Source organism: Syzygium oleosum, unplaced genomic scaffold (assembly GCF_021117445.2).
Source record: "Syzygium oleosum isolate NSW1041296 unplaced genomic scaffold, Sole_v2.1 Sole_v2.01, whole genome shotgun sequence".
Lineage (NCBI taxonomy): Eukaryota > Viridiplantae > Streptophyta > Magnoliopsida > Myrtales > Myrtaceae > Syzygium > Syzygium oleosum.
Genome location: NW_026607485.1, coordinates 33905976 through 34046938, shown reverse-complemented (window position 1 = coordinate 34046938; position 140963 = coordinate 33905976). Strand labels below are relative to the sequence as shown.

Here is a 140963-nt window from a genome sequence, read left to right as displayed (position 1 = left end):
CCCGATTATCTCGCTGGTGCAATCACATCCATATCCTATCTTGCACGTGCGAAGAGATTAGTTACCTACGACAGAGCGTTCTGAGTCATGTATGCTATAACTAAAGGATCGATTTACACGCAAGAGGGAGTATCAAGCCGATATGCTATTAATATATTGTTGACACATTTCTTAGCATTTATTTTAATATAATCAAGGAAGGAAGTTGATTCCTACATAAGAAAGAGATCTCCCTAAATTGGATTCCAAATGCTTAGCCAAAAAGCCTCGAGTAGGAATTGCTTAGAGTAGGGCCCCGCATGCACAATTCATTCATGCATAATTACATCTCCAAATGGCAAAAAGAAAAGGAGTTTTTAGTCGTGGAGAAGTTGGACAATCGTCAAGGCAATATAAAGAAAATGGTGGGGGATCTACTTTGAATTCGTGGAGGACTCTTTTGACGTGTTGAATATCAACTTTCTGATGTTGGATTGCCTCCCTTTGTGCTTGCACGTGACCTGCTCGATTAACTCCAATTTTGTGCACATGGTCCACCATTGACATGGTATTTAATAAAAAGCGCGAACCATTATGAAAAGTTATCATTTAACAGCTCGACTCTTTTTCGTAAAATTTGAGAATTAAAATCTGGAATATATCGAGCTGACATGGGGGACCGCACTCTTAGGATTGCCAGGAGTGGGGGACCGATTGAAATGCGCAGAAGCTAGCTCGAAAGCTAATAAACTCGCTACACAAGAAAAAAAGGAACAATTGTTCACTGAGAGAAAAGAAATAGAAGGTGCGTCACCTTATTTTGCATAAGCCATAAATTCGAGTCATGTCGTGAGTAAAGCTATTACAAGCAATCAATGACTTAGAAAATCAGTGGTGATCTCCGTCTCCCTAGAGAAAAAAAAAGAATTCCTTAAATTTATATATGATATATTAATGAAAACCTTATGTTCCACTCTTAGGATTGAGTTTTAGGATTAACCGCCATGGGCTTGCTTATCACAGTCTTCCATGAAGTCACGAGAAATGAAAAGGAAACAATCGAGGAGTTTAATTTAAGCGAATTCCTTCATTATGATAACTCCTTTTTTTTGTTGTAATTATGATAACTTTATTCATACAAAATAAAAAGTTATTTTTTCCGATGTTTTTGCTTCTTATCTTTTTTCATTTTTGTAAGCAATACTAATGATCGTTTTTAGGAAAATATTTCCGAATCATTCATTTTCCAAAAAACAAATGGACTAAATAAGATAATCAGAGAAGATGGGAATATTTTTATGTCGCGACCGACCTCCCGCCTTTTTATAACGACATGTGCAAAAAAGGGGGTTTCGCTTGGTACGGGCTAAGTCTAGGTTCGGGACTTAACTCGGGCTCTCCCAAGCCCATACCATATCGCGACTTAGGGTTTAAGTTTTTAACATGCAAGTGATTTATATTGAGGAGTCGCCACTAAGCAATTTGGGGTGGGTCGATTAGAAACCCAAATAAGATCATGGGAGAATCACTCTATTCCTAAGGACCAGAGATTAACTGAGTTCGGGGACTTGGTTACACTAGTTGGATAACTAATGCCCTTTCGGTACCTTTTTACCTTGTTCATTTTTTAAAACATTTGTCAGGCAATTTGGATTGATTTTAGGACTTTTCTCCTAACATATGAGGTGATCAAGCGAGTGCATAATCATAAATAATTAGCAATCAAAATAGATATGCAGCCTAAGGTTCTAGCCCTGACTAAGTCAGATGACATTCAAAACACAACAACTCATGCAATTGTATTTTAATTAAAAACATGCATAATAATAATAAGACGGTAATAAAAATAACATGCAGAATACTATCGCGTAACCCTATAGGCTTATCTAATTTAAACATGGCAATTTATGCAATTATAACAACATGCATAATAATACAACAATAAATTAAAACATTTAGATATACCACATAATTTAGAAAAAGAAAAAAAAGTTTTTTTTAAAAAGAATAAATAATAAATAAATACAGAAAGAAAAAAAATTAAATTTTTTTAAATATTTAATTTTTAATTTTTTTTTAAAAATATAATAATATAATATTAAAACCGGGTCAGGTCGGCGGATCCGGGTCGGTCATAATCGACCCGGGTCAATAGACCCCACCCATTGCGTTGACCGGGTCGGATTTCCGGATCCGACCCGGGTCAAAGGGTTGACCCGGGTCATTGACTCGGGTCTGGACCGGATCGGGCCCGGTTGGGTCCCAATCCGGTGGAAAAAGATGAAATAAGGCCGGTTCAATCGGGTCAAACCGGCCCTATTTGTTTGCAGACCGGTTGGACCAGTCTGCAGGCTGGTCCGGGGACGGCTCCCGCGTGTTTAGGCACGCGGGAGCTTCGCCGGCGAAATCCAGCGATTTCGCCGGACGACCCAGGCCACCCATGGCCTGGGTTTTCACCCCACAAGCCCCACTTACCTTTTCCGACGACTGGGCTTGCTATCCGACTGCTGGATCGTCGGCCGGCGGCCAAAAACAAACCTGGCTCTTGGAAGCATTTCATCGAGCACTTGGTGTGCACGATGAAAATCAGAGGATTTTGACCTCCTCCGGCGACCTAGTCGGCTCCGACGGCTATGGTTCGCTTCCGACGGTGAGCAGGGGCCTGGACCGACGACGGTATGGGCCGGGATTCGTGCGAAACGGCCGGCGCGAGTCCCGGCCAAACTGAGCAAAAAAACAGGGGAAAACAGGGGGGTCTCGACTGTGAAGGCTCACCGGTTGGCGACGCTTCAGGGGGGCTTCCGGCTGGTTTGGGGACGTCGACGACCGCTGCTGGTTCTGCTTTAGCTCCGGCGAGACCTCGGTATGCACACTCTCTCTCTCTTTTCTCTCTGTTCTTTCTCCTCTGTTTTTTCTCTCTCCGGCCGACCGGGGCTCTTTCTCTCTCTCCGATTTTTATAGTCGGCGACGACGCGTCTTCTCTGCCCCATACGCTTGCATGACGATGGCCTGCACCGGCCTACTCTGGCCCGCGACTTTCGCGGCTGTTTGTTTAGGCCGGGTGCGGAGAGAAGGCGGTTGCGTGAGGAAACGAGGGAGGAAGAAGGGAAGAAGGAGGCGGGTTTCGGGGAGGACCCGGGATCGGCCATTAATGCCGGTCCCGTTGGCGTGCTTCCCTGGCCCTCCTCTGGCCTGATGGAGATGGTGCGGAGCTGCTCCACCGCTCGTCGTTCTGCGTCAGCTGCAGGGGTGAACAGGGGAAGAGAAAGGGACGGTCGGCGAGGGGGAAGAAGGAAGGAAGGGAGCTGGGCCGGGCCCAGCTCGCACGAGGGGAAAGAAAGAAAAAGGAAGGCGGGCTGGGCCCGGGCAGGGGAAAAAGAAAGGAAGGAAGGAAAAAAAAAGAAAAGGGCATGGGCCCGTGTGGGGGGAAAAAGGAAAAAGAAAAGGACCGGGTCGGTCTGGCCCCGACCCGGCCCAACTCGGAATTTTTTTTTATAAATAAAACACTCTAATAGACTCTATTAATACAAATGTGCCTAATTTCTATATGCAATGCATTTAAATAGAAATATTTTTTGTTTTAAGAATTAAAGAAAATTAACTCCTAAATTTTGTGCAATTAATTTTGGGCAAATTAAAAATAGGTGTCAACAGCTGCCCCTCTTTGAAGGTAAGCTCGCAGAGGTTGAGTTCGCAGAGGTTGCATTCAAAGATAAAATGACACCTAAATTTGGCCCAGCCTGCTCAATGAATGTTATTTTTGGCGAGACCGTGAGTCCCATTTTTATGATGTGATAAGATGATGCATGCTAAAGCAAATAAAAATACACCTGGGGCTACTTACCTTGCCGAAGGGTAGAGTAATTCCAAATAGTTGATATTGTGTGTCAAGGACTCGAACCTGTCTTCGGTCGCCTTGATGGGGGGAAATGGTTTGTCTAGGACCCGAACCTATCTTCGGTCGCCTTGACGGAGATTGCTTTTGTCTAGGACCCGAACCTTTCTTCGATTGCCTTGACTGGGGAAATCGCTTGCCTAGGACCCGAACCTATCTTCGATCGCCTTGACTGGATTTCGTTTGTCTAGGACCCGAACCTTTCTTCAGTCGCCTTGACAGGGGCGCCTAACGGCTTTGGTGAACAGAGGATCGGTCCAATGTTCAAGGGGTACCTGGGGGTCCTCGCCCGAGGATTTAATGGTTTGCTTGGTGGGTCCTCGCCAGCAGGTCTTGGAAAGACTTAAACGATAAGCACCTGAGGGTCCTCGCCCGAGGATTTGATGGTTTGCCTGGTGGGTCCTCGCCAGCAGATCTTGAAAAGACTCAAACGATGAGCACCTGGGGGTCCTCGCCCGAGGATTTGATGGTTTGCCTAGTGGGTCCTCGTTAGCAGGTCTTGAAAAGACTCAAACGATGAGCACCTGGAGGTCATCGCTCGAGGATTTGATGGTTTGCTTGGTGGGTCCTCGCTAGCAGGTCTTGGAAAGACTCAAACGATGAGCACCTGGGGGTCCTCGCCCGAGGATTTGATGGTTTGCCTGGTGGGTCCTCGCCAGCAGGTCTTGGAAAGACTCAAACGATGAGCACCTGGGGGTCCTCGCCCGAGGATTTGATGGTTTTCCTGGTGGGTCCTCGTCAGCAGGTCTTGGAAAGACTCAAACAATGAGCACCTGGAGGTCCTCGCCCGAGGATTTGTTGGTTTGCCTGGTGGGTCCTCGCCAGTAGGTCTTGAAAATACTCAAACAATGAGCACCTGGGGGTCCTCGCCCGAGGATTTGATGGGAACAGAGGGAGTCATTCCCATGCTCAGGAGGGGTACCATAACAATCGTAGATATATGGATTTTTGGAACTGGGCATAGGTAAAAAATACTTACCTGGGTACGTTCCTACTTCTTAAGGGCATGTCTCCTGTCAGACAAGTTTTTTTGTGCAATGACATACGCATTCATCGGAGAAATAGACAACTAAGGCTATTCTAGAATATCGTATGAAATATCTTGACCAGCAAGTCAAGATACTTTTCTTTTTCAAAGGAACACCCTGTTTACCTTCTGGGTAGTTTGAAAAGAATTCTGATGAAATACCTGGGATTTCTTACCCGGAGGTTTGATGCATCATCTGCTGAATACCCGACCTTTTTCGGGACATCTCTCTTGGGATGATAATGACGGCTTCTCCAGCGCCCGAATTTTTGTGTCCTATCACTGGGGATTAAAACTCTGAGCTGTCAAAGATGATTAGCGCAAACATGCATGCATTCATCAAAGATAGACAAGCTAGGCTACTCCAGAATGTGTATTTGAAAGTTCATGCATGATGATTTTGCCATGTTTGTATCACCAAACATCCACCGAGGGTCAATCAAGACAATTTTTGCTCGTAAGGTGGACTTCTCGAAATGCTGAACGAGGGATCTTCAGTCAGAAAGGACTTTCCACTCACTCTCATTGAAAAGGGTTATTTGTCCCGTCCATTAAGGCGAGAACATCGAAAACACTCAATCTGACCGCTATCACATTAACAAGGGTCTGAGTTTTCTCGCAAGCGGTACGACACTACCAATCTGAGAGGTCTTCTTCAGGGTCGTAATGTAGGCTTGGTCAATGGCTTAACAAAGGAGACTGTCCGAGTCAAGGCCATGAAAGAAAATATTCTGCAATCATCTCCAGGTTTACAAGTCAAGAACCCTGCAAAACTAGATAGAAATAGTCTTGCTCGCACTTCCTCGAGCGTTGTTTATAAACATTTGAAATCCCACGTTAATTCAAGTGCTCTAGTCAGAAGAGACTTCATGAGGGATGTAACATAGGCTTGGTTTACAGGTTGAGGAACGAAATGATCGTTGGGCTAAAAAATGTGTGTAAGGGTGAGAATTGGCGATCATCTTGGCATTGTCACCAGTCTTCTTCTCCACCATCAGGATCCTTTTGGAAAACTCCCTGGGTAATCCCATGCTTTGACTTCTTGGACAGCTTTTTCTTGAAGAGCTTCTGCGTCAAACATCTTCCTGGATACCATTCGATCTCTGTCCCAATTGCTTTCTCCAGAATAGGTTCGTCTTCATCCATCATGTGACAGATCTTTGTCAAGACAGAGTTCTTAAAGTAGGGATTTGTATCGAAGAAGAACTCAAGTTTAAACCCTTTGGGGTCGTCTATTCTACACCACTTAATATCTTTGAGGTATTTGAGAGCGCGTTTATCACGCTCAGAGATCTCTTCAGCTAAAACCTCATTGTTTTTCAAAGCAGTTACCTAGAAATTAGGGACTCCTTTCTCTTCATCTTTTTCATCGTTTTTCTTATGCTCTTTCATGGGCATCGGCCTTGCTTTTACCAGGCACACTGCTTTTTTATGCCCCTAGTTTTTTTTAGCATTTTTTGCTGTTCTTTTGGTGTTGTCAGGACTAGCCTAAACAAGTTTGAATAGAACAATGTTATTAGGCTCTTGGAGTCTTCATCTTGATTCGGTACTTTGGACCATGATGCTCAAACTGTGGTGACTTTTGCCTTGCCCCGGCGTGGGGGATGATCACCAACTGGATTCGTACGAAATGAAATTGCCAGCTCAATTGGGCTAGCAAGGGATATAAGTGTATGAGATAGAAGAAGAATTGCTCTTCGTCATCCTAGGGCACTTAAATTATCGTGAGAGTTCATCTGCAATAATAACACTCAAAGATTAATGCAAGCGAGAGCAAGAAAATTTCTATTCATCTTTTCACCTTGTGCGAGCTGTTGTGGCCGATGATCATAGAAAATTTTAGATATTACAAACTCCTCATCCTTCTTGTCTTGCTCAGTTCCTAGGTGAAAACATCACTGTTATCAATGACATGTTGGCATTTTGGACAGGCTTTAGTTTGCTGCTCCTCTCTTGACAAAGCTCTCTTAGCCTCGACCATCCGGCCGTTGATGGTGTGCTTGTCTAGGAGGACCCTGTCGAGGACCGCCGGATCCGTGAAGACAACGAGACCGAAGCCGCGGGGGCGGTGACCGAAAGGGAGGGACGCTCTTTTTGCTTCCTCTGAATTTGAATTCTCTCGGTAATGCCGATTTACCTCAAGCTGCCCCAATGTGAGGTGGTTCTTGACAGGGGTGATTTAAAAGGAACCTCCAAGTGTATGGGCTCAAATGGTCAAGCAAAGGATAAACGGTAGTGTATGGGGTAGAGAAATGAACTGCCTCTCGTCATTTTGGCTACCGTACCTTATGCGAGAAATCCCTTTACCTTGTAGAAATGAAACCTTTTCGCTCATCTTGCAAGGGTTTGGTACGTGAGAATGTGTATAGACTAAGGATTGCCTCTCATCATCCTGACACACCTCGTTTAATACATCGGAGCAGTTCAACACCATTCGTTGAATTGTCAAAATTTTCACAGGGGATTGGTGAATTAAACAGGTAAAATTACCATGCAAAATTCCTTTCCAAAAGACATGCGATGCACTTGGGGGAGGTTAAGCATTCATTTGCTTTAACATGTTTCCTCTTTCTTTGTCTCTTTCTACTCTTATGAGAAGAATTTTTAGGGAAAGAGATACTTACCTATGCTACAATAGTAAGACAAACCTGCAAGGTAATAAGGAAGACCGTGTTAATGAACGGTACTTTGAGGGACAAGAATTGGGAACAATACAATATTACCCTTCGTGACTCCCTTCATTTGAGATTAGATTGACAGCTTCTTAAGTTTTCTCGGATGTCGATAATCCCATTCTGACAAAAACAGGAGCTTATGTTAGAAATGAGAGGATTGAAGGTAAATTGAGAACGATACAAATTACCCTTCTTCCATTTTGCCTTCAAAGCTAGCAGAGTCTTTTCTCCTCTTTACTTTGTTCAGCCTTCTCTGTCTCAGTCTGCTCCTTCATACTTTTGGTTTCGAAGCTCGAATGAAATCCTCTATGATTAGGGTCGCTTCCAATTAGAAAGTCCTATTCTTGACACATGTTATGTCAATACGACTCCGGTATGTCGGGGGATTTCTCGGGAATCATATGATTCCTGACATGCACAGGGCATGTGCAATTGCTTGCATGGGGATCTTCGAAGCAAAACTAATTTCTGCTTTAAAGGTCTTTGACAGATATGGGCGTGACTACGATCGAGACTTCCGTGGTTGTCAAGATCGGCTTCGACGCCATTTTGTCATATGCAAAGTCCTTTCTAGTTAGACTTGTTACCATGAGTGTTGTTTACTCAATTTTATCCTATGTAAAAGGAAAATATATGTCATTTCTATGCTAAAGTGGATGAACTTTACGAACGAAATACACCATTTTTGATGGACTGGGAGATCGCATGCCCCTAGTCTACTCTTCCAATTAAGCACTTCTTCGTCATGTTTCATTCGAGAGGTCCCAACATTGGTGCTCTATCCGGCTCGCTAGCACGTTAGAGTCTAGCATGTTCTCCAGTTCATTATCTGCAAAAGAAAAGGGATGGAATGTCATTTCCAAATTTTGTTAAGGAATAAGACATACCTTTTTCTTTCAAAAGGGATAATCTTTTCTTGATCTGTCCCCGACTTTTGTACGAAATGATGTTTCGCTCATCATGGAGTCGAGGAATGCTCAGCATTCTCTTTGACTCTCTGGGGCTGATATCACCCACCGGTAGTAATGAGATTTGCCCCATGTTTCATTTGAAGATTAGATGATCTTCGCTCGGACTGCCCCTATCAGATGAGTTGGTCCGCTATCATCACCAGGGTCTGATGTGCTCTTTAGTTTGTGTCATTTCCAAATGTCCCCTTCGTAATAATAAATCAAAAGGGAGTATGCTCTGAGACACGAAGTGAGCGAGTTAGAAAGACAAACAGGGCTATGAGCATGCATGTTTTTTTACCACCATTCTTTTTTTTTTCGGTCCTTTTGAAAAATGACAAAATGTTTGTTCTATTTTCAAAAGCTTAGAGACAAGGAAGCATGAGGAAGCCTGGGCCTCAGAACACTTTCCTTTACATGGCTGGATATCATCAACGGGCCGGTTTGGGATACTTCTTCAGGCCCTCAAAACAAAACATTTGTAATTCTTTTGAATAATTCAGGCGAATTACATTTGTTGGAATGGAAATTGCAATACTAAAATTCCAAGCATAATTAAAAAATTCAGAAAACTGGGAATCTTAGAAAACAGCTGAGACTTTAGAAAGCAAGAAAAGCTCTCACATAGGAGGATTCAAACTATTAAATATGCCTCTATTCTAAAGGAGGAAAATTGAGTCTTCAGTTTACTCAATGACGACATCTGCGTCTCCTACTTGATTGGGTGGTGCGTTGCGAAATGAAAACATCTTTGCATCCAATAATTTCTGGACCTTATTTTTCAAGACAACATAGTCATTGGCGAAATGTTCCATTTCACCCAAATGATAGTCACACGCCTTGGAGGGATCGTAGTTGGGGAAACGCTCAGGATTTTCATGCTTTGGCTCTTTAGCAAGCAACCTCTTTTCCAGGAGAATAGGCAGGATCTTAGACATAGGCCAAAGGAGTGGCGTCAACTGCTTTTTGTTATTTCGCCTTTGGGGTGGAGGGATACCGGGTTTGTATTGTTCACGTTGCATGAACTTTGGGCATAGGGTGCTCAATTCCTTAGGATCAGGGGACTTGTGGACATTATTAGCTATGACATCTTTATCCTTTTGGTTGACACTGGAGGGCTCCATTTGAATCATCACCCCTGGTCTTGGATAGCGAAGCGGAGTCATGGTGAGTTGGTCTAAGCGGACTGACAGATGTTTCACTTGTTTTGAGAGTTGTTGAAGAAAGGCGAAGACTTGCTCCATTTCGGTCTCCATGTCCGCCACACGAGTTGTCATATCTTTTTCAGCCATTTTTACTTGACGGGTTAGTATAATTCGTAATTATCTGTGAAAAAAAAAATGGCAACGAATGAGTATAAAATCTCATAAATGATCAGTCCATGACTTAATCTAGTATTGGATCTGTCTATCACGTATTTTCTTTATTTGCAAAAAATAAGGGAAGCAAAAAAAGATTTTTATTTATATATTAACATTATAGGCGGCGTCCCCGGGGTTCGAACCCCGGTCGCCTCGGACCGTTTCGCTCATCCCGGATACCACTGGGCCGTATGCTACGGTGGTGTCATTAAAGCGCAAAACAAATAATTATAACAAATTTTCTCCCTTTTGAAAATGACAAGAAAACGTATGGGAGAACAGTAATTTGTAATGTACTTATAAAAATAAGGGCATGGGTTGGAAGTAAATACTTTGAAAAAGTTTTAGTAACTATTTCTTCCAAAACGACCACGATATTAAATCCACAACTAACCTAGACTATCATGGACTGACCGGGGCATACAAAGATAAATAAATTGCAAAGTGTATGAATAGAAAACTTACTTTACCAGGAACCATGGCAATTACAGAGACATGCACATGAAAAGTGAGGCTCGATTTCTATCTAGACTGGTTCAGCAAAGTGAAGCTAAAAGGGTGCCTGACCGTCGTAGTCTCGCGTTGGTGTCAAGTCCTTTTAACCTCGGCCAAATCGAAAGGAATATCTTATAGTCACGGGAATAGCGGCTAAAGATATTTCTTTACGATTTTTTAGAAATAAATTTTGGGGAAAAGAAAGGCAACCTCTACATCGCGGGCTCGCGTTCGAGGTCGTATCTTTTTTAACACCATCCTAAAATGCCCTATTGCGGCCCAAGTCCGGCAGCGTGGTTGTGTGTGCAATAGTGTAGTGCTAAATCATTAGAGCATGCACAATAATTTATAAACAATCAATTCGAACCTGCAAGAACAAATAACACCTTAATGTCAGGATCATACCTGGAGTCCTTGCTGCCAAACAAAAATTATTTTGAACAGGATAAAAATTTTTTGGCTTAAGTCCACTTTAAAAAATGCAAGTCCCTAGCGGAGTCGCCAATTTGTCGCGACCGACCTCCCGCCTTTTTATAACGACATGTGCAAAAAAGGGGGTTTCGCCTGGTAAGTGCTAAGTCTAGGTTCGAGACTTAACTCGGGCTCTCCCAAGCCCATACCATATCGCGACTTAGGGTTTAAGTTTTTAACATGCAAATGGTTTATATTGAGGAGTCGCCACTAATCGATTTGGGGTGAGTCGATTAGAAACCCAAATAAGGTGATGGGAGAATCACCCTATTCCTACGGACTAAAGATTAACTGAGTTCGGGGACTTGGTTACACTAGTTGGATAACTAATGCTCTTTCGGTACCTTTTTACCCTGTTCATTTTTGAAAACATTTGTCAGGCAATTTGGATTGATTTTAGGACTTTTCTCCTAACATATGAGGTGATCAAGCGAGTGCATAATCATAAATAATCAGCAATCAAAATAGATATGCAGCATAAGGTTCTAGCCCTGACTAAGTCAGATGACATTCAAAACACAACAACTCATGCAATTGTATTTTAATTAAAAACATGCATAATAATAACAAGACGGTAATAAAAATAACATGCAGAATACTACCGCGTGTAATTTAAACATGGCAATTTATGCAATTATAACAACATGCATAATAATACAACAATAAATTAAAATATTTAGATATACCACATAATTTAGAAAAAGAAAAAAAAATTTAAAAAAAGAATAAATAAGAAATAAATACGGAAAGAAAAAAATTAATTTTTTTTTAAATATTTAATTTTTAAATTTTTTTTTTAAAAAATATAATAATATAATATTAAAACCGGGTCGGGTCGGCGGATCCGGGTCGGTCAGAACCGACCCGGGTCAACAGACCCGACCCATTGCGTTGACCGGGTCGGATTTCCGGATCCGACCCGGGTCTGGACCGGATCAGGCCCGGTTGGGTCCCGGTCCGGTGGAAAAAGACGAAATAGGGCCGGTTCGACCCGGTCGAACCGGCCCTATTTGTTTGCAGACCGGTCGGACAGGTCTACAGGCCGGTCCGGGGACGGCTCCCGCGTGTTCAAGCATGCGGGAGCTTCGCCGGCGAAATCCGGCAATTTCGCCGGACGACCCAGGCCACCCATGGCCTGGGTCTTCACCCCACAAGCCCCACTTACCTTTTCCAACGACTGGGCTTGCCGTCCGACTGCTGGATCGTCGGCCGGCGGCAAAAAACAAACCCGGCTCTTGGAAGCATTTCATCGAGCACTTGGTGTGCACGATGAAAATCAGAGGATTTTGACCTCCTTCGGCGACCTGGTCGGCTCCGACGGTTATGGTTCGCTTTCGACGGTGAGTAGGGGCCGGGACCGACGACGGTATGGGTCGGGATTCGTGCGAAACGGCCGGCGCGAGTCCCGGCCAAACTGAGCCAAAAAACAGGGGAAAACAGGGGGGGTCTCGGCCGTGAAGGCTCACCGGTTGGCGACGCTTCAGGGGGGCTTCCGGCTGGTCTGGGGACGTCGACGACCGCTGCTGGTTCTGCTTTAGCTCTGGCGAGACCTCGATATGCACTCTCTCTCTCTCTCTCTGTTCTCTCTCTTCTCTGTCTGTTCTTTCTCCTCTGTTTTTTCTCTCTCCGGCCGACCGAGGCTCTTTCTCTCTCTCCGATTTTTATAGTCGGCGACGACGCGTCTTCTCTGCCCCATACGCTTGCATGACGACGGCCTGCACCGGCCTACTCTGGCCCATGACTTTCACAGCCGTTTAGGCTGGTGCAGAGGGGGGGCCGGTTCTGTGAGGAAGCAGAGGAAGAAGGGGGAGAGGAGGCTGGGTTTTTGGGGAGGACGGGACTGGCCATTAATGCCAGTCCCGTTGGCGTGCTTCCCTGGCCCTCCTCTGGCCTGATGGAGACGGCGCGGAGCTGCTCCGCCGCTCGTCGTTCTGCGTCAGCTGCAGGGGTGAACAGGGGAAGAGAAAGGGACGATGGGCGAGGGGGAAGAAGGAAGGAAGGGAGCTAGGCTAGGCCGGGCCGGGCCCAGCTCGCACGGGGGGAAAGAAAGAAAAAGGAAGGCGGGCTGGGCCCGCGCGGGGGAAAAAGAAAGGAAGGAAGGAAAAAAAAAGAAAAGGGCCTGGGCCCATGTGGGGGGAAAAACGAAAAAGAAAAGGGCCGGGTTGGCCCGGCCCCGACCCGGCCCAACTCGGAATTTTTTTTAAAAATAAAGCACTATAATAGACTCTATTAATATAAATGTGCCTAATTTCTATATGCAATGCATTTAAATAGAAATATTTTTTATTTTAGGAATTAAAGAAAATTAACTTTTAAATTTTGTGCAATTAATTTTGGGCAAATTAAAAATAGATGTCAATATTTTAGATATAAACTTTTGTCGATAATGAAAATATTCTTTTCTTGACTAATTATTTATTTAAGCGACATGAGCGATCAGTTTTAGAAAAACGTTTTTAAAATCATTCATTTTTCGCGAAATGAATAGAATCTCGGAAAGAGCTAACGCCGAAGTTTCGAAGTATATGCATCTACCAAAAAAAAAACAGAAAAAGGAAACCCGTCTTATTCCGGGTCGGGCTCGGCCCGCACCGGGGAGTTGACGACCCGCGGAAGACCAGCAAAAGCGACGACAAAAGCTGTGAAACTGCAAACAGCATCTTTGCTTCCGTACTTCATCGTGGCCATGGCCGTGGCGGAGGCGGCGGTCGTCGGCATCGGCAACCTCGGACTCGGAATTCCGTCGTCCGAATCGGAAACAAGAACGTCGGACCGAGGAGGTTCGAACGCCATGGATCACCCAAAGGAGGTGGTGGAGATGGACGGCTTGCCCGAGGGGTGCGTCGCCCACATCATCTCCCTCACCACTCCTCGCGACGCCGCCCGCTGCTCCGCCGTCTCGCGCGCCTTCCACTCCGCCTCCGACTCCGACGCCGTCTGGCGCAAGTTCCTGCCTCCCGATCTCGACCTCATCGTCTCGACTTCGCCGCCGCCGTCGCCGCCGCCGCCTCTTGGGCCCCCGCTGACCAGGAAGAAGGACGTCTTCCTCCGTCTCTGCGGCCCCCCTCTCCTCATCGACTCCGGTCGCAAGGTGACTTTGATTTTTGTCGAGCGCATTCTGGGTTTTTGTGCCGGCCGCGAGGTGAAATGATTGTCGGGTTTTTGTGGGCCCGGAGTTTGATTTTGTTGGATCTTGGAGTGAAAGGTGACGGTCTTTGAGATCGGCTTGCGGGTCGAATGGTTCTGAACTTACTTCTGCACAGAACTCCGGTTTTGGGTGATCCGCATCTGGAAGACCATGGCCGATCTTACGCGTTAAAGACAAAAGTTGAGCCATTTTCCGATGGTTCCAGGCTTTCAGAATAATTAGCGTAATCGGCTGCAATCTCCCAATTATCTGCGTGTTATTAGAACAGATGGTTCGATGTTGAGTGCCTAACACCGTTAGTCTCAAAGGCATGAAGCATAAACCGTGTCAACTCTAACTTTATGGTTTTGCCGATATTGGCTCAGCACTCGGGTTCAATTTTGTTCTGTCTTGCTTTTTTAAAACTTGGGTTGGCTGGTTGGTCGGTTTTGGCTTCACTGCTTGTGCTGGGCAGTCTGAAGAAACTGATGATACTCACTAGGATGAATTTAAAGTTAAACTTGTAGGTGAGAAAGGGCATCATTTCCGATAGGCCGTTGTGCTCCGAATTTGTGCACCGCCTGCAGTAGCTGAATACCAGAGTTAGGGAAATGGCTGTTGCGGTGTAACTGGCTTTAGTCAAAGTTGGGGATAGAATTGGAACATTGTTTGTTCCATAGAGAAGCCTGCTGTGGAGGTGAAATTGTCCCGTTGGTGCAATCTCTGCTTGCACGTACGTGATGACATAATTGTGAATGCAGGGCGAATTGTCTCCATGCGTGTGCTAAAACGTGATGTTCTTGTCTGAATCGAGGGTGGACTAGTTGAAAGCAGAGAATGACTTTGGCGGGTGTTGCTCCTAGAATTGGTTGGGCTGGATATAGAGATGGACCATCTATGCTAAGCATTTGGTTAATGTTGGACGGTTGACTTATCAAATAGTGAAGTGCATTCAATTGAAAAGTTCATAGGTGATAGTTCTTCTATGTTTTTTGCTATTCTATTACTGGGAGAAGTTCACGGAACACGACCTTGTTGCAATAGTCTCTTTGAAGCAATGGCAGAAGAAGTTACTCTTGTTTGTTTTTTCGTTTTTGTTAAAGTAGAGATGATTGAAATCCTAAGTACTTAATTTATGTACAACAATCTTATTTTAATTGTTTTGGGAATCATGTCTCGAAGAGTATCATACATGTCCAATACGCTGTTTGTTCAGCATATCAAATGACCGAATGATATATTTACCTACTTGTAATCTGCTCCCCACGATTATCCTTCATTATTATCATGTTCTTCTGGAGAGACGGCGTCATCTTAATTTTCGAAATATTTCACATAGAATGATCTTTCCATGTCTTGCGCAGAGTTTTGCACTTGAAAAATGGAGTGGGAAGAAGTGTTATATGATTGGCTCCAGAGATCTGTCTATAGTATGGGGTGACACTCCTCGCTTCTGGAGATGGAGTTCGCTCCACGTCTCAAGGTCCATCCAATCTCCAGACTGCTGTTACATTTTCCATTTTATCTGTGGATACTGTCATCTGTCTTCTTATGTTTGGCATCTATCGTGTGGTTACTGAAATCTGTTCTTCTATCTGAAAGATTCCCAGAGGTGGCAGAGCTACTTAGAGTATGCTGGCTCGAGGTTCACTGGAGACGCGACTTCTGTCTGCTGACACATATTGTGCAGCTTACTTTATCTTCAAGTTTGTGCATGAGAACTATGGCTTTGAGAATCAAGCAGTGGAAGTGTCCATCTTTTCTGGTTCCGCGGGTGAGCGAGGCACTATTTATTTGGATCCTGACGGGAGGTTGAGACAGCAATATCAAACCTGGCGGTAGAGATTACCTCATATTGCCAGTGATGCATTCGCGGCAAGAGTCGTTGAGGATAGTGAGAAACAAATTCCTCAGGACAGAGGAGATGGGTGGAAGGAGGTCAATCTGGGCGAGTTTTTCGTGAGCGACCCTCCAACTGGGGAGGTTCAAATAAACTTGATGGAGGTGAAAAGTGGTAACTGGAAATCCGGGCTAGTCATCCAGGGTTCGTCCTACACAGATGACTCCCCAAGAAAGCAGTCGTCAGCGCATTGGTCGACGGAGATGAGGTGAATGGGGATACTGTAAATGTCACGGATGATTTATACTTCACGTAAGATGTTATAGAACAAATACTTACAAGGGAGTGTTAATTAAAAGGGAGGACCTACCTCCATCTTCTCGAACAATTAGCAACATTTGTAATGCCGCGGGATACCCCTAAGCTCCTGTATTTCATTCGCTCTATAATACTGACATTTTACACACAAAAAAAGAAAAAAAAAGGTGGGGCCATTATGAAAAGTTATCATTGATCGGTTCAACCCTTTTTCGGAACATTTTAGGAGTAAAATCTGGAATGTATTAGGCCGACGTGGGGGAGTGCACTCTTAAGATCGGTTAAAGAGGTGGACCAATTGAAATGCGCGAAAGCTAGCCCGAAAACTACCAAATTCTCTACCAAAAACAGAAAAGAAGAAGCGATCTTTCATTGAGAGAGAACAAACAAAAGATGCAGTCATTAACGTTTTTGTCATGCTATTTTGCATGAGAACATAAATTCGAGTCATGTCACGAGCAAAACTGTTACAAATACTTAGGCTGCGTTTGGTCATTTAGATTTCTAGGCAGGATAGGATTAAATAAGATAGAATATGAAATCCAAGGGATTTACTATATCCTATCTACTGTTTGGCGAATCGCAGTAATAAAACCGGATATTTTCACATATTACTATGTCCATTATTTGCTATGAACGTCATATCAATATAAATGAACCTGAAAATTGCACAAACGAAGATGATAAAAATTTCTCACGACACTCTTACGTACTTCAATTTTATTTTCTTATTATTTTTCCCTCTCTTGTTTAATTATTTTCTTTTTTATTTCTTTTTCCCCTTCCATCATTCTCTAATAAAATTTTATTAAATAGTAACCTATACAAATATACCTAAAATATGCAATAAAGTATTTGTATTTATACATACATATATATATATATATATATATATGAAATTTATATCATAAGATAGAAAGAAAAATGAATATATAATAAAAATAAGAATAAATAAAAACAAATTTATAGTTATTTTTTGTTATTTTGAATTTTTTATATTAAAATTCAAATATTATTTATATTTTATTAATTTAACAAGTTTGTTATTCGAGAAAATTAACTTTTATATTATGGATATTAAAAATCCTATCTACCTTTATCCCACCTCCCTCATGAGATAATTTTATCCGGCTATATCCCTCTTCTATCCGATTTTATTCTGTCTTGGGGCAGGCACTAAATATGGGATATGATAAAATCTATCCTATCTCGAATTTTATCCCGACTACCCAATGTGGCCTTATTGACTTAGAGAAATGGTGGTGATATAGGGGTGGATTTGGTATTTGGCCACTACCTCTCTCAATGATCTAGTCAATTATGAATGATTGACTATGAGATAATGGAAATGTATATTATCCCTAAATAATGTAGAGATAACAAAATAACTCAGTCATTTTTTAATTAAATATTTATATAGTAAGAGTTAAGTTAGGTTGATCGATCGAAAATTCCATTTTTCTTAGAGTCGTGCAAAAGGAAGCTTGATCGCAAGATCCACTCGTCGAGCAGAGATGAAAGTAAGCTTTAGTGATCCGATGGTGTCACCGTCTCCCCATATCAAAAAATCCCTTAAATTTATATATGATATATTAATGAAAAATTTATTTCTCGCCCTTAGTACTGAGTTCTAAGATTAACCACCATCGACTAGCTTGACACAATTAGGGGTAATTGGCTTCAGGGTGAGTCGGTTCCCACCCTTAAATTGGGAACCAGACCAAAAGAGTTGGTTTCCAATTTGTGGAATCGGGTGGGTCTAGGAACCGATCGTGACGTTATGGAATCCTTTCCTGGCCGGTTCTCACATTTTTGGTCAATTAAGGTAAACATCAACTGAAAAGGGAGATCAACATTTGTAATAGACTAGAAAACGTGCCAAAATCTTCCGTCAAATAATGAAGCATTTCTCGCTAAAGGAGAACAAGATTAATTTCCGACATTTCTTTTCGCAGATTAGTTCAAGTCGATTTTCCGATTTCCCCATATATTCTTCTGGGGCAAATGCAAATAAGGAGTTTTCACTCGAGGAAACTATCAAAATTTTGTTTTAGCAGATTAGTTCAAATGTATGCTCCAACTCTCCTCCTATATACTTATGCAAGATGCAAATATATAGAAGTTCATAAGAGAATGAAGAACGAACCTCTGCTACTGTAAATGTTATGAACATAACTGTAGGAGGCAAATCAAACTTACTGCACAGTGTTTGATGTCCCTCTTATCATGATTTGATTCAAAAAATCTCAAAAGAGTCGACAGAGACTAGGAGGGTTAAAATGTTTTTTCCAAGACCCAAAAGAAAATGGGCTAATTATGACAGGAAGAGAGGTTTCTTACATAAAGGTGGCAATACACAACCTTCAGAATCCCAACACGAGAAAATCATTTCTGATATATGAAACAAATAAAAGAAGGAATCATTCTAACTCATCTGGTAATGAGCAAACACTTGCTGGTGCCAAATTTCAAGCAGATTTAAGAAAGTGTATCCCCCCCCCCCCACACACACACACACACACACACACACACATATATATATATATATATATAGTTTGGTCTAGGGTTCCGGTGTAATCAGGAACCGGACTGATATTCTCCGGTTCCGATTTTTAGGAATCGAGAACCGCCCGAAATCTACCTGTTCGGTCTGGTTCCAAGTTCTTTTGCTCATCTCTGAGCATAGTCTTCCATAAGGGCACAAGAAATGAAAAAGAATCACTTGAGGAGTTTAACTTAAGTGGATATAGATTAGATATTATATATAATATACTTTTGTCTACTCTAAACCTAGTGCCCCCTCCTCTCACCTCTTCTTTTGTATACAATTTACTTTGCTGTGTAAATTAGAAAGTGGAAAGAAAATCAGTCCTAATTCGACCATAAAAAATAAAAAATAGAAACCCTCTTTACTCTGTTTGCTCGCCCACCTCGGCCTCTCGCCAGGCTCGTCTCGCTCACCGCTTGCTTGGCTTGCCTCTATTCGCTCGCCTTGCCGCTCGCCTCTCTTTGCTTGCCTCGTTCGCCTTGCAGCTCACCCTTGTTCACTCACCTCACCACTCGCCTTTGTTCACTCACCTTACCGCTCACCTCATGAGCGCAGCTTAGTTGGACGAACATACTTTTGTTAAGTATTAATTGCGTGTTGTTTGTTTTGTTTTCGTGTGTTCGGAAGTTGAAGCAATCATTTAAGAATGAATAATATACGAAGTTGTATAATTCATGATTTATATTACGTATTTTGAACTTCTTATGGTTTAAATGTATTTCGAATGTTTGCTTTGTGAAATTTATGGTGTTACCTTATCTTATATTTATGTTTGATACGTACTGGTGTTAATAGTTTGGTTGCTCAATGTCGTATTGTTGATATATATAAAATTTGAAATAGTATGTTTATCCTTTTAAAGTATACAAAAAACGAAACAAAAAAAATAATCGGCTGGTCCCGAATTGACTTTGAAATTGAATTGGACCCGTAGGGTCGACTTAGGTCAACAAGGTCGGTGCTCGGTTCCAAAGTTTTGAATCTACATAAGCACATGATTGTCAGCTGGTTGTTCGGATGATCTCGGAAGTTGTAACTTCTTATGGATCTCTGGAAGTGCTTATGAATAACTGTAAATAACGTTAGGAAGTTATTAGCAGATACAAAATTACTGACTGTTTGTAAGTAACGGCCGTTAGTGGGATATAGTCATGGCCACGGTTCGGAACCGACCGGTTCCGGTTCGTGGCCAAGTATGAACCGGAACCGGACGGTTCCGGGCTGGTTCCGGTTCCGGGCCGGTTCATAATTTTTGTTTTCTGTTTTTTTTCTTTTTCTTTTTTTTTCTTTTCTTCCTCCGCCGGCCATAGCTGGGGCCGGCGGAGGTCGCCGGCGTCGGGCGAGGGCTCGACCTCGCCGGCAACTGGCGAGGTCGGCCTCCCCGAGGCCGGCGAGGTCGAACCCCGCTGACGCCGGCGAGGCTCGACTCGCTCGCAACCGGGCGAGGCCGGCCGCTGACGCCGGCGAGGCTCGACCTCGCCTGCAACTGGCGAGGCCGGCCTCGCCCGACGCCGGCGAGGTCGAACCCTCGCCAGATCTGCAGCTTCTTCTTTTTTTTTTTTTTTGAACCGGGCCCGGAACCGGCGGTTCCGGGCCGGTTCCAAACCGCGGGCCCAGTCAACGGGCCGGGCCCGGATTTGACCGGGCCGGTTCCGGTCCGGTTCCGGGCCGAAACCGGCCCGTGACCATGACTAGTGGGATATAAACATCCACGTTGTAACTTCTCTGTACACACAATTAATATCAGAAATCAAGTTCTTCTGCACCTTCAATTATTTCTTTCAATTCGTACAAATTGACTCTTCCATCACCATTAAATTTCTGCCATTCTTATCTTCCCGTACTCTTTAAATTTCCAGTACTAGCACTTTAAATTCCTTTATCATGACCCAGACAATTCTCAACATATATTATAATATAATATGAGCCCCTTTTTGCTTTTGGACCAAAACTTCTTTCTCCTTTTGTTTCATGTGCGACTAAAACAAGAAGTCTCTCAAGACCTGTTAAGGCCGATGATCCTGAGTTTTGTTCATGAGTTAATTAATCAGGCGCAAAACACCTTTTTAGGGGTGGTGTGGTGTTGCAGCAGAAATTCTAGCTATGCCCCTTTAAGTCCACATCAGAGGAACGATACCGTGGTCTGGATTCCCAATACAATAATTTGAAGGGAAAGCCTGCTCACAACGCTAACCCGTGAAACCAGCGTATGAGAAGTGTGAATGGAATCTCTTCTTCTGCAATTGCTGTTTACGTGCTGAACCGGCTCGATCTAGACCATGCTTATCCCTGGTTTTGAAGGATATCCGTATCCATCTTAAAAATTTAAAAAAAAACCGTCCGGGTCGGGCTCGGGGCGCACCGGGTAGTTGGCGGCCCGAGCCAGGGACCCAGAGGAAGACCAGCAAAAGCGACGACAAAAGCTGTGAAACTGTAAACAGCATCTTTACTTCCGTGCTTCATCGTGGCCATGGCTGGGGCGGAGGCGGCGGTGATGAGCATCGGCAACCTCGGACTCGGAATTCCGTCGTCCGAATCGGAAACAAGAACGTCGGACCGAGGAGGTTCGAACGCCATGGATCACCCAAAGGAGGTGGTGGAGATGGACGGCTTGCCCGAGGGGTGCGTCGCCCACATCATCTCCCTCACCACCCCTCGCGACGCCGCCCGCTGCTCCGCCGTCTCCCGCGCCTTCCACTCCGCCTCCGACTCCGACGCCGTCTGGCGCAAGTTCCTGCCCCCTGATCTCGACCTCATCGTCTCGACTTCGCCGCTGCCGCCGCCTCCGCCTCTTGGGCCCCCGCTGACCAGGAAGAAGGACGTCTTCCTCCGTCTCTGCGGCCCCCCTCTCCTCATCGACTCCGGTCGCAAGGTGACTTTGATTTTTGTCGAGCGCATTCTGGGTTTTTGTGCCGGCCGCGAGGTGAAATGATTGTCGGGTTTTTGTGGGCCCGGAGTTTGATTTTGTTGGATCTTGGAGTGAAAGGTGACGGTCTTTGAGATCGGCTTGCGGGTCGAATGGTTCTGAACTTACTTCTGCACAGAACTCCGGTTTTGGGTGATCCGCATCTGGAAGACCATGGCCGATCTTACGCGTTAAAGACAAAAGTTGAGCCATTTTCCGATGGTTCCAGGCTTTCAGAATAATTAGCGTAATCGGCTGCAATCTCCCAATTATCTGCGTGTTATTAGAACAGATGGTTCGATGTTGAGTGCCTAACACCGTTAGTCTCAAAGGCATGAAGCATAAACCGTGTCAACTCTAACTTTATGATTTTGCCGATATTGGCTCAGCACTTGGGTTCAATTTTGTTCTGTCTTGCTTTTTTAAAACTTGGGTTGGTCGGTTGGTCGGTTTTGGCTTCACTGCTTGTGCTGGGCAGTATGAAGAAACTGATGATACTCACTAGGATGAATTTAAAGTTAAACTTGTAGGTGAGAAAGGGCATCATTTCCGATAGGCTGTTGTGCTCCGAATTTGTGCACCGCCTGTAGTAGCTGAATACCAGAGTTAGGGAAATGGCTGTTGCAGTGTAACTGGCTTTAGTCAAAGTTGGGGATAGAATTGGAACATTGTTGCGGTCTAACGCAAACCCTCTCATTCTCTAATACACCATCAGGTGCTTGTAATCGCTGTCGAATTGACGTCAAACCACCGTGGATTTCCAACGAACGTAAAGTTGAACAATGGCTGGAGTCAATTTATTTTCGATCATGTTTTCCGCATTTGATTCTAATTGTGCTTGAATTTTGTTCTTTAATACATGATTAGAATCATTCAGTTTTATTCTAACATTTGGTATCAGAGCATGTTTAGTGCCTCTGCCTTGTTTTTGTCGAATTTTGGGTGCATTTTTCGGGGCTTTTGTGATGAACATTAATTCGGGCATTTTGGGGCTAAGAGGGAAATCGCCGATTCCGGCCAAAATTCCAGCGACCCACCGCTTGATTCGGACCGGCACGGTCGTACCGCCATGGAGAAGAATAGCCCTCAGTTAATTTGGCATATCGGTGATCGCCGGAGGCTAATTGCGCGGCGGAAGTTGCGTGTTGGGGTTTGTGCATTTTGACGGAATTTTGCTTGATTCGGGCATATTCTTGGCCGTTTTCGCCGATTTTTGGGTTCATGTGGTCGCACCGGTGTGTTCTCGGAAACCCACTAATTATTTTGGTCTGAGTTGGGCTGCTGCAGGAGACCCATTTGGTCGAAGGCGCGGCGGAACGGCGAAGAACGTCGAAAAAAAAAAATTGGATTTGCTCGTGCGGAGGAAGAAGGGGTGTGGCCCCACGCGTGTGAACTGCTGGCGCGTAGGTTCCACGCGCGCGCAACTGCCAGGCGCGTGCGCGGCCACGTGCGCGGTAGTTACCAAGCGCGTGCTCGGCACGTGCCCGAGCGGTGAGGCACGCGCCCTTGGGAACCGGCGGACCCATTCATTTTCACGTTTCTGCCCCCTTATGGTTATTTACTGTTTTGCCCCTTTGGCCGAATTAATTTACAGTTTTGCCATTGGCTGAAGTATTGACATTTTTGCCCTTGGTGGCATTAAATTACTGTTTTGCCCTTCATGCATTATTTGTGAATATTTTATGCATGAAATTAAATGTCGAGTGATCCATATATTTTAATTAATTAGAGAGTAGCCACATCATCTTTAATTAATTAAATTATATATTAAGAGACTCCGGATCACATTTGGAAATGGACATTGATTGTAATTAATCTTATTAATATGATGAATTTTATCCCACATGAATTTTTATTATATTAATTTGATTAATTAGGTTGAAATAACATATTATTTTTCTTAATTTACCCACAGGGATTAAGGAAAGGAATATAATATGATAGTTTCTTCATGAAATATTTATGAATCTATTTAAATTAAAAACTTAGCCCACAGGCAGTTTTTATGTTATGTGATTCATATTTTGTGACATGCTTTACATTGGTAAAACATGATTTATGTATATTTTACCTCAAATTTTGTGACATAAGCATGATTGTTTAATATGCAGTTTTGCAACTTGTGAATTTCTCTGAATTTAAGAGATGTTCTCATATTGAATGGTGAAAACTATAAAGTTTGGAAGGAGTTAATTCTTCTTCAATTAGGGTGCATGGATATTGACTATGCTATAAGGAAAGACGAACCACCTGCTCCTACTGACACGAGCACTGCAATTGAGATAGCCCTTTATGAACAGTGGGAGCGGTCTAACCGCCTTAGTATGATCATAAGGACTAAAATATCTCCAAGTATCCGTGGTTCGGTCGCTCAGCATAGCTATGCTAAGGCTTTATTGGAGGCCATTGATGCGCAGTTTGAGACTTCTGAAAAGGCACATGCCATGACCCTGATAATGAAGTTTTCATCTATAAAGCTCATAAGTGTTAAATGTGTGTGTGAGCACATCATGAAAATGAGGGACATTGCAGCTCAGCTGAAAAACCTTGAGGTTGAGATATCTGAATCATTTCTTGTATACTATATTCTGAACACTCTCCCATAACAGTATGCACCTTTCAAGATCTCCTACAACACATAAAAATAAATGGTCAATTAATGAACTCATGACCATGTGTGGTCAAGAGGAAGAGAGGCTGATTATGGAATTGGGAGAAAGTGCTCATTTGGCAACACAAGGAAAGAATAAGGGTCACGGCAAGCAGAAAGGGAAAGGTAAAATACCTCCCCAAGCTGACATTAAGAAGGAATCCAAATGTTTCTTCGGTAAAAAGAATGGGCATATAAAGAAGGATTGCGTCAGATTTAAGGCCTGGCTCGAGAAGAAAGGTAATCCAACCTCTTGTGTTTGTTATGAATCTAATATGGCTGATGTGAGTCACAACGCTTGGTGGATTGATTCTGGTTCTACAATCCATATTTCGAATTCCTTGCAGGGTTTTCAAAACCACAGGAAGCCAGTGGGAAGTGAACAAAGCATCTATTTGGGAAACAAGATGCGTTCGCATGTGAAAGCTATTGGGACATGTAGATTAGTTCTCAATAGTGGCTTTGTTTTGAATTTGAAAAGGACCTTTTATGTTCCAAGTTTCTCTAGAAACTTAATTTCAGTTTCAAGACTTGTACCTTTGGGTTACTCTTTTAACTTTTCAGATGCAAACTTCAGTTTATTGTTTAAATCTGAAATTGTTGGAAACGGTACTTTGTCTGATGACCTTTTTCGAATTAATTTACAGGACAATGCCTATTATAATGCGATGCATGTTCATGATAATGCTGGTGTAAAACGATGTGTTGTGAATGAAGATTCCTCTATGTTGCGGCACCGGAGATTGGGACATATCTCCATAGATAGAATTAAGCGATTAGTAAATGATGGAGTACTCGCTACTTTGGATTTTACTGATTATGATACTTGCGTGGATTGCATAAAGGGAAAGCAAACCAACAAGACAAAGAAAGGTGCCAAGAGGAGTACAGACATATTATAAATCATACATACAGACATTTGTAGTCCTGATATGGACTCATATGATCAGAAATACTTCATCTCTTTCATTGATGATTACTCACGTTACATGTATCTCTACTTGCTTCATCATAAGCATGAAACGTTGGATGCCTTTAAGTTTTTTAAGGCGGAAGTAGAGAATCAATGCGGTAAGCAAATTAAAATCGTGAGATCAGATAGAGGTGGAGAATTTTATGGTAGATACATTGAAGATGGACAAACACCTGGTCCGTTTGCAAAGTTTCTTCAAGAGAATGGAATAGTTGCCTAATACACTATGCCTGGTTCTCCAGACCAAAATGGCGTAGCAGAAAGAAGAAACCGAACTTTATTGGACATGGTGCGGAGTATGCTTAGTAGCTCCAAACTTCCTAAGTCCTTGTGGACTGAAGCTCTTAGGATGGCAGTGTACATACTAAACCGAGTTCCAACCAAGGCTGTCCCAAAGACGCCTTTTGAGTTATTCAAAGGTTAGAAACCAAGTTTGCGTCATGTACGCATTTGGGGATGCCTGTCTGAAGTAAAAGTCTATAATCCACAGGAAAAGAAGTTGGATCCAAGGACTGTAAGTGGGTATTTCATTGGATATACCGAAAAATCCAAGGGATACAGGTTTTATTGTCCATCTCATACTACTAGGATTGTGGAATCAAGAAATGCTAAGTTTCTTGAAAGTGACTTGATTAGTAGGAGTGATCGATTGAAGGACATTGTTCCTGAGAAAGATCATTCAGATACTCAACCTTTCACTTCAAGTATTAGGTTGGTTGTTGTTCATAATGCCCCTTCAGTTCAGTCGGCTATTGAACAACCAACTATTGAAGTTCCACAACCTGCTGATATTCATCCGGTAGATCCAGTTGTTCAGCAATTACCAGAAACTGTTGAACAACCAGTTGAACAACAAGCTCCTCAGGAGAATGTTGATACAACATTAAAAAGATCTACTAGAATGAGGAAATCAGCAATTCCTGGTGATTATATTGTGTATCTACAAGAGTCTGACTACAATATTGGAGCTGAGAATGATCCTGAAACGTTTTCACAAGCCATGAGTAGTGATGAATCCAATTTGTGGTACAATACCATGAAGGATGAGATGAGTTCTATGGCATCCAACGAAGTCTGGGATTTAGTTAAGTTGCCAAATGGTGCGAAGGCCATTGGTTGTAAATGGGTCTTCAAAACTAAGAAGGATTCATTAGGCAACATTGAGAGATATAAAGCTAGACTTGTTGTCAAAGGATTCACTCAAAAAGAATGAATCGATTACACGGAGACATTTTCTCCTGTATCTAAGAAAGATTCTTTTCGTATTATTTTGGCATTGGTTGCCCATTTTGATATGGATTTACATCAAATGGATGTGAAAACGGCGTTCCTCAATGGGGAACTAGAGGAGGAGGTTTACATGAAACAACCTGAAGGATTCTCCTCTAGTAAAGGTGAGCATTTGGTGTGCAAGCTTAAGAAATCTATATATGACTTGAAACAAGCATCCCGCCAATGGTACTTAAGGTTCCATGATGTCATCTCTTCATTCGGCTTTGTAGAGAATATCATGGATCAATGCATATACCAGAAGGTCAGTGGGAGCAAAATTTGTTTTCTTGTGCTATATGTGGATGATATTCTACTTGCAACCAATGATAAGGGGTTGTTGCATAAGGTGAAACAATTCCTCTCTAAGAGTTTTGACATGAAGGATATGGGTGAGACATCTTATGTCATTGGCATTAAGATCCATAGAGATAGAACTCGAGATGTTTTAGGGCTATCTCAAGAAACCTATATCAATAAGGTCTTGGAGAGATTTCGAATGAAAGATTGTTCACCAAGTATAGCACCCATTGTGAAGGGTGACGGGTTCAATTTGAACTAGTGCCGAAGAACGATCTAGGAAGGGAACAAGTGAAGAACATCCCATATGCTTCTGCTGTCGGAAGCTTGATGTATGCTCAGGTTTGCACTCGACCTGATATCGCTTTTGTTGTGGGAATGTTGGGAAAATAGCAGAGTAATCCAGGGATGGACCACTGAAAAGCTGCAAAAAAAGTGATGAGATACCTTCAAGGTACTAAAGGCTACATGCTTATTTATAGACGGACTGACAACTTGGAAGTAGTTGGTTATTCAGATGCGTATTACGCTGGTTGCGTTGATTCTCGAAAATCAACATAAGGATACATTTTTATGTTAGCTAGCGGAGCCGTGTCATGGAGGAGTGTGAAACAGACTTTGACTGCTACTTCCACTATGGAGGCCGAGTTCGTTTCTTGTTTTGAGGCTACCTCGCATGGTGTATGGTTGAAGAGTTTCATTTCAGGGCTTAGAATTGTTGTTTCTATTTCTAGGTCATTAAAAATATATTATGACAATTCAGCTGCGGTTTTTACGGCTAAAAATGCCAGAAGTGGCAGTCGAAGTAAGCACATCGACATTAAGTATTTAGCCATAAGAGAACGTGTTAAGGAGAAAAAAGTGGTTATTGAACACGTTCGCACTGAATTGATGATAGCTAATCCTTTAACTAAAGGCATGCCACCAATGAAGTATAAAGATCATGTGGCTAGTATGGGAATAGTTCCCATAATGTGATTTATCGTCGTATGGACAACTTTTGTTGTTTGAAATTCTTATTCAGTTGTAATGTTATTCTCAATTTCTGGTGTACACATTCTGTTGTTTATGAGAATAACAATTATCCTTGGTTCTGGAATAAACATAGGGTTTATTCATTAAGATGTGTTGTCACGTATGGGTTAACATTAAAAGAATAAGATGCATTGTGATACATGGAAGATATTACTCGCTCTTAGAGGACATGTCGCCATGATTCATGTGTCTTGTTTCTTTTCTTAAGCATAAGGTTTTCGTGGATTTGGTTGGGTAATCCGTATGATGAAAATGTTGGGATCAAGTGGGAGAATGTTATATTTATAATGTGATCCCACATTTAAGGATATAATTTTTGAAATAAAACTTATCCATTGGGTTATGATCCACGTTTTTTCTTTTAAGTGACGGTTATCTATATACGGTTTTTTCCACGCTTCGTACCCGTTCGGTGACAACCGCCCTTTTCGATAACTGCCTTGATGGGAAGCAGTTTATAAAGACGAACGTTCATTTCGTAAGGGTTGACACAAGGTCTAACGCAAACCCTTTCATTCGGTAATACATCATCAGTACGAGAGGGGATTGGGTTAGTAGAGTGCGCCCGTAATCGCTGTCGAATTGATGTCGAACTACTGTGGATTTCCAACAAACGTAAAGTTGAACAATGGCTGGAGGTCATTTTATTTTCAATCCTGTTTTCCGCATTTGATTCTAATTGTGCTTGAATTTTATTCTTCAATACATGATTAGAATCCTTCAGTTTTATTCTAACAGCATAAACCGTGTCAACTCAAACTTTATGATTTTGCCGAAATTGGCTCAGCACTCGGGTTCAATTTTGTTTTGTCTTGCCTTTTTAAACTTGGGTTGGCTGGTTGGTTGGTTTTGGCTTCACCGCTTGTGCCGGGCAGTCTGAAGAAACTGATGATACTCACTAGGATGAATTTAAAGTTAAACTTGTAGGTGAGAAAGGGCATCATTTCCGATAGGCTGTTGTGCTCCGAATTTGTGCACCGCCTGCAGTAGCTGAATACCAGAGTTAGGGAAACGACTGTTACAGTGTAACTGGCTTTAGTCAAAGTTGGGGATAGAATTGGAACATTGTTTGTTCCATAGAGAAGCCTGCTGTGGAGGTGAAATTGTCCCGTTGGTGCAGTCTCTGCTCTCACGTACGTGATGGCATAATTGTGAATGCAGGGAAAATTTTTGTCTCCATGCGTGCTAAAACGTGATGTTCTTGTCTGAATCGAGGGTGGACTAGTTGAAAGCAGAGAATGACTTTAGACGGTGTTGCTCCTAGAATTGTTTGGGCTGGATATAGAGATGGGCCATCTATGCTAACCATTTGGTTAATGTTGGACGGTTGACAAATCAAAGAGTGAAATGCATTCAATTGAAAAGTTCATAGCGTGATAGTTCGTCTATGTTTTGTGCTATTCTATTACTGGGAGAAGTTCACGGAACACAACCTGGTTGCGATGGTCTCTTTGAAGCAATGGCAGAAGAAGTTGCTCTAGTCTGTTTTTTCGTTTTCGTTAAAGTGGAGATGATTGAAATCCTAAGTACTTAATTTAAGTACAACAATCTTAGTTTAATCGTTTTGGGAATCGTGTCTCGAGGAGTATCATACATGTCCGATTGGCTGTTTGTTCAGCATATCAAATGACCGAATGATATAATTTGCTCCCCATGATTATCCTTCATTATTATCATGTTCTTACGGAGAGACGGCGTCATCTTAATTTTCGAAATATTTCACATAGAATGATCTTTCCATGTCTTGCGCAGAGTTTTGCACTTGAAAAATGGAGCGGGAAGAAGTGTTATATGATTGGCACCAGAGATCTGGGTATAATATGGCATTGGGATACTCGCTACTGGAGATGGAGTTCACTCCACGTCTCAAGGTCCATCCAATCTCCAAACTGCCGTTACATTTTCCAATTTTGCTGTGGATACTGTCATCTGTCTTCTTATGTTTGGCATCCATTGTGTGGTTACTGAAATCTGTTCTTCTATTTGAAAGATTCCCAGAGGTGTCAGAGCTCCTTAAAGTATGCTGGCTTGAGGTTTTCCTTCATATGGAGATGCGACTTCTGTCTGCTAACACATATTATGCAGCTTACTTTATCTTCAAGTTTGTGCATGGGAACTATGGCTTTGAGAATCAAGAAGTGGAAGTGTCCATCTCTTCTGGTTACGCTGTTGAACGGTGCATTATTTTTTTGGATCCTGATGGGAGGTTGAGACAGCAATATCAAACCACGCAAGAGAGACCCGCGGCAACAGAAGTTCAGGCTAGGGAGAAACAGATTCCTCGGGACAGAGGAGATGGGTGGAAGGAAGTCGATCTGGGCGAGTTTTTCGTGAGCGACCCTCCAGCTGGGGACATCCGAATAAGCTTGAGGGAGGTGAAAACTAATAAGTGGAAATCCGGGCTAGTCATCGAGGGTATCGAGCTTCGTCCTCTACATAGATGACTTCTCGAGAAAGCAATCGCGTCAGGGCGTAGGTCGACGGAGATGAGGTGAATGGGGGATATTTGTGAACATTACAGATGATTATACTTTGCATAAGATGTTACAGAATAAATTTTTACTTGGGGGTGTTAATGGACCCTGGTCAAAGCTGTGCGAATATGTATATCTATCTAAGAGGCATTCTATTTATGGTATTACTTTTCTGTCGGTGGTACTAAATGCCTTCTCTTTTCATGGTGAATTGGACCATTTCATGCACGAAGCAGGGCCATTTGGTTTTCTGACTAGACATGATCAGATGACCAGAAATCTTTTGTTCCCGTCTCGACCATTCTTGCATAAGTTCTCTCGGTTCGAACTCATTTTTCGGTTTCGGCAGTAAGAGAACCAGAATAGGCATAATCAAATTTTGTATGTGGGTATGGTAGAACATCAGAACTAACCACGAGTAGGTACAAAATTCTTTTCCGTCACTGGTTTTTGGGAGCCCGGTGCTTGAGTTAATTTGCGTTTCCTCGACCGATTGAGTTGATTACGGTGGTGATCTCACCTCATATATGAAATGACTCTTTAATTCACTCGAGCGTGACCGACACGTTTCATCAATGAACGCGCGGAATTACATCAATCGCCTTTCTTTTTTGTCGGCCGCATGCAATGACGTATTTATGCGTATTTCTGTGGCGACTATCGGCTGTTACTCTCATCATTTTCCCTTGCTTGCGTCCGTAGGAACCGCTGAAGATGCGCCGGAGAGTTCGCAAGAGATGGTGCCGTCCAGCGGCAACGACCGTGCGGTCCCCAGTCGGCTCAGTTCTGCCCTTTATGGCCTTCATTGGCGTCTCCATTCTCACAATTAGAGAAGTCAAGCCGCCCAACACCCCACCCTCCCCCCCCCCCCCCAACCACCGGTGATATCGTCGGCGTGCGGTATGAAGGCGGCTCTGGCTGCACCGAGAAGTGGGGCCCCAAGGAAAACCAGAAAATAGAAAAAAAAAACTAGTGGTGAATACCACCAAAAACTCCAAACTAGTATATTTATATTTTTTGATCACCCAAAACTCCAAACTGGTATATCCGTGATAAATTTACCTTATGTTAATTTCCATTAAACTTTATCATCAAATTACTGAGTTTGATAATACGTGAGGATGTATCAGTATAGGATTTTACCTTCCGTTTGTCACAGATGTACCGATTTGTGATTTTTCGCGGTATTAATCTAATTCAATGGAAACTAACGGTGGGTCAATTTGTCACAAATGTACCGTTTTGAGATTTCTGGTGGTCAAAAAATTAATTTGGGGTAAATTTGTTACAATTATATTAGTATTTGGCTAAATTTGTTATAATGTAACAGTTGGGGTTTTTTTTTTGTGGAATTAAAAAAAAAAAAAAAAGGAAACTGGATGCATTATCTGCTTCGTGCCTGTGGACCTGTGGTGGTCAGCAGTAAGCAGCAACCTCGGACGCAGAATTCCTCGTCCCGAGTCGGAAACAAGAACATCGGACCGAGGTTCGAACGCCATCGATCCCCCCCAAAAGAAGATGGTGGAGATGGACGCGTTGCCCGAGAAGTGCATCGCCCACATCATCTCCCTCACCACCCCTCGCGACGCCGCCCGCTCCTCCGCCGTCTCCCGCGCCTTCCGCTCCGCCTCCGACTCCGACGCCGCCTGGCACAAGTTCCTGCCCCCCGATCTCGACCTCATCGTCTCCACTTCCTCTTCCTCCTCGCCGCCGCCGCCGCCGCCGCCGCCGCCGCCGCCGCCGCCGCCGCCGCCGCCGCCGCCGCCGTTTGGACCCTCGGTGACTAGGAAGAAGGACGTCTTCCTCCGCCTCTGCCGCGACCCTCTTCTCATCGACTCCGGTCGCAAGGTACTTTGATTTTTGTCTAGCAAATTCTGAGTTTTTGTGCCGGCCTCGAGGTGAAATGATTGTCGGGTTTGTGGGCCTGGAAGCTGATCTAGTTGAATCTTGGAGCGAAAGGTGAAGGTCTTTGAGATCGGCTTGAGGGTTTTGAACTTCTTTCTGCACAGAACTCTGTTCCTGTGTAATCCGCTCCTCCAAGACCATGGCCGATCGTACGCGTTAGTGACAAAAGTTGAGCCATTTTCCAATAGTTGCAGGCTTTCAGAATAATTAGTGTAATCAGCTGCAATCTCTCCATTATCTGCGTGTTATTAGAACAAATGGGTTTGATATTAAGTGCCTGACAACGTTAGTGCTGGGGTTCCCTCATTCCATCTGCCTGCACCTGCAGGGTAGTCTCGTAGGTATGAAGCATGAACCGTGGGCCCGTTTGGTTCGGCTTTGGGGGAATGCATTCGGGAGAATGCAAATACCTTTGGGCTAAAGGGGTTTTCCGAAATGCAAGTAGCGTTTGGTAAGTGTTTTGTAAAATCAACTTGGGCTAAATGACTTTTGCTATTTTTTTTAAAAAAAAAAAAAAGCTCCGGTGGAGCTACACCGCCGGCCATCGCCTCCGGCCAGATCTGGTCGCCGGCCAACCGCCGACGGCCAGATCTGGTCGCCGGCGACCACCGCCCTGGGTCGCGCGACCCGGCGACCGCCGCCTGGGGTCGCGCGACCCGGCGACCGCCGCCTGGGGTCGCCGTACCTCGGGCGGTCACACTGGGTTGCGCGACCCAGGCGAAGCGTTGCCCGGGTCGCGAGACCCAGGCGACGCCGAGGTCCGGCGACCCCAGGCGGCGTCGCCGGGGTCGCGCGACTCTCGCGACCACCGCCCGGGGGTCGCGCACCCGGCGACCGCCCCGGGTCGCGGGGCCTCGGCGTCGCCCGGGTCTCGCGACCCAGGCGAAGCGTTGCCCGGGTCGCGAGACCCGCGACGCCCGAGGTCCGGCGACCCCAGGCGGCGGTCGCCGGGTCGCGCGACTCTCGGGCGACCACCGCACAGGGGTCGCGCGACCCCCAGCGGTGGTCGCCTGAGGGTCGCGCGACCCCTGGGCGGTGGTCGCCGGAGTCGGGCTAGCCCTCAGGGGGCGGCCGCCGGCCACCGGACGTCAGTTTAGGGAAGATGAACAGTATCAATGAATAGTGCAAGTTGCATTCCGAAAATGCAACTTCCCAAAGCACCTTCAGAGGTGCATTGGCCAAAGGTCCCTTGGCCAGCATTCCGAATGCAATTGCATTTTCCCAAAGTGAGTAAAAAAAATTGCCAAACGCTATTTGCATTTGGCCAAGGGACTTTAGAGGCCAAATGAGCATTTGGAATGCTGAACCAAACAGGGCCCGTGTCAACTCAAACTTTAAGCTTTTGCCGAAATTGGCACAGCACTCAGGTTAAATTATGTTTTGTTTTGCTTTTTCAAACTTGGGTTGGCTGGTTGGTTGGTTTTGGCTTCACTGCTTGTGCTGGGCAGTCTGAAGAAACTGACGATACTCACTAGAATGAATTTAAAGTTAAAATTGTAGGTGAGAAAGGGCATCAGTTCCGATGGGCAGTTGTGCTCCGAATTTGTGCACCGCCTGCAGGAGCTGAATACCAGAGTTAGGGATGGTTTTGAACGCTATGCTTTGGAATGGCTGTTGCGGTGTAACGGGTTTTGAGTTAATGTTGGGGATAGAATTGGAACACTGTTTGTTCCATAGAGAAGTCTGCTGTGGAGGTGAAATTGTCTCGTTGGTGCGGTCTCTTCTCACACGTATGTGATGACATAATTGTGGATGCAGGGCAAATTGTCTCCATGCGTGCTAAAATGTGATGTTCTTGTCTGAATCGAGGGTGGACTAGTTGAAAGCAGAGAATGACTCTAGAAGGTGTTGCTCCTAGAATTGTTTGGGCTGGATATAGAAATGGACCATCTATGCTAACCATTTGGTTAATGTTGGACGGTTGACTTATCAAAGAGTGAAGTGCATTCGATTGAAAAGTTCATAGCGTGATAGTTCTTCTATGTTTTGTGCTATTCTATTACTGGGAGAAGTTCACGGAACACAACCTGGTTGCAATGGTCTCTTTGAAGCAATGGCAGAAGAAGTTACTCTAGTTTGTTTTTTCGTTTTTGTTAAGGTGGAGATGATTGACATCCTAAGTACTTAATTTAAGTACAACAATCTTAGTTTAATCGTTTTGGGAATCTTGTCTCGAGGAGTATCATACATGTCCGATACGCTGTTTGTTCAGAATATCAAATGACCGAATGATATAATTTGCTCCCCATGATTATCCTTCATTATTATCATGTTCTTATGGAGAGATGGCGTCATCTTAATTTTCGAAATATTTCACATAGAATGATCTTTCCATGTCTTGCGCAGAGTTTTGCACTTGAAAAATGGAGCGGGAAGAAGTGTTATATGATTGGCGCCAGAGATCTGTCTATAGTATGGGGTGACACTCCTCGCTCCTGGAGATGGAGTTCACTCCACGTCTCTAGGTCCATCCAATCTCCAAACTGCTGTTACATTTTCCTTTTTTGTTGTGGATACTGTCATCTGTCTTCTTATGTTTGGCATCTGTTGTGTGGTTACTGAAATATGTTCTTCTATTTGAAAGATTCCCAGAGGTGGCAGAGCTCCTTAGAGTATGCTGGCTCGAGGTTCACGCCAAGATGGAGATGCGACTTCTGTCTGCTGATACATATTATGCAGCTTACTTTATCTTCAAGTTTGTGCATGAGAACTATGGCTTTGAGAATCGACCAGTGGAAGTGTCCATCTTTCCTGGTTCCGCGGGTGAGCGATGCACTATTTATTTGGATCCTGACAGGAGGTTGAGACAGCAATATGAAACCTGGCGAGAGAGATATCCGCATATTGCCCGTGATGCATCCGCGGCAAGAGTCATTCAGGATAATGAGAAACAAATTCCTCGGGACAGAGGAGATGGGTGGAAGGAGGTCGATCTGGGCAAGTTTTTCGTGAGCGACCCTTCGACTGGGGAGGTTCAAATAAACTTGATGGAGGTGAAAAGTGGTAACTGGAAATCCGGTCTAGTCATCCAGGGGATTGAGCTTCGTCCTACACAGATGACTTCCCGAGAAAGCAGTCGTTAGCGCATCGGTCGATGGAGATGAGGTGAATGGGGATACTGTATATGTTACAGATGATTTATACTTCACGTAAGATGTTACAGAACAAATATTTACTAGGGGGTGTTAATAAAAAGGGAGGACCATTATGAAAAGTTATCATTGATCGGTTCAACCCTTCTTTGGAACATTTCAGGAGTAAAATCTGGATTGTATTAGGCCGACGTGGGGGTGTGCACTCTTAAGATCGTTTAAGAGGTGGACCAATTGAAATGCGCAAAAGCTGGCCCGAAAACTACCAAATTCTCTACCCAAAAAAAGAAAAGAAGAAGTAGTAATCTTTCATTGAGAGAGAAGAAACAAAAGATGCAGAAAAGATTAACGTTTTTGTCATGCTATTTTGCTTAAGAACATAAATTTGAGTCATGTCATGAGCAAAACTGGTACAAACACTTACTGACTTAGAGAAACGGTGGTGATATAGGGGCGGATTTGGTATTTGGATACTACTTCTATCAATGGTCTACTCAATTATGAATGATTAACTATGAGGTCATGGAAATGTAAATTATCCCTAAATAATGTAGAGATAACAAAAATAACTCAGTCATTTTTTAATGAAATATTTATGAAGTAAGAGTTTAGTTAGGGTTGATCGACCTAGTATTCCATTTTTCTTAGAGTCCTGCAGAATGAAGCTTGACCGCAAGATCCACCGGTCGAGCAGAGACGAAAGTCGGCCTTAGTGATCCGACGGTGTCCTCGTCTCCCCAGATCAAAAAATCCCTCAAATTTATATATGATATATTAATGGAAAATTTCTTTCTCGCCCTTAGTATCGAGTTCTAAGATTAATCGCCATCGACTAGCTTGGCACAATTAGAGGTGATCGGTTTCAGGGTAGGTCGGTTCCCACCCTTAAACTGGGAATCGGATCAGAAGAGTCGGTTTCCAATTTGTGAAATCGGGTGGGTCTAGGGACCAACCATGACGTTATGGAATCCTTTCTTGGCCAGTTCTCACATTTTGGGCCAATTAAGGTAAACATCAACTGAAAAGGGAGATCAACAACTGTAATTGACTAGAAAACATGCCAAAATCATCCGTCAAATAACAAAGCATTTTTCGTTAAAAGAGAACATAATTAATTTCTGACATTTCTTTTCGCATATTAGTTCAAGTAGATGTTCCAATTTTCCCATATATTCTTCTGGGGCAAATGCAAATAAGCAATTTTCACTAAAGGAAACAATTAAAATTTGTTTTAGCAGATTAGTTCAAATGTGTGTTCCAACTCTCCTCCTATATACTTCTGCAAGATGCAAATGTTAAAAGTTCGTAAGAGAATGAAGAATGAACCTCTGCTACTGTAAATGTTGTGAACATAACTGAAGGAGGCAAATTTAACCTACTGCACAATGTTTGATGTCCCTCTTATCATGATTTGATTCAAAAAATCTCAAAAGAGTCAACAGTGACAAGGAGGGTTAAAATGTTCCTTCCAAGACCCAAAAGAAAATGGGCTAATTATGACAGGAAGAGGTTTCTTACGTAAAGGTGGCAATAGACAACCTTCAAAATCCCTACACAAGAAAATCATTTCTGATATATGAAACAAATGAAAGAAGGAATCATACTTACTCATCTAGTAATGAGCAAACGCTTGCTAGTGCCAAATTTCCGGCAGATTTAAGAAAGTGTGCCTATGATATATATATATATATATATATATATATATATATATATATATATATATCATATATCTCGATCTAGTTTGGTCCAGTTAGTTCGGATGGGTGGGTCTAGGGGTGAGCAATTCTAGGTTCCGCGGTTCTAGGTTTTAGGTTCTTTATAGGTTCCATGTGGAACCTGGAACCTATCCTCGGGTACATGTTTCCCATTTTTTAGAACTTAGAACCTATCCGTCGGAACCTGAAACTTAGAACCTACCCTATCATAGGTTCCAGGGTAGGTTATAGGGTCTAATAGGTTCTTTTTTTTATTGCATTTTTAATTAAGCAAAACAAAAATGAACGCAATAATACTGAACAAGCTTGTCATTCATCAAAGAGAATACAAAAGATTAGTTTTCCTGGCATTACGGTTCAAATAAATATAACTAAAATGAGAAGTTATCGCGTGAATTAATACTAGAAGTGAGCAGTTTTATGTTCCGTATAGGTTCCATCCACGATAATAGGTTCCTTATTTTTTGAAACTTGGAACCTACCCTATCACAGGTTCGAGAGTCGGTTATAGAATCTACTCAGGTTCCATCTGTATTATTAATTGAACAATTGCAGTGAGTCATCACCTTTAATAACCACCACTTACTGCTATGATCCACTAACCACAATTTATATTTAGATACATGAAGAATATGAAACATTAACAAGTCATATAATGAAAGTTTAGATTAGTGGTTCTAAATTATACATTTATCATCTAATGCCATGAAACACCGCAGGATCACAAGAAAATAGGTTCAAGTTCCAAGTTCCACCTACCTAGAACCTAGAATCTACCCATCGAAACAGGTTCCCCAATTTTTAGAACTTAGAACCTACCCTGTATATCTTGGAACCTGGAACCTACAGGTTCCCATTGGTCAGTTCTCACGTTCTAGGGTACTAGAACCATACTCACCCCTAGGTGGGTCCATACCTGTAACCAGGAATCGGACTGATATTCGCCGGTTCCGATTTTTAGGAATCAGGAATCGCCCGAAATCGGCCGGTTCCGGGTGGTTTTCGATTTGATATGGTTCTTTTGCTCACCCTTAAGCATAGTCTTCCATTAGGGCACAAGAAATGAAAAAGAATTGCTTGAGGAGTTTAACTTAAGTGAATCCCTTTATTATGATAACTCTATTTGACCGAAGAAGTTATATTTTCTAGTTTTTTTTCATCTTCTTTATTTTATCCCATTTAGGGAAAGAGTGACCCCTTAATTAGCGGTGATCGGTTCCCGATTCGGTTGATCCTAGAACCGGGGACCGGACCGGTACAGTGGAACCAGTTACTTTTTTTTTTCACTACTTGATGCCATCTCTTTGTGTTTCTCACTACTTTTTTAGAAAAAAAGATCCGAGTAAAAGGACCCTAACTATATGCTGATATATCTTTTACGATAAACAACAATTAAAAAGCAAATTTATAAATTGCATATCGAAAACAACAAAATAAACCCATAATTATCGAGAGATAATGATTATTTAGCAACCGCGAATGATCAAATAGTATTAATGATCCTCAAATTGAAAAGACAAACCGAAAAACATCCTAAGTTCAGTCCACATTTTACTAATTTTTTTCGAAGAAATAAAAAACAAAAAAAGCACATGTAGTCGGTTCCAAAAGGAACCGGACCGCTCGGACACCGGTTACACTTTTAGGAACTGAGAACCGGATCAATACTCCAGGGAACCAGATCAAACCGGCCAATCCAGTCCGGTCCGAGCAATTCTCAGTTTGAGCGGTCCGTTTTGCATATCTCTACCCTTAATTGACGTTTCGAAGGATATCTATATACATCTCAAAACAATGAAAAACCGTTTTATTCCGGGTCGGGCTCGGGGCGCGCAAAAACCAGCAAAATCAACAAAAAGAAGCTGGAAACTGTAAGCACTAATCAGCATCTGCTTCCGTGCTTCGTGCCTGTGCACATGGGGTAGCCAGCAGCAGTCAGCAGCAACCTCGGACGCAGAATCCCGTCGTCCGAATCGAAAACAAAGAACGTCGGACGGAGGTTCGAACGCCATCGATCCCCCCCCCCCCCCAAAGAAGATGGTGGAGCTGGACGCCTTGCCGGAGGAGTGCATCGCCCACATCATCTCCCTCACCACCCCTCGCGACGCCGCCCGCTTCTCCGCCGTCTCCCGCGCCTTCCGCTCCGCCTCCGACTCCGACGCCGCCTGGCTCAACTTCCTCCCCCCCCCGATGTCGACCTCATCGTCTCCACTTCCTCTTCCTCGCCGCCGCCGCCGCCGCCGCAGCCGCCTCTTGGACCCTCGCTGACTAGGAAGAAGGACGTCTTCCTCCGTCTCTGCAGCGCCCCTCTTCTCATCTACTCCGGTCGCAAGGTGCTTTGATTTTTCTCGACCGAATTCTGGGTTTTTACGCCGGCCGCCAGGTGAAATGATTGTCGGGTCTTGTGGGCCTGGAGTTTGATTTTGTCGAATGTTGGAGTGAAAGGTGACGGTCTTTGAGATCGGCTTGAGGGTTTTGAACTTCTTTCTGCACAGAACTCCGGTTCTGTGTAATCCGCTTCTCGAAGACCATGGCCGATCATACGCGTTAGAGACAAAAGTTGAGCCATTTTCCAATAGTTGCAGGCTTTCAGAATAATTAGCGTAATCAGCTGCAATCTCTCCATTATCTGCGTGTTATTAGAACAAATGGGTTTGATATTAAGTGCCTGACAACGTTAGTGCTGGGGTTCCCTCATTCCATCTGCCTGCACCTGAAGGGTAGTCTCACAGGTATGAAGCATGAACCGTGTGAACTAAACTTTTAGCTTTTGCGGAAATTGGCTCAGCACTCGGGTTCGATTTTGTTTTGTTTTGCTTTTTTAAACTTGGGTTGGCTGGTTGGTTGGTTTTGGCTTCACTGCTTGTGCTGGGCAGTCTTGAAGAAACTGGCGATACTCACTAGAATGAATCTAAAGTTAAAATGGTAGGTGAGAAAGGCATCATTTCAAATGGGCGGTTGTGCTCCGAATTTGTGCCCTGCCTGCAGGAGCTGAATACCAGAGTTAGGGATGGTTTTGAACGCTATGCTTTGGAATGGCTGTTGCGGTGTAGCGGGATTTGAGTTAAAGTTGGGGATAGAATTGGAGCATTGTTTGTTCCATAGAGAAGCCTGCTGTGGAAGTCAAATTATCCCGTTGGTGCAGTCTCTGCTCGCACGTACGTGATGATATAATTGTGAATGCAGGGCGAATTGTCTCCATGCATGCTAAAACGTGATGTTCTTGTCTGAATCGAGGGTGGACTTGTTGAAAGCAGAGAATGGCTTTGGAAGGTGTTAATCCTAGAGTAACCATTACTGGGAGAAGTTCAAAGAACACAACCTGGTTGCAATTGTCTTTTTGAAGCAATGGCCAAAGAAGTTACTCTAGTTTGTTTTTTCGTTTTTGTTAAAGTGGAGATCATCGACATCCCATATACTTAATTTAAGTACAACAATCTTATTATAATCGTTTTGGGAATCATGTCTCGAGGAATATCATTTCTGTCCGATACATTGTTTGTTCAGCATATAAATGACTGAAAGATATATACCTACTTGTAATTCGCTCCCCATAATTATCCTTCACTGTTATCATGTTCCTTATGGAGAGACGGTGTCATCTTGGTTTTCCAAATATATCGCATAGAATGATCTTTCCATGTCATGTGCAGAGTTTTGCACTTGAAAAATGGAGCGGGAAGAAGTGTTATATGCTTGGCACCTGAGATCTGTCTATAGTATGGGGTGACACTCCTTGCTACTGGAGATGGACTTCACTCCACGTCTCAAGGTCCATCCGATCTCCAAACTGCTGTTACATTTTCCATTTTTTCTGTGGAGACTGTCCTCTGTCTTCTTATGTTTGGCATCTATTGTGAGGTTACTGAAATCTGTTCTTTTATCTGAAAGATTCCCAGAGGTGGCAGAGCTCCTTAGAGTATGCTGGCTTGAGGTTCACGCCAAGATGGAGATGCGACTTCTGTCTGCTGACACATATTATGCAGCTTACTTTATCTTCAAGTTTGTGCATGGGAACTATGGCTTTGAGAATCAAGCAGTGGAAGTGTCCATCTTTTCTGGTTCCGCGGGTGAGCGAGGCAATGTTTATTTGGATCCTGACGGGAGGTTTAGGCAGCAGTATGAAACCTGGCAAGAGAGATATCTGCGTATTTCCCTTGGTGCATCCGCGGTGAGAGTTGTTCAGGCTAGGGACAAACAAATTCCTCGGGACAGAGCAGATGGGTGGAAGGAGGTCGATTTGGGTGAGTTTTTCGTGAGCAACCCTCCAACTGGGGAGGTTCAAATAAACTTGATGGAGGTGAAAAGTGGTAACTGGAAATCCGGGCTAGTCATCCAGCGGATTGAGCTTCGTCCTACACAGATGACTCCCCGAGAAAGCAGTCGTCAGCGCATAGGTCGACAGAGATGAGGTGAATGGGGATATTGTGAATATTACAGATGATTAATTCACATAATATGTCACAGAATAAATTTTTACAAGGGGGTGTTAACTGGACCCTGTTCAAAGCTGTGTTAGGGCCCGTTTGGTTCAGCATTTCCAATGTTCATTTGGAGAATGCAAATACAAATGGCGTTTGGTAAAAAATCATTTGAAAGCCATTTGAGAAAATGTAATTGTGTTTGGTTATTTTTTTACAAATGAGCTTTTTATCTATCTAAGATGCATTCTATGTATGGCATTTCTGTTCTGTTGTGGTTCTAAATGTGTTCTCTTTTCATGGTTAATTGAACCATTTCATGCCCGACGCAGGGCCATTTGGTTTTCTGACTAGACATGATCAAATGACCGGAATTCTTTAGTTCCATCTTGACCATTCTTCTATAATTTCTCTCGGTTCGAACTCATTTATCGCTTTCGGCAGTAAGAGAACCAGAATAGGCACAATCAAATTTTGCACACTTTAAGCATAAGATAGATGGCATTAACGTGGTTCACCGGAATAACAATAAAAAAGGAACACGTCATTGCTACAATGAAAACAGGGAAAGCCTTCTTGTTTTTGGCCAGTATTAAAGCATTTACATGGAGAATGATTAGGTACAAGCAAGGCAGGCTCTGTAAGGCAAATGCTACCTTCTTTGTGGCTGACCAAATGATTCATCTTCACGAGATATACATAGGAAGGCGGACATATGAGGAGCTGAATTATGATTATATGTTTGGCTGAAAAAACATTAGGGCAATATGAATCAATCCACTGTCCATCTTTATATTTGGAAGGGCATTTAAATCTGATCTTCTTTGTTAAATTTTCTGCATTTACCAATTATAAAACAGCTGGCATAAACATGAACCAAACCCAATTATGGTCCTCTCTTTGTAACTGACTTACCATGGAGGAACTTAACAAAAATCCCACATTTTCCTCTTCTGTTATGCCAAATTCACTTTACAGATAAGAGAAAATTTTCAGATGTTCTTCCCAAAGAAAAAGACCGCAAAATGGCTCGTTCTTCTGGCGATTGTTCTTCATCCTGTTGACTCCAACATCAATTGTCTGAGGGGTCCTTCAAATTGTTGCGAGTGTAACAAAATTTGAAGGACCCTTGGCCTTTCACATTCCTTACTGGCCTCCATGAACCAGACCCAACTATGGTCCTCTCCTCGTAACTGACTTACCATGGAGGAACTTACCAAAAATCCCACATTTTCCTCTTCTGTTATGCCAAATTCACCTTATAGATCGGAGAAAATTTTCGGATCTTCTTCCCAAAAAAGAAGACCACAAAATGGCTCTTTCATCTGGTGATTGTTCTTCATCCTGTTGATTCCAACATCAATTGTCTGAGGGGTCCTTCAAACTGTTGTGAGTGTTCCAAAATTTGAAGGACCCTTGGCCTTCCACATTCCTTGCTGGCCTCCTTCAGAGGGCTGCTTTCATGGTATTTCTTTTCACAGGATTCTTAATGTGAAAGAAGACAGTTTCTTGATCTGTGTCCAGGCATGAGTTGCTTCCCCTGTTTCTCATCACACGTTAAACAGATTAAGAGGGAGCACCTGACTCCAATCGAAGGCCACAACGCATCACACGCACCCGGTAAGACTGCATATGTTGCTTGTTTTCCTTAATTCTTTTGAATTACATCATATGCAAATTCTAGATGATTCAAGTTCATCCACCATGTTCATATTGCCCCCTAAAACACCACCATATCTACATTTAAGTTTCATTTCTCCATCCGCCATCTTTTAGTATTTTCAAGGTTTGACCTAAAGGAGCCAGAAAATTTGGGCCGCAGTGGATCATAATGCATTGTTGTTTCTAATAAGCGGAGATTTAGAATGGAAAAGGTTGAGACTTCTATGGCATTACCGCAGATCCAAATATGGTTTGATTTTACTCATGCACTTTCTTCTAGCTTATGTAACACAAAGAGCATTGGGTAGTAGAATAGCCAAATAAAAAGGTACAATGTATTGGAGACTCGCCTTGAAATGTGGAAGATGAGTTGGGGTTACAGATTGATTTGCTCTGCTGATCTTCAAACAAAAAGTTCATACCTGTGGAGAGAACCTTTTTGTGGGCATTTTAAATTTGCCTTCGGCTATGCACTATCTAATTATTCCACATATCAAATTCACAGCATGTGCCACTTTTGACCTTCATGCTAGTGTTGTCGTTAAGGTGAATTAATGTTCAAGAAAGTGCGCTGGTGTAAATTTTCCGTCTTTTAATGCTGCAGGGGCTGAGAAGCAGAAACTAGTTGGTGAAACCCAAAACAAGCCAAACAAGGTGGACCGTGAAAAAATCAAAGTGCAACATTTCACTTTTCGTGAGCTCGCATCTGCTACAAAGAATTTCCGACCGGAGTATCTGTTGGGAGAAGGCGGATTCAGTAGGGTATACAAGGGCACTCTTCAAGGTAGTGGTCAGGTAATAAAAGTGCCGTTCTACGCTCTTTTTCTTTTTCTTTTTCCTTTTTTCCAGGCAATTAAGCTCTTTGATTCACTACTCAGGATTGTCCACTGGTGGTGGCTGTAAAGCAACTTGACAGAAATGGATTACATGAAAACCAGGAGTTTCTTGATGAAGTTATGACATTGAGTCTAGTATGCCATGACAATCTGGTCAACCTCCTTGGTTATTGCGCCGATGGGGATCAGAGGCTTCTGGTATACGAATACTTGCCTGGGGGGACACTGGAAGATCATCTGCTTGGTACCAAAAGCTTTCCACCAAACCCAAAAGCAAACAAAAAAGGTACCTCTTTGTGGAAGTTTTAGAAGTTCAAATGGCAACATGATGCTTTAGGAAAGAAGAAGGAAAAACTGCTTGAGTTTGCATGCAAAGTACTGGTGTATACTTCTTTTGTTGCTAACAGAGCAGCTTTCAAACTCTAATGAAGTATAATGTGTTTCACAAGATGAACCATACATATTTCCACCTCTTGTTCTGGAGAAAAATTTCTTTGTCTAATTAATGGCTGGATTTTATGCCAAAACTTAAATGCAGATGTTGCGCCAAATGAGGAACCTTTGGACTGGTTTGTCAGGATGAAGATCGTGTATGGTGCAGCAAAAGGCCTCGAATATTTGCATGGTAGCTGCAATCCCCCTATTATACACGGTTATCTAAAGTCCACAAACATCTTGTTGGACGAAGAGTTTAAGCCAAAGCTGTCTGATTTTGGACTGGCGAAGCTTGGATCTGCTGGTAATAAAATGCATGTGTCGTCCAGGGTGATGAGGACTTATGGCTATTGTGCTCCAGAATACACAACAACAGGACAGTTAACACCAAAATCTGACGTTTACAGTTTTGGAGTAATTTTACTGGAACTCATCACTGGACAGAGAGTAATTGACACCACAAAACCCAGCGAGGAGCAGAATCTAGTTGCTTGGGTAATATGCATTTTTCATATTTGCATTTTTCTCATCAAACGTTTTGGACTGCTTTAAGTATTGATCGTAATTGTGGGACTCATACACCAAAATCAATCAAAATATTTGACTAATTATGGAGTGATTGGATAATATGCAGGCATATCCGAAATTCCGAGATCCTAAACTATTCCCACAAATGGCAGATCCGCTACTCCAGGGGAAATTTCCCGAGAAAGACTTAAATCAAGCCGTTGCTATTGCTGCGATGTGTCTTCAAGAGAAAGCATCTGTGAGACCACTGATGAGTGATGTCGTGACTGCTCTCAGTTTTCTTTCAGGGGCATCAGATGAGAGACCATGTTCATCTCTTGCGGATCCTGAGCTTCATTCCCCCAAGGAAAATGATGGAGAAACAGAACATGATGACGACAGTGACAGCAGACAAGATTACTGCAGAGAACATTCTGATGTGGTGGACATAGATGAGAAAATTTTGTCGTTTGGAGATCAGTTTTCATGGCGAGAAAAGGGAATATTCTGATCATGAGGACAAAATGGGTGAGAATGATTACCAGCAAATCGTTTTGGAAGCCAAATAAAGTCTCATTCGAGTTACCACAACAGCATGTCATTGGACGAAGAAGCCTTCTTTGAGAAAATGAAAGAAGCAGGACGCAGATGAAACAGAAGTGTCTCTTAAGTGACAGAATCATGTGTCAATCTCATGATGGAAATATTTTTAAATCGTGAAACCAGCATGAGATTGAATGGGAGCAGCTTATGGATCCTGCTAAAGTTGCTAGGTAGATGTAATGAAGGTCCTAACCTGACTATCATACGAAGGTGAGATCACAGCGGGGGAAGTGTTCCTTTAGGTGACAAAGGCAAGCGAGATTAATGGAAATATTAGTGTCTTCTGGGACATAGAGCAGCTGGGACGAGAGATGACATCGGCTTTGTTTTTCTGTTTTCACCACTATAGATTACAATTGTGTGATTAAGCCAAAATAGCATCTGGGACTTGTTTGAGTCGAGCGCATCTAATTGCTTCCAGATGAAAGTGTTTAATCATGGATTACCATTGGTTTCATTAGATTTAGCATGTATTTATATTTGATGCTTCTTTGTGGGAATGCTTTACGCTTTGATCTGTAGTCCTTTTGCAATTAAGTAATTTTATATCTCAGCAAAAAAATTTCTGATTTGCTGTATCTGGGGTTTACAGTCACTCTTGAGACCCAGACTTTAGCTGATTCTAAGCTTGGCAACACTTTTGGAAAATTTTCGAAAAAAAACGGAAGCCTCTTAGATCTAATAATGTAGAACATCCATTAGTTGAAAAAAAACGGTGCTTATGAGTAATATTTTTCCGCCAAATGCTCCGGAACTAGGGTTAGCCTGTTGACGGTCTATCTATATCAGGATGTCATCCTTACCTAACATTAGGAAAACATCTCAAAATAATCATATTGATGGGAACAAGGTCTACTCTGGACAAGCCCATTACCAAAATTCCTGCCTACATGCCTTTTATATTGTCGATCTTGTTCGTGTCTTCCTGTTAGGCACAGAAAATTAATCCAAGGACATCCTCATGCTCTATGACCCAACCAACTCAATAGCTGTGTTCTTTATGCAAAATGACCTAGCTCTCCTTATTTTGTACTTAACAGAAATAATGTCCGAACACGGGATCTTTCGGGTTATAAAAGGGTAAAGGGGCAATGAAAACAACGATTCTTTTACCCGCCCCCTCCCCCCCCCCTTTTCACTTTGCAAGCTTGTTTCAGCAACGATTTGCATCATCAGACTATAATAAAAACCTGATGTTTACATTTTGCTGTATCTCTTAACTTTAATCTCAAATTGTGAAAAGAAGAACATTGAAGCAACTACGACCATGCCAAATATCTGTCCCGTTACTTTAACTTGACAAAAGGACAAATCAGCTGCAGGATCAATAGGTTCTGTTGTCTTAGTCTGATGAATCCTCATTTTTTTATTAGTACCATAAGTATGATAAATAATCATTATCGTTGTTATTATTGTTATTTCTATTATGTAAAAAGGATTTTTAAACTGTTAGTTTGAAGGTATCCGCGGGATATATAATAGAGCACATAATGGAGTACCAGAGTTAGCAAGGTGTTGGACCAAATGCGGATCATTTCCCAGACAATTTTATAATGGGGGATGGACATAGCTGGCGACATCAGATGCGCACAACAAAAGCAGCACCAAGGTACTGAGTTAGAAAAAGAACACAAAAAGCATGTCGCTATCAAAACACAGCATAGGCTGTATCAAAATGAAGCAGACAGACCCTCCAATCATTGAAAAGGTCAAAACTTGAGCACTTCAAAAAATTATACGTTAAATAGAAAGAGTTATTGTGGTTGTCCCTATCTGATATGTGATAGAGAATATGCATTTCCCTCCAAATGCATATAGACAGAGAACATATCAAATGTCTCACCCTGTGCTGCCCAGTGGTGGCTCATCCATCCTCCATGGACTCTGTCAATTTTAGTGATCAGCCTGTCTTTTCAGTTTGTCCATTCTATATTGCTTTCCCACGAAAAAAGAATAAAACTTCATTGCAATTGTAATTGATGCCCATATGGTTTATCAGGGTGAGTGGTGTACTTGAGGTCACCAGATTCCATCTCCAAGTTTGCTTATTGTTGCTCCAAGGTCTCCACAATTCAACTTATCTGAGGAAGTTTTACAACTTCTTTTATGTTCTTGCCTTTCACATAATTCTATGAGAGATGGATGGTGAAGTGATAGTTGTGGCAGTTGATGCAAGTAAAGAGATAACGGATTATGCTCTCGAATGGGCAGTGCGCAATCTGACCAAGACTTCGGACTCTGTATTCCTATTTGCCGTTCTTCCTTCTAAAGCTCCCGCTGGTGCCGATAGGACACATAAGTCTAAGACATCGTGGTTTTTCTCTGGTGAGCATCCCAAAGACAGCAGATTTAGCTTGTTAATGTAATTCTTAAAATTCTTGTTGTATGTTTGTGACCCTGTGGTCATTCCTTAGGCTTGCTCAAGAAGTGGGGTCTCAGCCACAATGACAAGATTTCGTTAGATAACATGGCCCGAGCACTCAACGATGGAGTAGAAACTGATGTAAACCTGAAGGTGAAAGGTGTTTGTGAGCTTATGATGTGGCACGTATTTTCGGCTCACAAAATCAAGCAGGTAATCACATTTGTGGTTTATGATAAACAGTGATGGTGTAGTTTTAAATTGCTAGTGTCATTTCTGATGCATATTGTTGAGTGATAGGTGCACAGTATAGTCAAAGTCATAACAGATGCACAGCCAGGGTCAGTTGCGACTGCAGCTGGAGAGCTTGGAGCAACCTGGGTAGTTCTAGATAGGTAAGCACCCGTAATCTTATGCCCACATCTCAATTCTTGTGAAAAACATTATCCTTAATATCTAGGGGGAATTCCTCATAACGACTCAATGAATTAACCGTGTTTATTCTTCCTATTCTGAGTGATTAACTAGAGCACTAATGATGCTGAGAGCCTTTAAACTGCAGACGGTTGAAGAAAGAGGGTGACAACTGTTTGAAACAATTGATCTGTAACATAGTACTTGTAGACCACGCCATCCCAAGGATCCTGAGAGCAGTTAATCCCCATATTCAGAAGAAAGTTAACACTAAAGTGGACCAAAATGACCCCACAGTAGCTGACATGCTTGGCGTAGTTACTGCATACAACTATAAAGATAATAGCAGTCCAGCGATTCATAGCAGTCTCGGGTTTGGAAGTCCAAATATTAAGGCAGACACATCGTCCTCACTTTCTACCACAGAGAAGGACCCCTTTTACTTGCTCAATGCTACCACTAGAGATGTGACGCTGTACAGTTCGCGTATACATCTCAATTCTCAGTATTTCCACCAGGAGACGAAAATCCAGGCTGCATTCAAACCCTCTGTGGAAAATACTAATCATCAATCGGTGAGGAAGGTGTCAAACTCCAACATTGACGAGACACTTCTTAGAGCATCAGCTACTCCTTTGGAGCCAAAAAGGAAAAGCTATAGTGGTCCTCTGAAGACTAAAAGCGGTAAGCCAAAATGAAAGAAAACATATTGAAAGAGCTTTGCACTAACACGCTAAAGCTGTTTGTTATTTTAAAGCAGAAATGGCAAAGGGTAATAATCTTAAAGCAGTGAACATGGTTCCAGTCCCAGCGAGACGATCAGTAGATTCATCACGCTTATGGCAAAAAGCAGACAGCCCACAACAGTCAAAAGAGCTGATCACAAGAAAAGACCCTTCAACTTTCCACGACAATCAACCAACAGCAGTCCCTTCTATTAGTATTCCACGAATATCGAGTGTCAGGAGAGCTGTGTCTCTCTCAATTAAACATCCCCCGACACCTCCACCTCTCTGCTCTGTCTGTAAGCTTAATGCTCCGCATTTTGGTAAGGCTCCTAGGAAGTTCAGTTACGAAGAGATTGAAAGAGCTACCAATAAATTCGCAGCAGAAAACTTCTTGGCAGAAGGTGGATTTGGTCCTGTCTATAGAGGAGTGTTAGCCGATGGACAAGTCGTTGCAGTGAAGCAGCACAAGTTCTTGAGTGCACAAGGTGCATCAGAGTTCTGTTCCGAAATTGAAGTGCTGAGTTGTGCACAGCATAAGAACTTGGTGATGTTAGTGGGCTATTGCATCGAAACAGAATGGCTCCTCATATATGAGTTTGCTTGCAATGGTTCATTGGACAAGCATCTGTACGGTAAAGCTCTGTAATGCTGTAGTTGTTTATGCTTCCTTTTGTTTTTGATCGGATCCTTTACCATCAGAAGTTCCGATAAAGCCATATCGTGATAGACACTTGCGCATGCAAAAATTACTTGATCTGATAGGCAAATAAAATTTCCAGGAAAAGAGTCATCCGAGTTGCTGACCTGGCCTAATCGGATGAAGGTTGCAATAGGAGCTGCAAGAGGCTTGAGATATCTTCATGAAGATTGTCGAGTCGGATGCATTATACATAGAGACTTCAGGCCCAACAACATCCTCCTCACCCATGACTTTGAACCCATGGTAATTCCATCGCTATTCTTTACATACTTTTCAATACCTATGCCTGCATCGACTTCGTTCATGGCATGAATTTTCTTAAAATTCACATATTTGCCTCTTCCAGATTGTGAACGTGGTAGGAAAAATAATTATGTGATTCAGTGACCAACCTATATAGCAGAAAACAAAAGCCTCATAAATGTATGGGCTCACAAGCATTATGTTAGACTACATGAAGATGCGGTTTTGAGCATTGCCTCATTATGATGCCTTAAGTCAATAGCTTGTTCATCTGTCAGTGGGAACTGTGATTTGAATGAAATACATTCCACATATGAAAGTAGTGAGTGATTTTAGCTACTGACAGCTGTGTCTCACATTTAGGTGGGTGATTTTGGCCTAGCAAGGTGGCAAGCAGATGGCCAAGCAGCCGAGGAGACACGGGTTGTTGGTGCATTTGGGTATTTACTGAATCTTACTATTGTTCTATCATAATCTTCTAATTCTCAGCATCACAATTTGGTTAAAAATGGTGTTCTTCCCATAAATATCTTACTGTAATCTCTACGTGCTAATGGTTTTCTCTGCCTCCTATGAGACTACGAGTTCATATCTTGTTTGATTGTCTCAATGAGCTTCAGTGAAGCAATTGCTTCCAGAGGCAACTTTCCTTAATGTTGGTATTACTTATTAGCAAGCTTCCCATAAATATCTTACTGACTAATTTTCTTGCAGAGTAAATTAATGGAGTGCCTTCTTTCCTACTTATGACTGGAAGAACGGTCACCTCCTTTTGGATTTTTTGGACGAGATCTATGAATCTGGTTTAGTAAACAAGCATGGAATAATTTCTAAGTAGACCTAAGCAATCAATATTCTACTGAATTTCCAGTCTAGCCTCCAGCAAATTATTTTATCAGAGAAAATGGCTCTTACACATAAATTAATGTTTATGTAGGTACTTGGCTCCAGAGTATACTCAGACTGGGCTTATAACAGAGAAAGCTGATGTATATGCATATGGGATAGTTCTGTTGGAGCTACTAAGTGGCTTTAAGGCCACTGATTTTTCAAGAAGTACTGGAAAACAGTTTGTGTCTGATTGGGCAAGTCTTCTCACCATCTTGCATTACACTGCATAGGAGAAACTTCAAAGAACCATTATTTTGTTAGTTTATAACTGGTAGACTCACTTTGATTATCTAGCACTTTTAACTTGGAAAAAATGGAAAACAACAGGATGAGAGTAGTCTCTAATATCGTCATTTTTCCTTTGTCTGTTGTGCAGGGCCTTCCGTTGCTGAAAAGGGGGATGATTAATGGGATAATAGATCCACAACTGTTAGACAAGTGCGTAAAATGGGAAGTGGATGCCATGATGCACGCTGCAGAATTGTGTCTCTCACCACTGCCAGAACAAAGACCAAGGATGTCGCAGGTATCTTTCAACACCACTAGAAGTCTTTAAATGTACCTAGAAAACAAATTACACGTTGTCAATAAGTGAACCGACTTGTTTATTCTTTGATGACTGCACCCTTTTCCCCCACGACACTAGGACTTTCTTAAAGAACATTTCTTTTTGCAGGTGTTGAAAATACTGGATGGAGATATGCCTGGTATGGCTTTGGCTTTGCCGCAGCATAACCCAAATGAACATGTTGACGGCCAAACCACCTCCTGGGTGATGCATCATAATGTGAACAAAAATCCTTCCAGAGTGAGTGAACCAAAACGAAATGGCCAAGATACTACATGCGAGCCAGCATTGCTTTTGGATGGTTCTGGAGTGGAAAGAAGTCCTCATGCTTCAAATTGTTCAGAGATGCTCGTAAGTGAAGAATACCAGGCATATTTACGGGGTTCATTGGCCAAATTTATACAGGATATGAGGGTACATTAATGGTAACATGTAGTAGCTGAACAAGTGATTATATTGGATGAATCAGTGTTGTAAAGTTTTTGTGAACGGTATAGTTAACGCATAGAATTGCAATTGCTGAGTACGAGGCTTAAGCAGAAGCATCTTCTGACCAGGCATATATCGGTGTTCACCACACAAGACCCTTCAATGTTTATCTACACAGTGACGAGTTTCTACTTTCTCCATAAAGTTAGTATTCATAAGATTCTTGTGTGAGCATGGAAACCCAACTAGAATGGGAGGTCTACAATGTTTCTGCCTTAAGTAATGAAGTGCCTTATAAAAGAGCTGTGGTAATTAGCTTCTTTTTTCAATAAAATACCCACGCCAGCTTCTCATTAAACAGTGAATAACCATTGAACTACCTTATGTAATTCAGTAAGAGGTACTTTAATAGCAGACACTCTTCGCAAAAGTATATTTCAACAGTGAGATTTTTAGACAAGATGAGACAGTTAAGTGAGCTTGGAGATTATAGATACTAATGGAACTTGCATTAACGGAACTTATTCATCTCTCTGCTTGTAAATTTTATTACCGTCACAAGGAAGATAACTACCTGAAATGATATTTTGCCTTGTCTACTCAGATTCCATGATTCATTGGTAAATTTGGAGGATCATGTCCGATATGCAGTACAGATTCAGCATTCAACATTTTCCAATATATGGGTCTTTCAGCTTACTTAGCGAATCCCTTTCACGAAAAGAAAGAAAATGAACCAATCATCATCTTGTCAAAATATAGCTTTGGTATTTGTTCTATATGGCCAAAATTCTGAGGGAACATATATAAACAACAAAAGGAGTATAATATAGATGACGTATATGATAGCATCACAAGGTTTCAATGATCTATCAAAAAAAAAAAAATCAAGTATTAGGTGTAGGAGTATATTCTAATAATATTATAGAAGATCAAAGCTTGAGTGTTATGTGCAAAAAATCTCACCCCATCCGTCCGAACTGAAATCTCTAGCATCACGCACATATGTGACTGGAAACTCTAGCTTGAGTGTTATGCTTGGAGGTATTGCAATCACAATAAAGATAGAAGTACGTCGAGAAGGACCCCACACATAAGTATGAATCACATGAAAAGGGAAACAACTTTTATTATTTGAAGATGAATATGTAGAACGAGTTTGTTTAGCAAAGACACAAGCTTCACAAAAAAACTTATCTTTATTACAAGCTGAAACGTGACTCGAGAAATTTTTTTCTAAAGTTCCTAAAGAGAAATGACCTAATCTGCAGTGCCACTGATGGAGATCTGTCAATGCTGAATTAACTTGATGGGGTGTAGTAGACGAAGTAGAAGTGAAACTCCACTACCCTCGAGCAGATAAAGACCACCATCCAATCTACCATATCCAATCTCCTTCTCCATTACCAGATCCTAGAAAATACAATAAGAAGGAAAAGGAGTTACTTTACAATTTAAGTCTCGAGTCAGACTACTAATAGAAAGGATATTAGTAGAGAATGATGGAATATGTAAAACAGAAGACAAGGAGAGTGTGGAGGAACAATTGATAGACCCTTTTTCCAACGATGGAAGAGAGGGTTCCATTAGCTACACAAACTTTGTCTCTACTGGAAGTAGGGGTGTATTGATGAAAGAGACTAGAAGAACCTGTCATATGATCTGTAGCCCCTGTATCAATGATCCATGGGCTGGAAACAACAGATGTATTAAACCCCCCAAAAAAGATACCTGAAGTGGCTACATTTGAAGCAAAATGGGAAGGCAAATTGGCAACTATGGAGAAAGCAGCAGTAGTAGAAGCTTTTAGTAGACGTCGAAATGCCTGAAGTTCTTTCTGGGATAAACCGATATCAGTAGTAGGTGTAGCAGTAACAGTTTCAATATGCTTTGCTTTGTTTTTTGCTTTTCTTTGTGCCTTTTTTACCTCAAAATCTGCAGATTTTCCATGTAACTTCCAGCATGTAGCCTTAATATGATAAGGCCTATGACAATATTCACACTTCACAACTTCCTTAGGGGTATCATTAAATCGAGAGAACGAACTAGATTTAGTAATAGTGCCAGCACTGATTTGAAGAGCAGATCGATCAATAGTAGAGGAGTGGAGCATTGCTGTCCTACAGCTTTCTTCTGAGTGAACTAGGGCATATGATTGTTTCAGAGTGGGGAATGTAGACCGGCTAAGGACTTGAACACGTATCTGATCATATTCAACATTCAATCCTGCCAAGAAATCATAAACTCTGATCTTGTCCACATGGTTCTTGTGGGCAGCGATGTCTATAGCATTGTTTGGTTGATAATCGGTATAATGATCTAACATTTGCCACAAACTCCGAAGCTCAGCATAATATTAAGATACAGTCATCTCCTTCTGAAAAGTGTCATGAACCCTTTTTCGAAGTTCATACACCCGTGCATCATTCCCGATTTGACCATAAGTATCCCTAGTAGCCGGCCAAATCTACACCGCACTATCAATAAGCAAATATCCTTTTGCAATATGTGGCTACATCGAGTTAAGCAAAAAAGACATTACCAAAGAGTCATTCGAGATCCACTTGTCTTGAGTAGCACTTGATGTTTCGGCTTCACAGAAGTGCCGTTGATATGACCTATAAGCCCACAGCCTGCAATGGTCAAGGATACAGATTGAGACCATATCAAATAATTTGTGCCGTCAAGCTTCACAGAGATCGTAGCGAAAGTAATATAATCTGTACGGCTATCTCCTGTAGGTGGAGGGTTCTCAACTGAACCGTCAGACATTGTGTCACTAGTAATAGGCTAAAATTATCTTCCAAAAAAAAAAAATCAGCTAGATCAGATCAAGGGAAGAAAAAAATCGATAATTCTAATATACCCCAAAGAATCTGAAAAAATATGATGGTCCACGAACTGCAGTGCTTTGGTCTTCACACACAAGAGAATTGTAGGCCAGCGGCAATGCAGAAACAATTCCAGACAAGAAGATCCAAAAAATCACAGAAGAAGTTGAACCACTTATTGCAGACTGTAAAGAATTTTTAGTTATCTCATAGAGGTGAAGTTTAGGGTAGACATTAGATTCGAAGAATCACCTCATTAGTGCCGCCCTACACTGTGAAAGAGAGCAAAGGAAAAGATGAGAAGGAACTGCGGTGGGAGAGAGTGAAGGTATGAAGAGAGGACAAAGAAAGGTTGCGTAGAAGAGAGATTAGGGTTAGGGTTTCAGTTCAGATCTAACTCTGATACCATGTTGAGAGAAAAAACTGAACTGAATGCTTGATTAGATTTATGTGACCCCAAGCTATCTATTTATAATAGAGTCAAAAGGCCAAAATTACAATACTATCCTTCTTGCTGTAATACATAAAATAATAAAGGAAATAGACAAATATGCCCCTATTAGCCAAGTACTCTCAACACCAAGGACTCATGCTTTCCATGGTGTGTGTGAGAAATGATCATATATAAAGGAGGTAAAGGTTATCTCTTGAGTGTTCAAGAGAGTTAACGATGCATAGAGGTTCATCACAAAACAGGCCTGACAGAAAAAAGACTAGAAGCAAAACTTTATTAATCATGGAGTTCTAAGGAGTCTCCTCGTCTCGGAACTCAAAGACTTCCACCCTCAAGTTGTCGTCATCCTCGCCCGGAAGGGTAAATCTGACCCTGCGGCCGGATAACTTGTTCTTATTTTTCTTTAAACAAGATTTCAATTTAAAGGCCTCATCCCGAGATTGGTCAAGCTTCATTTCAGGGCCGCCTTTCCGAAAGATACGATTCCCTTTGTCATCACTTGGGCTGTACGGATCATCCTGTGCACAACCTGCCCATGTTTGATTCTTTGTCTTAGCTCCACCATAACGTCCTTGCATTTTCTGGCGATCACCAGAACCAATGGATTCTTTGCCATCAATAAGTATATCAAAGAATCGCTCACTTCCCATTCGCTGATCTCCATAGCGGGGGCTTTCCACATCTCGAGGCCGACGTTTCACGTGCCAATGAAAGCCACCCTCTTCAGGGGAAGACTCATGCCAACCTTGGGGATCTCCTGGAGGTCCATCTGCTTTGCTTTGGAGCCAAAAAGTAAAGCTATCTGATGACTTTCTGGGTTTTTCAAGATACTGCTCCTTGGAGGTTGTTCCTTCAGACTGACGGCCAGAATTTCCCGAATCAGATTCTCCCAGCTTGGGACTTTTCATATTCAGGCAAGCATAAAGAGATTGTCTTTTCATGAGAGGGGAATGCTTGCCACCAGTATATTTTCGACGAGAGAGTTTTGCAGGGCTAAGGTTATTTTCTGATGTCACTCTCCTCTGGAAATTAGTACCGGCTGGGGAATTCTTCTCAACAAACATAGCAAGATGCTGTTTAGTTGGGGTCAGCAGCACAGACTGATGATGCCCAACTGGATGCACCGATCTTCGATTTCCTTTGACATATCCTTCAAGCTTGTAACTTGGCATATTATGGCAAGCATCTGGGGATCGTCTCTTTAAGAGGTGATGAGTATGTGCCACCTCGTCTGAAGAATCATAGGTGCATGATTCTTCAAGAAGTTGTTCACATACTCTATGCCTGGAACTTGCTTTACTTCTTTCATTGGATGGAGAATCACGGCCTTGTTGCTGCTGCTGCAGGATCTCACCCAGTTGATCAAGACAGTGCTTCTTTGAGGATGTGAGGTTTCCTGCATCACATTCACCGAGCCTGCATCTTTCAGTTTTCTGGCAAGCATTTGGAGATCTCCTTTTCACTATTTTAGTCCTTTCTGAAGAAGAATCATACGGACACGATCCTATTCGAAAGGATTCACGGGCGCGTTCCCTCTCGAAATCTTCACTTGCACGGGAGTCCGGGCTTTGCTGCTGATTCAAGAGCTGATACTGACGGGCTTTGCGCTGCAGCAAGCCATGGACTGTATGGAATGGGACAATATAAAAGACGTCGCCAGGTTGCAAGAGCGACTCGGGCCGAACAACTACCCAGGGGTACTTGAACACATCCGGCCGAGTCACAAAGTGTCTGGGATTTTTCTTCATGACTTCGGCAGCAGTGATCGGTTTTTTGTGCGTTTCAATGATGCCTCCTGGATACACCAGCTTCAGCACAGGCTTCTTGCAAGTAATCGCATCCATCGCTAATGATGTGGTGGAGATTTTGGATCAGGAGACAGTCGAATGGACAGGGGTCGAAATATAAGCCGGCTCATTTAGCCTTATCCTAGAGAGCAGACATTTTTGCCGGCGTAGAAAGCCATGTAACCTGGGAATTGATGTTCTATGCAGTTTGTCTTGACCAGAATGATATTTTAGATGTTTCTGGATATCATCTATGCAGTACACGTCCTCTTCAAGGACTTAGCTTCAGCCATTGACGTGGAGCTTTTGTTTCAGTTCAATGATAGCTCCTTCTATGGGATAGGGAGAGCGAAAACTCAGTCTGCATGATTTGGCTGTGCTCATTTAAAAAGTAATCAATTTGGGGGCAAGTCATTGTCACAGTTCTGATGATTAAGCAGGTGGGGCGAGTAAGAATATCTTGTAACCTCGTCTTCTGCCATGAAATATGATATTTGAGACCTTTGTTGGGCAATTCTCTCTCTAATCTACTAGGAATCTAGGTTCTTATGTTTATTCAGTTTGCTAATATCAGAACTTAAGAGTGATCCACTAAGGTTTGTTGTTTGGCCATCATCTTCAGAGTTTCAGTATTCCATTCGCTCTGTTCCTAGACTTGCGAGACTCCTAGTTCACATGACCATCGATCCAATTCGCGGACCTTTGGAACTAGTTGTTTTCTTTGTACTTCTTTTCACTTCAGAGAGCACAACCTAGATGTATATTAAGCTCCTAATTCAATTTCATGCCAGTGGTGCCAAGATAATGAACTAAAATGATTTTGTTTTCTTGTCCCCCATCTGTCGCATTTCTGAAGAGCAACATAAGCACATAGAGCAATCATTCAAATAATCACTACAACATGCAAAATTGGAAGACATCATAAAACAATTCTGATGTTTCCGGTCTGGTGCGTCCTGGGCTTTTAGGCTAGTTTCATCCTCTTCATAAACCTATGGTAAGATTGCCAGAGGACACGAGTGCATAGAAGCATCCATTTGCAACTGAATTGGAGGAAACCTCCCATTCCAAAAAGAGCCAGATAAGGTTTCACAAGAACTGATTCTGACACACCTTTACTCTAACATGATCACTCATATAAAGAAGCGTCCTTTCTCTAGCTAATGGGAAACTATCAAAAAGATGCTAAGTATCAACGATTTGGTATGGAGTGTCAGCAGGATTGACTCAGGGCCCATGCCGAGCATACCGAAGCTCAGGGGCTAAATCGGGGTTGATCACTGTAACTATTCTGATCGTCTCTCCAGCACAAAGACACATTGACCCACCTTTTGGAAACAAGCAGGTAGAGCACACAGCAATGGCGGCGGCAGAGTAGGACCCTCCACTTTTCGCTCAGAGTGTACGAAGAGCAACACATTTAGATAGATACAATCAGTAGTCTTGCTTACTGGGGCATTCAGATGCCCTGTGCCCTGAACGGCCACATACGAAGCACGATCCTCCAAAGCTCCTGTCATGACACAATGCTGAATCAGTGAGATTTACATGCCCATGTAAAGTATTTCATTGGCGAGTGAAAAGGAATATCTTGCTCAATGGGGGATACTGTATCAAATGTCCAAAACGAAGTCTGCAACACTACATCAATTCCATATGTTCCAAGAGCGGACAAAAATGCTTGAGGAATACTTGCAAGATTTGCATAAGCAGAAAGATATACCTGTCCCTCGAAGATGACCTACTGGATCGCCTACCACCTATAAGCCAATCACTATCATTGTTTCTTGAGGTACGACTTGAGGTGCGACTCCAGTTATTTTCAGTTCTGGAAGCTCGGGCACCACGCTTAAAAAGACCATCATCATCATCAGAACTACGACCACTGCCCCAGCCTAGGGACGATCTCGATCCTCTCCGGTCTCTAGGACTCGTCCGACGACTCCTGTCTCTGCCAGAAAATCTACCATAGAAATCACTAGGGGGCCCATCATCTTGCAGAGCAGGTAACTGTCAATATACAAGATCCAAGTGAATTAGCTTTGAGCATGCAATTAGCACCGAAACTGACACTACAGCAATATCTAAGCATGGAAGCAACTGCATCTAGGTAAACCACAGTAATCTCAACCCTATGAGGTATCTCAAGCTCTCATACAACCTTGGAAATTCTTGTAATAGTGTTCCCAGGTGGTGTTTGCTTACTCAGCAACTCCTTTGCAATCTCCTCCGGAAGATCAAAAACCGCCGCTTGAACCTGTCATTGGCACCATCGACAATATGCAAAAAATGTACAAGACAATAAAGAAAAAATAATGGGAAAATTCATAAAGATAGTGCTCTGGTTTGGTAGATACCCTTTCATCTGCAACCAAATGTATCTTCCCTAGTTCATCTGCTGCCGGAGAATAGACATCAGATAGAAATCCAGTGACAGATCGGGTAGAAAGGAAACCTCTAGAATAAGATGGATCCCGAGTCAATTGCAGCGTAACCCAACCCTACAATGCATGTGTACAGTAGAACATTACAAGATACAGCAGCAGGCAAATTGTCCATTATCTCGAATTACCAGTTAATCGGCAGAAACGTACAAAAACCATGTTCTGAAGAACCAATTGGTATCATTGGTTATATTAATCCACGTTCTCAAATTTTGACAGCAAACAGGATCAACAAATTATTTTCCCGACATAAATGGTCCGTGCCCCAATGAGCAACCACTTCTTTCACTAAATCTTGAAATAAATCTAATAACAGGTAGAGTTATAGAAGCACAGATGACAAGCAAAAGCAAAATTGCCACAAATTAGATGTTTCTAATCTACCTGCTCATGATTTATAAGAGACCGAGAAGTAGGAGGTTGCGAAAAACCACTCAAGTGAGCCAAAGCAGCAGCTAGAGCATTTACACCTTGCTCTTCAATTAGTTTTTGTGCTGTTGGAGTGAAAAACCCCAGAGACTCAGGATGAACTCCTTTGAGGGTCGCAACAACTTGCTCAGCGGATGACTCCAGAACCTCATGCATGGCTGGAGGGCTAATAAACTCAAATGTGCAACCTACATCTCGCTCAATGGATCTGACAGTTCTCCTCTGACTACTTGTATACATCAAGATAGCAGTTCCTTCTTTCCCGGCACGTCCAGTACGACCAGACCGATGGACAAAAGTCTCTGAATCATTCGGCAGTTCATAGTGGATGATCTGGCATTAGGAGATGCATATACTCTTGTTACTCTTATAGACATAGCTTCGTGAGAGGAAAACTAATCGTGCAGGTAAAACAAACATAAAGAACTAAATAACCTACAAGATCAACATTGGGGATATCAAGCCCACGAGATGCAACATCAGTAGCAACAAGAACAGTGAACTTCCCCTGCCGGAAACCATTAAGAGTTCTCTCCCTCTGATGCTGAGAGATATCCCCATGCAATGCTTCAGAGGCAATGCTACTCGTTAGTGCCATTGATACCTCATCAGCATCTCTTTTAGTCTGCGTGAAAACAATGGTCTTCCCACCTTTCGCATACACCTAAGATAGATATACAAAAGGTCATTTATCTAGTATAAGCACAATCTCTTAAAGCCTACCATAAATCATGTAGGCAAGAACAAGATCAAAGCCTTCTTTCACAAAGCAGGAAGAATCTTAAGAAACAGCATGATAGAGAAATTCGGGACAAATGCCTAATGAGAGACATATCCTTATGCAAATGTTAGCGAATCAAACAAGTATCTTGATTGGGGAAAAAGCAATCAAATATGAGGGATGCATCTCCTACCGTGATGAGATCACTTAGAATGGTACGCTTTGAAGTTTGAGTTGCTGATATGGCGTAAATTTTAATTCCCTCAGCGAGTTTTTCATCTTGCTCTCCAACCTACATCAGGGAAATAAAGAGCAGGCAAACCACATAAGCCGTCGCACAACATTTTGATGAGCCACAGTCCTCCATTTCTGTGACCATACTATGTAAAAGTTCAGGCCTATACCCAGTATCGGATCATGCAAGAAGTTGGGCAGATGGAGGCAGATAGATTATTGAGAGAAGAACTTTACCAAGTCAATTGTCAAAGGATTGTTCAGGTGCTTTCTCGCCAGTTTCTTCACCCAGCCAGGCATTGTGGCAGAGAAAAGCATGCTCTGTCGCTGTGAGGGAAGCTTTTCCAAGATCACTTCCACATCTTCCTCAAAACCAACGGCAAGCATCTGATCAGCTTCATCAAGTACCAAAAATTCCACTTCCCCCAATTTAAGGCTGTTACCATTGATCAAATCAATGATTCGACCAGGAGTACCGACAACTACATCGACCCCCCGGGAAAGGGCAGTTTGTTGGGTAATATAAGAAACTCCACCATAAACACACACAGTGCTTAAGTAAGGCGCAGATTCCTTAATTTCTTTCTCTACTTGCTTTGCTAATTCCCTTGTTGGTGCTAGGGCCAAAACTCTAGGAAGTCGCCCACGTCTAAGAGACAGTTACAGTATAATGTGTCATTAGAAAAATGCTCAAACATTGGAGGTTACCAAAAAGGTAAAATTATCCCTCAAATACCTCGAACTTCTATGTTCATCACCATCAGTAAGACGTTTCAGTATAGGAATCCCGAAAGCTAACGTCTTCCCTGTTCCAGTCTTTGCACGAGCAATTAAATCACGCCCTTCAAGCGCAGGGGTTAACACTGCTCTCTAACAATCAAACAACAGTATGAGGAACATGAATTTGCCATTGAAAACATGAAGAAACTTTAGTAGAGTGAACAATAAAAGGGGAAAAGTAACGAGTGAACTATCCCAGTGCTGGCAAAAGTAAAGAAACCGAATATCGAGCCGATTAGAAAAAGGAAACTCTGCATATGTAAAGCCTTAGATCCAACAACATCTTAATGTTGAACAGCTCGATTTTCATCATAGGATAGTCATCTCATGTAAGCTACCACAGAACATCCCAGTATACCTACATTATAATTGCCTACACTTAACTCCATCCATGGTTCGCCTAGTACATTAACAAAGGCCAAAGTTTTCCACTCAATTATCCAGCCAACAAAGTATGCTCGGAAAAAGGAAAACTCAGCCAGCAATAAACAACAGCAATTCACACCCAAAACGAAAATTTACGATACAACAGGGGAGGGGAAGGAAAAAAGGAACAAAACATACTTGAATGGGAAAGAGATGGGTAATGCCACGTTTCCCAAGAGATTCCACGAGCCTCTGAGGCAAACCCAGCTTGGAGAGAGCAAGCTCGTCCTCACTCGCCCTCTCAACCTCGCCACCCTCAGACACGAAACCACCCTCATCCTCACTCACGTCAATCTCACTCTCCGAGAACCCACCAGTCCCCAACTTCTTGAAAGCCTCCTCGCTCAGCACCGAGTTCGGCGTGGCGATAGCAGAAGTCACAAAGCTACTCAGACTCCGCCTAAGGCCGCGCCTTTTCACACACCCACTTTCGAAAGACCCAAAGGGTCTTCGGACATGGCCCTCGTTAGATGAACAGAGCAAGGAATTGAAGTGGGGCTTCTCCAAAAAGGACAAAGAAACCACGGGACCAGCTGATGCAGCACACACTGCTGCTGCTGCTGCTGTTGGGGTCGGTTTCTTGGCTGTCTCAAGAGACTGGCCATGGCAAATGATAGACGGGGTCAGAGACCTACAAGCCATCGAAGATGGTAGCAGAAAACGCTCAAACGGCACAGACTTTTGAGTGAAATTCTATGCTTCGGTGAGGCTGTTAGGAACAAGAAGAAACAGATACTGGCGGCTTGATAGGGAGGTGGGAAGGAGGGAGGGATAAGGTCACGGAGAGGGAGAGAAACGGAGAGGAGATATATGGCCTTCTATCCTCCACCTCTGTCCTCTGCTGCTACCACTATGCTATCGTTTTCTCTTTATAGAGGGGGAGAATTAGCCAGAGGAAGATAATTCGGGACAAATACTGGCGGAGCGATGGAACTGCTGCGATTCTTGATCCGTCCATCGACTGAAATGGGCCGGTGTGCGATCCCTTCCCTGACTTTACAACAACCCATGGACCTCTTTTGGCCCACTTCCCATATTGCTTGGTTTTATTCTCTCTTACAAATCCTCTGTATTTTCACTAGTTGCCTTTTTCATTGTTGCCTGTCTTTTGCATTTTCTCACCATTTTTTTTTTTGCCATCTTTCTTTGTTTGCCTTTAGTGCTTCACGATTGGGGAAAACGATGAAGCTTCAGCTGTCTTTTTGGTCTCGACATCTAAACCGCTTGCTGCGAAAATTAGACGCGATCGAAAACGACGTGTTTTTCGATGACGTTGCAGCGACTGAATTACCTAATCAATTATGCGCTTAACCAGTATTGCCCTTTTCTTGGGTATGACCAGAGCAAGTCATGTAATTATGGCTTATCGATCCGATTTCGCTAGATCATTTAATAGCATACGATCCATTCATCAGCTACTTACTATTTCCTTCTCTCTTTCATAACCTCTCATGCCCTCATTGCAGATGTTCAGCCAAAGAGGCCATTTTGGTCATTCTGCAAGACTGATGTCATATTCCAACTGGGAAATTTACAGCACCAAGATAGTGATCACTGATCATGATGATTATGAGCATTCTGGAACAATTGTAAGCACTAAACAAAAGGGTATGAAATAGTTCCAATTTTTTCTATTTTTGGGCCCAAAAAAGGAGAACGAAAAATAAAAAATATGCGACAGCATATGTTTATTGGACAACCAGAGTCCAGATTGAAGAGAGAGAGAGAGACTATCATGGGTTTGCCAGTGAAGCAAATGCTTCTCCTTCCCCTCGTTCCACCCTCCTCTCAATTTCTTGTTCCCACTCAACTCACTCCATTAAGCAATCCACGATAAAAATCCCATCTTTCCAAGAAATCCCATTCTTTTCCAAGAAGTTGGACAAGATCATTACAACGTTGGACGCGGAGATCTGTTCCGTCTCCTTCAAATCTCCGACGATCCCGACCTCGGCGAGGTTAGTTTCCGGTTTTCTTCTTCCCACCCTTCTCTTTTTGTCCGAACACCCGCTCTTTTTCTTTGCGAAAGTTGTCGAATTTGGGTGATCGTTCGGTTAGCGCGATAATGCTTGTCGTTTGTTAATGGCGGCAGGTGCCCAAGTTGCGGTTCCACTGTTTTTTGCGAACCCCGCGTGAAGAAATGAATGGCGACCGGGATTGTTTAGCCAATTCGAGTGTCAAGAAACAAACTTTACACTAGTTGATGTGAACTTCGGCCGAGGTGCGTGTCTTGTGATTAGCACTGCGTTAATATGTTTTGGTGTTGTTTGTGCCGGTTCCGATTGGCTTAGTGTTTGGAGATGGTTTTCTCCGGTCATGTTAAAGGGTGGAGGACATTGGTGGAGAAGAAGGTTTGCGATGGGGGAATTCGTGCCGATTTACTTCAACATCATCGCGCTTATGTGCACGGTGGGGGCGATTGCGATAGCAATTCACCACATTTATATGCACTTGGTGAATTACACGGAGCCAACTTATCAACGATATATAGTTCGCATCATCTTCATGGTTCCGGTTAGTACCATGAAATTTCTATATATAAATCCATGAGAAAGATTGGGGAAGCCATGAATATCGCATTCTTTGTTGTATACTGATTAGCACCTTCCACATCACATTGATTAGCTCGCCTTGATGCCTTTTATTTGAATGTTGGGGAAAATGTCGGTGGACGTAAGATTTTGGGGTTAGTGATTCTGCATCAACATTCTGGAGGTTGAAACTAGATATACAAAACAAAAATTGCACTGAATTTTTGCGAAAACTTCAACCGCAACATTGGAGCTGTAGGTTCACTTTTACACCGGTGGTTTGTGAAGTTTTTTGGAGATTTTATCTTGCTTTCTTCCTTACTTTTATTGGATAGGGAAAAGCTCATTGCTTAGTTATAACAATTGAACTTTGAAGTCAGTATGAGAATTGAGAACATTGGTTGGCGCAGTCAGTAGCAGTTGTACTGACGCATCATATCTTATCTTACCTCATGTGTTATGAAATCATATGAATGATGGGTTTCTTGGCATATGGTGTGTTAGAAATGAAATTCTTCTGTAGAGTTGTCTAAATCCTGACTGATTAGCCAAAGAACACAGGCTTTGGTAGAATTTAAAATGAGAAAGCGCACGGAGACTGTCGAAATATATTATAACTTTCCAGTTTTCTAACCTTCACTGACTTTAAGCCCCTATACAAGTCACCCCCTGCCCCTTTTTCCAGAGAAAAAAATTATTATATGTAGGAACCCCGCACCCCCACAACACGAAAAACAAAAACTGCAAGTTAGACTTGAAATGTGTTTACTTTTTGAGATTATGATTTAACCTTTGTTGCCTTTACTATATAACTAATGTCCATCTTATGCTCTTGTCAGGTGTATGCATTGACTTCTTTCTTATCCCTCATAATGAACGAGAATTCAATTTATTTCAATTCCATTCGTGAAGTGTAAGTATTTGCATTTTTAATCCATGGTTACAAAGAATTGGAGAATTTGGTGCAATTTACATGTGCTTTGATGTTTCCTTTCCCTGTCAAATTTTTTTAATACTATAATGATGTTGAGTTTTTTGCTTTCCCATCAAAATTTAAAAGATTACTCAAATTGAAAGTTTCAGGAGTTTTGGATTTAAAATAAGTCAAAGTGCGTGAGTTGCAAGAATTAGGTTGAGCAAAAAAATAAAAAAGTTATAGTCATTCCAAACATGCCCCAAGTATTTGACTTAATTCGTGAAATGTAAGTATTTGAATTTATATTTCTTGAAGGGATGTCTCTGTTTCACGTTTTATTGATTTTGTGTGCTATTCATGTTTTTGTTTTTCTGCTTCTGAAATTTAAGAATATACAGTTTCGGTTGCAAAAGGTAGATGATCGGCCACCTTCATTGGTTGGCCTTTTCTTAGTTCATTGTGTGTCGCACGTACCTGCGTTACGGAGATACAAATTTTTTAACCCGCCTTTAAGGCACTCATAGATGTGATTTATAATTAGATAATGTTAGTGAGTCCTGATGATTATAACTTAGTTTGTTGTTGCTAAATTTTCATAATTTTGGAATTTGCTCTTTCAGGTATGAAGCTTGGGTTATTTATAATTTCCTATCTCTCTGCCTCGCATGGGTCGGTGGTCCAGGAGCCGTTGTGCTGAATTTAAGTGGTCGGATTTTGAAACCATCTTGGTACTTAATGACGTGCTGCTTACCTCCAATGCCATTGGATGGGTGAGTGCTTACCACAAGGCCTTGCCTATTTAGTTTAGCGGGCTCTTTAGGAATATTCAATTGGAAACAGCGCAAGTTTCTTAATTAATCAAGTTACTCTGAGTTATATTTCTTACATTGCATTAGATACCCTTCTGCTTCCCCAAGAAAGTCGAGCAATTCTTGTGAAGTTTCATCAAACTGCTTTCAAGGGAAAACAGAGTTTGACTGGAGTGTTCATATATTGAAACACTATGATTTCCACTTATTTGTGAATGATTTAGACTTCTGAATCTTTCATGCAGGCGCTTTATTCGTAGGTGCAAACAAGGTTGTTTACAGTTTGTGATACTGAAGCCCATTCTAGTTGCTGTCACATTCGTCCTCTATGCTAAGGGAAAATATCATGACGGAAATTTCAGTCCAGCACAGTCATACCTGTATCTCACCATCATCTACACTTTATCCTATACAATGGCACTTTATGCTTTGGTACTATTCTATGTGGCATCCAAAAATTTGCTCCAGCCGTTCAATCCAGTCCCGAAGTTTATAATCATCAAGTCTGTTGTCTTTCTAACTTATTGGCAGGTGAAACTTTTGTTTTGTTTGTCACTTGTGCATTCCTTTGTTTTTCTTTCTGGGGGAAGCGTTTAATGAAAACCATACAAAAACAGGTTGTTGACTTGAGGATTGAAAACAAAGTTGTCATTTTGTCTATTGTGAATAAAAATATGCACGATGGGTTGTGATTTCCCAATAGGTTTTCTCTAGTTTTATTTGCGAATTTTGTTGCTTAGTGAATTGGGTTGCTGGAAAGTGTAAACTAGCTGTCTCTTCATGTCCTCAATATTCTTTTCCATATTGTAGGGCGTCTTGGTTTTCCTTGCTGCAAAGACTGGACTCATCAGAGATGCGGATGAAGCTGCTCAATTCCAAGATTTCATAATATGTGTGGAGATGCTTATTGCTGCAGTAGGTCACCAATATGCCTTCCCATACAAAGAGTATGCGGGTGCAAATATTGGCGGTTCTCGTGGTTTTACTGCGAGTCTTGCACATGCACTAAAGTTAACTGACTTTTACGATGACACTGTCCACCAGGTAAAACTTGGAGGTTGCTGATATCATTTCATGAACGCTATTTTTTTTTTTTTTTTTTTTTGCTTGTGCTGCCCTTAAATGATGATTGAATCAATATTTGTTGCAGTTTGCACCAACTTACCATGAATACGTACTCTACAACCATGATGGTGGCGATGAGGGGACAAGGAAATACAGGTCGCGCACCTTTGTGCCGACTGGCCCGGAAATGGATGCTGTTAGAAGGAACAAGCACATGTTTGGTAACAAAATGGATGAAGTGCAACTCTCCAGCATGTCTTCTTCTGCTACTAGCACTCCTAAGAAATCATCAGTACTGCCCGATTCTGCTACCAGCTCAGAGATCATGAAGTCTTCCCTACTTGTTGACCCATCAAACTCTTCTGCAGTTCCCTACGACATGTCGCTCATTGATGTGGACATATCAAGTTATCCTCCGCATGTTCCTGCAGCAGATGAAGCTAGACAAAGATGACTTGTCGAGCAGTTTTCCCCTTTGGTGAAGGTACAAGATTACTGTCAGGCAGCCTTACACGAGGAGGAAAAAAATGATGGAACAACAGAATTTTGCATGTTGTTTGATTTGGGACCATTTTGCGCCTAAGTTTGTGTAGTGTGATGCAGAAATTGAGCTTGGCTTCTCCCTGAAAGTGTCCTTCTAACAGCCTAATTGTCTGCTGAGCACTGTAGGTACAGAAATCTGTTACATACTTGTAAGCAGAAAATAGTCATGTAATTGTCTGCACCAGTCCTTTTTTTTCCAGCTTCTTGAATGAGCGTTTGCATTCTTAGACATATCTTGGCATCACGATTCTAGTTTTGGAGATCCTTAACTTATTCTCAGATTGCTGCCAGATGAATGGTATTTCCGGTGATCGTCATGGTGAAGATTGTTTTCATCGAGTCGACATGGTAGAATCAATAAGCAAGTGCGAGGGCCATGGCCAACCTTTTCTTCTTTTTTGAGTTGGCATCAGGTCATACTTTTGACTTTTGTCACGAAAGGTCAAGCATCAAAATGCACACCATGGGCTTTTCCCATTCCACCGGCGGCTGCGCAGTGTCACAGCACGATTGCAAACCGAAGAGAATATTAATAAACGTGTGGAAGTTCACAGCTTTTTTACAAGAAACCAAGTAGTACTACTAGGACTTCCCAAAAACCAAAAAGGCTAGAAGAAACCCTACTTATTACTAATATTTCCCTTTGACCTCGTAACCTTTCTTCACTCTTACTTTCCACGGCATATAAACCCCCCGCGTCAGACTCTCACAACCCGCTCTCCTCTCTCTCTCTCTCTCTCTCTCTCTCTCTCTCTCTACCTGCCAATAGAGGGAGAAGACTCTTCTTCCTGTCCGTATAGCGCAACCTGAATCCCTGATACACATGGCCTCCGTGAACCCCAGCCTGATGGGTCCAGTCTTCAGGGTCGACTCCATGGAACACCAGTGCCTGATGATGGAGAAGAGACAGCTCTTCCTCAGGAGCTACCAATTCAGCAGAAAACGGAGCCTCTCGGAGAGGATCAAGAGGTCCTTCACCAGGGTCAAGAGGGTCCTCTGTTTCAGGCTGAGGTCCGCCCGCCGGCTCCGGAAGCTGGTCTGCTCAAGGCTCTCCAGGCTCAGGCACAGGCTCTGCTACTCCAGGAGACGATCAAGGTTCCTTCCCCTCCTCTGCAACAACAACTGCAACAACAATCACACAAGTGATTCATCATCTTGCTTCTCTTTCTTCTCTTGACTCTTATATTCGATTTATTTGTTCAGAGGATATAGTAGTTAATTAACTCCTGCCCTGAAAGATTAATCCCTAGTAGCAGCCTTCCATGCTGAAGTGAAATAGACCCAGAATTCTACATGTATCGAGGATTTAGATGAAGCTAAAATATGAACCTTTTTTCCTTTTCTGGGTTTTTGTTTGTCCACTGTTCTTGATGAGTTTCACTACAAATTCAGACATACACCAACATATCATTGAACCCCATGAATGCAAATATCATAGCAGCCATCAAGAAACAGGGTTTACAGACATGTCTTCTCTGCTGTTTTATTCTTGGATATTTCTGGTACTACGTTTGTTCCTGTTTTTTTCTTTCTTTCTTAATTATATCTGTTTATGTGCACCACGAATGAGGGATGTATAAAAGAATTAGGTGTGGCGTGATAAATGAGAATAATTGACCGAATTAAAGCGAGATGAATACTGCAGCAAGAAGGCAGGTACGGTTTGTGCATGGACGTTCAAGCATCCACACACATACACCCCCCAAGCTTTTTCTTCTTCTTTTTTTAATCGCTTTTCATAACTTAATGTTTAATATTTCCTGCTGGAAACTGCAAAGGTTTCTACGTTTCATTGCTTTTATGGCGGACTGAATGATAATATCAGTTATTATAATGATAATAATAACAATCAACGGGAACTTATCTTCAAAGCTTAGACTCTAAAAGTCAAAGCATCCAGATGAATTCCGAGTTCGGATACCAAAATAAACAAATTTCCAACTTGTGTACGGATTTCAGGCCGGCGTTTTCTGGATTCGTTCTGGATCGATTTAATCCGGTTCGATCATGCTCGTTACTTAGAAATTCGGTTCGATATTTTCTTTCTTTCTTTTCTTTTTTTTTTTTTCGGTGCGATTTTGGAAACAACCGCCGGATGTAGGTGAAGTAAGATTTGATGGATCTGGACTAACCCTAGTTTAGTATATATGTATAGAGTATGTATATAAAGTGTAAACACGCGTGCAACAGTTTTCTTTGAATGAAAGTCAAAGAGTTGACAGAATGGCCGAAACCAATTTAGGGTTTCAAGAACGATGCGTGACTTTCTTCCGTCCAAATAAAGTTGGGAGATTTATTGCAGGCAGCTGTCTTTGAATTTGACGAAATTACAGCATGGCCATTATGGGAAGAAGGAAAAATAATATAATAATAATAAAAAGCAACACAAAATTCCTACTTTTGCAGGACCATGAAGAATTTAATGTGAAATAAATACAGTACGCTGCCGACCCCTTATGTTTTCATTATTTGTTGCTCTTACCACATCCATTGATTTGGTTCTTCTCACATTTGTATTTAGTGCATGACAAACATAGGGCTACAAAGGCTAGCCAACCTTTTGACAAACATAGATTAGAACACCGCAAACACAAATTATCTCGAGAAAAAAACCGGTTGATGCGATAGGAGGACCATTCAATTTCAAGTGAACCCTCCCTTGATAATCCGACATGTTTTCCTTTTCTGAGAAATAATGCCAAGAGCCGAATCCGGTCGACCGGTTGGCTTTTCAGAGTATCTTTGGCTGTATGTGTTGGGAAGATGAAGAGGGATCTCCTCTCGTGCACAAAACGAAACGATATCTCTATATTTTCCGAACTAGGAAACCAAAGATGGGTCCTCATACATGAATCAGTAAGTGTGTCTTGGTGATCTTTGTGCTAATCAAGAAACTTGGTAACCACGAGAACAGATTGGATTAGATTGAGGGAAGCTAGCAATCATCAACAACAACATGGGATGTTCATCTTTGTTTGCGTGTAGTTCTTGCTGGGAAGGATACAACCGTGAAACTTGGGATCTGATGAGCACAAGATAATCCTAAAACAAAAGAATGAAACATAAAACTGAAGGACAGACGGATGATCCGTGGTTCAACGTGAGGACGGCAAGTTGACTGAAGCAAGAATATGAACATGAAACTCCAACCTTGAAGTCATCGGCTGATTTGATGGAGGACCTTGGAGATATGTGTTTTGCATGCATCAGCAAGGCCAAGACGTGATTGCAGACGCCCTTGGACCGTAGCAAGCAACTCTTAAAATAAAGTTAATGATGTGTGCGCACACTGATAAATATCAGTTGACTTGGTTTGATGTGTGCATGCGGCTTGTGAGATTTGTTTAAATTGTGGCGGGGAGGGGCGAGGGGAGGCGAGTTGCTTCAAATGTGCACAAAATGGAATCTGACTGTCTCATTGATTCTAACTACCAAGGCATATCTTTCACTTAGGATGTTGTGTTCCTTCACCCCCGAATATTGTCCATGCCTAAAGACAACTCCGACCCAAATCCCAATATAATAGTATGAGCGAATGAGCGATAACTTCTTGGAGATGAGACTTTCTCTTGCGCTCTACACAGGGATCTGGTCACAACGAACTCACCATTGACGCTTTTGCTGATTTTTGTGCGTTGATCGGGGCATCACATCCGACATTACCACATGTAAAAAGCCGTAGACTCGTAGCAATCATCATGCTAAATGTTAATGGCCCTAAGCCAGCACACCCCTGGCCAAATTGGGCAACACTTAACACTTGAAGGTCTGATGGAACTCTACCAAAAAGAATCTCGATACCGATTGTTAATGACAATATCCATGCAGGCTATTGATTAGAGCGTTCTCTTCAATGAATGCTACTCTCAACAAGAAATCCACAATCGTCACAAGTACTTTTGAACAATCCGGGATATGTGGTTCCCTTCACCGATTTCATGTGAACCACGTGAATTTCTACATTTGGTCTGAAAAGATGTTGAAAAGAAGAACATGGACTACACAAATACAACCATATTTTTGTTCCAAAGTCTCCAAACATACATGAGTCCGTTCCAATAGGCGAAAGCAGATTGATCTCTTTGCATTGCGCAAGAACAACGCATGCGTGCCCGCTCGGTTCTTACGTAAATCCACCCATCAAGTGCCAGCCCATTTTTCCATTTAAGTCCAATCGAAAAAACCCATATTAAAAGGTACAACAAGAGGGCCTAAAACCCAAAAGCAAAGAGAGAATCTCTGGACTGCTTTCAAATTTTCAAATGCCTGCGACTTGGTAGGGGCCAGTCAAAACTGGGGTTAATTCCAAAAAAAAACACCAACTTTAGGTCGAGGGATAATTCTGGCCCGAACTTTTTTTTGTTCCATAAAAAAGCATTAACTTTAGGTCGAGGGACAATTATGGCCCGAACTTTTTTTTGTCCCGTAAAAAAGCACCAACTTTATGTTGATGGACAACTCTGGCCTGAACTTTTTTTTATCTCGTAAAAAAGCACCAACTTTCACTTAAATCCCAAATCTGGCCATTTTTGACTTAAAACCATTGATTTTCCAACTTGACTATTCCACCTTAGCAATAAATCCACGTGACTTGCTGACTGGATTTAAAGCATTATTCATTGTCTTATTCTCTAAACCACAGCTTGAAAAATAACGGTGAAACTGTTCGTCTCCTTCACTTCACCGGCAAGTCAAAAATATCTCCATATTGAATCTTTCTGGCCAAACTTTGTCGTTTTGTCGTAATCTGAAGCTGTAGACCATCACCTGTCGACAGACGCCATGAAAGAGATTCGCCAGGCTCACCACCATAACTTTTTTTCTCAAATAAGGGTAACTCGGACGAAAATCAATGGGGGGCCAAATTTGGGATTTAAATGAACGAGTTCGGTGCCTTTGGTCTTTATGACAAAAAGTTCGGGCGAAATCCTCGACCTAAAGTTTTTTTGAATAACCGTCAAACTCAAAGGAAGCTGGTGCACTCTTCCTCTCCAGTTGAGTGTTCAATCGAATTAACTCGCCGGTTATCAAAAAAAAAAAAAAAAAAAAAAAACTGTCAAAGGGATGATACCGATACTAATTGCTGATTAAACAATTGCTTCCTCTTGTATTCTTCAATCCGGGACAGGTTACACCAATAATCAGACAGGCTTGACTTGATTCTGAAACAATCTGTGTCAAACGAATTAGAATAAACCAGCAGATCTGCTTTTCTTTTTTGAATGATGACTACCAATATTCATTCCTTTCCTTAATGATTGGCCTCGATATGTACACTAACATGGGAAGCAATCATTGCACATGCCTCTCACTATTCCTCTCAACCATCTGTTTCAGTTTGTCCTCACTCAAGCAGCCGAGAAGGGAGAGACTCATAGTCCAAGTTGTTAGGCTGTGGCTATGGCTATGGAAACTGATGTTAGCCATGTGTTAAAAAGGTTAATAACCTTGAACTGTGTTTAGGTTAAACTATAATGGAAGCCATGTGTTTGAGGAATCCCAACTGCAGATTATATCATTATTTTGGTACGAAATCTTGTCTCAAAATATTTCGAAAACCCAGATCCTGCCAAAATAACTAGCAATAGGTCACCTCCTTATAAACTGTCCACATACTCTTTATGCTGCAGACAGTTGATTGTCTAGTAACCTCAGCTGAGAAGCAGCTAGGCTCTCTTCATCTCCTCTAACTTTTTTCCCTCTATCATCATTCCTGAATGCTGCAGATGGGTCTGCAAGATATTGGCGCGGGCCGCTTCAGGTATCAATACGAGAAGCTGATCAACATCAATGAGAAAACAACAAGGCCTAGGGGGCGTTGGGTGAGGAATGTGAACGGAAAGCTCAAGGCTCTCCGGCTGTCTCGTTCGAGGAAACTTACTCTGAGGGCATTTTCACTGATCGCATTGCCCAGCAAGATGACCAGGATCTACAGAGATATCGTCAACCGGATGAATTTGGATGGTATCTACCCGGCCATCACTTTTTCCTCTCAGTGGGGGCTCCCAGTTCTGTCTCATTCCTCTGTGAAATGTAGAAGAAGTGTCATATCTCTTGATAGACGCTGGGCTCACACTTGATATGCAGGCATTTTGTCTGCGGTAGTAACCTGAAAACTTGCTATTATGTTGATTTTGCATTAAGTTCCTCTCATTAATCTACAGTCGGTCAATCCCCATTCTTAATTTGGCAGAGTGGAGGATTCGACAATGCTTCTTAGTTTATACTTGATGTGTCTAGGATGCGCAAATATACTAAATAGTTCAGTTCCAGACTTACAGAATGAAAGAAAGGAAACATAATATGCACTCACTAGTAATATCAAGACTTACTCTGACAATTCAGTTCTTGGTAAGTCTAGAGTGGAAGCAGGACTTACCTCTCAATTTCAGGAGATGGTGAATACCGAGTATATATTACTGCACTCTGCTCGATATGGTTAAATCTGCCCTTGTGGCACGCCAGGGAAATGAATAGTATACTTTCCAAGCACCTTTTAAAAGATTCCTTAAAACAATGATTTTAGCGTGATCTCCAAACAAATTTGCTGGCCACTTGATTGATTACTTTCTACCATGTTGCATTCAGTCCAATCTCACTCAAAAGATTGAGCAGATGCATTTGCAGATCAGATTGCACATTAGCTAGTCCATTAACCACTATCCACGAGCAAGTATAACCACCCATATCTTGTAGTTTTATCTGAAATTTGGCCAACCCTCGTCATCTCCTGCTACGTATAACCTCTGCCTTTCCTTTCATATTTCCGAACTTACTTCAGAGTAAATTCTTCTTTGGCATAAGGGTTATCACTCGTTTCGCTGCTGTCGCTGTCAAATCCAAAATTTTGAGCTTCCTCGGCGATTTGTTGGATGATACACGACTGTTGTAGAGTAATCTCTCGTACCATGCGTTTATTTTAGATAAGATGCAATGGCTGGTGAAGCCCCTTGTTGCCGGAGCACTCCAACACATGCTTAAATTTTCCTACCACGTGGCAGAAAATGTTGTGTTTTATGGACTTGAAGTTCTACATTTTCTATGCATGGCATCTTTGGGTGTTGGAACAGCCAATGACTGCTTGTCATTGCACTTGGTCAACAAGTTTTATAACACATTTAGTATCTACAGCATTTACTTTAAGGTGACTGAGATGGATGTGAGATGGATGTGAGATGCATCCAACTTCCTACCTCATCGATGCAAGCCTAGGCCAGAGTTCCCTTTAGGCCAGAAGGCAGATCCTTACAGCTGAAATTTGTAAGGAGCCCACTGCAATTCACTACCGGCATGCTGTAACTAATAATCATAAACCGGGAAAGGAAATAACAGAAAGGGCCACATTGGTTTCATCAGATTTCAGCATTTTCACAACAGTAGCTTGTTGACATCTGAATTTTAGTCAGCAATTCAAATTTTCTAAGTCCACCAAAAATCCACCTAATTGTTGGTGCTATGATGCGGTGAATTTTGGTCGTGGCTTTGTGTGTTCTAAGTCCACTACAAGGAAGACAAAAGACATAGAAAATTAGAGGTAAAAATGATATAATAAGATAGGAGTAGTAAATTATTAGGGATGTTGAGGAGTGTTTCAGCAGTGGAATTTGGATTAGTCTTTGGACTTTGAACTGGTTTAGGTGAGTTCATTTTTGCTGATAATTTGTGAAAGCTTTAAATTTTTGGGCTTGATAAGAAGCAAAACCTGGGAATGGTGGTAAGCTTTGGGTGAGTTGTTCTGAGCTTTAGGAAGAAAACGAATAGGTTCCAAAAAGAAAGAGAGAGGAAATAAGGAATAATAAGAAAAATGGGGTTTGAAGGTTTAGAACTAAAAAAGGGGCTTTTATAAAAGCCCAATCGGGTCTTTTGGCCCACACCAGTGAAACCACATTGAACCATATTCGTATTCAGCTGACGTGACTGTATCTTCTACTTGTTCTTCATTTACTATTGTTAATGTGTTTGTTGTGACTGCTTTTATATCATTTTTTTTTGTGTTGTGGTTCATTTTCATAGTTGAGTGGTTAGGTTTCATTCTAAGACCATAGTAAACATAAAAATATCTCATGGACATTTAGTGGACGTGAACTTTAGGATTCATAATTGGGTTAAAAAGAGGGACTATATGTGACACTTAGTTTTGACAAATAATCAAGTTTAGATACTGAAATAATACTAATTAGATAACTAATGTAATCAACTCGTTGACTTTAAATCAAGTACACTCCCATACATCACTTGATTTCTAGCCAACCCCAATAGACCAGTAGCGAGTTCTTATATAGAATTCCCATAGGTTTAATTAAATTTAAATGAAAATTCCAACCTCGCGAGAGGTAAAGGTTTGGGAGAACTCACGCCGATTAAGGACCATTGTCTCTTAACTCGATATTATCTCTAAAACTGTATTTTCCCAATGCTCGCAACACAGCTTACTTCAATTTTACCATATCTGAAACTCAAACAAAAAAATGGACATTCGGATTCACCTGATGCTATACCAGGCATGATTGTCTCTTTATAAAGTCAATATATTAGGAACTGATTTTCATTTTCTTGAATAGTAGGGTGAATGGCTTGAAATCCAATTGCTGAAGAGATAAATATCATAGTATATCCAAAACAAGCGAAAGCAGGACTATGCATTATTAGCTCCACAATTATTACACACTATATGGCTGAGGAAATATGAGAAGTTTCTTATTCTCTAGTTGTTAACAAGCTGAAACTGCCATGTGAATGACTCTACAACAGGAATCCAAACAGTCAATGGATGCTACTGCCTGAAATAATATGATTTGGCAGAGCAAAGCACAAATTCTAACAACTTCTCAGCGGGGATCCAAACGCATACAGATACCCAACTCGATGATCACGAAATACCTATCTTTCAGTCCTTGAGATTACCTTCAGCTGCTCAAATCAGAGACTAGCCGAATCAAGAAATTAGTACTGAAGGAGCCCTCCGAAGCTACCTTTGGAGGCGAAACCGGTTATGAAGAGCGCATAAGAATCCCGGAAACTGAACTGAGGCATGAACAGATGTCCCATCTTGACCTTGACCTCGAACATCCTTCCCTTCTTGATCTCTCGCTGGTGTCTCGGCGGCATCAAGTTGTCATCAGAGAACTCTGGTTCTTCTTGGATTGTTGCGAGCTTCGTCTTCAATATCACCTCTATGTCCTTCTGTGACTCTGTCCTCAGGGTCTTCCTGCTCGTGCAAGGCACCGCCCTCCACATCCTCCTATAAGCTTTCCTCATTTCCACTGCCGAAATGTCTCAAACTCTTGAAATTTTTCGACGTATCTTTTCTTCAATTCATCGACATACTGATGTCCCTCTCACAATTAATGCAACACATATCGCAAGACTTTTTGGGCTTCTGAGTATCGGTTGTACTTCTAAATGAGGTGATACAAGGAAGTGAGCACATGAATGTTTATGAATTGGTTGGAGAGGCAATATCTGGGCAGACCAGAGAGGGTGGCTTACTTGTAATAGCTAATGACTTTACAGCGATGGTTCAATCATTATGGTCAGTTCTTTAATCAGCTTTTTGTCCACCCACCAAACCTGTCCTCGTTAAAGACATAATAAAGAAGATGATGTTCCACTTTCTTTCTGTAGACAAACATATCTGTATCGATCCCCTGTCCGGCTTCAACATGCATAAGCCTGAGCTCCAAACAAAAAGAAGTTGTTTCCTGGAAGCCCACTTGTTGAAGGGTAGCATTCTTCCATTGCTGAAAACCAGCTGATTTGTTGAAGGAAGCAGTGACAGATACCAACATGAGCGATGAAGCAAAGAAGAGGAGATGCAAAACAGGAACATGACTGGGGTGAAATGCTAAAAGTGAAACATGAATTAGTGCCTTTTATCATGATAAGATGAATATGATACATGGATTAGTTGGTTCCTTGATTAAGGAAACTCGAGAGAGAACATGAGAAGCCCATCCACCCAGCAACTGGTTACATAGAATTAGGATATTTACTCATTCAAGACATGAGATAAGATATCAGGCATTTTAATAAAAGGTGCATTACCTACTTTGCACCTGAAGAATATTCCACCACCACCTGAAGGGAAGAGAAGAGTTGATGCCTTTCTTGCATTGCCAACTCTTGTGTGGTCAATGAAGTGGTGATTTTGTGATTCTATGATATCATACTCTCCCAATTGCCTCGCGAAACGTTACTCTACCTAATTCATTTTAAGTTGTCTTTCACGCTTCAAACTAAGCAATATTTTTTTATCACGTCTCAAATGTACATATGTCGCTTGATAAAGTATTTAATTGAATGAAAAAGTTCATCACTTGGCAATGAATGTACTAATCTTGTCTATATATGTATGTATATGTATAATATATATTATATACATATATATGTATATGTTTATTCAAAAGTTATTAGATCTAGCACACAAAACAAAAAGGGATGGAAGGGGATGCAGAAGGGTGTAAGGATGATGCCTCATTTTTTGACTGGACAAGACATCCAATGTTTTCTTTTCCTAGGGGCAACAGCAATATAAAACATCTCATAGATGAAGGAAATATGAGGAACAACGGCATATCCTATTATGTTGCGGTCATCCGATGGTCGAGATCTATCAGCTAGTTGACTTGTTTGTGAGCCAGAGTCATCCAACGGACGACAATAGCTGGTATGCAGCACGATATTGTGACATATGTTGTAAGATTCTTGTGATCAGTCCCATGGGGAAAAAAATGAAACACTCTCGTGACTTTATGAGATTGACAGTATGAAGATCATGTCTGTATTAGGGTGAGAACGGTTCCCGGGTAAAACCGAGAACTAAAGAACCAAACTAGTTCTAGATATGAATGGTAGGTTTAGGTTCCAAAAAATTGAGAAACTGGTTCTGATGTGTAGGTTTTAGGTTCCAGTCTGAGCTTGGAATAAATTTTTGTGTTTTTCTTGTTCTATATCTTTGTGAAATCCTACGTTATTTCATTGCGTCTGATGATGAGTGTGTAATGTGAAACTAGCTATCTAAGCTTCCATTTCCAGTGATATCCATGACTGAAACTTATACTTTATTAAGAAGACCGAAGGAACATGGGTAGATCTTGAAACCTATGACTGGGTGGGTTTTAGAGTATGCAGGGTAACTTCTAGGTTCTAAAACTTTAGGAATCCGTTTTGACGAGTAGGTTTCAGGTAGAACCTGGACTGACCCTGAAAGCGCTTACCCCTAATCTGTATCATAATAATGGATATGGAACCTTACAATTTTTATAATTTTTTTAAAATTTATGATTTTTTTATATTATATAAATCTTTTCTTTCTGACTTTCTTTTCTTCCAAGACCAGTGATGGTCGCTAGGTGAGGGCTTCGTGGCCCTCGTCAAATTTGGACGAGGGTCGCCGGCCCTTGCCGAACTTAGTAGAAAAAAAAAAGGAAAAGAAAGAAAGAAAAAGAAAAGAAATATAAAAATGTAAAAAAAATTTCCACGTTAGCGCAAACCATCTTTCATGGTACTACGGGTGTCCACGTCAGCAATTTCCGGTTAAAAGTGATCAGATGGACTTAATTGACATAATATGAAAAGATTTAAGACTAGATTGGCAAAAAAAATTGCATAATGATTTTTGTCACCTTTCTATTAATGGAGTAGAGCTTGAAATCAATTTAAAGGTAGTAAAAAATAAACCAAGTTGCACATAATAGTAACTTTCTCAATTTTTCATGGTAATTTTGCGGAAATGTTATAACTTGGTGACATTAATTTTTATTTCGATAGGTTTTATGAATAAACGAGAGAGAGTGTTCGAATATGAAATCTAGCTCAAAGAAACCTTCTTGAATTTCACATAATAAATTGACACAAATGGTCCATAAATTTTGGCCGAATATGCAATGTGGTCTCTGCACTTTTAATTTGTTCAATGTGGTCCATGAATTTTAGCCCAATAAGCAATGTGATCCTTGAACTTTTAATTTAATTAATGTGGTATGTGAGTTTTTTTTATATATGTTCAATTTATTCCCTGAACTATATGAAAATGTTATTCCTTGGACTACATGAAAATGTTCTAAATTTTCATATAGTACAATGACTAAATTGAACATGTCCCAAAAGTTCACATACGAAATTGAAAAATTTAAAAATTTCAAAGACTACATTGCACATTGGGCTGAAGTTCATGGACCACATTGAGCAAATTAGAAGTTCAAAGATTACATTATATATTAGGCCAAAGTGAAATGACAATTTGTGTCATTATCCCTCATTATATCTATCTTCTCCCCTCTACTTAAACAAGAAATTTGTCATAATATCAAGTATACCCAACTCGATCTACAAAATTAATCAAGTATAAGTGCTTCGAGTGCAGCAATTAGGTAATAGCTCGAGGAAATTTTGCAACTTCTAACACACGAAATTGCTTTTGTGTTATGCATAATCAATACTTTAAACATTTCTCCTTTCAAATCAGAGTATTCAAACACTTGTTGACACAACCCTTGTACAAAATTGATGGACTTACGTGTTATGGGCTACGATAGGGACACGCACGATCAAAGGTGCCACCTTTCGCCACATCGAACACTCGCCACGCGTCGCATGCAAGTCTCGTTGGCTGTCGCCATTTTGCGCTCTCTATACTCCCATTAATTTAATTCAAAACCCAGACGTATGAACAAAAAACTCCGATGAATCATTCTTGAGAAGACCCTCTTGCTTGCTTGTGGGTGCTGGAAGTTATCGCCGGTTGGAAGGAAACCTCCCCTCTTGCCTCGCCTCGCCTGGAACCGCTCTTCCGACCGCGGAAATCGTCGTCATCCCCTCGAAAAACGTGCGCAGCACACGATTCTGTTCGAATCCTCAACTGGGTGTTGTTCTTTTTCGTCGTTTCCCTCGCGTGTTCTCCGGCCGCAACCGATTTGGATGAGGTTATACAGTTGTCCGCACGAATGGTACGTTGTTCTGGAGTTTGTCTTTCGTCCACGCCGTTCGATTCTTGGATTTTGGGCAACCCCTTGATCGTTGATGTCAGTTTCTGATAAGGAGATATCTAGTCCTGGGGGTAACGTCATCGTTGATGATGGTAATGTTGGTGATGGAGAGAACAAGGATGATGGTAAGAGCGATGATGGTGGAGATGGTGGAGTTGGGGTCTCTGTCGCGCATGAGAATGATCAGAGGAGAGAGAGGGGTTGTGGGTGTATGCCGCGATGGAATCTTGCCAAGGTTAGGAAGGCTTTTGGGTCTTCATCCAACTGGAAATCATCGAGACGACGCAGGAGAAGGAAGGGTAAAGGTTGTGGTTTCTGCTTTAGCAGGCCCGAAACTGTGGAATCGCCGGCCGAGTCTCATTTCAGCGATCCCGAGGATCCGGCTTTCACGCATGAGATGCTGAGGGATTTGTTGGAGAGGAATGGTTTTTACTCTAGGGAATGCAATACCCACTTGGACATCCATTTCGCTTCGTGTGAGCATAGATAGGGAAGGTAAGTTTTTTGATCGAATTGTTTGTATTTCTATGCCTCTACGGGTAGTTGCAGGGGAGGTTGTGGAAAGTCTTCAATCAGAGGTGTTGCAAGATTGTTGAAAATGTCGAATTCGTGATCACCATGCTGATTCTGATTCTTCCGAAGCAGTTGGGTTGTGAATTAAAATTGGAGTTCAAGTGTTAATGGTTGGAGGATTATGGAGATGTGGTTGGCTCATCGGTTAATCAGATTGGATGGATCTTGAATTCTCGCTTTTCGATCAGGTGATGAGTTGCAGAGTCATTAGGCCTCTTGCTTGGTCTGCACTTTTGGCCTTGGTTCTCGCCTCGCTTTTCCGGAGGTGCTATGAGCTTGGTGTAAGGATTGTATAGTTGAGAGGAATACTCAGGGCATGGAAAATCTGTCTTCTGAAATGATTATGGTAGATTAGCTGTCCGCGTCAATGCGGAAGAATTGAATTCTTTGTATTCTTTTTAAATTGTTGAGCTATACTTTTATGAGGAGATTTGAGCATATTTCTGCCAAAGATATACTAAGGGAATACTTGTTTGTGAAACTTTTGGATCAATACTGCAATGGGAAAGACTTCTATGTCCAGTAGGTTGGGGTAGTAGTTTGTTTGCTTGCTCTGTTTATCTACTTTTTCTAACTTTATGCCACTTTTGAATGGACAAGATGAAGCATGGCTCTACCTCGACCCTCATTTAGCTTCCATGCAATTTTGATGAAGACCATGCGTTGCGATGTTGATTTAGCTAGGGCTTGGGGCGAAGACTCTTGGCGTCGGCTGAAATTAGCGGCTGCTGACCATGAAATTTATGTCTTTCGGTACAAATCCGTGTCTTTTGGTACACCTTTCGCTTTAGATTGTGTGGCTACCTAACAGATGAGAATGAAATGGCATGGCTGACAGGCGACTGGGGTGTGGTCTTACTCTTGCATTATTGCTTTGTGCTAGAAAATGCACATTCGGATGGCCTTTGCATCTAGTACCGGAAATTACTGGTGATTGATAGAACGACACAATAGAGAGTTACCTTTCAGAACCTTAGGTAGGATGCTTTGCTCCTGAGGCTCATAAACCAATAAGCACTTCTTCTTTTTTCTTGGTCAGAAAAACCAATAAGCACTTGAAATATGCTTGTGAATAGGTGAAGAAAATCCCATGTTTCTGAAGTGGGGGTAGCTGGTGCTTGCAGAAATTGACTGGTTTCTACATTGCAGGTTACTTTCTGTGCTTTGTACCCGGGATATTTTCCTGACTACTTGTCAGGTTCTGAACCACAAGTTTCAAATGGCTGAGCAGCTGATATCCTTACCATGTGCACATGTCAGGTTTATCTCGACCATATCCACACTCTTGTCAGATCAGATGAATCCAGGTAGCAACACAGCAGCTACTAGTCACCCAACCAAATGACTCTTATAATAGACTATACAGTACAGACCAGATCATGGGCCAATAAAATCAAGTGAAGACGTGTGTAATGCTGGAAAATCCTTATCCATAAGGGTACATGTGATATCCTTAACCGTGTTAGACACCCACAAGGGTCTTTTCTTGATATGGCGAGTGGACAAATTTTTAGGAGGTGGAGAAAATTTAGGTGTAAGAAAATAACAATGAACAAAAAGGAAGTAAAGGAAACAATTCCTGGTCTTTGCTAGTATAATTGTTTTTAAGTTATCGTGAGAGTAACAATATATTTTGAAAGAGCGGACTCCATAATAATTTATAGTTATTTGTTATTGTAGTCCAAAACATAATGTTATTTTTAAGTATATCAAAGACCGTCACTAATCATTTCTAATTGTGCAACTTCCTTGAATGAATGTCCACATTCAATGATGCTGTGAAAAGGTAACCCAGCTGAGGGTAATTTCGGATTGAATTTTTGGCAATCGATTCTTAGATTTTTTTTTTTATTTCCATTTTTGGCAATCATTTATGTTTGTTGGTCAAAATCTCCCTAACAAATTACCACCTAAGATTTTCTAATTCTACGTGCACCCAATCGGGGGGGGGTGGCCTTTTAAAATCCACCTCCTGCATCTGATTCCGTAACCAAATTGAATTCTTCCATTTATTAATTTGAACACCATTTCTTACATCAACATTCTAAACTAAACACAAATTGCAAAAATCCCATATATAAGATTTAGAATGGCTTCGCTGACAAAATGTCTCAATAAAGATATATTATCGTTTGTAAAGCACGCATCATCATTTTCGAGTTGTGCGCAAATTTTTTCCCTATTGGGTATGGCCAACACGAGTGTGTTTCGAAGAGATTCATTAATAAGACTTTGAATTCATTAGATCGAAGTCTTTGAAAACTAGAAAATCCTCCCTATTTCTCCTCCCCTTCTTCTTCGAAAAAAAAAAATAGAATTTTCCCAGAAAATTCAACATGGAAAGTCAAACTTCCTCTCCTATCTCCAAAAAATGAAAAAAAAAAAAACAGGAAAATGTAAAAAACAGAGGGAAAAAACATCCAATGGGCTCCATTGCTGTCTCCCGTTTGAGACTTTTCGCATGTTAGCGTTGCGTTCACGATCCACGGAACAAGAAGAGGAGTACATTACAAAAGTTGAAAAACCCTACACGCCCTCGTCATCGTCTCTTCGCTCTCTCTGCGCGCGCGCGCGGACCCTTCCTTCCTTCCCCTCCGAGCTGCTTCGAGCTTGATCTGGGTACCTCCCCTCTGCTCCGTGCATGTGATTTGAAGCGGGGATTCGCGGAAATGGAGATCACCCAGTTGTCTTTCGCGGCCGATTGCCCCCCTCTCTCCGCCATCGCGGCGGCGGGGCTCGCCGGCGTCCCTCTGCCCCTCGATCCCTCCCTCCCTTCTGGGTCGCCTCCGTTTTTGCTCTGCTCTGATGGGTATGCCCTCTTTCGCTCTCGCGCTCGCGGTTCGCTATCTGGGTCGTTTCCCCCCGCGTTGTTCTGGCATTGTTCCTGCTCTGGTTTTTGGGTGCTGTTCTGTTCATCTTTCTTGGTCGCGATTCGGGTTTCTTCCCGTTTCGGTTTCCTCTTACGGTGATTGGGTGAAGTTTTCCTTTGCCAGTGTCCAGGGTGATAGAATCAAGATGAGAATGTGGTCTTAGGCTAGTAGGATATAGTTGAGCAGTGCGCAGGATTCATTGTCCTGTTCTTTTAGGCACCGATAAATACATCCAGAATGTATCTCGAGTGGTCTAGTCATGGCCATCCTCCTGCACACGGTTGAGTTGCGCGTGATTATATGGAATGTGCTTTGGAAAGTTCACTGTGTGGTGTAGAAGGGAATAATTTGGTGGTTTAATTTTCTGCTGTTGTTATCTACTTGGAGGCTTTGCTGGAATTGTCTTTCATGTTCACTTTTGATCATCCTGTTATTTTAGGCATAAGTTGCACGGGACACCTGATCTTCTCCGACACATTGCTAGCGTGTCCAAGACTCAAGGCTTATATGGGAGTAGCGTATCTGAATCCAGTGAGGTGATTCTTCTTGTTCGTGATTAAGTCTTTTTGTTTGTTCGTCCCTGTATAGTATATGCGATATATGTAATTTAAGCTTACGGACACAATCTTTCATTTTTTATTTGATAGCAGGTTGATAAGTGGCTGGATTATGCCCCTATTCTTTCATCTGGTTCTGAATTCGAAAATGCATGCAAATACTTGGATGAGTATCTGGAAAAGCGTACATTTTTGGTGGGTCATTCTCTGACTGTTGCAGATATAGCAATCTGGTCTGGTCTTGCAGGTATTTACATTGTTCCCATATTTTTATTTATTGAATAAGCTATTATCCTATCTATCACGATGTCTGACGGGCTACTACCAAGCGGCAAGACATCGGGAGCAATCTTTTGACTATGAATGTATAAAGTATCCTGGTTCTCTAGCATAGAGTATGGTTTTACTGTCCACTATTGGTGTCAAAATCTGTTGACTTTAGAAACTATTCTATTATGGGGGCATTTACTGTCCTTTAGCTTTGATCTTTCTGTTTACATGATTTGCATGTGACTGTGCTCGTGTAGCTATGTCTCCTTAATGTTACTTTTAACGTGTGGTGTTCATTGATAGTCCCGATTCAAATGTTCTGCAGGAGTTGGGCTGCGTTGGGAAAGTTTGAGGAAGTCAAAGAAGTACCAAAATCTAGTACGTTGGTTCAATTCTATATATTCTGAGTACAATGATGTCCTAGATGCAATTATCGCAACGTATGTTGGCAAGAAAGGTTCAGGGAAGGCAGCAACTGCAAAACAGGGTTCCAGTAACCAATCGAGGAGTGTTAATGGAGATGTGTCTGACAAGGGGAAAGGAATTAACAAGTCATCAGCTGAAGTAGATCTTCCTGATGCTGAATTTGGAAAGGTGTGCCTGCGATTTGCACCGGAACCTAGCGGTTATCTTCACATAGGGCACTCCAAAGCAGCACTCATGAATCAGTATTTCGCTCAACGGTACCAAGGCAAGGTGATTGTGCGTTTTGATGATACAAATCCTGCGAAAGAAAGCAATGAGTTCGTGGACAACATTTTGAAGGATATTGAGACTCTCGGTGTTAAGTATGATAGGGTGACCTATACGTCAGACTATTTCCCACAGTTGATGGAAATGGCTGAAAAGCTGATCCGCGAGGGTAAAGCATATGTAGATGATACACCCAGGGAGGAAATGCAGAAAATGCGGATGGATGGCGTGGAATCAAAATGTAGGAGTAATAGTGTAGAGGAGAACTTGAAACTGTGGAAAGAAATGATAGAGGCATCTGAAAGGGGTCGGCAGTGTTGTCTTCGAGGCAAACTTGATATGCAGGACCCAAACAAATCTCTTCGAGATCCAGTGTATTACCGTTGCCACCCATTGCCCCACCATCGCATTGGGTCCAAGTACAAGCTGTACCCCACCTATGATTTTGCATGTCCTTTTGTTGATTCTATAGAAGGAATAACACACGCACTCCGATCTAGTGAGTACCATGATCGGAATGCACAGTATTACCGCATTCAAGAGGATATGGGCTTGAGGAAAGTCCTGATTTATGAATTCAGCAGGTTAAATATGGTCTATACACTTCTCAGCAAGCGTAAGCTTCTCTGGTTTGTCCAAAATGGAAAAGTTGATGGTTGGGACGATCCTCGCTTTCCGACGGTCCAGGGGATTGTTCGTAGAGGTCTTAAAATTGAGGCACTGATTCAATTTATTCTCGAGCAGGTAAACCAAATACATTTCGTCACCTAAAGCTTTAATCATGTCTTAGTAGTAATTGTTAGTTATTGCCTTAGACTTTGAGGTACCAAATGTGTTTCACGGGCAAGTATTAGAAATATTTCAGGAATTTGAATCTTCTTGTATTCTTTTAGTGATAATTGGCTTCACATTCTTCACTTTCGGTAGTGTGGGAAAGCTCAATCACACAGCTTGTTTTCTGTTCATAAGTGACTTCTCTTCTGAAGTTATTTTGTATGAGGGCAGTACCCTGGTTACCTTCTTAATGAATCTTTATTTACCATTCGAATGGAAATAGGATTTCAGTACAAATGCTTTACAAGATTGGCACTCAACTTGTTGCATGATAAATGTTTTGTTTTCGTTTTTCAGGGTGCATCAAAGAATCTTAACCTTATGGAATGGGATAAGCTTTGGAGCATCAATAAAAGGATTATCGATCCTGTTTGCCCTAGACATACTGCTGTTATTGAAGAGCGGCGGCTGTTGTTGCACTTAATTGATGGTCCTGAGACGCCCTTTGTTCGCATCATCCCGAGGCACAAGAAATATGAAGGTGCTGGAGAAAAGGCTACTACTTACACAAAGAAGATATGGTTAGAACATGTGGATGCCGAGTGTATCTCAGTGGATGAGGAAATAACCCTGATGGACTGGGGAAATGCTATAGTCAAGGGAATTGAAAAGGACAAGGATGGGAACATCACACAGTTAACAGGGGTTCTGCACCTTGAAGGATCTGTTAAGACCACAAAGTTGAAGCTGACGTGGCTTCCCGAGACAAATGAATTGGTTAATCTCTCATTGGTTGAGTTTGACTATCTAATTACAAAGAAGAAGGTATGTCGTGTCAGTTAGACCGCTGGACCTTTTCTTCTTTCCACTTTGTTTAGCTTCTGCTTTTAGCATTCTTTATAGTTGTGTTTTTTTGAGATTGTCATCTCCTAGTTTGCTTTTGCACTAGTAAGAAAAGTGGTTGAACTGGAAGTTCTACGTGGCATTCAGATGATACTTAATCATTCTTAAGGCCCTCCTCCTATTGACTTTTATTACGGATAGAAAAATGCCTCATTTGATTCTCAATCTAACAAGTTTAAGTATCTGCCAACTGTGATTATAGTTTGCTAGGTGGCGGTTGCGCCACATGCATCTGAGGAATGGAGACTACGTTTAGACGGGGACATGGACCTGTCATAGACTTTGCTTTTGTCTTGGTTTAGCTTGGTTGATTGCTCAATTTTCTCTTTATTCACATGACATGAAGGCATGCATTTAGAAATACAGAAACAGTTGCTCAATTGTGAAAATGACATCAGATAGAATACTGATACTTAAATATACTACTGTCTTTGGGAATTCAGATACAGAACTTTAGTTAAAGGTTGATCAACATGCCCATATTTTAGTTGATGTCCGTGTCTTTTGCAAATATGCCAGCTGGAAGAAGGGGAAGATTTTCTTGATGTCCTGAACCCAAGTACAAAGAAGGTAACGGCAGCACTCGGGGATTCAAACATGAGGAATCTGAAGCACGGTGAGATCATACAGCTGGAGAGGAAGGGCTATTTCAGATGCGACGTTCCGTTCATTAGACCCTCAAAGCCCATGGTTTTGATAGCCATTCCAGATGGCAGGCAACAAGCTGTGCTGAAGTAGGATCGTCCACACAGAAGTTAATTTTGGTTTGTGCCATTCATGGTCACTTACACCTGGATTGTGAAGTCAGAATTCTGTGACAGGAGAAACAATGCAGGACTCTCTGATCTTTATGCATTTTAGCTGACAATGACTCTTTACACTGATTGATCTTCTGGGTTTTTGATCTACGATGCTAATTGAAGGGGTTGAATATATTCTGTCAGTTGTTTTCTGGAGCTGAAGTTGCACAACTACTGCTAGACAAAGAGATAAATGGCACAATGTGCAATAAGAACAAATGATAGAAGGCCAATGCGCTTCTGCTTTCACCGTATAGTAGTGGTAATTGCAGACAGTAACGGCTCAATTGCACAGGTCCCATATGCATGTTTGATTCCAAACGATAAAAAAATACAAGCTAAAATCAAACCCCTTAAAAGGAACTTCTGAACTACAAAAGTATGGGATCACCTGTTATTATACTGTACATGACAAGGTGCTAATTGTTTAGTGAGCAAGATGGGTCCATCTTATCTTCCTCTTGGTCTCTGCTTTATTCGTCCCCCGTGTTAACTCTTCCTCTCTTGATAGCTGGCATATAATGATAATATAAATATAAAGTTTTCTGACTATTTCTTTTCCCAAAGTTTAGTTTTCTGACAATTCACGAAAGCCATATGGTGCAAAGGTGTTTTCATGCTCAGCGGATGCTGTACCAGCTGAAGTTAACCGTGCAAGCAAGATGGTAGGATACTAATTAATCCATGCTTAGCTTTCTCAAGCAGAGAAATCTTTTTATTGCAAAGATGGAGGCTAAACGGCTCGCTTGGTCCCCCTAGTCAGCAAGGTGTCACTATAAATTTGATTAAATTCTTCTATCTTTCTTTCCTCTCTTTTTTCCATTTTCTTTTTATTTTTCCAACTGACGCAAAACGACAATCAATAAGAACACCTTGTCATGTCTGATTTGTACTTGATTTCAAGACTAGGACAGTTTATCTGAATAATCCAAGGTTGGTATCGTGTCATCCAGCTCAACCTCAGAGCTCACTTTGTGGAAGAATGCCCCCCATCTTTTGGGTTCCTAGAGATTTCGAAGACCCCGTCAAATGGCTCTTCATGATACTGTCTGAAAGTCACCTCCCAACCAAGGTTGTACTGAATCCAACACCATACATACAGATGTCTTTTTTCCTTCCCCCATCAACCACATTTCTAAGAAAAATCATTAACAAGATTGAGTGCTGAAAATAATCCAAGAATAGAAAGGAAAAATTTTGAATAAGTCAATGACATTGAACATATGGGCCAAAAGAAAATGACATTAGGTGCGGGTCACAGGTTCGCACACGCTAAATCTAAAGACCATAATAAATGTAGCCACCAAAGTATTAATATCTTGTAACTTGATACAAAAAATAAATAATAATAATAATAATAATAATAATGACGATAACAACAAGAGCACATGTTCCTCCAACTCCCCTACAATGCTTTGGTACTTGGTTGTTAGGGAGTAATGGGCAAAGGTACCGCCGATGATGCATTAAATTCCTAAACACGAGGCAAGAAGTAATTGTTTATCACACTTTTGGATTAACTCACTTGATGTATTACCCGTTTTGATCCGTTCGATACCAAATATTACGATTTTGTCATATGGCATACATGTGGTCACTTTTTCAAGAGATCACCTTCTTGATAGGGCTCTTGCTTAAGCACACTTAATATTAAAGTTCCAATACTAAATATTACCGTTGCGTTAAAAAACGCCTCTTATGAGTTAATTTCAGTTTCACATATATATTCCAGAAACACTTTCCCCTTATTTGGTGTGTAATTCAATTCATTTATGTCCCTTTCATCATCCTAAAAGCTTGTCAAAAGCCGTTTCTTATCTAGGCCCTTTGCCCAAACAAACATTTCCTGTCCTCGTAAGATCGGGTCATTATATTACCTCTGATTTATGGGTGTCTTGAATTAGATCTGATACAGCAGGAGACGATAGAGTGCAAAGCAAAGAATGAAATTGCCCATGAAGTGATCAGTGGATCACAACCATGTGAATGAGATTGCCTTCAATTAAAAGATATCTCTGCTTTTATTTGATTGTCAATCTACTTCTACTGGAGATGGTGACACGACACTGAAAAGGGGAAAGATTGGTACACATGATCCTTAATGAATCACTTATTGAATCAATTAATTTCTTTTTTATTTTCTTTCTTTTTCGGATCAAACACCAAATTCACATATCCACCCACAATTCATAAAGAAAAAAAAGAGAGCCTCTTCCCATTGGATTTGAACTAATGAAACTTCCATTACAATAAGCTGAAATTACTTCTTAGGGGCAAGCCTGCTCTTGATCTTCTCAACCTCCTTGGTGCCCACCTGGAATGCCTTGGTCAACACATTGTCCGGCACCGGCGGGGTGGCGGCGAACAGCGTGACAGCGATCGACTGAGTCCCCGGCAATTGGCTGTTGAAGGCGGCGACGACGGCGGCGGACACCTTGCCGTTGTTCTTCTGGAAGTGGACAAGGCCTCTAGGGAACACAAAGATTTCCCCTTTCTTGATGGACTTGGAGACCAGGACGTTGGCGGTGGTTATGAACCCAACGTCCAACTCGCCCTCAAGCACGAAAACCATCTCGGTGGCACGCGGGTGGGTGTGGGGCGGGTTCAGGCCCCCGGGGGCGTAGTCGATGCGCGAGAGCGAGATGCCGAGGGTGTTGAGGCCCGGGATCTTTTGGACGTTGGCAGCGGTCACGAGCGATCCCATCGAGTTGTTGGTTAGCCCCGGCTTCGCCAGCGCGTCGGAGAAGAAGTCCGTCGCGTTAAAGGTCGCCTTGCACGCGAACCCATTGACCTTCACTCCTATCCATTCAAATCAATGGCCAAAAATGTTTTGGTCGGTTCAGTCACATTTTCGAAATCAAGGTCAACAATGTAATGGAAATAGTCCTATATCGGAATTAGTTAAAGAGTCTAAACAATTGGTCTATTAATACAGAATGCCAGCAATAATATGTTTCGGCCCAGAACAAGTTCCTATACTGCAGATCAGCTTGCTAATGTTCAGAAATGCAGACAACTTTATGTCCCATATTCTGTTTTCTCCAATAAAAGAAGTGGGATTTCGCATAATCATTTGAAATTTCTGAATGAAATTTCCTAAGTACTAATAGATTTTTGCAGGTATATTATGATCTCAATGAAAGAGAAAGGAACAAAAGAAAACGACAGCTGAGATGATTTGGAGGGTAATGAATTGATCATACGTTAGAAGGAGAAAGGAAAGTAATGATAGCTGCCAAGAACAGTAACGGCCTAAAATGATAGGCATTGGAAACACAAAAAGAGCAAGGAAAATCATGACCCAAATGATGGGTTGGTTTGATCAATTATCACTTTAATAATGTAATTAGGTGAGAAGATCAGATGACTAACAAGTAAAAAGCAAGTCAACTCATCATTCTCAAGCAACCAAGAAAAAAATTGGAGGGTTTTGCTCAGTCATTTTTTTTTTTTTTTGTGGAGCTGCTCTTCTCCTGTAGATCAAACAAAGAAACCTCTCTCTTTTGGGCACACCCATACCGGATTTCAAGAATTCGTTCCATCATTTCAAAGAGGAAAAGAAGAACAGACGGGCAGTACTAATTACCTGAGGCAAGATCAGCAACGCAGACGTCCTGAAGGAGGTCAGGGTCAGCAGAAACAGAGCCCAAGGAGACGGTGATGAACAGAGCACAGAGCTTCAAGATGGACGCCATCTTTGCAGATTTTGTCATGGGGTGAGCGCCAGGAAAAGATGTCGGCGAGGGGAGAGAGAGAGGGTGACTAGATAAGAGGCCAAGAGAGAGGAGTAGGTGTGAAAGTTCGAATTAAGTTGCAGGACAGAGAGATGGGATCTGTAAATTGGCTACTTATAACCCGGACCGAACTGAACAGAAGAGGAAGGAACGATTAAAAAAAAACAAACAAGAATGTCGTCGAGAAGGCACCAACACGGAAACTTCAAGAAAATATTGGGTAGGACTGATTTTTCACGTCATCCATAAGTCACTCCATTCCTGGGGCGACGCGTGGCAATGTGGGTCCCACTATTGACCTTTACTCTGCTTTTCTATCCTCCGTCACTCTCTCCTCTCCGTCACCGTTTCACCCAAACTTTTATTTTGCCCACGACCATTACTCTCTCTCGCTCCCATCGCCCCACCTTTCACCATCTTCTTCTTTGGCACACATTCATACCCATGACACCTCCATCATCAATGCACAATGCCGAAGAGGAGTTTCATTTGTCTTTTTCTTTTCTTTTTCTTTATTTGTGGTCATAACCTCTATAACCTGCTTGATCTCCAAGCATTTGGTCACCGTTTCACCCAAACTTTTATTTTGCCCACAACCGTTACTCTCTCTCGCTCCCATCACCCCACCTTCACCATCTTCTTCTTCGGCACACATTCATACCCATGGCACCTCCATCATCAATGCACAATGCCGAAGAGGAGTTTCATTTGTCTTTTTCTTTTCTTTTTCTTTATTTGTGGTCATAACTCTATACTGCTTGATCTCCAAGCATTTGGTCACCTTTCACCCAAACTTTTATTTTGCTCACAACCGTTACTCTCTCTCTCTCCCATCACCCCACTTTCACCATCTTCTTCTTCGGCACACATTCATACCCATGGCACCTCCATCATCAATGCACAATGCCGAAGAGGAGTTTCATTTGCCTTTTTCTTTTTCTTTATTTGTGGTCATAACCTCTACAACGTGCTTGATCTCCAAGCATTTGGTGACTTGATTTTCGTGCCCAGGAAGAACAAATGTTGCTAAATCCACAGAGACCCCAACAACAACAATTCTCGATACTACAATACCGAGAATCTAGCTTTGATTGATATAACACTCTTTCTCATTTGCTCTCTAATTACAGGCTCACAAGGAAATTTAAAAAAGAGCAATCTTTTTCATCAACCTCACCAACATGAAGACTGAGAAAAAAAAAACTGGAAAACAAGAAAAGAATAAACTCTTGAAACAATCTCGGTAACAGGTAGAAAGAGAAGAAGAAAGACAAGAAACTCAGTCCATTGGGGTCTAGAGCTGTGGATCTTTTATTCCATCGATTATGGATCTCTCCTCCACTTCCTCGTTCTCTTTTTTTTTTCTTTCAATTTCCTTTACATAGCTCTCTCACTACGGCATTACATCAATCATGCAATAAGCTTCGACGACAATCTCTTGCCGTGATCGAAGTTCTAGGCATAGCTCATTGAATCGCACTGATAGGTCTATGGGAGGTAGACGAAGAAGAAGAAAAAAGTGTAGAGCAGAAGAGAGAAGGTCGGTCAGTAACGTTAATAGTAACGGGGAAGAGAGAGAGTGACGGAGAGGAGAAAGAGTGGGACTCACATTGCCACTCGGATAACGTGGAAAACCAGTCCCACCCAATATTTTATCGCTTCGTAGACCCAAAGTTAAAGGCATCGAATCAAAGATTGAAGAAGAAGAGAGATAGCGAGAGAGAGAGAGAGAAAGCCCAGACAAAGCCTTTGCATTTGGGCCTCTTTGAACCCTTTTGCGTCCGCTGCAATTCTGACCCACATGCCCTTTCGTTGCAAAATCTACATGGTTATTTCCCATTTTTGCGGGGGGGTTGTACTGCAGACTGTCGACAAGATAAGAAAGGATTCAAGGAGAGAACGTCGTGCCGTTTACGATTGACGTTGCCTTCCCTTGTTATCATCTCGTTGTGATCTGATCTTTGATTCTTGAGGACTGCAATGCTGTCTTCTAAGATTGCCAATTTGGCCACTTTTTCCTTTCTATATTGATTTCTTTCTGTTTGGGTTCTGTTTGTTTTGGATTGAAGTTTGATTCTTAGTTCCAATGTTTGGTGATTGGACAGCCCACCTTGGACCCGAACTGGTTAGGATAAGAAACTATGTTTGTTGTAAATATGCAATTTCGACTTCACAATTGCTCATCCTGGTTCGCCATCTCGTCGGGATAGGAACAACTAAGCTTCTCTCCTTGGTCCTAGTCGGTTTGTGGAGACCCTCTTGTCCGGAGGTAGTATTTTGTGCGAGTGCAATAGTTGCACGGCGCGTGGTCGACCATCGGAGTTGATCAAATTCCACGTTCGAAAGCCAATCTCCTAATTTACCAAAACTCAATCATCATCATCATCACCACCTTGATCTTCAATTCAATTTCTTCCCTCAATTTTGTGGTTTTGTGCTTCCGCTTAGAGGTTCGTTAAGGGACAATTAGTATTTGTTTAACAAATAGATTGTAGAATATCAACAGCTTATAAATGATTATTCCATTTCTTGGAAAAAAATAAAACCTATCCCTTTATCCCTTCACTTTCTCCAAACAAAGAAAATAGAAAGAAAGGAACAGATGACAACTCTCCACAAAAAATTTGCTTATTAGTTGGTATTGGAGGAGACTTTAATCATCTCGGGCAAAGAGAACGAGAGTGCACATATGAATTGTCAAAGCTCGATGGAAACTGGAGAAATTTTGACCTACCAATCTTCCTTGCTTCTCAATCCAAATCCAAGTAATGCAACTGTAATTAGCTTCATAATTCCCCTTATTGTTTATCTTAATTTCTTTTCCAACATAATAAGTGGCGGAAAAATTCCGTCCTCATATGACAGAAAATGTAGAGAAATATGGGAGAATTGTGATTGTGTTGCTCATTAAATCAATTGTACAAATGCATGGGTGTATTTATAGTACAAAGGAGAAATCAGGAAGAACATAGACAATATTATCTTCTGAATATTCTGATAATATTTCATGTCAACGATTTCCTGTATCGCTTATAGAATCAGAATAGTGATTGTAACATCCTGAATTTCGACTCATTTCGGGATCCAGAGCCAAGTGGATATTATTTCTCATTTGATTTTAGTACGTCTCGCCGGAGTGGCCCATCGCGGGATCGACCAATGGGAAAGGCTAACTAGGAAAACGGTACATGGACATGGGACCGATCGCGAATCGGGCGCCGATTCCAAGAAACGGGGAAAGTATTTTGGGCCAATGTGGACCGATTCTAGGAAGGTGACGGATTTGGTTTGACCAACGACGTACGATCGGATCGTGGGTGATTCCACTCGGCCAGAGTGCGCATGGCAAATAAATCCCGAACCTAAATCGAACGATCGTGACCCCGGAATAACCAATAATTCCTTGTGTTCTCCGTCGAGACCGTCACGACTCGAGTGACCCTAGGTCGATACGCGTAACCCTAAACATCACCCGTCAGTGAGAGGCTCTAAAATTCGCATTGAGCAATTTTGATCGTCAATTGGACCGGAACTTGATGTCGAAATTCTATGGGTGTTTGCGACTATTTTGCGAGGTCGACGTCATTTTGAGTGGCCACACACATTTGGGGTCGGTACGGTCGAAAAATGGAATTTCGGCCGGGATCGGAAAATTACCGTTTGCCCTGGACCTGTCTTGGATATTCCGAATTTTGAATAATTTTGGGCAATAATTGAGGATTAAAATAAGTGAATAAGGAATTGGAATTATTGAATTACCCATTTGCCCTCAATTATTAGATTGGGCTAATTATGGACCGTTAGATCAAGTGCAAAATGGTCAGAGCTAGGATCGCGACACGTGACACACCTTTTTGACTCATAAGACCCCTTTGACCACTCTCTCTCTCCCATTTTCCTCTCCCATCAGCCGTGCACTCCCCCTCCCACGCCACTTCTTCATTTTCCTTTCCTTCTTCTCCTTCATTTTCTTCTTTGTTTGGCCGTGAGAGGCCCTCACCGGAGGAGCTCCGCCGCGCCGCCGTGCTATCGCCCGCACCACCTCGCCATCACCAGCAGTCTCATCTCTCTTTCTTCCCTTTCCTCAGCCGTGTGAGCAGCCCCACCGTGGATCGCCGTCGCAAGCCGCCGCCGTTTGTCTTCTTGTGGAGGCCGTCCGTCGCCGCCGCTTGCGCCGCCGTGGAATCGGCTCAGCCCACCCATTTTCCCCACTTGTTCAGCCTTGTAAGGAGCTTAGGAATCCAAGTGAGTGGAAACCTAACCCTTAATTAGGCTTGTGTGCACCTTGGACAAGTTTAGGGGTTATTAGGGTATTTTAGGGGTTAATTAGTGTGGGCTGATTTGGGGCTGAATTTGTGGTGACTTTAATGGCCCAAGGTGATGATTTAGGGATGGTTTAAAGGCTGTGGATAATTGGATTAGTGGTTTGTTGAGCTTGGTTTGCTTGGTGATGCATATTTGTTGATTTCCGGTACGGTTACTGTTGCATCGCCGGATTTTGTTATTTTTGGTGTGACCTGTGTGGGCATAATTTGAAGAAGTGTTCTTCATAAAAGTTGTTCCTAACATCTTTAAGTATAACATATTTTAATTTGGAAATTTTTGGAAATCATTTGATACCATTCGGAAGTCCATCTTTGGACCGAAATAAAACTGCCCGATTTACTGTTCACCCGACCTTCGGGTCTGTTCGAATTTTTATAAATTTTTCCAGGCCTATTTTCAAAATACTTCCTTCACAAAAATTGTTGGGAACATTTGTGGATATAACATATAAAAATTTCAAGGTTTTCCAAAATGATTTGGGTACCGAATGAGTTGTATTTTGATGGCCTGAGGAGCTGTCCGAGCGAACCGGATTTCGTCTGATTTTGAGTGTCAAAACGAGGTGATTACGGTTAGAACTGGGTTTCTAGTTCTTCATGGAAAATGTTCATCGAGATGTTTTGTACAACATATCCAAATTTCAGAATTTTGGAATTGATTTACTATTTATTTCAAATGGATTTTGTCCACTGTGTAACTGCCCAGTTTTGACCTGATTTTGTTCACTCTCGGTTTTTATCTCTCTCGGACTGATTGGTGGCTGTCCACATTGAGGCGTGACCGGTTTAAAATCGACAATGTGAGTATAACCTTCTAAACCCGGTCTAGGACAGTGTTCATTTTTAGACGGACCCGGTTTAGTTTATTAGTGGTACGATTTGAGGAGAATTGATATTGATAGTTCGAGGCGAGGTGAGATCACGATTAATTTGATGGATTATTGTGGCGATCTAGTGGCGGGTGGAGGTCGATAATAGGGTGAATAGTGGCTGTCCCCAATAATGGATATTCGGATTGGTGTCATTAAATTGGAGATTTATTGGTGAATTGCGGGTATGCCGGGTTGGTAGAGCTTATTGATTGTCGTGCTCAATTGTTTAATGCAATGCCGCCTGATTGCGTGTTCGAGCAATGCGGTGTGTGATTGACCAATCATTGATGTGAATGTTATTGCCCAAGTGCGTGAATTATGTTTTGGGCCACATGGTACTAGTTAGCCAAGTGTGCATGTTATGCGAATAAGTATGGGCAATTGATTGGCTGTTTGAGCACGTTGATTTGGCATGTTTGTTGAAATGCCGTGTTGAAATTGAATGCTTATGTTGCATTGTACGACATTGCATGGCCACGCATTATGTATGCCGAGAATGGGGCATGAGATGAGATTGTGCGAAAATGCGTGCACGACATACGCATGTGATCACCTAATTGCCGATGCGTTTACGCCGGGTTCGAGATAAAAATTGGTAGTGTGCCGTGTGATCACTTAAGGCCTTCGGGTCGTGGCCTTCGGGTCGTGCCGTCCTCATGCACTTTGAAGCGGGACGATGCTCCACTCGTTTGTCCGGAGACGGCGTTGGTCCGTATAGGAGATCGGTATTGCGCCTCATGCACTTTGAAGCAAGCTAGAAACACCGGGCCGGATGCGCTTTGGCGCGGGCCGCGGGTGTTGTGAGCCTTCGGGCCGTGGCTTTCGGGTCGGAAAATTGTGGGCCTTCGGGTCGTGGCCTTCGTTATAAACGCAAAATGAGCCGTGTGCGAGTGCATGATTTGAGAAAATTCATAAGCATGGCAAATGTGTGCCGAGTATGTGGCTAATGTGCGTGCCGGTGATTCATGTGTGAGACGGCACTTTGAAGCATGAGCATGCGTATGGCGTACGTGCTGACCGGTGTGTCGCGTATGTGCCGTGATTTATATAAAATGCCTAACTGCGGGGTCGGTTGTATGATCGATGACTGGGCCCGGGGCCTAGATTTGTTGTTGTGTTGATTTGCTTGTCGGGAGGTGCATGTTAGCCTAATTTCGGTTTAGGAGGCCTACTCACTGAAATTCGTCTCATAGCTGTTTAAACCCCGTTTTTCAGACTCCTGATAGTGGTTGCTTGATATACCCGATCCATATGAGAATCCGGAGCCCATAGGGTTTAGTCCTTGATCATGGTTAGGCGGGGCGACACTTTTTGATAAACCCCTTATTAGAGTTAGTGCGACCCCAGAGCCACATACCCCTTTTTGATGTTAGTGGTTTATGCCCGATTAAGTTTCCTAGGATCGGTCTTAGCCTCCCTTAGGTACCAGTAACCTTTTGATTGTAGCCCCACCTGGTTGCGCCCCTTGGCCACTTAGGGATTTTGTTAGTAGTGGCCGTCGATCCGTTTTTGTTTGGTGAGTTGTATTGGTGTATAGTGGACATTGTATATGTTTTGAAGTTCAATGCAAGTCTTGATTATTAGGCTTTTAATTGTTCGTCGTTCTGCTACCCTTGGTCATGTATTGTTTTGTACGGGTGTTTTAATTATTGCTTCCGCATGTGCCTTATGCTATGTTTTGGGAGATGGGTCGGCGACAATCTGGGACGTCGCATCAAGATTGACCGATATGTGGGATGATCGCGCCGAGGGGTTCGGGCGTGACGGTGATCAAGGATCAATCAAGGATCAAATCAAATCCTTTCTCCAACGGATCATTTGTTCATTTTGACTTTTTGAGATGTGTGCTTGATTGCTTATTTTTTTAACAAGTGCTCTTAGACAATTATTAAATATCGAAAAAATAAAGTAAATTTGCCATTTCAAAATAATATTTTTGTTGTATTATACACAATTTGTACATTGAAAATGTGAATATTTCTTTATTAGGTATGTTAATAAGCGCTCTAATGACATTCGTTAATAAGATTCCTATTAATTTTGGGAAGAAAAAAATAATTACTCATGTAAATATTATCGCACAGTGGATACGAACCCTTTAAAAAATACTTATAAATTTGAAAATAACTAATGGCAACATGTTTAATCTTGACTATCATGCGGGCATTTTAGCTCCTTTTTGCATAATAGTGGATTGGGAAAATTACCAAAAAAGTTCTAAATTTATTGCACTTGTGACAATTTAGTCCTAAAACTTTTTAATATGACCAATTTAATCTTAAACATTTTGACAATTTACCAATGTAATCTATCCGGCTAATTTTGATTGGAAATCGCTGACGTGGGCGCTAGTCGTTGTCTACGTAGTACGACCAGTGCTAATGTGGTCAATTTTTCTAATTTTTTTCCTTTTCTTTTTCGTTTTCTTCTCTTTTCCTTCTTTTCTTTTCTTTTTTTCACTATGACTATCGAGGGTCGCAACTCTCATCCGACCTAGCCTAGATCTAGGCGAGGCCATTGTGGCCGTAGGAGGCAATGCCATGGTGGGGCCAGCCTTGCCTAGACCATCATAGCTGCGAGCAAAGACTGCCTTGCCCAAATTGGGGCAAGGCTAGCCTTACCCAGTGGTCGGCGAGCTTCAATGACCGTTGCCGGCTACAACGAAAGAGACCAGGGTTAAAGGTGGGCGTTGTGATGTAGCAACACGAGCTTGACGACATACTTTATGTTTCGTTTTAGGAGAACGAGACCAAGGATGAAGGTAGGCAATTCAAGTTAAGATATATTGGTGCAGAAGGATATGTGAATAAGGGGGAGCAAACCGAGGGCAAGGTTGTTGAGATACTTGTCTGAGTCGTGTTAAAAAGGTTTCATATTGCAGAATTGATGTGTTATGGAGCAGTTATATTCTAGTTGACTCATAATTTATTAGTTTAATTTTTTGAGTGAATATGGGTCCAATTGGATATATTGACTGATTTTGACTTGAGCTTCGTCTCCCTAGTGAAGGTATCAGGTTTTTGCTGTGCTCTCATCTTGAAGAACAATCAGCACCACCTCTTGGTTACATACTCACACCCAAAGCATATAATGAGGCTCGGGCGGACGCCACTAAATTAAACTCCTTATAAGAACGGAGAAAATGAAGGTGAAATAATTGCATAAAGGATCATAAATTAACCTAATGGAAACTTAGGAATAAGATACATGGATCGACTAAATAAGAAACATACATGCTTGAACACTATAGTATAAATGTTAGGGTTCGGTAGTTGAAAGTCTAAAAATGAAGAAAAGGAGACTATGTCGAGCTATCTTTGATCTATATTGTTACAAAAGTAAAAATAAAAAGTAGGCTCCCTAAACAAAAATGAGCTGTTCAACCTTATTGATCTTTTCAATTTGTCCTCATCTGTATATATTTTAAATTTATATCTCGTGTTCTCATATCTCGATTTATCACCGCCGCAATTGACGTGAACAACTACCACATCTTATGTGGCTCAAAATACTCCCCTTCTGTTTGCAACCTTACTCCACGTCCATTTCCCACAATTATCCGTTTTCACATTTTCTTTTCATTAGAATGACTTCGATTGCTTGAGTTATAAGTGTATTCGTCCTCGCTCAATGTCTAGATTCGAATCATCAACCTTGGGCAATCCGGCTTTGTAGCAGCCATGTTTAGCAAACTAATATTTGGTGCAAACCATTCCATCCGGCTCATTTAGCATTTTCCTTTGACAGTTATTTCGCTAATTTAATTTTTATTCCTTTGAAGTGCGTTTATTTCACGAAAAATGGATGATTTGGAATTTTTTTCCTAAAAATAATTTCTTGTATCTCTTATAAAAATGAATGAATGAAAAATATTTTTATCATCCACTAAAGTATATAGACATAAATTGTTGTCAGTTATAAATTTTTTTTTATTAACTAATTATTTTAAGCGATACAAGCGATCATTTTTTCGAAATATTTTCTAAATTATTTATTTTCCGCGGAACAAATGGAGTCTTAATTGCTCCCATTTTTACCCTTACATGACGTTCCTCTTTAAAGGAACAAAAATCAACGGTAATTTCATAAATACTAATTAAATAAGACATTTTTTTTTTATCATTTTACAATTCTAACGTAAATAAACACGCACAAAACGTGATGGCTTTAATTGGACTAATCCATTTTCTTCTTAATCTAATATGGTGCAATCTTTAATCTTGATGCATCTCTCAATAGTCAAGAAGAGACTCACCGGCCATCACCAAGGCCCCGGCCACCCCCGGTTGCTCTTCTAGGAAGATGAAAAGTGTGGAAAAAAAAAAGAAAGAAAAGAAAAAAGAAAAGAAAAGAAAGAAGTCAAAAAACATAAAAAAAACTCAAAAAATTTAAAAATAATTACAAAAATTATCAATGTCAGCATTGATCATACCACATAGGTTGGTCCTCTCTGTTGGTCCTGGTTCATTTCCCAAGGGGACTAGGCTAGTCCTTGGTCTTAAGACCCCGAAACCTGCACTGTGCAGGTTGGTCCTCAGTCTTAAAACTTTAGGGTTGGTCCGGACCAATCCAGACCAACCCTATACATATAAAATATTTTATATATATTCTTTATCCCTCCTCTTTTTCTTTTTTTCCATTTAAATCAGAAAGTTAAAAACCCTATTCCTCTTTTTTTTGGGTCGAATGTTGCCTCTCTTTGCCAAGCTAAGTTAGCTTGCTTTTCTTCGCTAGATCTCTCGCCTCTCCTCGCTCGCCTCATGAACGCAGCTTAGTTGGTGACATCGCTCACCTCTTATTGCCCGCCTCACAAACACAACTCCCTCACCTCTCTTCCCTCGCCCCACGAACACAACTCAGTTGGTGAGTTCCCAGTCTGTGCTTGATTTGAGAGCTTCAAACTTGTGTGAGTTCTCGGTTTGTGTCAGGTATTTATTTTTCCACTTTCGCTTCTCGGTTTGTGCTTGATCTGAGAGCTTCAAGTTCATGTGATTTCTCAATTTGTGTTGTGTATATATATTTCCCCTTTTGCTTCCCGGTTTATACTTGATCAGAGAGCTTTATGCTCATTAGAAAAACCTTTTTCTTTTTAATTTTTGGTAAATAGAGATTTCTGCTGTTGCCTTATCTTAGATTTCTATTTGATTTACACTGGTATTCATGGTTTGGTCGCTCAATATTGCATTGTAGATGTATATGTAATTTCAAATAGTGGTGAGGCCACAGAGGAGGTAAACCGGGTGCGCTAGCGAGACCCACCACCATGACGTTTGTCCTTCGTGGGAGTGCAGCGCGGGGCGGTGGTCAAATAGTGTGTTTGTCCTTTCAAGGAATACAAAAAACAAAAAAAAAAAAACAAAATTGGTTGGTCTCGGGTTTACCTTGGAACCAGACCGAACCTATAGGATTAGTCTAGTCCTCGGTCCCAAGCTCTATAGGGTTGGTCCGCGGTCTCAAAAATTGAGGACCAAAACTGTGTGGGTTAGTTCTTGAATTAGATGCTAGACTGGTCCAATCCAGACCATGCTGTCGTACAATAAGTTTAGGACTTTTTGGATAATAATCCCTTATAATATGTCCCTATTTGGACCTATGGCTCATCCACTTGAATTTGAAAATTTAAATGAACGAAGATAAGATAAAAACAAAGAGAGAACAAGTTCGAGTTCAGCATACGGTCCTCTAGAGTTCACACATTGCCAAAGTCTCTTTCCACACCAAACCAAAGTTCGAGGAATTGCTGGATCGTGTCTAATTTTCAAGCCATTTCAAAACTGACATGCAATCTCGCCATTGATTTGGTGAACTAAATTATATAGCATGGTCGCTTTAAGGTTGTTTGGCTTGTTGCTCGGACTTCAAAGATGCCCCTCCCAACAGCACAATTAAACTAGCTTTACCCTTGCAGCCGCCACTATTCTTTTTCTATGCTCGTAGGCAGAGTTGGCCCGACAAACATTCAATTTCAAAAGCACATATAATATACTATTCCTTCATTTAATACTAATAAGGGAAAATGCTAGCGTAAGCCCTTGAATTCTTTTGAGCGAGTCCTTGAAATGATTGAAGTTTGGGGTGAGTTCTCGATCTTGCTTTCAACGGAATCAATGGCGAGCTCGCGTTCGATGGAGCAAGAGAACGATGGATCCAACGCTACGCGGTTTCCATGCGATGATCATTCTACCTTTTGGCGAATTTTCTTTTGTTTATCTATTTTTGTGGGAATTCACATGCATGTGAAATCTTTATTCAAGTTGTCGCTGGTAAAGATCCCTCGATTCAAGCCCTATATCTCCGAAAAAGAAAACACAAATATATTTTTCTCGGAAAAAGTGTAAAAAAAGTCCTAAATTTATTGTACGACTACCAATTCAGTTATAAACCTTTCGATTGTGCCAATTTAGTCTTAAAATTTTTGACAGTTTGCCAATTCAGTCCTAAATCTTTCAATAATGCCAATTTAGTTTTAAACCTTTTGAGGATTTGCTAATTTAGTCCTACACCTTTTAACGAATTATAAATGTAGTCTTCTGACTAATTTTGAATGGAAATCGCTGACGTAACGGTTCAGTCAATACGGACGTCCTACATAGCGTGGCTGGCACTAACATAGACAAATTTTTAATTTCTTTCCGAATTTTCATTGATTTATTTTATTTTATTTTTATTTTTTCCGACTGGCCGAGGGCCGGCAATCCCCACTAGCCCAGGGCAAGGGCCTTGAAACCCTCCCTAGCCATAGGCGAGGGTCATGGCCATCATCGAATCTGGCGAGGCCCAAGCCCTTGTTGGCCACTACGAGGGCTTGTAAGCCCTTGCCTAAATCCGATCAGTGCATCACGGCCCTCGCCGGGGGGTCAGCAGGGATCGCGGACCCTTTGAAGAAAAAAATATACAAAGAAGAAAAGAAAAGAAAAAAGAAAAAATCAATAAGAAACTTCGAAAAGTTTTTAAAAATTAAAAAAATTATCTATGTCGCGATTTCCAATCAAAATTTTTCGGAAAGATTATATTAGCAATTCGTTAAAAGGTTTAAGACTAAATTAGCAAATCCTCAAATGGTTTAAAACTAAATTTACATAATTGAAAAGTTTATGATTGAATTAGCTGCCGTACGATATGTTTATAATTAAATTTATATAATTAAAAGGTCTATGACTTAATTGATCGCTATATAATATGTTTATAACCTTTTGGATAATTTTCTTCACTTACCCTGCACTTGTCGCATGCAAGAAAGAGGGGGAGGGGTCAATGGGAAGACGATGGTACTCTTTAAGGTATCTTGAGAAAAGTCCCACTTTGTGGGCTCGTCGAGGAATGGAATCCAATCTAAAGTTTTTCGTAGGAAATATTTTCTAAAAATAATAATAATGATACCAATTAACAACGACAAGACTCAAAAGAGGAAGCTTCGCCCCAAATTAAACTTCGTTTAAATATAAACAAAAAAGGCCTCGTCATTGCACTGGCCATGGCGATTATTCTAGTAGAGATTCCACGCGGACATTTTGATGAGCTCATCCTTAAAACAAACCATCACAAACTTGTCTTGTTCACTTATTGATTAGCTTCATGCAAATGTTACAAATTGGTTCATACTGTCCTCACAATATCAATGAAGCTGGTCAATCGCATTGCTCCACCCTCTTCGCATCCATGGCAAAGGTAACTTTTGCATGCATGCACTCTCTTCTCTCCATGCAATAATTTCTTGCATTTTCTTCCTCGAAATGAATTAACCTCAGAAGCATTGATGAACTTTGCCATCTGCCAAACTCGAAGGTAAGAGGTCATGCTCATCTTGGCCCATATGTTTGGGTCATTAACAATTACCAAGCGCGATTATTCTAAGTGAAGATTCCGCTCGCTTGATATGATAATCTCATCCTTTGACAAATCCCTTGCAAACTTTGTCTTATCCACTCATTGATTGACCATTGATAACATTGAAAAAGCTCGGTCCATTCCGGGTCATATTTGACTTGTGCTTCATATGAGAGCCTTTCAATATAGTTCACATGATGGGTTACGACTCGACCGGCCATAGATATAGAGTTTGAGCGAGCTAGCGAGGGAGCAGACGAATAAAATGCCAGGGACATACCCCGTGAAACGACACGAGGATCATGGCGACCACAGGCAATGACCTCCAGTTTCTTGTTTGTTCCTAATAACTGTGTGTTGCTTCCTGTGTGGATGCAGCACGAGATGAGATAGATTTAACAGTTGTATTAGGGCAATGAGAATCATATCCTCGGATTTGACACAAACATGCATGGCAAATCTTACGGATGATATTCAAAATGGGGAGCTAAGAGCTAGCACAATACGCTAGAGAATGAAAGAAAGTGTTCGAAGTCGATACATTAACTAAAATGCAGCACTGCTGCAATATATGGCGTATCCACTGTGTCAGCGCACAGCAGGAACGAAAGCTTACATGCATGCCCGCATCTGTGCATGCATACGATTGTGTGTGCAGCACAATTGTGCGTGCTTGTCCGTCTGCGCGTCCATTTTGGTGCGCACGTGCATGGGTGAATGCATGCGCGCGAGAGAGAGATAGAGAACAATTCCATGTCAGAGTACCTGTATTCCACCAGAAAGATTCGTTCTTGTCCTGATTCTTCCATTTTCATCAATGCAAAATCCATCGTCATGCTGGCTGCCAGTCAAATATGTTCACAGACGTCGGCCTGAGTTAGGCGATTGAAGAACTTAGAGGAAAGGTGGGAAAGAAAGCGGAGGTTGTGAGTGTTGAAGAAGATGAATATATCCCGAGCCGCCTCGAGAGAGCATGTCCTCCTCCAAAAAATCATCCTCCGGATAAGACTTCGTTTGTCGCGAATAAGAAGAATAGACCTTTAACAATTTAAGAAATAATGCCGTTCATTTCGTCGCATTTAACTAATCATTACTAGATCTCCAACCCGTCACAACATCAATCATCCAAACGAGATCGTTCCCTGTTCAACTTGCCGCACACCGCAAAGTGATTAGATTTGATTTTGCGCAAAAGTTAAGTCGATATATCATCAGTCGACTGAATATATTAACTAACAAGAACACTGTAATGCGGTCAGCAATGTACTTAGGCTCTCGGTAGACAATCATTTGATGATTCTTAGATACACATGGAACAACCCCACAAACAGCTTGAACCTAGGGCTCATCCAACGAACAAGATGAGACAAAACAAAGAGAGAATAAGTTCCGGTGTGCAGCCCTTTGGATTTGACATTTGCCGAAGTCGCTTTCGATACCAAACGCGAGCTTAAGGGAGTCGCATATTATGTCTAGTTTAATTCCAGCCATTTCAAGATCTTCATTCAAACTGGCCATTGATAATGATATGGTGAGGGTGAATCAATAGCGGTCACGTTACGGTCACGTTACGGCTGTTTGCCTGTCCAACAGTCAACTAAAATCACGTGAATCATAATCGCTTCAGAGGATTACGTCTGCAATTCCTTCATTATAACAAGGAAGAATTCCAAAAGAATCCCCAGATCGGGCGTCAAGGCCTCGCGAGCTTGACATTTCTCGAAACACCTCTCAGTGTACTGCCGTGCTCCGGTTATGCCCCCGCCCCGTTGCTGACGATAAAGCACCTTCCGGGCCATAGGACTTCACCTGCCCATTTCTTGCTGTTGGCTAGGAGCATTTTTATGCCAAGAAATCAATTTCCTCTCAATTGGAACTAAACCCTAAATCCCCAATTGCTTGGCCAACAAAACCCTTTATCGAATTAGAGCAATTGCGCAAGTCCTTTAAACATTCGAAGTTTTGAGCGAGTTCTCGAACTAGGTTTCAATAGAAGCAATGGCGAGCTCTCATTTGGTGGAACAAGAGAATGATCAGCCGACGCTAAGCAATTTCTATGCAATAATTGTTTTTCTCTTTTGCAAGTTTGCTTTTGTTTATCTATTTTTGTGGGAATTCACATGAATGTGAAGTCTACGTTGATGCTGCAGCTCGTAAAATCCCTCGGTTCAAACCTTAAACATACGTACTAAAAAAAGCACAAATTTCACGTGTTCTGTACTTGTCGCATGCGAGAAACCGCCTCCTCGGGTTCAACTCAGTCCATGATGTCTTCAGTCGATCCCTGCTTCCACCTTTGCAGTTGTCCGCCCTAATCCGAAACCCTAATCGCAACTCCTAGCTCCCTCAATTTGTTTCTCAATTTGGCCCCCTTTTGGCTGGTTTTCATTGGGGAAAACTGATATTTTTCGGAGAAAAATGCCCCTATCCAACGTCAAGAAATCGGCATGTGACGGTCGCGTCATTTCTGGAAGGTGCCTTTATCTCCGGCGATGAGGTTGGCGGTATTTTAAGAAAAGTCGCATTTTGAGAGCTCTTTTGAGAAAATGCGTACACTTCGAAGTCTTTTGAAATATTTAATAATAACAATAATGATAGTAATAATACCACCAACAACAAGAATCAAAGAGGGAATTCTTCCCCCAGATAATACTTCGTATAAATCTATAAAAAGACCGAGTCATTGCAATAACCATGGCGATTAATCTAGTGAAGCCATTCGACTTGCAAAATATGATAATGTAAGCATTAACGGCGAGAAAGAGAAGAGGGCAATACTAAAAGCGGTCGCCAAACTCGAATGGTTGCGTACTGATTAACCAAATCGATATGGTTGCCATCACACATGTGAATAAATGGTATGAAGGTGCAGGGATCAACGGACATCGAGAAGGGGACACGAACTAACATAGGCGACGCCGACCTGGTGCACATCATTACGAGCCTGAGAAAGAAACATGGGAGGCGTGGGGAAATCGGCACCGTCGGACCACCGAAGCCACCAGAAAAGAAGGACGACAGGCCTAAAACTAAATGCCTGTCGCCGGTGCTGACTCTTGCCGCACCCTCTGTGCTGCTGCCCTTATTCTTGCTCTGTTGCGAGTACTACGCCATTACTTGCTCCGTCCTTTTGATGAGCGCCTAACGATCGAAATCAAGTGCCACGATCCAATGACACGATTTTGATCTTTGGTCACGGATATGGGATTTATGCTATCTCCAAGAGACTAAAATTTAAATAATCATGGATGAACATGATGGGCTAATCGCTGTAATTCTATGTGCGTTCCTTGGTTTATTCTCCTAAAGGCTATAGTCATGTGTAACCGTAAGTAAACGATGTTATTGAACCGTAAAAAGGGTTCTGAGTAAAAATTCCTTCGACCGCGGGAAATAAAATGACATTATGGTAAGATTTGTGTGGCACTATAGGTATATTTCCCCTTTTGTAGCGCAAGGTACCATTGAATACTATCATTGATTTAATGCGGGTGTTTTATGATTCGATTTGATGATATGACATCGGCATATTACGTCATGCACATGCCTCGCAAGATTTATTTTACGAGCCTGACTATAGAGTAGGTTATAAGTGGCTTCAGGATGGGTAGATTCCAAACTGAGAACTTGGAATCTATTCCACTCGAGCCGGTTTCCTGTTATTGGAATCAAGAACCGAATCGGTAAAACTAGCCTAGAATCGAACCAAATGGACCCGAGAACCAGCCTACTTTTTTATTATAATTTGTTTATGTTTCATTTTTAATTTTATTGCTTTACTGCACACATTATTTTTGCAAAAGTTCTCAATTAGGACACCGTAAACGGTAGGCTTAAGTTGGGATGCTCAATCTTATTGGTTTTTGCAAAAGTTTTCAATTAAGAGACTTCTATGGTTTGGTTATGAACCGACTCAAGGTCAAGAACCAGAAACCGGACCCGGCCGGTTCTTAAATTTTTTTATCCTAAAGCTAAATCGGTCCCCGTGTGAACCAACTTGGAGCCAATCAGCTCGGTTCGGTTCTCGGATTGAACCAGTCCGGATGCTCACCCTTAATGTTCATGTGCGAGGGAGAACATTGGTCAATATAAGTAAGAAAAAGCAGCATGGCATATAAATTTAATTGACAAATAAGACACTGATTCTATCCTTCAAAGCTGACTTATTGGGACCTTGTCCACATTCAATTTCTTTTTCTTCTTTTCAACAAATTTCACTATACAAATGAATTCAGATTCTTATTTTTATTTTGTTTTTCCTAATCAGATGACGAGCTATGCAAATTTTCACTAATTTAATTGCCTTCCAATATAAAAGCGCCGGCCTAATGATTGGGGAACAACTTATTGTTCTTCGATGAAATTAATAATTGGGATAATGACACAAACAGTCCCTGAACTTTGACTCAATGTGCAATTTGGTCCCTGAACTTTTAATTTGTTCAATGTAGTCCACGAACTTTAACCTAATATTCAATTTGGTCCACTGAACTTTTAATTTGTTCAATGTGGTCCCTGAATTTTAATATGTGTTCAATTTAGTCCCTGGACTATATGAAAATGTTCAATATAGTCCACTACTTGAATTAATGGAAGGACTACATTGAACATTTTCAAATAGTTCAGGGACTAAATTGAACACATATTAAAAGTTCAGGGACCACATTGAACAAATTAAAAGTTCAGGGACCAAATTGAACATTAGGTTAAAGTTCAGGGACTACATTGAACAAATTAAAAGTTCGGGGACCAAATTGCACATTGAGTCAAAGTTCAGGGGACTGTTTGTGTCATTTTCCCTTAATAATTTGTATTAAACAGACAATGATGATGTACCAACTGAGACGTTGGTAACAGGTTAACAGCAAATATGGTCTGTCCGTCCACCAATTCATCTTGCTTAGACGACATGTTGAATATTGAGCATATATAATATATATATAAAATATAAATGTTAATAATTATTTATTTTTTAATATATATTATATATATATGTTTCCTGGGATGGTGTAATGTGGTCGAGGCAGGCTTAAGTCATTAGAGAAGTAGAGTATTGAGGGACGATGTACGTCGAATTAAGCTAGATTATCTACCCCCCAAAAAATGTCAACTAAAGGTCAAAATAAGTCGTAGAGAAAAGTAGTAAGGAATCTATTATTTCTAAATTGAAGATCAGACTATTATAAGTGAAACAAAAGCATGTACGTACTTAAATTCGGGAGGTCAATGATGGACCGACGGGTGAGCTGGTTGGGGGTCATCGCCCTACCGATTGATTGATACTTGATGTAGTTTCTCGAAATATATGTTATCATCTATGAGATTTCACATAGACTATCGACATTTCGTCCCCCGCATCCCCTTCCCGAGCTAAAAGCTGTAAATTTTTTTTTGTCTCGCCTTATTTGAGCTAGGTTTGTGGGCGCGCCACTGCTAGAGTGGAATGACTTTAGATTAAAATCGCATTTGTTTCGCGAAAAATAAATAATTTGAAAATTATGTTCTTAAAAATGATCGCTTGTATCTCTTGAAATAATTAGTTAATGATAAATATTTTCATTATTGACAATGATGACAGTATCTTTCTCATTCATTTTTTTTTGTAGGCGATACAAGCTATCATTTTTAAGAAAATATTTTTCGAATAATTTATTTTCTGCGAGACAAACACACCCTAATACATATATGTATACTGATGTACCGACCCTCATGCATGGCCACACGAACAAGTGATTGAGTCTTGACTTATTTGTTAGAACTAAACCAATGACAAACGTTTCACAGATCATTTGAGAGCCACAATATAGACCTTAGACGTGATACGCAATGTGATTGGCTTGATTTACTATACCGCCGAACCTATGCGTCGACTTCCCCGCGAAAAAACATGTTGCGCGCTCGAGACATTTGGTCCACGCCATCCTCCAAACGAAAAAAAAAACATGCGGGAAAGAAAGAACTTCATTAGTCTCTACGTCCTGGAAATGATACTGTTCTGGTGCAAAAGTCAAGAGTCTTCCTCTTGCATAATATAATGTGCATGGCCATCCAAACGTGGCGGTAGATGGAGTCCTAACACTTTGTCTGTTCTTCACCGCTAAATTATAGAGTTTTGCAGGTCGTGAAAAGCGTATAAATAGGGCATTTTTGTTTCGCAAATTAGTGAAGCTGATCATACTTCCTTTGTCCACCCCCTGCTGCATCCATGGCCCTGGTAATCAGATTGCGTCCTTCTCTATGATCAAGAGCTAATATATAATGGCATTTTTCTCTCTATCTATCTTCGTAACTGTCAATGTAGTTTTGTCTTCTAACTTTCTCCGTCTTGCGGTGTCTCAATCTCAGAAAATCGTGATAAAGGTTATCATCAAATGCGGGAAGGACAAGAAATATATTTTCAAAGCAGTCGCCAAACTCGAAGGTATGATCTCCCTATACTTGCCTCGCCAGAACCAGTTTGCTAAGTTGAATACATGCAGTCGCAAGTGGATCGCCTTCCTGATTTCTTTCTAGTCGTTCCCTAGCGAATTGATAACTTGATTGTTGAAGGGGACGTACGTGCGAATTCAAGGTTTGTGGCATAAATATGCAGGTATCACCAGTATAACGATAGACGCTGACAAGGGAACATTAACAATCATTGGAACCGTGGATCCAGTGTGCGTGGTCTTGGCTCTGAGAAAGAAATGCGGGATAGGCGTGGAGATCGTAACAGTCGGACCAGAAAAGCCTCCGGAACCTAAAAAAGACCCGCCTAAATGCCCAGTGTGCCCTACAAAATGCCTTCCGACGTGCCCTACAAAATGCCTTCCAACGTGCCCTACAAAATGCCCTACAAAATGCCCTCCACTGTGCCTGCCTCCGCCGTGCCCTCAACCATGCTCTCCTCCGCCGTGCCGCTACCCTCCACCGTGCTCTCTTGACCGTTGTCCTCCTCGTCATTGCGATTACGATAGGAACTCCTGCCCCATCCTTTGAACGATGACTCGTTGTTGGCTACCCTTTGTGAAAAGCACGTGTTCTTCTGTCAAATTCCGGCGACAGGACAAATAAAGGGATCGTCCCATGCCAAATGTTTATTGTCTTTCCTAAATGTCTGTTCCCTAGCAAAGTTCATCTCCATGCCTTGTAAAGGATTTGTTTATCATATGGCGACTAGTTTTAACGCAGCTGTCATTGACTTATCGATGTGACATGACTGATTTTGTCCATTTGTTCTATCGTTGTCACGCTTAACAAAGTCACTGGCACATTATAATCTTGCAATGAGTTCACCGGTACATAGAATATGGCCACCGCACTAGGGATTTTAAATGGGAAAGAGTGCAAGAAAACAAGATCAAAACTTTCATCACCTGCTTTAGGTTCTCACCTTCTTGTTCTAGGTTTGAAGTCCACTGAAATTGATCGGTCAAAACTTTCTTCAAATGAAATGACATCAGACTTGATCCATTACCTCCTTGGGTTCGCCTCACTCCATGATATTTTGGACAAAAAACAAAAGCCCTTGGCCAACGTGAAGATGTGGGTAGCTGACCATCATAGTTGTACGCTTTGCGGGTCGAGAAAAGTCCCATTTTGGGTGCTCTTTTGAGAAAAAAACGTCGTATCTTAATTCTTTTGATATTTTTCCTGATTATGATAACACTGATAATACTAATAAGAATAATAATAATTCTAGTAATACCAACAACAACAAGCTTAGAGAGAACTTTGCCACCAACAAAAAGACCAAGTCAAATTGCAATGACCATGGCGATTATTCAAGTGAAAATTCCACGTGCATATTCTTGATAAGCTTGCCCTTAAACAAACCCTCGAACTTGTCTTATTCAATCATTGGTTAGCATAATGCAAGTCTTACAAATAGATTCATATGTTCTCACAAGATCAATGATTTTCATTGCTCCACCATCTTTGCATCCGCTGCAAAGGTAATTTTGCATGCATACGCTCTCTTCTCTGCAGGCAATAGATTCTAGCTTTCCTTTATCTCAAAAACTAGTAAACCTTCCCGTCATTGATGAACTTTGCCATCACTTTGTTGTTTTGCCGCGTTGTAATCGCGCAGAAAATGGTAACAAAGGTAAGCATTAACAGCGAGAAAGATAGAAGGGGAATACTAAAAGAGATCACCAAACTCAAAGGTACAAGGTCATGCTCATCTTGCCAGATCATATTTGAGTCATTAACAATGACCATGGCGATTATTCTAGTGAAGATTCCGCTCGCTTGATATGATAAGCTCGTCCTATGACAAATCCGTCACAAACTTGTCTTATTCACTTATTGATCAACCATTAAAAAGGTCGAAAAATCTTGGTCCATAACGGGTCATTTGACTAGTAATTAAAATAAGAGCCTTCCAATATAGTTCACATAATGGGTTACGATTTGACAGACTATAGATCTAAAGTTAGAGCGAGCTAGCAAGAGAACAGGCAGATAAAATTCTGGAGACATACCCCGTGGAACAGCACAAGGATCATCACGACCCCGGGCAATCAGCTCTGTTTCTTGTTTCTCCCTTGTAACGGCACGTTGCGTTCTCTGTGAATGCATCTCGAGACAAGATCAATTTAAAAGTCACATTAAGGAATGAGAATCATATCCTAGGTTTTGACACAAAGAGGCATGGCAAATCTTATGGATGATACTCAAAATGGGGAACTAAGAGCTAGCATACTCCGCTGCAGAATGAAAGAAATTGTTCAAAGTCAATACATCACCAAAAATGCAGCACTGTTCCAACGTACGGCGTGTCCGCTGTGTGAGCACATAGCAGGAACGTAAGCTTATACATGCCCGCATCTGTGCATGTATACTGATAGAGTGTGCAGCACACATGTGCGTGCTTGTCCGTCTGTGTGTCCATGTTAGTGTGCATGCGCGCGCGTGTTCGGAGTGGAGCATGAGATGCCTATCCCTGCACCAACCAGAAAGATATGTTCTCGTTGTGATTCTTCCTTTTTAATTCATCATCATGCTAGCTAATACGTTCGGAGACGTCGACCTGAGTTCTGCGATCGAAGAACTTGGAAAGGTGGAAAAAACAGCAGAGGTTGTGAGTGTCGAAGAAGATGAGTATCTGGAGCCGTCTCAAGAGAGTGTGCTCTCTCTCCAAATTATCACCGTTCTAATAAAACTTCCTTTGTCATGAATGAGAAGATTAGACGTTTAACAAGCCAATAATTACTAGATACTTAACCTGTTACAATACCAATCATCCAAATTACGATCGGTAGCCATTCAACCTATTGCGTGCTACAAAGTAATTAGATTTAACTTCACGCAAAAGTTAAGTCAATAAATTATAAGCCGAATATTAACTAATACGAATGTCATAATACGGTAGGCAATGTACTTAGGCTCTTGGTAGACAATTATTAGATGATTCTTATATAAACAAGGAACAACCCCACAAGAGTTTGACCCTAGGGCTCATCCGCTTTAATTTGAGATTTAAGTGAACAAGATTTGACAAAAAAAAATAAGAGAGAATCAGTTCCAACCTGTGGTCCTCTAGATTTGACAATGCCAAAAGTCTCTTTCCATACCAAACGCAAGTTCCAAGGAATTGCTCGTTGTGTCCACTTTAATTCAAACGATGGGTTAATACCACGAAAAACCCTAAACTGGTATACTTATGACACATTTACCCCAAACTATTTTTACAAAAAACCAAACTGGTACACCTGTGATAATTTTACCCCGAACTTACCACAAAAAACCCCAAACTGGTACACACGAGACAATTTTACCCCGAACTAATTTTTAATATTATTTTTTATTTTTTTGAATTTTTTTGAATTTTTTCTTTTTTTTTTCTTCATCTTTAACCTCTGGCCGGTCGCCGGTCCGGCGACCGGCCAGAGGCGGATGCTGGCAAGGTTGGCCTCGCCGGCCGCTGGCGAGGCTCGACCTTGCCGGCGTGGGCGAGGACGCCCTCGCCTACCCGGGCGGGCCGTCACCTCGTCGACCGCCAGGCGAGGCGGCCCTCGCCCAACGCAGGCGGGTCGCCCTCGCCCAACACAGGCGAGGCGGCCCTCGCCCAACACGGGCGAGGGCGCCCTCGCCCGGTGCCGCCCGAGGCTCGACTTCGCCGGCCGGCGGCGAGGCTCGACCTTGCCGGCGTGGGCGAGGGCGACCTCGCCCGACTCGGCGAGGTTGCCCTCGCCCGCCCGAGCGAGGCTGCATTTCGTCCGACGCCGCAAGGGTAGCCCTCCCCGACGCAGGCAAGGGTCGCCCTCGCCCGGATCCGGCGAGGGCAGCCTGCGGCATCGGGCGAGGCCGCCCTCTCCGACTCTAGCGAGGGCCCTCGCCGGCGCCGGGCGAGGGCCCTCGCTCGGCTCGAGCGAGGTTGCCCTCGCCAGCCGAGGCGAGGGTCCTCGCCCGCCCGTGGAGGGCCGCCCGCCCGACGCCGGCGAGGGCGGCCCTCGCCAGCGGCCGGCGGGGCCGACATCGCCCCGGCTTCCGCTGGCCGGTCGCGGTCAGGCTACCGGCACGGAGGTTGAAGATGAAGAAAAAAAAGAAAAAAATTAATAAAAATTCGAAAAAAAAATAATATTAAAAATTTAATTCAGGGTAAAATTGTCACATATGTACCAGTTTGGGGTTTTCTGTGGTAAGTTCAAGGTAAAATTGTCCCAGGTGTACCAGTTTGAGGTTTTTGGTGGTTAAAAAAATAGTTCAGGGTAGAATTGTCACAGGTGTACCAGTTTGGGGTTTTTTGTGGTAAAAAAAATAGTTTGGAGGTAAATGTGTCACAAGTGTACCAGTTTAGGGTTTTTCGTGGTATTAACCCTCAAACAATTTCAAGATTTCCGTGCAAACTGGCCATTCGATATGGGAAGGGGGGGTGGTGAACATAAAGCGGTCACGTCAAAGCTGTTTGACTTGTTGCTCGTACTTCAAAGATGCCCCTCCCAATGGAACAACATAAATTAGTTTAGTTTTGTTCTTGCTGGTGCATCTAATTCTAAGGTGATAGGCAGAGCTTCCCGTCCACCAATCAACGAAAATCACGTGAATTAAAATCGCTTAGAGGGTTACGATTTTAGGAATAATGACATTAATGATCCTTAAATTTTAGCCCAATATATAATATGGTCCATAAATTTTTAATTTATTTAATGTGGTACCTGAACTTTACTTTAATGTGTAATTTGATCCATGAACTTTTAATTTGTTAAAAGCTATTGCTAGAGTAATCACACCATTACTTTGTTAAATGTGATCTATAAACTTTGGGTACATGTTGAATTTAGACATTTATATGAAAATATTCAATGTTGTTATTCCTTAATTCAAGTTTAGGGACAATTTAGGGATTAAATTGAACATGTACCAAAAATCTCATATTGAATAATTTAAAAGTTCAGAGATCTTATTGTACATTGAGCTAAAGTTCAAATATCATATTGAACAAATTAAAAATTCAGGGACCTCGTTGCACATTGAATCAAAATTCAATGACCGTTTATGTCATTTCCCCTACTTTTTATTATCCCTTTGTTACGTTAAGGAAAAGTTCTAATAGAATCCCAAGATTGGACACCTTTTCTCAAAAGACTTCCCCTGAGTGGGACATTTCTCGAAATACCTCTGGATGTACCACTGTGTTCCAATTATCGAGAAAATATTGGGTAAGACTAATTTTCTACGTCATTCATAAGTCACTCCATTCCTTGGGCGACGCGTGGCAATGGCAGTCCCACTCTTTCTCCTCTCCGTCGCTCTCTCTTCCTTGTTACTATCAACGTTACTGACCGACTCTCTCTCTTCCGCTCTACACTTTTCTCTTCTTCTTCTTTGTCTACCTCCCATAGACCTATCGGTGCGACTCAATGAGCTATGCCCAGAACTTAGATCACGGCAGGAGATCGTCGTCGTTCGTTGTTCGTCGAAGCTTATTGATTGATTGATTGAAGTAATGCCGTAGTGAGAGAGCCAAGTAAAGGAAATCGAAAAAAAAAAAAAAGAGAACGAGGAAGAGGAGGAGAGATCCAGAATTGATCGAATAAAAGATCCCCAGATCTAGACCCCAATGGACTGAGTTCCCTGTCTTTCTTCTTCTTTTTCTAGCTGTTATCGAGATTGTTTCAAGAGTTTATTCTTTTCTTGTTTTCTAGTTTTTTTTTTCTCTGTCTTCATGTTGGTGAGGTTGATGAAAAAGATTGCTTTTTTTTTTTTTAATTTCCTTGTGAGCCTGTAATTAGAGAGCAAATGAGAAAGAGTTATATCAATCAAAGCTAGATTCTCAGTATTGCAGTATCGAAAATTGTTGTTGTTGGGGTCCTTGTGGATTTAGCAACATTTGTTCTTCTTGTGGACAAAAATCAGGTCACCAAATGCTTGGAGATCAAGCACATTGCAGAGGTTATGGCCACAAAAAGAAAAAAAGAAAAAAAAATGAAGCTCCTCTTCTGCATTGTGCATTGATGATGGAGGTGTCGTGGGCATGGATGTGTACCGAAGAAGAAGATGGTGAAAGGTGGGGTGTAAAGGTGAGCATGATCCGAGTGGGCGGTTCCCACCCTAGAATCGGGAACTGCCCACTAAGGACCGATCCGAAAAATTGGAACCGGGAACCACATGTTGATTCTATGGATCCACCCGGGAACTGGACTGCCGGTCCGGCCCGGTTCCCAGGTGGGTCCATGGAACCGGTCCCATTAGCTAAGGACAGAGACGGAAAGATGGAGATGGAGACGGAGACCGAGACGGAAAGATAGAGACGGAGACGGAGACGGAGATGGAGAGTTGGAGACGGTGAGGTGAGCATCGACCGAGAAGAGTGAAAGAGTGAGAGTGAGCGTGAGCGTGAGCGTGAGGCGAAGCGAAAGAAGGTGTTTCTCGGCTCAATGTGAGGCTGTAAGTATCAAACGAGTTAAATTTAGTTTAGGGATTTAGGATTTTTCTTTTTTTAAAAAAATAAAAATATTATATTTATTATTATATTACCGATCCGGTCTGGGTGGACAGGCGGGTGGTTCCACACCTGGAACTAGGAACCAGACCGGTACCCACCGGTTCCAAAAAATTGGAATCGGAACTGGATCGGTTCCCTTAGGAACCACCAGTTCCGGGCGGTCACGGTTGGTTCGAGCGGTTCCTGGTTCTTTTGCACACCCTTATCTCTCACTCATGGTCTGAGTAGTCTCTCTATCTCTCATGGGGATCACTCGGGACCTGCATAGTCCGAGTAGTCTCTCTATCTCTCATTCATGGTCTCAACTCTCAAACTCAACGCTCATCGACTCACGGCCGCGCCTCCGACCATTGGCCATTCATCGCCTCCCTATCTCGCTCTCGATCACCTCCATTTACATGAAGCTTGGTGGGATCAGTTCTATAGATCCACCGGGGAATCGGACCGGATCAGTGGTTTGGTTTCTAGTTTCAATTTTTCGGAATCGGTCTTTGGTGGGCGATTCTCGGTTCCATGGTAGGAACCGCCCATCCAGACCATGTTCACCCCTAACAACGATACACTTAAGGGGTATTTTAAGAAAGATCCCATTTTAGGGCCTCTTTTGAGAAAAATGCGTCCAGTTTGGGTTCTGTTGGAACTTTCACAATAATGATGATAATAATAATAATACCAACAACAAAATGAATCAAAGAGGGAACCTTGCCCCTTCAATTTTTATGAAAAGCTTGAGTCATTGCAATAACCATGACAATTATTCTAGTGGAGCCATTCGACTTGCAGAATATGATAGAACCATCCATAAACAGATCCCCCACAAACTTGTCTTATTCACTTATTGATTAGCATTATGCAAGTCTTATGAATAGGTCCATATGTTGTCAAAATCAATGAAGCTGAGTAATTTCCATTGCTCCACCCTCTTTACATCCACGGCAAAGGCAGTCTTGCATACGCGTAGTACCAAGCTCTCAGTTCCTTTGTCATCTCATCTGGATTGATCCAATCCAAATTAGATTCCTTGCTCTTTATATGCAGACATGATGGTATCATTACTTGTTTCTTGGTTGATATAAATGATCTAATTTTGACAGGAAGTGATACAAAATTTTTGCAAAAGTTTGTGAGAGCTCTTGTGGGTAAGTTTTCACTAAGGATCTAGGGATCTAAATTACTTCTTGGGAGTTGAGGTGATACGCACAAAGTCTAGTCTCTCTCACCCAACACAAGTATATAAAGGGACATTCTTCATCGAGCAACCATGTTAGGAGCCGAGGAGATTACCACCCCAATAACTACCAGTAGCTCTCTCACTCTTGTTGATGGACCACCTCATACAGATGCAACTAAATATAGGAAGATTGTTGGTGCTCTTCAATATCTTGCATTCACAAGGCCTGATATTACTTTTGTCGTCAACAAACTTTCGCAATTTATGCATCAACCAACAACGGTACATTGCAGTGCTATTAAACATGTTTTACATTATCTCAAAGGGACTATCAATCTTGGCCTGTCCTTGCAAAGTAGTCCCTCTCCATCACTTCATGCATTCTCTGATGCTAATTGGGTAGGCAATCCGGATGACCGTAAGTCTATAGCCGCCTACATAGTTTATATTGTCCGGAATCTTATATCGTTGTGCTCTCGAAGTAATGATCTGTTTCTCATTCATCAACCAAAGCTAAGTATCATGCTGTTGCTGCGACAACTTCTGAGCTCACATTGATTCAATCTCTCGTACACGAACTTGGAGTATCTTCTTTGACCACACCTAACATCTATTGCGATAACATTGGTACTATGTAAGTGTGGGCTAATCCCGTTTTTTACTCCAAGATGAAACACATTGTCATTGATTATCATTTTGTTCACGACAGGGTTAACAAAGGTCTATTACGATTGTGTCACGTGTCCACTCATGGTGTCCACTCATGACCAACTTTCGAATGCACTAACAAAGCCTCTTTCACGACAACGGTTTCTCCGCTTACGGTCCAAGGTTGGCATTGGCAATGGAACGCCTCTCTTATAGGGGTGTATTTGGAGAAAATATTTATCGGTAGAAAATCAATTCCAAATTTGCTCTCAATCATATCAAGACCAATCAAGCAATTCTTGTAATCTTAGCAGGTGCAGCAAGAGTTTCCACAATTGAAACTCATTTTATTATTATTTTTATAGGGGATTTTATCTTTCCATGTGTAAAGGCCATAGCTCGGGAAAGTTATTGTATTACAGATTTTCTTGCTAATGTCTTTCTATAAACCATAAGCTACCTTGTACTTTAAATACACGTAAGAAATTGTTATAAATTAAACCAAATTCATTGGAAGTTGCCGATTCATTAACCAAGTTACCAAAGGCTATTCAACTTCCAAGACCGATGCACGTGTTCAAGAAGAATCTTTATTGTAGTGTTGTTTTCAAAGAGTCTGTTCGTATTTCTATATCTTGACCGTTCATATTTTTAGGTCTAGTTAATGTTGTGTAAATTCCTAGGAACCAATCTTCTTGGAATAGTAGATACATTTATGAGTCATTTAAGAGTAAGTCTAAGAGTTATGTATCTCGTCTATAAATCGGCGAGTCTTGTAATTGTTTCTGATAAGGTGAAATAAAGAAAACAGAGAAATCTATTCATCTCATTCTCCTTCCTGAGATAGTGAGAATTGAGAGTGTTTCACCTTCGAATTTATCTCTTCAAATTGGTATCAGAGCTTACGATTTGTGATCATGGCCTCAACAAACAATCAACTTCCTCTTCAATACTCTCATCTTACGAAAGAAAATTATGGTAATTGGGCTGCTAGAATGAAAGCTTTTCTTGGTGCCTATAGTGTGTGGGAAGTTGTCAACACCAGCTATGATGAGCCAGAGGATGATGCCACGTTGAATCAGAACCAGAGGAATGCCTTGGAGAAAGTTCGAGCAAAAGATCAATATGCCTTGTCAATCATCTATCAAGCTTTAGATGATTCGATGTTCAAGAAGGTGTCGAATGCTACTACTTTTAAGGAAGCATGGGAGACTCTTCACAACACCCACCAAGGAGTGCAAAAAGTCCAGAAAATTCACCTTCAAACTTTAAGAGGTGAATTCGAGGCAATCCGTATGAAAGAACCTCAATCGATTGCCGATTATTTCACAAGAGTGTTGGCAATTGTTAACCAAATGAAAAGAAATGGAGACGATGTTCCAGATGTTCGTGTTGTCAAGAAGATTCTTCGATCCTTAGATAAAAAGTACGACCATATTGGTGTTGCAATCGAAGAGTCCAAAGACCTTGATGCCATGACAATCGATGAGCTCATGGATCATTGCAAGCCCATGAAGAAAGATTCAGAAGAAATAAGAATGAGCCAATGGAGGAAGTACTCCAAACTCGGTTGACCATCCGAGATGAGAAGGAGCAAAATAGAGATCCCGTGAAAACTCGTGGGACTTATCAAGATTGAGGTCGATGCCGAGGTCGCTTTCAAGGAAGAGTCATGGACGAAGCAGAGGAGATATTGCTCGAAATGACAGTAAATACCAAAATCAAAGAGGTGCTCGTGGAAGAGGACAGAACTCGAGAGGGCAATGGTATGATAAATCTAAAATTCGATGTTATCATTGCAATAAACTTGGCCATTATGTTTCTAACTGTTGGAACAAAGAGAGTAGCAGAGCAGACGAAAAGGCAAACTTGTGACGCCGAGCAAGTTCTTTTATTGGCATTCAAAGAAGATGAAGGAAGACAAAATGATACGTGGTACTTGGATACCGGTGCAAGCAACCACGTGTGCAGGCGAAAGGAGATGTTTGCCGAGTTAGATAAGACAATAAAAGGAAAAGTCTCGTTCGGTGATAATTCTAAAATTCTTGTCAAAGGTAAAGGTACAATTCTTATTCACTTGAAGAATTGTGCATATCAGTTTATTACTAATGTTTATAATGTACAAAAAATGTCAAGCAATATCTTGAGTTTGGGATAGCTTCTAGAGAAAGGCTATTTTGTCCACATGAAAAATCTTAGCATTGTGCTAAGAGATCAAATAATAAACTTATTGCAAATGTGAAGATGTCGAAGAACAAGATGTTTACTCTCAATATAAAGAATGACATGTCTCGATGCTTAAAGGCATGCGTGGATGATCCTTAACGATTGTGGCATTTGGGGTTCGGCTATCTCAATTTTGGTGGACTCAATTTGCTTTCCCACAAGAAGATGGTTTGTGGCTTACCACATATTGATCATCCCGATCAATTATGTGAAAGATGTATCATCGGCAAGCATTCCAGAACTAGCTTTCCAAAGCAAGCAACTTATCGAGCAAAGAAGCCACTTGAGTGGATTCACTCTTATGTGTGCGGCCCAATCACTCCTCAAACATATGGAAATCATCGATATTTTATTACTTTTATTAATGATTTTACTCGAAAAACTTGAGTGTATTTCTTGAAGGAAAAGTCAGAAGTATTTGATACTTTCAAACAATTCAAGAGCTTAGTTGAAAAAGAAAGTGGCTATTTTATCAAAGCCATAAGGACTGATCGAGGAGGAGAATCTACTTCAGCCATATTCAACAAATTCTGTGAGGATAATGATATTTGACGTTTCTTGACGGCTCCATATTCTCCTCAACAACATGGCGTGGCTGAACGAAAAAACAGAATCATTCTTGATATGGTTCGCAGCATGTTGAAAAGCAAGAATTTGCCCAAGGAACTTTGGGGTGAAGCGGTTATGTGTGCTGCCTATCTACAAAATAGATGTCCCACGTATAGACTTGAAGGCGTGACTCCACAAGAAGCATGGAGCGGGAGAACACCAAGTGTTTCGCAGTAGAGAATTTTCGGGAGCATTGCCTATGCTTATATCCTAGACCAGAAAAGATCGAAGTTGGAAGACGAGCAAAAAGCTCATTTTTATCGAGTATAATTCCTCATCCAAAGCCTATCGATTATTTGACCCTAACACTTTTAAAGTATATATAAGCAGAGATGTTAAGTTCGATGAAGAAGGCACGTGGGAAGAAATTCCAAAAGATGAAGCAAATGCTCATGGTGATTCAAGCTAAATGGAGTTGAAGGATCTCTCTTCACCTCCACTTAGGTTTGTAACCTATTCCTCAGTGGAGTCGCCAAGCCAGTCGTAACCTACCTCTCGAGGGCCAAACTTGATGAAACGGGTTTAGAGATAAGTATTCATGAAACGGTCCATATGGCACATCATAAAAAACGGCTTACTGAAGCGTCAATTTTTTGGTCATCCATACAGTCCATTAATCATGAACGTGGATTTTCCTTAAATCCATACCTTGTATGACAACGGATTGATTTTATCTTTTTTTAGGAGTCGCCATTAACCTAGGTCGAGGGTCAGCTAGAATACCCAACCAAAACGCAGGAATTTCGTCGTGGTTTCCACGAGAACCAAATATTATGGGTTCGGGGACTAGTTTACGTTAATATTTCTATTAACGCCCTTTCGGTACCTCTAAACTTAACATAGTTGTTATCTAAGTTTTCATGCATTTTTTTTTTTTTTATCATTTTTCATGCCAAAGTCTTAGTCCACTAGGTGATCATGTATCTTGTTTTTATGTTTTCATTTAAGATTTTAAACTAATCCTATTTTAGTCTAGAAAAGAAAGAAACAAACAATTGTATTGAAAATCATTGCGTAAAGTAAACACCCAGGGTATTGAAACAACGAGCTAATTCTAAGTGCAAGAAAGTAAAACCCACAACTCATCGGGTGTTTATTACAACACATATTGAAAGCCCGAGACATGGTCAAGAACAAATGAATTGAATACAAATTGAGGCCGAATTGGACATCGGTTTATCACCACCGTCTTTTACAACTTTTGACTATCTCCTCCATAGACCATCTCTCAGGTGTCGGTTTTGACATCCATAAGATACATTCATAACAAACAATGCACAAAGAAACAACCAAAGGAAGGCAACGATGCAAACAATTCACTAATCAAACACGGGCCTCGGGATCGGCCTTTGCTTGGCATGCATTTTGATTCTCCCACCCACTTAATCATCTAGCATTGTTTGATTAATGGTTAATGATAACGGGCTACCATTTACATTCACAAAACGGCAACTTATATCGGTTAACCCCTAAAGTTGGGTTCTAAATGACCATCATGGGCTACCCGCCGAACATGCACGGGCCTAACATACATCTAACAAACACATGCAAGACAATGGATAATGCATGCACTTAGGCCCATGGGCCTTGTTTCCCAACCAATCAAGCAATGGGAAGTGAGCCTCACAAATGGACCACTTATTCATTTATTATTATCAAATTCGGACTCATTCTGTTCAGGTGTAATTAATCAGCCTAATGATGTCCAAATGATGTAAATCAAGTGTCATTAGAAATCTTATGTCGTGAGGATCAAAAGTCAAGAAGACTATTTTTTCTAATTCCTCACCGATTTTCATGAAAATGAAAAATTTACCCTTGAGGATAGTTTGGACCATGTTTGAATTTGAATTCAAAATAAATTGCGGGAAAAATAGTGACCGTTATCAAAACCCCACCAAATTTTTTGAGCAGTTAGGATTCTCCATTTCCAGAAACTTTTATAGCTTTATTTTTTTGCTAAAAAGTCTTCAAAATTTTTATAAAATTCGTTTTTCACCGAGGACTCATTTGCAAACCGGATTTTAGCCCAGGAGGACCTTATCTGAGACTTTTAGCAAATTGATCCCCTAAAAATTGCTATTAGGTCCCCAAAATTTCTAGTATATATAATAAGACCCTAATTAACAACTTTTTCGTTTTTAGTTTTCGCAAAAAAGGACTCTAACTTTATCAAATTCGGAGAAACATATTTTGGATTTCAGAGGAAGGAAAATCATATCTAAACACAGATACTGACTAAGATATAAAAATTCGTTTTAAAATCAAAATGAACTCTGACTTTGATAAAATTGATTCCACTAAAAAGCTCTGGATCTCAGTGTGACTTCTTATGAAAAATATTTTTCCAGATTTCGAACACAAGAATTTACAAAAATCGAAGAACACATGAAGGTCGGTCAGAAACTCATCTACCACAGGAACTGAGCCTAGATGACGTTGCTAATCGTCCTAACCTAACATGCTTAGAATTTTATGAAAATTTTATAGTGAACAGATCTAAATGTCCTTTACAACTTTCATGGGGAAGTTTTCTCAAATAATGAACATAGAAAACCAGAAAAATCATCAAACTGAGCAAGGTCATTTAGTAGTATAGAAGAACAGAACACAACATTCTCATTCCAACTTCTAATCTCAACTTTCGAAAGAGTTTTGACCTAGCAAACGATGTCCGTTTAAGGCATGCAACCTATCAAATCTAAGCTCGAGACATATTCTACAACTCTCTAGTTCAGCACTTCGCGAGATTCTAACATTTCGAAGTCAAATCATCATCATAAGCAGACTGACCATCAGGATCCGAGAATGACAGATTTGAACTCACCTTGTGTAATGATACTTTGACGCACAACCGAGCAATCCGGCCTCCGTATTCAGCTCAAGGACAGCACGGAGAAGCCTCAGAAAGCCCGACAAACCTATGAGAATCAAGCATACAAGCTAAAGTGAGAACCAACTCGGTTTTACAAAAATGAACTTTTAATCGAAAATCAAGTAAACCAAAGCGATCTGGTGGCCGTTCGGTGGGAGTTTGGAGGGAGCCATGTGAGGACACTAAGGAAGGTCGCCGGAGGAAGGTCGCCGGAGGGAGCTGTCGGATCGCCGAATCAGCCGGTTGAACTGGCTGGAAGGCTTACCGGCTCGGTTGCTGGTGAGTTTGCCGAGAGGGAAGAGGTGCCAATCGGAGAAGCTCCGACCACCAGCAGTTGTGGTTGGTCTTGCGACTGGTTTCGAGACATCAAGAGGATCGTCGGAGCGGTGGCAACACGCCGGGAACCGGCCAGCGAGTGGTCGAACCGGAGAGGAGAGTTCCCGGCCGAGAGAGAGAGAGAGAGAGAGAGAGAGAGAGAGAGAGAGAGAGAGAGAGAGAGAGAGAGAGAGAGAGAAATCAGATCTAAAAATCAGAGAGTTATCAATTTTTGGAGGGAAAAAGTTTATATACCTTCTCAACTTTGAATCCTAGCCCTTAGATCAATCTAATGGCCTAGAATGTATCCTTAATGATTAATAATATTCCTTAAGGGCTAAGGATAGGTGACATGGCATTATGGATGGCCATGATCTGCTTTAAATGAATGGTCATAATTGATTTGTTTAACCCCTAAGTAATTTGCTTAATCCATAAGTAAGGGCATTTTGGTAATTTTGCTTTAGAGGCATTTTTGTAATTTCCATTTAAGGGCATTTTTGGTATTTTGGGCACAAAGGGATGTGGTTGGCCGGAATGGACCGCCGGTCGCCGTATTTGACTGGAAAATGGCTGGTCTAATTGGACTGGTTTAATTTCAATCAAACCGGGTTGAACCGATTAAACCGGTTTGACCCGAGTTTGACCGGGTTGAACCAGTTCAATTCTCGGCCCAATTTGTTCCAATCTTGTACAATTTAATCCCTATCATGATTGATTGACCTGATTAATATTGAATTCGATTGAATTGGATTGAACCAATTTGAAATTCAAGCACAAATTGATCCAATTTAACTTGTTTAGCCAAATTGTTTTAGTTTGAGTTAAATTGCATGGCCAAGCTAGACTAATGAATTTAATTGAAGTCAAATTGGCCAAATTGAGCTTCAATTTATCAAGTTGGATTTTAGTCTAGAATGGATCAAGTTGAATTGCACCAGTTGGACCAATTACTCTTAGATTTCTCAATCATTGGATCACTAAATTGGTCAAATTGGCTCAAATTCATATGAATCTTCTAAAATTGATTTCGAATTTGAATTTCATATAAGAAATTAGACTTATTCGTGTCTTAATTGCGCAAATCATGAAGAATGGATCGGAATCACTGATTAGGCCCTAAATTGGGGGTTTTTTTCCCTTGGCTTGGAATTACAAAATTGGCTCCAAAATTGAATGCAATACGACCTCTAGATCAAATATCGTGAAGGAAACTATCCTAAAAATTGACTAGAAATGAAGTAATTTCATTTTTGGCCGATTTGAACCAAATTCCGCAAATTGGAGAAAAGTTGATTCTAAACCGATTTTTGTAAAATTGATTATGCCAAAGTGAAATTAAGCTAAAAATGAGTTGATTTAGGGGTTTTGAAATTTTTGAATTTTTTTGGATAAAGTGTTGACCAAAAGTCAACATTTTAGTACTTATATTCTAAAATGTCAATTAATGGGTCAAACTTTGAATTTTTTTTGAAAATTGATTATACAAAAGTGAAATTTACACTATTTTGGGGTTTTTTATGCAAAAAATCAAATTGTGAGTATGGGTTGACTTTTGGTTAAAGTTTGATAAAAAAGTCAACTCGAAAGTCAACTCTTTAACTTTTTTAAATTGAAATGCAAAAAGCTAGAAAATGAATGGCTAATGCTAATTCAAATGCTAAATGACTCTTTTTGGTTGAGGATTGGGTTCTGTCGCGATCAGAAACCCTAATCTTAAGTTTTTACCTTTATGACGTGTCGGCTAAAAATCAGGTGTCAACAGACCCAAATGGTCTGAATGGCCAATTTTATCAACTCCCCTAGGAAGATATAAAGATAGGGGTGCAAACGGAGGTAAGCAAATTTTTCCAAACAAGACTGTTAAACCCTCATCTAGACAGAACCCTCATCTCTTTGATTTCCAAAGTTCAAAACCCAGAAGACCGAAGCAATTTCATCCCATTAGTTCGTGTAATTTTGGCTACAACATTATATTCAAGGTTCTAGCTAATCGGCTGAGAATTTGGCTTCATGATCTAATTGCAGAGGAACAAAGTGCCTTTGTACGAGATGGGCAAATCCAAGATAATATAATGATTGTGCATGAAGTATTACATTAATTAAGGGTGAGAAAGAGAACGAAAAAGACTCTAAGCAATCCCATATTCGATATGCAACAGGCGTATGATCAAATTGAGTGAGACTTTTTAGAAGCATGTATGCTAAAGATGGCCTTTAAAGTGAGATGGGTAAACTGGATAATGTAATGTGTGACCACAACTTCACTAAGTGTCAAGTTTAATGGTGAGCTTTTACTATATTTCCAATCTTCAAGGGAGTTAGGCAAGGCGATCCATTATCTCCTTACTTATTCATTTTGATAGCTAATGTCTTGTCCATATTGACGAAGAGAGCAATGGGAGATGAGAGCATAAGAGTTGTAAAAAAGTAAATAGGCATTGTACCACACTATCCCACCTTTTGTTTGCTGATAATTCGATGTTCTTTTTGGATGGAAAAGTACATGAATGACGGAACTTGGCGGTAATTTAGAATCAATATTGTTTTGTGTCCGGGTACAATATCAATTTTGAATAAATTTGGCATTTTCTTTAGTATGAGTTGCCTAGAGAACCTCAGAAAAAGTATGGCGAATAAATTAAGAGTTCTAGGGATTGGGAAAACGGGGAAATATATGGGTGTCCCTTCGGATTGGGGGACAACTAAGAAGCAAATATTCACATGGGTTTTGGCTAAGGTCAATATGAAATTAGAATGATAGAAAGAGAACTTAATGTCCAAAGTGGGGAAAGAGACTCTCATCAAGACAGCAATCTAGGTCTTGCCGCAATAGGCAATATTAGTCTTCAAGATTCCAGTTTCAGTTTCTAGGGCGATAGAAAAAGAATTGCAACTTTCTGGTGGAGAAATAACGGTTCAAACACTGGATCACACCAGAGCAAATGGGAGGTGCTTAAACTTAGGAAAGAAGAGGGGGAGGCCTTGGGTTCAGGGATTTGATATCTTTCAACAAAGCCATGCTGGGTAAACAGACTTGGAGAATACATCAAAACTCATCAATCCCGTGTAGCCAGATATTGAAAGGAATTTATTTCCCACAAAAAAGTTAATGAAAGCAGAAAAGAGCTCTAGACCTCCTTGGGTTTGGCAGAGTACCCTAATGGGCAGAACAACACTTTGGAACTCGGTTATGTGGTCTATTGAGAATGGGGAAAATATTAATGCCATACAAAAGAAAACAAACTCACTTGATATTGAGCTCCTCGTAGCTGTCCTCTGGTATGTTTGGAAAGCTCGAAATGAGCATGTCTTCATAGCCCTCACTCCAGATATGATGAAGATAGTGGTATCAGCTCAGTGTATGTTATGCAGCTACAGGAAGTGGAACCACCATGGAAAATGTAGCATCTCAGAGCAGATTTCTCCTCCCCGCAGCATCGGATCCCACCAGAACAGGGCACTTTAAAAATTAACATAGATGGGGCTTCGTAGCTGGCTCGAACGAAGGATATATAGCCCGTGTCGGCAAGAACTCCTCCGGGATTCTCGTTGACGGCTTCGCAAGATCGGCCCGTGCCTCCTGTAGCAAGCTCTTATCTCTCAAGCCCGTGAGCTCTTACTGCAATTTTCCCATTTGAGGCTAACCCATTGTAGTAGAGATCAGAATAGAATGGCACATTAGATTGCCAAAGCCCAAAGAGATAGAATTTTACCTCAACACTGGTTAGCCCAACCCCCACAAGCCCTATGGATTCTCGATACCCCTTCTGTGGGCTCATATTAGAGTGCTCGTATAGTTTAACCGCAAGCCCTGAATCAAGCCGAATATGTCAACTATACGACCACTCTAATAGGATCGGCAATGTATGTAGGCTCTCAGTAGACGATCATTCGTCGATTCAGATATGTCTGGACTATATATATTTGTGGAAGAACAAGCCCCCAACAATTTGACCCCCGTGTACAAGGATAAGATAAAACAAGGAGAGAATAAGTTTCAGCTTGCGGTCCTGTAGACTTGACATTGCCAAAGTCACCAAACACAAGTTTAAGGAATTACTAATTGTCTCTAATCTAATTCAAGCCAATTTCAAAAACCTTCATGCAAACTGGCCATTGATTTGGTGAGGTGGATATGTAGCGGTGTTGACACCTATTTTTAATTTGCCCAAAATTAATTGCACAAAATTTAGGAATTAATTTTCTTTAATTCCTAAAACAAAAATATTTCAATTTAAATGCATTGCATATAGGAATTAGGTACATTTGCACTAATAGAGTCTATTATAGAGTTTATTTATAAAAAAAAAAAAAAAAAAAATCGAGTCGGGCCGGGTCGGAGCTGGGCCGACCGGGCCCATTTCTTTTTTTTCCTTTTTCCTCCCGGGCCCGGCCCCTTTTCCTTTTCTTTTTTTCCCTTTCGCACGGGCCCGGCCCGCTCCCTTTTCTTTTTCTTTTCTTCCTCCCCGCGCGGCCCAACCCATTCTTTTTTTCTTCTTTCTTCCGCGCCGGCTGGGCCTGGCTTGGCCCGGCCCTCCTCCTTCCTTCTTCCCCCGTCGCTCTCGCCCCCCTGTTCGCCTCCACAGTGCTCGACGGCAGCGTGAGCACGGCGGCGCTGCTCCTCGGCGTCGCTATCCGGCAAGTAGCAGGGCCGGATGAGCACGCCGACGGGAGCGGCATTAATTGCCGTCCCGTCCTCCCCATCCTCCCGGCTCGCCCTTATCCCCTCCTCTCTCCCGGTTCTGTTCTCTCCTGCATCCCGAACGGCCACACCCCTCCTGCACCGGCCTATGGCCGCGGTGCTGAGCCTAGGCCGGTGCAGCCATCGTCACGCGACGCCACGGAGAGGAAGCCATCGTTCCTCGTCCGGCTATAAATAGCCGAGAGAGAGAGAGAGGCCGGTCGGCCGAATTGAGAGAGAAACAGAGAGAAAAATTGAGAGAGAAAGAGAGAAAATAGAGAGAAAAAGAGGGGAGAGTTGGTTCTTGCAGGTTCCCGCCGCGTCGCAGTCGCCCCGATCAACGGAAAGCCCCTGTGACGCGCCGTCGACGGTGAGCTCTCCCCCGGCCCGAACCGCCTCTTTACTGCTCTGTTTTCTGTTCGGTTTGGCCGGGACTCGCGTCGGCCGTTTCGCGCGAATCCCGGCCCATACCGTCATCCCCGCCGTCCGTGTGTCCTCACCGAAGGTAAGTTGGGTCGCTGAATCCACCTAGGTTCGCGAACGGTCAGCCGAATTTGTTGTTTTCGGTCGCGCACACCATCTGCTCGACAAAAGTCCTCAATGAAACCAGTTTTGTTTTGGTCGCCTGCGGCAGGCGTCAGACAGTGACCGATGGGTGGAGAGGCTCGGTTTTACTCCCGGGAGGCCGATTTGGGGCGGTCTAGTGCAGGTCCGCCGCGAGAGGCCGTTTTGGCTTCACGCCGGCGGTCTCCCACGGATTCGGCGACCCGGTTCGGCCGACCGGCCCGGTCAACGACCGGGTCGGATCCGTTGACCGGTCGGTTCAGGCCGATCCGGTTCATGATCCGACCGGTCAGCGGCCGGGTCGGATCTGTTGACTGGGTCGGTCCGAGCCACGACCCGGTTCATGATCCGACCCAGGTCAACGACCGGGTCGGATCCGTTGACCCAGTCGGACCGACCCGGTCCGGATCCGCTTCTTTATTATTATTATTTTTTATTTTATTTTATTTTTAAAAAAAAATTTCAAAAAACTTTTTTTTTTATTTTTTCTTTTTTTTCTCCTTCCCTTTTTTATTTATTTTATTTATTTAAAAAAGGTTTTCGTTTTTTATTTTTTTTTATTTTTTTATTTATTATTTATTTTTATTTTTTTAAATTTTTTTTTATGTGATATATTGTTGTTATTTTAATTTAATGTGATATTATTTTGTAAGTTTTTGTCTTGTTTAAATTAGACAAGCCTGAGGTTGAACGGTAGTATTTTGCATGTTAGTTTTTATTACCGTTGTATTGTTATGCATGTTTTTAATACAATTGCATGAGTGTTGTGTTTTTGAATGTCATCTGACTTAGTTAAGGTTAGAACCTTAGGCTGCATGAATTGATGTGTTCCTGACTGCTGATCGTTCCTGATTATGCACTCGCTTGATCACCTCACATGTTAGGAGAAAGGTCCTAAAATCAATCCAAATTGCCTGACAAATGTTTTCAGAAATGAATAGGGTAAAATGGTACCGAAAGGGCATTAGTTATCCAACTAGTGTAACCAAGTCCCCGAATTCAGTTAATCTCTGGTTCGTAGGAATAGGGTGATTCTCCCATCACCCTATTTGGGTTTCTAATCGGCCCACCCCAAATCGATTAGTGGCGACTCCTTGGTATAAACCACTTGCATGTTAAATACTTAAACCCTAAGTCGCGATATGGTATGGGCTTGGGAGGGCCCGAGTTAAGTCCCGAACCTAGACTTAGCACGTACCAGGCGAGCCCCCCTTTTTTGCATGTTGTTTAAAAAAGGGCTCGGGAGTTCGGTCGCGACAGACTGGCGACTCCGCTGGGGACTTGCTTTTTTCTCAAAGTGGACTTAAGCCAAAAATTTATCCTGTTCAAAATGATTTTTGTTTGGCAGCAAGGACTCCAGGTATGATCCTGACATTAAGGTGTTATTTGTCTTGCAGGTTCGAATTGATTGTTTATAATTTGTTGTGCATGCTTTAATGATTTAGCACTACACCGTTGCACACACAACCACGCTGCCGGACCTGGGCCGCGATAGGGCATCTTAGGATGGTGTTAAGAAAGATACGACCTCGAACGCGAGTCCGCGATGTAGAGGTTGCCTTTCTTTTCCCCGAAATTTATTTCTAAAAATCGTAAAGAAGTATCTTTAGCCCTATTCGCGTGACTATAAGATATTCCTTTCGATTTGGCCGAGGTTAAAAGGACTTGACACCAACGCGAGACTGCGACGGTCGGGCACCCTTTTAACTTCATTTTGTTGGGCCGATCTAGATAGAAATCGAACCTCACTCCTCATGTGTATGTCATTGTGATTGCCATGGTTCAAGGAAAGGTATATATTCTGTCCCTTTTCATTTTATTATCCAAAGCGTACTTATTCATTTGATTTGTTTTTTTAGGCCACCCGTTGATTGCATTTTATACACGATGGGAAGAGCTGATGTCCAATTTGTCCCCACTCCTAAAAAAGAGCTTCTGGCATGGTGGGACCGACTCGATCAAAATGGCCAACAATATGTTAAAGCAAGAATTGGTCGCCTACTCCCCTTGCTCAAAATCAACATCCATTCTGGCATGATGCAAGCATTAGCACATTTCTGGTGTCCACAAACATCCACTTTCATATTCGGTAAGTTTGAGATGACCCCGACCCTGGAGGAGTACGCGTTGTCATTGGAAAGCCTTTGGGATCTCGAACTCATCAAACCACTTTTGGGTGTGTCCCCTCTATCCGAATTATCCGGGCTTTTTGCGAACCGATAGCAATACCGTGAAAAGAGTCGTTAAAGCCTATTGCAATGCCCGCCCCCGGTTTTTCCTAAATGAACGCTTTGAAAGTCAACCCATGAGCCAAAAAGCTAAAATTTTTATCCTTGCTTTTGTTGGGTGTGTCATTTTCCCCCATCGTAGAAATTCAATAAACCCTTCAATTGCGTATGTGGCCAAACAAATTTGCACCGGCTTGGTTATGTTAACTCGGTTCTAGCGAAACATTTTTGTCTTTGAACCGTTTTAAACAAAATGATGATAAAATTATGCGGGCTGCCCTGAGATTTTACAAATCTGGTTTTTATCTCATTTGAGAGGTTTTGGGCATCTCATGCAGCTTTTTGAAGTCGATGACTTCATGCACCCGATTCAAAGGTTCGAGGTTTTAGAAAATAATTCCCCTCATAAGGATTACTCTACCTGGATAGATTTTTTGAAAGACCCCGATCCCGAGGCTTTCTTGTGGCATGCTAAATGGTTCCATGAGGGTCAGGTTCGGTATGCTCACCAGTTTCACAACCCTGTCCCTTTGCTCGGGTTATCTGGCATCACTTCATACTACCCCTACCGGGTAGCTCGCCAGTACAGGGCCCTCCAAGAGATCCCGCCACCTCTCACGACAGATTTGCTTCGAACCCGATTCATTCGCTCAAATTATAATTACGCTGACGAAATTGGTGTCATCCAGAGAAAATGGACTGAATGTCAACCTGAGATCATTCTTGTGCCTAAACTATTGAAAGGGCAAGAAAAAGTCCACCATGCCTCTTTATTCTACATCATACATCACAAAATCCCGGCAGAGGTACAGCCAAAAGTCCTGGATGTACCCAACAAGCCCAGTCGCCAAACATAGATCGACCCATTTCGAGAGGACCGTGGGGACGAAGGATACGCTATTGCGGAGCTTGTCCGTGAAAATAAACGGCTCCGAGAGACTCGTAGCTTCTCCATCGTCTATAGAATGAGCATCCGGAAAAGGGCATCTTTTTGTTAAAAGCCCTATCTTTTATATTTCCCCAGTATTTATGTTTAGGGGTTTTGAATATCTCCAGTAAAATATTTATGGGTTGTACAAATGTTAATATAACTCGGGCCGCTTTTTATACTTTAAATAATTTTTTTTTGCCCCTATCGACACCACCGCGGCCTTCGGCCCAGGTGGTATCCGGGGATGTAGCCTCAGGGTCCGAGGCGACCGGGTTCGAACCCGGGACGCCACTGTAATGATATATAAATAAAAACTTTTTTTCTCTCTTTTTTCTTTGCAAATAAGTACATTATGCAATAATAATATGACTAAGTCATAGATTGATTCTTTATTGGGCATTATACTCATTCATATACGCGTTTTCACAGGTAGTTACAAAAAAATGGCCGAAGAAAATGTCCGCCTCAATAACATGGAAGATGAGATGAAAATGGTCATCAATGTGATCCAAAATCTCACAAAGCAGGTAGAATCCATTCATGGCAAGCTCACACCTACGCCTGCAGCAGTTGAGGCGGTGTTATCACCACCGTCTACTGGAAAAGACAAAGCCTCTGCCAGCAACAATAAAATGCCCCCGCTAGAGGACGATCCTCTTCCCCTTGCTTGTCGAAGCCTGAACCCGGGCTGTACAGCTGACGGAACAGACAAACGCCTTGCAAAGGTCGAAGAAATGCTTGAAATAGCTTTACAAGGCCCGCAACATGCCGTTCCACTTGACCTGTCCATATACAAACGGGTCAAAGTACCAGAAAAATCCAAGATGCCGGAATTCGAGAAGTATGATGGCACTTCATGCCCCAGACATCATTTGCACATGTATCATGTGCGGATGACCCAAGACGTTGACAATGAACCCCTCATGATTCGAGACCTTTCAAGCGAGTTTGACGGGGCGCCCCGACATGGTATATGTCGAAGGATGTGGATACTTTTAAGTCTTGGGATGATGCCGCTGATGCATTCCTCAAGCAATATCAGTTCAATCTTGACGTCACCTTCACTCGTGACGATCTGGAACGCACGGAAAAGAAGAAGAGCGAGTCATTCAAGGAGTATGCCACCAGATGGAGGAACTTGGCCGCCCAAGTTACCCCACAGCTCATTGATCATGAACAAGTAAAGTTGTTCATAAAGTCGCTTCCATACGAATACAGACACCGCCTGGTTGGCGCCACTACTGAATCCCTTAATCGTCTCATCCCTGTGGGTGAACGAATTGAAATGGGACTGCGTGACGGATGGTTCACGGATCCCGCTTCCACAAGTAAGAGACTCCACACACGAAAAGAGAAGGAGCCCCTGACGGATGGAAACATTGCATATACCCAGACTGTTCATCCTCCTCGACAATCCAGGTGAACAGAGCGAAACCACCTCACCAGTCGCCACCTCGTGAGGCGATATAAGAAAAACAATTCACTCCACCGCCTCGGATCCCCTTCTCAAGTCCCGGCCATACTCCGGAAGAAAAACCTCGCTTCTCTACCGAACCAAAACGACCCAACTCGAAAGCTTCTCGAATTATGATCCGTCAAAAAAATGTGACTATCACATGGGCGAGGTAGGGCATTCGACGATGACTGCTATACCCTCAAACACCGAATCCAAAACTTGCTCGACACCAAAGCCTTTTCATTTCGGACATCCAAGCCAAACATACGAACAACCCGCTACCCGAACATGAAAACAGAATCAATGCCATATCTACTTTCAACGCCCGTCGATTCAAGAGTGAGAGAGTACGCACTATTGATGTTTATAATGCTCTAATGAAAGCGGGGTATTATCCTCTTGGTGAAATCTGCCTCATCCCTAATGAAAGAAAGGGTTGCCGGCATGGCGAAAGCGAGTTTGATTGTGTACGCCATCGTACCGATATAGTAGCCACCATCTCTCGAGGTTATCATCGATTGGGACAAAGAATTTTCAAGCTTGAATGCCGAAACAAGTGAAACCATCCCCACGCTTGTGAAAGAACCTTTGTCTGACCCTTAGACGAGGAGGAGAGAGCGACGATTGAGGTACCCTTACCCAGAGCATATAGTGATCGAAATACCTCGGCCTACCGTTACGAGAATGACAAAGCGGTCTCATGGTCCTACGAATGGATGTGGACCTAATCACCAGTCGGGACGAACGTATGCCCAAGCCGACGCTCGACCTCCGGCTTCATTACCGACGAAGAAGCCAAAGAATTCCGGCCATCGTCAAAGCCGAGTGAATATAATGTGGTGGATCATACGTAAGTTGCCCGCTCGCATTTCCTTATTAGAGCTCCCCCAAACGTCCGTAAAGCATCGAAAGCTCATGAAGGTACTGAAGTAAACGCGTACCGAGACAATCGAGCATGACAAGCTAGAAGCATTTGTGGGGTCTATCCTTTTGAAGGATCAGATAACATTCTCGGAGGATGAATTTCCCGCTGAAGGAAGGGGACATACTAAGGGTCTCTACATTTCCGTCAAATATAGAAACTCCCACGTAGCTCGAGTTCTGATAGACAATGGGTCTGCACTGAATATTTGCCCGCTGGCAACCTTGCGCCGTCTTAATGTGGACACATCTAAGCTCCGTGCCTCCAAAACATCCGTCCGAGCTTTCGACGGAATGAAGAAAGACACTGTGGGTGAGATCGATCTCGATGTCCAGATTGGCCCAACAGTATTCAGCATCCCTGTTTCAAGTAATGGACATCCCCACCGCCTTTAGCTTTCTGGGCGTCCCCGGATTCACTCTCTGGAGCTATACCTTCAAGCCTTCACCAAAGCGTAAAGTTTGTGGCCCAAGGGAAGCTGATCACGGTCCTTGGAGAGGAAGACCATCGAATCTACCAAGAAACCGCCATCCCATATGTCGAACCAAGCGGCAAAGTCGAATCTAGCTATCAGTCCATCGAGCTCGTTTCGATTGTGCATGGATATCGAGGAACCGCTCCTCTTGTCCCGATATGTCAAAAGCCTCGGTCATGGTAGGAAAGTTATGGTTGGGAATGGCTTCACCCCGGTCAAGGACTCGGCAGAGGAGGCCGGGCATTCGAGCCTATTCAGCGCCAAGAATCACCGTCTGCTGGTCTAGGGTATCGCGGAGGGAACCCATCAGCCAACAAGGGGCACATAGCGGGTCAAGTCGGTTTGCCACTTCCCCATATCCGGGAAACTTTCCCGTCACCTGCTAAACTACTGCAGGATGAAAAAATTTATCTTAACCTCTCAGGACAATCAGGAGAGGGGTTTAAGCATCCTGCCGAATCTTCAAGTCGACCAAGCTCCTCGATGCTTCCCGTAAATGTTGCTGTTAACCGACATCGAACCCGGACAAGCTACCGATTGAGGAAGATTGTGGACGAGAAGAAACGCCTGGATAATGTGGTCACCCTATTTGACGACATCTTTATAGGAGCCATACAAGAAGACTCGGCCTCTCGATACAAGTACGAACCCGCTTGATTTGTTTGCACATTTGCAGTGTCGGTTAGGGGAGCTACGAGATTTGCTTGCGTCGTTAATGGATACTATCGGCCAAATCTCGGATGTATTACTGCCGTTTCCCGATCAGGAGCAGGTGACCCAAGTAAATCGTCCCGAAGAAAACCCGCCATCGGGAGCCCTTCCCGACACGACTTGGCGAGATGTCCAACTCCTACAGTGGCAGGGCAATGTACGACGATACTCGCCGGTTCCTAAATCCATGGATGTGATATTTTCTATCTTTTTTGCGAAAGGGGCTGATCACAAGGAAGCCAAAACACCCTACTCCCCGAATACTTCATTAACTATGATCCCTCCGGATCTTGTGACTTTCACTCGGGAGAGGCCGGACACTACATTTGGATGATTGTGACGCTCGAAGAATAGAATTCAAGATCTCTTGGATGCTAGGGCATTCACTTTTCGTGCCCCATGGTTGTGTCATGGTGAAGATGACCTCTTGGTGGTACCTAGCCTTTGTGACGCCCCCGAGCTTTCGATAAGGCACGCAAGGGAAAGAAAATTATGGATACCCGGGCCAGCCCGGTGGTAAGTTCGATTATTACGTTGACTACCAGATGCCATCAAGTTTTTATGAAGACCAACAGAACAGCATTCCTATCGGATGGGACGACATAGAAAAGCTGACACCAGTGAAGAGAAGAGCCGATGAGCTAGACCCCCAACGATGATTTCAAGATTTCTTCGTCGCCGCAATAGACGAAGGACCGGTGGGGAATGGGCGCAAGCCCGCTTGAGTAGAATTCCTCTTCTCCTTTCGCATAAATCCCTGGAAAAGGGGCTATCCTTGTGTTTTGTTTTTTGTAGTCATTTCTGCTGGAAGAAATGTCTTTTTGAACTCACCCTCTTTTGAGATTGTAAATCCGTGTATTGTAAATAAATAATGTTTTGAGGGCATGAGGTAGTATACCAAACCGGCCCGTTGATGATATCCAGCCACGAAAAGGAAAGTATTCTGAGGCCCGGGCTATCTCATGCCTCCTCGTTTTTAAAAACTTTTTTTGAAAATCAAAGACGTTTCACAATTTCCTCAAAAAAAAAAAAATCTTAAGTGGAAGAGGACAATGAAAAAATCCATATCCCCATTTGTTTTTCTAATCAAGTTACCCTGTGTTTCGGTATAATCTTGCGACTTGCGAGGAGTTAGTGCGGTCCACTGATGATGTAGATATTGACGCAGCGATTCGACGATTCAAGCCATGACCCCGTTGAAATCCAAAGAAATTGGGAGCAATATGAATAAATCAAACCCCTTACAATCGAAGATACTATTACCATCAATTTGGGTGGTAATCAGGAGCTAAAAGAAGTGAAGATTGGGGCCAACCTTCCCGAAGAGAAAGCCACACGTTTGACTGCTCTCCTCAAAGAGTATCAAGACGTCTTCGCATGGTCTTATTCTGATATGCGAGGATTGGACCCTCGGATTGTTGAGCACAGTTTGCCTACCAATCCCGACATGCCTCCCAAAAGCAAAGGTTACGAAGGACCAAACCCGAACTGTCGAAAAAGATCGAAGAAGAAGTGATGAAGCCGTTGAAAGTAGGGTTCATCGAGGTTTCGCAATACTGATTGGGTAGCGAACATCGTACCAGTGAAGAAGAAAGACGGTCGAATTCGAGTTTGTGTAGATTACCGCGACTTGAACAAGGCCAGTCCAAAGGACGACTTCCCGCTCCCCCACATAGATGTCCTTGTGGATAGCACTGCTGGTTTCGAATTATTTTCTTTCATGGATGGATTCTCTGGATACAACCAGATAAGGATGAACGATGAAGACAAGGAGAAAATGGCGTTCATCACTCCATGGGGGACTTTTCACTACAGAGTTATGCCTTTTGGTTTGAAAAAATCTTTGGCAACATACCAACGTGCTATGGTCACTCTCTTTCATGACCGATGCACAAAGAAATTGAAGTCTATGTCGACGACATGATCGCCAAAACCAGGTGCGGAGAAGATCACATTGAAGCTTTGAAGAAGCTATTTAGCCGGTTGCGTGAATTCAAATTACGCCGAACCCCGCAAAATGCATATTCGGGGCGACCTCTGGTAAGTTACTCGGATTCATCGTGAGTAGCAAGGGGATTGAGGTCGACCCCTCGAAAGTTAAAGCAATATGTGAGTTGCAACCCCCGTCCACGCTTAAGGAAGTCGAAGCCTTTTGGGAAGGTTGAACTATATTGCTCGGTTCATCTCCCAACTATCGAGACTAGCGGCCTTTCTTCAAACTCCTCGGAAAGGCGCTCAAATCAACCGGATGAAGATTGTCGGGAAGCATTTGAAAAGTCAAGCGATATTTGATGAGTCCCCGGTACTAATCCCACCAGTCCAGGGCATCGTCTAACTCTCTATTTAACGATTCACAGTGAATCATTAGGAGCCCTATTGGCCCAGAGCCACCCCGACGATGGAAAAGAACGAGCCATCTATTATCTAAGTAAGAAGTTCACCGTTTCGGAATAGAATTATTCCGAATCAGAAAAAACATGCGTCGCATTGGTGTGGGTGTTGCATAGACTCCGACAATATACTTTGCACCACCAGACGTTCCTCGTAACTGAAAACGACCCTATCCGGTATTTGCTCAACCGACCAGCATTAGTGGGAAAATTAGCTAAATGGCGATTCTAATTTCGAATTTGACATCCAAACGTCATCGCAGAGGTCGGTGAAAGGCCGGGTGATCGCTGATATCTGGCTGAATGCCCTGGGGAAACGCATGAGGATGGTCTTCCGGATGATCGCATTTTATCAACGGAGGAACACACATGGACCATGTTTTTCGATGGAGCAAGAACTCCGTCTCGGCTCGCACCTGGGGCGGTCTTGATATCCCCGCATGGGCGCATTATCCCGTGGCCGCGAAATTGGTGTTTCCTTGCACCAACAATATAGCCGAGTATGAAGCATGTATTCTCGGTTTACAAGCGCAATTAATATGAAAATATCCAAGCTAAAAGTGTTCGGCGATTCTGCCTTAATTATACTCCAGAATGTGGGTGAATGGAAGACCAGGGATACTAAGCTAGTACCCTATCGTGACTATCCGGAGGAATTGGTTTGAAATTCAACGAGATCTCGTTTGACTACCTATCTAGATCTCATAACCAATTCGCCGATGCACGCTACACTATCATCCATGTTGCGGGTTACCAATGGTTTGGAAATAGAACCTCTGAAAATTGAAGTTCTAACCAAACCGGCTCATTGCATGACCTTGACTGAAGAACCCGATGGTAAACCATGGTACTCCGATATCATGAATTACA

The 140963-nt window shown here is 42.0% G+C and overlaps 12 protein-coding genes and 1 pseudogene across 18 annotated transcripts; 11 read left to right on the top strand and 2 right to left on the bottom strand.

Annotated features, from left to right (window-relative positions):
• The first annotated feature begins 13470 nt into the window (after positions 1–13470).
• On the top strand, positions 13471–16024 carry LOC130134581 (F-box protein At2g02240-like). Its single transcript, XM_056312841.1, has 3 exons — positions 13471–13944; positions 15345–15463; positions 15583–16024. Exons 1-3 carry the CDS (start codon positions 13540–13542, stop codon positions 15794–15796), a joined length of 738 nt encoding a protein of 245 aa, XP_056168816.1. The 5' UTR covers positions 13471–13539; the 3' UTR covers positions 15797–16024.
• Positions 16025–21021: 4997 nt separating this feature from the next.
• On the top strand, positions 21022–35444 carry LOC115679419 (putative F-box protein PP2-B12). 4 transcript variants are annotated; one of them, XM_056312833.1, is made up of 4 exons: positions 31684–32012; positions 32061–32140; positions 34544–34662; positions 34782–35444. In XM_056312833.1, the coding sequence occupies exons 1-4, from the start codon at positions 31811–31813 to the stop codon at positions 35278–35280; spliced, it is 900 nt and encodes a 299-aa protein (XP_056168808.1). In that variant the 5' UTR covers positions 31684–31810; the 3' UTR covers positions 35281–35444. The 4 variants fall into 4 exon arrangements, with proteins under 4 accessions (XP_056168802.1, XP_056168801.1, XP_056168808.1 ...); XM_056312829.1 differs by having other exon boundaries at positions 31684–32018; XM_056312827.1 differs by lacking the exons at positions 31684–32012; positions 32061–32140; positions 34544–34662; positions 34782–35444 and adding exons at positions 21022–21558; positions 29571–29689; positions 29809–30389.
• Positions 35445–38920: 3476 nt separating this feature from the next.
• LOC115679431 (putative F-box protein PP2-B12) lies at positions 38921–41513 on the top strand (annotated as a pseudogene).
• Positions 41514–41666: 153 nt separating this feature from the next.
• LOC115679409 (probable serine/threonine-protein kinase PBL25) lies at positions 41667–45989 on the top strand. The gene is made up of 6 exons (XM_056309613.1): positions 41667–42814; positions 42907–43045; positions 43692–43882; positions 43966–44209; positions 44462–44853; positions 44993–45989. Exons 2-6 carry the CDS (start codon positions 42952–42954, stop codon positions 45374–45376), a joined length of 1305 nt encoding a protein of 434 aa, XP_056165588.1. The 5' UTR covers positions 41667–42814; positions 42907–42951; the 3' UTR covers positions 45377–45989.
• Positions 45990–47330: 1341 nt separating this feature from the next.
• Positions 47331–52037, top strand: LOC115679176 (CTD kinase subunit alpha-like). Of its 2 annotated transcripts, none has more exons than XR_008817788.1 (10): positions 47331–47793; positions 47883–48043; positions 48131–48225; positions 48393–48928; positions 49005–49604; positions 49752–49915; positions 50279–50355; positions 50853–51077; positions 51183–51332; positions 51483–52037. XR_008817788.1 is itself a non-coding variant. In XM_030602766.2 (10 exons), the coding sequence occupies exons 1-10, from the start codon at positions 47607–47609 to the stop codon at positions 51795–51797; spliced, it is 2433 nt and encodes an 810-aa protein (XP_030458626.2). In that variant the 5' UTR covers positions 47342–47606; the 3' UTR covers positions 51798–52037. The 2 variants fall into 2 exon arrangements, 1 of the variants encoding a protein (XP_030458626.2); XM_030602766.2 differs by having other exon boundaries at positions 47342–47793; positions 50853–51000.
• Positions 52038–57911: 5874 nt separating this feature from the next.
• Positions 57912–62770, bottom strand: LOC115679203 (DEAD-box ATP-dependent RNA helicase 3, chloroplastic). Its single transcript, XM_030602797.2, has 10 exons — positions 62048–62770; positions 61440–61573; positions 60941–61352; positions 60663–60761; positions 60188–60412; positions 59704–60081; positions 59233–59376; positions 59037–59132; positions 58599–58885; positions 57912–58388 (listed from the first exon to the last, which is right to left on the bottom strand). Exons 1-10 carry the CDS (start codon positions 62549–62551, stop codon positions 58310–58312), a joined length of 2358 nt encoding a protein of 785 aa, XP_030458657.2. The 5' UTR covers positions 62552–62770; the 3' UTR covers positions 57912–58309.
• An 838-nt stretch (positions 62771–63608) lies between these two features.
• On the top strand, positions 63609–68004 carry LOC115682328 (uncharacterized). The gene is made up of 8 exons (XM_030606513.2): positions 63609–63867; positions 64002–64130; positions 64235–64423; positions 65280–65353; positions 65977–66126; positions 66411–66696; positions 66976–67209; positions 67316–68004. The coding sequence occupies exons 3-8, from the start codon at positions 64268–64270 to the stop codon at positions 67682–67684; spliced, it is 1269 nt and encodes a 422-aa protein (XP_030462373.2). The 5' UTR covers positions 63609–63867; positions 64002–64130; positions 64235–64267; the 3' UTR covers positions 67685–68004.
• Positions 68005–68491: 487 nt separating this feature from the next.
• Positions 68492–69115, top strand: LOC115682450 (uncharacterized). The gene has a single exon (XM_030606681.2). The coding sequence runs from the start codon at positions 68597–68599 to the stop codon at positions 68948–68950; it is 354 nt and encodes a 117-aa protein (XP_030462541.1). The 5' UTR covers positions 68492–68596; the 3' UTR covers positions 68951–69115.
• A 4384-nt stretch (positions 69116–73499) lies between these two features.
• Positions 73500–73853, top strand: LOC115680503 (uncharacterized). The gene has a single exon (XM_030604322.1). It carries the CDS (start codon positions 73500–73502, stop codon positions 73851–73853), a length of 354 nt encoding a protein of 117 aa, XP_030460182.1.
• A 6523-nt stretch (positions 73854–80376) lies between these two features.
• On the top strand, positions 80377–82796 carry LOC115678799 (uncharacterized). 2 transcript variants are annotated; one of them, XM_056309828.1, is made up of 2 exons: positions 80377–81254; positions 82482–82796. In XM_056309828.1, exon 1 carries the CDS (start codon positions 80794–80796, stop codon positions 81247–81249), a length of 456 nt encoding a protein of 151 aa, XP_056165803.1. In that variant the 5' UTR covers positions 80377–80793; the 3' UTR covers positions 81250–81254; positions 82482–82796. The 2 variants fall into 2 exon arrangements, with proteins under 2 accessions (XP_056165803.1, XP_056165801.1); XM_056309826.1 differs by lacking the exon at positions 82482–82796 and adding an exon at positions 81535–81870 and having other exon boundaries at positions 80378–81254.
• A 1031-nt stretch (positions 82797–83827) lies between these two features.
• LOC115680816 (glutamate--tRNA ligase, cytoplasmic) lies at positions 83828–88277 on the top strand. Of its 2 annotated transcripts, none has more exons than XM_030604666.2 (6): positions 83828–84141; positions 84642–84738; positions 84853–85006; positions 85355–86466; positions 86854–87321; positions 87919–88277. In XM_030604666.2, the coding sequence occupies exons 1-6, from the start codon at positions 84002–84004 to the stop codon at positions 88135–88137; spliced, it is 2190 nt and encodes a 729-aa protein (XP_030460526.2). In that variant the 5' UTR covers positions 83828–84001; the 3' UTR covers positions 88138–88277. The 2 variants fall into 2 exon arrangements, with proteins under 2 accessions (XP_030460526.2, XP_030460517.2); XM_030604657.2 differs by having other exon boundaries at positions 84850–85006.
• A 2097-nt stretch (positions 88278–90374) lies between these two features.
• LOC115682615 (germin-like protein 5-1) lies at positions 90375–92015 on the bottom strand. Its single transcript, XM_030606894.2, has 2 exons — positions 91786–92015; positions 90375–90998 (listed from the first exon to the last, which is right to left on the bottom strand). The coding sequence occupies exons 1-2, from the start codon at positions 91910–91912 to the stop codon at positions 90460–90462; spliced, it is 666 nt and encodes a 221-aa protein (XP_030462754.2). The 5' UTR covers positions 91913–92015; the 3' UTR covers positions 90375–90459.
• Positions 92016–111162: 19147 nt separating this feature from the next.
• LOC115680498 (heavy metal-associated isoprenylated plant protein 2-like) lies at positions 111163–111935 on the top strand. The gene is made up of 3 exons (XM_030604308.2): positions 111163–111171; positions 111303–111378; positions 111550–111935. Exons 1-3 carry the CDS (start codon positions 111163–111165, stop codon positions 111933–111935), a joined length of 471 nt encoding a protein of 156 aa, XP_030460168.1.
• Positions 111936–140963: the final 29028 nt, after the last annotated feature.

Excerpts from the sequence above, each read along its gene's own strand:
- LOC115682450 (XM_030606681.2), top strand. The coding sequence starts at position 68,597 with ATGGCCTCCGTGAACCCCAGCCTGATGGGTCCAGTCTTCAGGGTCGAC.
- LOC115680498 (XM_030604308.2), top strand. Across the intron at positions 111,379-111,549 it reads AGCAGTCGCCAAACTCGAAG|GTATCACCAGTATAACGATA; the intron begins GTATGATCTCCC and ends ATAAATATGCAG.
- LOC115679176 (XM_030602766.2), top strand. The coding sequence starts at position 47,607 with ATGGATGGTGAAGTGATAGTTGTGGCAGTTGATGCAAGTAAAGAGATA. Across the intron at positions 51,001-51,182 it reads AACAGTTTGTGTCTGATTGG|GGCCTTCCGTTGCTGAAAAG; the intron begins GCAAGTCTTCTC and ends TCTGTTGTGCAG. Across the intron at positions 51,333-51,482 it reads AAAGACCAAGGATGTCGCAG|GTGTTGAAAATACTGGATGG; the intron begins GTATCTTTCAAC and ends TTCTTTTTGCAG.
- LOC115682615 (XM_030606894.2), bottom strand. The coding sequence starts at position 91,912 with ATGACAAAATCTGCAAAGATGGCGTCCATCTTGAAGCTCTGTGCTCTG. Across the intron at positions 90,999-91,785 it reads CGTTGCTGATCTTGCCTCAG|GAGTGAAGGTCAATGGGTTC; the intron begins GTAATTAGTACT and ends TTGAATGGATAG.
- LOC115679419 (XM_056312826.1), top strand. The coding sequence starts at position 21,157 with ATGGCTGGGGCGGAGGCGGCGGTGATGAGCATCGGCAACCTCGGACTC. Across the intron at positions 21,559-34,543 it reads TCATCGACTCCGGTCGCAAG|AGTTTTGCACTTGAAAAATG; the intron begins GTGACTTTGATT and ends TGTCTTGCGCAG. Across the intron at positions 34,663-34,781 it reads AGTTCACTCCACGTCTCTAG|ATTCCCAGAGGTGGCAGAGC; the intron begins GTCCATCCAATC and ends TCTATTTGAAAG.
- LOC115680816 (XM_030604657.2), top strand. The coding sequence starts at position 84,002 with ATGGAGATCACCCAGTTGTCTTTCGCGGCCGATTGCCCCCCTCTCTCC. Across the intron at positions 84,142-84,641 it reads TTTTTGCTCTGCTCTGATGG|GCATAAGTTGCACGGGACAC; the intron begins GTATGCCCTCTT and ends CTGTTATTTTAG. Across the intron at positions 87,322-87,918 it reads ATCTAATTACAAAGAAGAAG|CTGGAAGAAGGGGAAGATTT; the intron begins GTATGTCGTGTC and ends CAAATATGCCAG.
- LOC115679203 (XM_030602797.2), bottom strand. The coding sequence starts at position 62,551 with ATGGCTTGTAGGTCTCTGACCCCGTCTATCATTTGCCATGGCCAGTCT. Across the intron at positions 60,413-60,662 it reads TTCTAAGTGATCTCATCACG|GTGTATGCGAAAGGTGGGAA; the intron begins GTAGGAGATGCA and ends TATCTATCTTAG. Across the intron at positions 58,389-58,598 it reads AGGTCATCTTCGAGGGACAG|GAGCTTTGGAGGATCGTGCT; the intron begins GTATATCTTTCT and ends GTGTCATGACAG.
- LOC115682328 (XM_030606513.2), top strand. The coding sequence starts at position 64,268 with ATGGGGGAATTCGTGCCGATTTACTTCAACATCATCGCGCTTATGTGC. Across the intron at positions 65,354-65,976 it reads TTCAATTCCATTCGTGAAGT|GTATGAAGCTTGGGTTATTT; the intron begins GTAAGTATTTGC and ends TTGCTCTTTCAG. Across the intron at positions 66,127-66,410 it reads CCTCCAATGCCATTGGATGG|GCGCTTTATTCGTAGGTGCA; the intron begins GTGAGTGCTTAC and ends TCTTTCATGCAG.
- LOC115678799 (XM_056309828.1), top strand. The coding sequence starts at position 80,794 with ATGTCAGTTTCTGATAAGGAGATATCTAGTCCTGGGGGTAACGTCATC.
- LOC130134581 (XM_056312841.1), top strand. The coding sequence starts at position 13,540 with ATGGCCGTGGCGGAGGCGGCGGTCGTCGGCATCGGCAACCTCGGACTC. Across the intron at positions 13,945-15,344 it reads TCATCGACTCCGGTCGCAAG|AGTTTTGCACTTGAAAAATG; the intron begins GTGACTTTGATT and ends TGTCTTGCGCAG. Across the intron at positions 15,464-15,582 it reads AGTTCGCTCCACGTCTCAAG|ATTCCCAGAGGTGGCAGAGC; the intron begins GTCCATCCAATC and ends TCTATCTGAAAG.
- LOC115679409 (XM_056309613.1), top strand. The coding sequence starts at position 42,952 with ATGAGTTGCTTCCCCTGTTTCTCATCACACGTTAAACAGATTAAGAGG. Across the intron at positions 43,883-43,965 it reads CTCTTCAAGGTAGTGGTCAG|GATTGTCCACTGGTGGTGGC; the intron begins GTAATAAAAGTG and ends TTCACTACTCAG. Across the intron at positions 44,854-44,992 it reads AGCAGAATCTAGTTGCTTGG|GCATATCCGAAATTCCGAGA; the intron begins GTAATATGCATT and ends GATAATATGCAG.
- LOC115680503 (XM_030604322.1), top strand. The coding sequence starts at position 73,500 with ATGGGTCTGCAAGATATTGGCGCGGGCCGCTTCAGGTATCAATACGAG.